This window comes from Coregonus clupeaformis, chromosome 3 (genome assembly GCF_020615455.1).
Source record: "Coregonus clupeaformis isolate EN_2021a chromosome 3, ASM2061545v1, whole genome shotgun sequence".
NCBI lineage: Eukaryota > Metazoa > Chordata > Actinopteri > Salmoniformes > Salmonidae > Coregonus > Coregonus clupeaformis.
Window position 1 is genome coordinate 15033211 of NC_059194.1, and position 140035 is coordinate 15173245.

The 140035-nt window shown below is 42.7% G+C and overlaps 3 protein-coding genes across 4 annotated transcripts; all 3 read right to left on the minus strand.

Annotated features, from left to right (window-relative positions):
* Window positions 1-10440: 10440 nt before the first annotated feature.
* On the minus strand, window positions 10441-26377 carry LOC121540885 (SET and MYND domain-containing protein 5). The gene is made up of 13 exons (XM_041850009.1): window positions 26261-26377; window positions 25673-25781; window positions 24078-24217; window positions 22462-22583; window positions 21944-22013; window positions 17191-17295; window positions 14639-14701; window positions 14345-14415; window positions 14108-14214; window positions 13756-13812; window positions 13503-13597; window positions 13104-13174; window positions 10441-11034 (listed from the first exon to the last, which is right to left on the minus strand). The coding sequence occupies exons 1-13, from the start codon at window positions 26351-26353 to the stop codon at window positions 10884-10886; spliced, it is 1254 nt and encodes a 417-aa protein (XP_041705943.1). The 5' UTR covers window positions 26354-26377; the 3' UTR covers window positions 10441-10883.
* A 3238-nt stretch (window positions 26378-29615) lies between these two features.
* On the minus strand, window positions 29616-79675 carry LOC121540894 (sideroflexin-5-like). 2 transcript variants are annotated; one of them, XM_041850022.1, is made up of 14 exons: window positions 79539-79675; window positions 68483-68551; window positions 67952-68029; window positions 58210-58236; window positions 58011-58065; window positions 57893-57918; window positions 57553-57606; window positions 53821-53877; window positions 48888-48953; window positions 48580-48670; window positions 39355-39470; window positions 34031-34116; window positions 30803-30920; window positions 29616-30561 (listed from the first exon to the last, which is right to left on the minus strand). In XM_041850022.1, the coding sequence occupies exons 1-14, from the start codon at window positions 79593-79595 to the stop codon at window positions 30484-30486; spliced, it is 978 nt and encodes a 325-aa protein (XP_041705956.1). In that variant the 5' UTR covers window positions 79596-79675; the 3' UTR covers window positions 29616-30483. The 2 variants fall into 2 exon arrangements, with proteins under 2 accessions (XP_041705956.1, XP_041705964.1); XM_041850030.1 differs by lacking the exons at window positions 67952-68029; window positions 68483-68551; window positions 79539-79675 and adding an exon at window positions 67876-67890.
* Window positions 79676-90521: 10846 nt separating this feature from the next.
* LOC121540903 (rab11 family-interacting protein 5) lies at window positions 90522-115694 on the minus strand. The gene is made up of 5 exons (XM_041850043.1): window positions 114964-115694; window positions 107533-108068; window positions 106671-107280; window positions 92721-92853; window positions 90522-91990 (listed from the first exon to the last, which is right to left on the minus strand). Exons 1-5 carry the CDS (start codon window positions 115341-115343, stop codon window positions 91730-91732), a joined length of 1920 nt encoding a protein of 639 aa, XP_041705977.1. The 5' UTR covers window positions 115344-115694; the 3' UTR covers window positions 90522-91729.
* Between the last annotated feature and the right edge of the window lie 24341 nt (window positions 115695-140035).

Sequence of the window (140035 nt, forward strand, 5' to 3'; positions counted from 1 at the left end):
ACAAGAACGGTGAGCAAAAATCCCAGAATCACACGGGGGGACCTAGTGAATGACCTGCAGAGAGCTGGGACCAAAGTAACAAAGCCTACCATCAGTAACACACTACGCCGCCAGGGACTCAAATCCTGCAGTGCCAGACGTGTCCCCCTGCTTAAGCCAGTACATGTCCAGGCCCGTCCGTTTGCTAGAGTGCATTTGGATGATCCAGAAGAGGATTGGGAGAATGTCATATGGTCAGATGAAACCAAAATAGAACTTTTTGGTAAAAACTCAACTCGTCGTGTTTGGAGGACAAAGAATGCTGAGTTGCATCCAAAGAACACCATACCTACTGTGAAGCATGGGGGTGGAAACATCATGCTTTGGGGCTGTTTTTCTGCAAAGGGACCAGGACGACTGATCCGTGTAAAGGAAAGAATGAATGGGGCCATGTATCGTGAGATATTGAGTGAAAACCTCCTTCCATCAGCAAGGGCATTGAAGATTAAACGTGGCTGGGTCTTTCAGCATGACAATGATCCCAAACACACCGCCCGTGCAACGAAGGAGTGGCTTCGTAAGAAGCATTTCAAGGTCCTGGAGTGGCCTAGCCAGTCTCCAGATCTCAACCCCATAGAAAATCTTTGGAGGGAGTTGAAAGTCCGTGTTGCCCAGCGACAGCCCCAAAACATCACTGCTCTAGAGGAGATCTGCATGGAGGAATGGGCCAAAATACCAGCAACAGTGTGTGAAAACCTTGTGAAGACTTACAGAAAACGTTTGACCTGTGTCATTGCCAACAAAGGGTATATAACAAAGTATTGAGAAACTTTTGTTATTGACCCAATACTTATTTTCCACCATAATTTGCAAATTAATTAATTAAAAATCCTACAATGTGATTTTCTAGATTTTTTTTCCTCATTTTGTCTGTCATAGTTGACGTGTACCTATGATGAAAATTACAGGCCTCTCTCATCTTTTTAAGTGGGAGAACTTGCACAATTGGTGGCTGACTAAATACTTTTTTTCCCCACTGTATGTGGTAGTAGAGTAGAGGCCTGAGGGCACACACTTAATATGTTGTGAAATCTGTTATGAATGTATTGTAATGTTTTTAAAATGTATAACTGCCTTAATTTTGCTGGACCCCAGATTGAGCAGCTAATGGGGATCCATAATCAATACAAATACAAATACCAATCAATGCCCTTCTTTATTAGCCTTTCTAAAAGCTCCCTGGTTATTGTAGTTTAATTTGTGCTTGGAATTCAACACTTGACTGAGGGACCTTACATATGTTGTATGTATGAGAGACAGAGGAAGGGTTAGTCATTCAAAAATCATGTCAACCCATATTATTTCACACAGAGTGAGTCCATGTAATTTATGTGATTTCTTAATCCACATTTTCCTCCTAAACTAATTTAGGCTTGCCTAAACAAAGGGGCTGAATACTTATGCAATGACTATATTTAAGCTATGATTTTTTTGTGTAGATTGTTGACAAAATAAATAACAATAAAATATATTTTAATCCCACTTTGTAATACAATAAAATGTTTAGAAATCCAAGGGGGCTGAATACCTGTATCTCAATGCATACAATGGTGTTCATTTAAATTATAGATGATGATTCAGACTAGAAACCATCTGCTGGTAAAATAACAGGATTGTCTTATAGAGTTCTACAAGTCTATTTTGTTAGAGTCCAAAAAATAATTCTGATATAATTGCTTCATGAATGTGACCTTTTGTATGATAACCAGCCCATGAGAAAGCTACCCGCAGGATTTGAGGGAAGCTCTTGATATTGAAAAATGTTTTATCTTTCGGAGCCATCTCGCTAGCCTGCAAAATATTCTAACTACTAGCATTGGCTGGACATAATTGGATACTGTTCATCCTTTTGTATCCCAGATTTTTTAAATGCCACAGCGAAAAGAAAGAATCAGCTTTATCTAACAAGGACGTGTAGAATGTCCAACAGAAAAGGATCTGAAATCGAGATAGTAGATAAAGCTGAATAGCTGGAGTGTTTCAAAAGTCTCATTTGCACTTTGTGACTCAGACCACATTTTGGTCTCCATGGGACTGCCTGGTCTGGCCTTCGAGAAACAGTTCATCTGGACAGCCACGCTTAACTTCCTTCACAAGAAAGTTGGGCGGTTTTATTTGGATTGTCTACAACTCAAAATTGGAAAGGGTTGAAGAAATTCGGAAATGTCAAGAAGTTCGAAAGTTCCCAAACCACCAGTGGGGGGAAATAATAAAGGAGAACTTCAACTGCCCGTGTCGAAGAATTAAAAACACTCAAACCAGTTCCCAATACAAATAAACACCAGTCATTTTGTAGCAATATCATAGGCCTAATATTATTTCAGGTTAAAGTATGACTTGTTCAGAAGACTTGACTTAATCACAGAAAGATGTCTGTCGACACACAAATGTTAGTTCTCTATTCCTGCAGCCTGTACTCCATCTGCTGCAGAATAAACTAATGTAAATGTCTTCTTGAGTGCTCCTGTTCTCTTGTTATGGGCTAGAACTGTACATGACTTCTGATGGAGTTTCTATCCAGATGAATTTCCACCATGGAAGAGGTTGCTGAACTAAGATTATAAGATCCTAAACAAATGACAACCTGACACTCTCCAAACACATGGAATAAACTGAAAACAACAGACATTATTGTAGTGGGATAACTTTACACAAACTTTTGCATTTTGCCAAATTTGAATAAACAGACACTGATACAGTCAAACAAACATACCTTCTTAGAATGCTCAACCACACCCCAAACATTTCTTCAAAACAGCAAAAACACAGCCCATAGCACACATGACCTTCAGGCAGTGGTGTAAAGTACTTAAGTAAAAATACTTTAAAGTACTACTTAAATCGTTTTTTGGGGGTATCTGTACTTTAACTTTACTATTTATATTTTGGATTTTACGTTTACTCCAATACATTCCTAAATAAAAATAACAACTTTTTACTCCACACATTTTTCCGTCACCCAAAAGTACTCATTACATTTTAAATGCTAAGCAGAACAGAAAATGGTCCAATTCACACACTTTTCAAGAGAACATCCCTGGTCGTCCCTATTGCCTCTGATCTGGCAGACTCACTAAACACGCTTCGTTTATAAATTATGTTGGAGTGTCCCCCTGGCTATACGTAAATTTTAAAAAATCGTGCCGTCTGGTTTGCTTAATATAAAGAATGCACAATTATTTATACTTTTACTTTTGATATATAAGTATATTTTAGCAATTACATTTACTTTTGATACTTAAGCATATTTCAAACCAAATACTTACAAACTTTTACTCAAGTAGGATTTTTCCATTTTCTATTAAGATACACTACATATGCAAAAGTATGTGGACACCCCTTCAAATTACTGGATTCGGCTAGTTCAGCCACACCCGTTGCTGACAGGTGTATAAAATTGAGCACACAGCCATGCAATCTTCATAGACAAACATTGGTAGTAGAATGGCCTTACTGAAGAGCTCAGTGACGTTCAACGTGGCACCGTCATAGGATGCTACCTTTCCAACAAGTCAGTTAGTCAAATTTCTGCCCTGCTAGAGCTGCCCCGGTCAACTGTAAGTGCTGTTATTGTGAAGTGGAAAAGTCTAGGAGCAACAACGGCTCCGCCGCGTAGTGGTAGGCCACACAAGCTCACAGAACGGGACTGGCGAGTGCTGAAGCGCGTAGCGCGTAAATATTGTCTGTCCTCGGTTGCAACACTCACTACCGAGTTCCAAACTGCATCTGGAAGCAACGTCAGCACAATAAATGTTTGTCGGGAGCTTCATGAAATGGATTTCCATTGCCGAGCAGCCGCACACAAGCCTAAGATCACAATGCGCAATACAACGCATCGGCTGGAGTGGTGTAAAGCTCGCCGCCATTGGACTCTGGAACAGTGGAAACGCGTTCTCTGGAGTGACGAATCCCGCTTCACTGGATGGACGAATCTGGGTTTGGCGGATGCCAGGCCTAATCGCCCAACGTCAGTGCCCAACCTCTAATGCTCTTGGTGCTTCCAGTCCCCGCAGCAATGTTCCAACATCTAGTGGAAAGCCTTCCCAGAAGAGTGGAGGCTGTTATAGCAGCAAAGGGGGGACCAACTCCATATTAATGCCCATGATTTCGGAATGAGATGTTAGATGAGAAGGTGTCCACATACTTTTGGTAATGTAGTGAATGTTTACTTTTACTCAAGTATGACAATTGGGTACTTTTTCTACCACTACCTTCAGGGACAAAAACTCTCACCTGGACAAATTTAAGGGGTGGTTTTATCAGAGAGGAAGAGGCGAAGCGAGAGGGTTTACTCCGACCAAAATCTGTCCACTAAAATAATCCCGGGTTCATATGCTAGTCGGAACTAGGAAACTCTGACATTTCCGACTTGCTAACTGGTTGAACGAGTCAAGTGTATAACTACAACCAGTTAGGAAGTCGGGAATTTCTGAGTTTCCTAGTCTTTCTGGGTAAGTCTCTGAGAGCTTTCCACACCTGGATTGTGCAACATTTGCCCATTATTCTTTTCAAAATTCTTCAAGCTCTGTCAAATTGGTTGTTGATCATTGCTAGACAACCATTTTCAGGTCTTGCCATAGATTTCCAAGCAGATTTAAGTCAAAACTGTAACTCGGCCACTCGGGAACATTCACTCTCTTCTTGGTAAGCAACTTCAGTGTAGATTTGGCCTTGTGTTTTAAGTTATTGTCCTGCCCAGTGATGAATGCATCTTCCAGTGTCTAGTGGAAATCAGACTGAACCAGGCTTTCCTCTATGATTTTGCCTGTGCTTAGCTCTATTCAATTTATTTTTTATCCTGAAAAACTCCCCAGTCATTAATGATTACAAGCATACCCATAACATGTTGCAGCCACCACTATGCTTGAAAATATGGAGTGGTACTCAGTAATGTGTTGTATTGGATTTGCCCTAAACATAACACTTTGTATTCAGGACAAAAAGTTAATTGCTTTGCCACATTTTTTGCAATATTACTTTAGTGCCATGTTGCAAACAGGATGCATGTTTTGGAATATTTGTTATTCTTTTTGCTCTGTCAATTACGTTAGTATTGTGGATGAATTACAATGTTGTTGATCCACCGTCAGTTTTCTCCTATCACAGCCATTAAACTCTGTAACTGTTTTAAAGTCATCATTGGGCTCATGGTGAAATCCCTCAGCAGTTTCCTTCCTCTCCAGCAACTGATTTAGGAAGGATGCCTGCCTGTATCTTTTCAATGACTGGGTGTTTTGATACACCATCCAAAGTGTAACTAATAACTTCACTATGCTCAAAAGGATTTTCAATGTCTGCTTCTTCTTTTTTTTACCCATCTACCAATAGGTGCCCTTCTTTGCGAGGCATTTGAAAACCTCCCTGGTCTTTGTGGTTGAATCTGTTTTTGAAATTCACTGCTCGACTGAGGGAACTTACAGATAATTGTGTGTGTGGGGTACAGAGATGAGGTAGCCATTCAGAAATAATGTTAAACACTATTATTGCACACAGAGTGAGTCCATGCAACTTATTATATGACTCGTTAAGCAAAGTTTTACTCCTGAACTTTAATTAGGCGTGCCATAACAAAGGGGATGAATACTTATTGACTGAAGACATTAGAGCTTTTAATTTTTTATTAATTTGTAAAAACTTCTGAAAACATCATTTCACATTGACATGGGGTATTGTGTGTAGGCCAGTCACAAACAAATATAAATGTAATTCATTTGAAATTCAGGCTGTAACACAACAAAATGTGGAAAACGTCAAGGGGTGGGAATACTTTTTGAAGGCACTGTATATGACGCCATTGCAGTCCCTAATGTTTTCTTCAATGATTAATGTGAGACAATTGGGCTTCCCACAATGTTTCCACAAGATAAAGTTATTCCTGATGATTTTGTAGTCTAGGTACTTTTGACACACTTCAACCCCATTTTGACTTTGCCAGGGAAATGGTTTGGGAAACCTGACCACAGTTATCCAATTCATTCTATCTAAACCCTAAAAGTGTTTTTTTATTACGGTACTGGCAGGGATCATGATATTGCTGTCCATCATGTTTGTTTTCATACATGGTTAGCTATGGTGCAACCACCCTCCCTCAGGTTGGCTGGTCCCAGCTCAAGTGGCCATCTATCACTCAACCTTGGAGTAACCCTCCAAGGCAGTCATGGTATCCATTGCAGTAACCGATTTGGACGGGCCTAATGTAGATTGTAGATTGTTTCCATATGGTACCCATTTCAAGCCCAGTGACTCGTTCTGGTCTCGAAACGGCTTCCATTTCAACACTGCCCCGTCAATCATGGTGTGCCCACTTTAAACACAAGTTGGTATAAATCTATAATATTGGTATTTATTAGCAATATCACTGTCCACGTAGAGGAAAGGGACGGACAAAATAGAAACTTTTGGACCAAAATATAACAAAAAGTAATCTGATGCCTCCAAGATGAGAACGCTGTCCAATATGTTACAAGTAGGTACAAATTCAGTCAAATAAGACTGGGAAAAAATAAAGCCTACATCTGTAACTGATGACTTTGAATGTTTGTCATTACTTGTGGGGGACTCATGGTAATTGAAAATGTCAGTTATTATTCAGAAGTCAGTTAGGTAGATGTGCCACTGAACTCCATAAAATAAAAACGTATTTCAGTGTGACAATCAGCGTGACGCCATGTTTTTCATATTGTGATGCTTATTATAGAATTTGGATACATGTTAAAATGTATTACATTGAGATTTGGTGTCACTGATCTACACACAATACCCCATAATGTCAAAGTGGAATGTTGTGTGTACAACATTTTTGAATTTAATGTAAAATGAAAAGTTGAAATGTCTTGAGTCAATAAGTATTCAACCCCTTTGTTATGGCAAGCCTAAATAAGTTCAGTAGTAAAAATTTGATTAACAAGTCACATAATAAGTTGCATGGACTCAATAATAATAAGTTGCATGGACTCAATAATAGTGGTTAACATGATGTTTTAATGACTCCCCATCTCTGTACCCCACACATACAATTATCTGTAAGGTCCCTCAATCGAGTAGTGAATTTTAAGAGATTCAACCACAAAGACCAGAGAGGTTTTTCAATACCTAGCAAAGAAGGGCACCTATTGGTAGATGGGTAAAAATACGAAAAGCAGCGTTTGAATATCCCTTTCAGCATGGTGACGTTATTAATTAGGCTTTGGATGGTGTATCAATACACCCAGTCACTACAAAGATACAGGCGTCTTTCCTCTAACTTAGTTGACGGAGAGGAAGGAAACTGCTCAGGGATTTCACCATGAGGCCAATGGTGACTTTAAAACAGTTACAGATTTTAATGGTTGTGATGTGAGAAAAATGAGGATGGATCAACAACATTGTAGTTACTCCACAACACTAACCTAAATGACAGAGTAAAAAGAAGGAAGCCTGTACAGAATACAAATATTCCAAAACATCCTTCCTGTTTGCAACAAGGCACTTAGTAATACTGCAACAACAACAAAAAAGCTTTTTGTCCTGAATACAAAGCGTTATGTTTAGGGCAAATCCAACACAACACATCACTGAGTACCACACTCCATATTTTCAAGCATGGTGGTGGCTGCATCATGTTATGGGTATGCTTGTCATTGGCAAGGAATGGGGAGTTAAGGATAAAAATAAACGTAATAGAGCTAGCTAAGCACAGGCAAAATCCTAGAGAATTCACCTTTCAGCAGGACAATAAACTAAAACACAAGGCCAAATCTACTCTGGAGTTGCTTACCAGGACGACATTGAATATTCTTGTGCGGCGTAGATACAGTTTTGACTGAAATCGGCTTGAAATCGGATTTAAAATCTAGCAATGATCAACAACTTGAGAGAGCTTTAAGAATTAAACAAAAATTATAAATGGGCAAATATTGTACAATCCAGCTGTGCAAAGCTCTTAGAGACAAAATTTTTAATAAAATCCATTTTAATCCCACTTTGTAACAACAAACTGTGGAAATAGTAAAGGTGTGTGAATACTTTCTGAATTCACTGTACCTGTAAAGATGAGACTCTGTATATGAACATTTACTCAGATACGGAAGGTTTTGCATTATAAAATCAGTGTGAACATCAAACCTGCACATCTAAGTCTGACATGATTTGATCTGATTTTACCATGTCTAATTGTATAATTTCTCTCCATCTGCATGTCTTGGCAATGATTATAATGCATCAACTTTTCTTCCCTTCCAATCTCATTATTGAAACGTAGATTGTTAGTGTTTTGTCCTTGGTGAGATAGAATAAAGGCCTCTTTCTCTGCATGTGTATAATTGCCTTTTATTTAGACACTGCCACCCCCCTCATCATCCTCCTCCACCCCCCTCGTTACACTTCCTGTCCCCTTCCATCTTCAAATGAGGCTCTGGGTCAGCCAACAGGGTCAGCCCCTTTCTCCTGGGGCATGTCCTTTGACCTTCACACTTTCTCCATTTGAAGGGAGTGCTGTGTGGCTAACTGCACTCAACCCCTACTGTGGACCGCTCTGCTAAAAGCAGTCACATTCCAGAGCTGCAGAGGTCCCGTGGGGATGTTGGCATGAGCTCAGAGGATGACGGCCGATGGTTGTTAGACTTCACTCCAAGACGTGTCCAGAGGTTCAGCCTCCCGCCATGCCGGATCCCAGGTGTCCATCCCTCTCATGGAAGTAAAAATATGTTCCCTTTCATCTTTCATGTGAACGTCCAGTGTAAATTTGCATTTGACTCTTCTAAACCAATCCCATAGGGAAGATACTGATGATGTCCACTGAGAAAAATGTGCGTCACTGAAAAAATTGGGGGCAGGTGTGAAATCACAAAATAGGTCACTCCAAAAATGAGGCTATGAGATTTTTTTTGTACCTATTCTAAATATCTGCTGTTTTATCTTCCTGGGTCGGCATCTTAACATCCAAGCAGGGTGGGAACAGCAAATACATGTTCACTGCTCCAATAAGACGTAGATGTATTTGCAAGGCTGTTCTTGAGTCACAATCGAGTATCAATAGATAATAATAGCCTATAGCAAAGTCAAGGTCGCATGAAGCATCAACAGGCACAAATGATACAGTAATTAAAAGACCCATTAAGGAAGTACAATATATGACTAGGAAGGAATACTTGTCAAATCTTCATGGTCTCACAGATAAGATCTTATAACTTCAGAATATCCAGTTATCCACAGGGTATCTGTCTGCTTCAAGGCAATGCTGACATGTGGTCATAGTTGATAAAAACAGAGAAATTACCAGTTGGCTTCACTTCTGCATAAAATCTAATTGCACTTAGCAGAATACAAATAGAGCAAATAAGAGACAAGACATTTTAATCTCAATGGTTTATGCCAGAGTGGTAAAAATGAAAATCTCACAGTGTTTGCTGCTGTTCTTATGCTGCAGCATGTCCTTGTGTGACATCAAAAGCAATTTGTTCTCATGCACCAGTGCTCTGAATGCCAACTGAGTTAATTGAGGTGAGTCATTTGATGTTAACCATATTTGTTTGGTAACATTGAACATGTTGGCATTGAAGATTACGGTCATTGTGGTTGTATTGATTCAGGTGTGGGCAGTAGCAACAATTTCACTAATGTGGAATAACAGTTCTCCTCAATAAAAGGGGAAATAGTTAACAGACAATAGCTTTTTACTGCTCAAGGTTATTCTTGCTGATGGTTAACTCATCGGTTACAATGAATGTTTCTAATCCTCCTTGATAGACCTCACAAATCACATGAAAATCGATGTACTTAATTTGGGCCGGTTACTTCATCTACACTGTACATACTGTAATGTTATCACTACTAGGTTGGCTAAGTGCATTATCCTTCTCAGAACAGAACAGACAACATACACTCACCGGCCAGTTTATTAGGTACACCCATCTGGTACTCGGTCGGACCCCCCTTTGCCTTCAGAACAGCCTGAATTATTAGAGCCATTCTACAAGGTGTCGGAAGCATTCCACAGGGATGTTGGTCCATGCTGACGCAATGGCATCACGCAGTTGCCGCAGATTGGACTGTGGTACAATCATGCTGAGAACAACCCGTGAAAGCGATGATCCCTTATTGATGTCACTTGTTAAATCCACTTCAATCAGTGTAGATGAAGGCGAGGAGACAGGTTAAAGAAGGATTTTTAAGTCTTGACACAATTGAAACATGGATTGTGCATGTGGGCAATTCAGAGGGTGAATGGGCAAGACAAAATATTTAAGTGCCTTTGAACGGGGTATGGTAGTAGGTGCCAGGCACACCAGTTTGTGTCAAGAACTGCAACGCTGCTGGATTGTTCACGCTCAACAGTTTCCCGTGTGTATCAAGAATGGTCCACCACCCAAAGGACATCCAGCCAACTTGACAATTGTAGGAAGCATTGGAGTCAACATCGGCCAGCATCCCTGTAGAACACTTTTGACACCTTGTAGAGTCCATGCCCTGACGAATTGAGGCTGTTCTGAGGGCAAAGGTGAAAGCAACACCTAAGGAATGAATTACATCTAGTCTATTTAATGGTTTCTACCATTCTAGAGGGGTACTAAACTGTCTTTAATGTAAACATTTCCAATAAGCAGAAGCTACTCTAGAGGTGAGATGAGACCTGCTACTGTACAGTCATGTCACCAAATGCTTTTCAAGGGGGAGATCCAAAACGTCGGGCCAGTGAGTGACTTTTTCCTTGAAAAAATATATGTTTGGTGTTTGATATGTCTTCTTTGAAATTGGTCTTCACTGGGCAGAGTTGCAGTTAGCTAGCGTGGCTGATAGTGGATTTTGGGAGGGGGTGAGTAGGAGGGAGGGAGGGAGGAAGAGAGGAGCTGGTCTTTTTTTCCCCCTCAGACGTCCGTTATCTCCTCCATGTCATCCCCCTCCGTTTCCGTTTCCCCCTCCCCCTCCTCCTCCTCCTCCTCCTCCTCCGACGTCAGATCTAGCTCATCCATCTGAGAAAGACATTTTGGACACGAGCAGACGAACAGGTAGTTCTCCCTGCGAAGAGAATAACGATGTTACATAAGTCACACAGCTGCCTGTCTCGTTCTGGACAGACAGACAGAGAGAAAGAACATAACGCAGACTGATAGAATGCATTTGCGTCAATCTATGATCACTTCTCTTTAAAAATAAATGCCATGATTCAACACCCATACTGTAAACAATGTATATAACTGTATATGTAAGCATAATACACGGTGGGTCTGAATTGTTATCATTTGCTGAGAAAAGAGACTGAGGCCCGTCTTTGTTCACGTTTCACTGCCTCCAGTTTCTGGGAGTTGCGGCGTTTCAAGGTAAAAGTGCCTTTCAACAGGATACAGTGAATGTGAATCCAAAGTGGGCTTGCAGAACAAGCCTGCCTGGGTTTAAAGTCCGACTGAACAAAAAAAAGCAACATCTCCTTTTGAAAATGGCCTATGTGGCATCGATATGAGTCAGAAACATTTATTCTAGTGTCAAAATGTACTACTAAGTGTAAATCAGATAATTTGTCATAAAGTCGGTCTCTTCCAAAACGGAGATTTCCCAGATAATTAGGAGAAAAAAAATTGTGACAGAATGAAGTACACCATAACAGTTTTCCTAGGGTTGGGTTTATTTCAATCCTGCCCACAGCTGGCAGCACCCAAGTAATCATCAATTCAGAGCGCAGCTGCACACGAGCCAATCGTAATGCCCGTGGTCAATTTGGTTTGACATTCAATATCCCTATGGGGCAAGTTAAGGACCATCAGTAAATTTCTAAATGTACATGGGAGAATATTTTAAAATGTCAATAGCTCCAAATTTCATTGACAACTACACATTTTAGAAATTCATATCCAAATATTGAAAGCATTTAATGAGAATTTTAAAAGGTGTGCAACATTAAAATATTGTCCCATTTACATAGTGTAATTTCTTGCCGGCCCCCAACTATCCCCACAGGCTATCCAAAGACAAACCAACTTTGCCACAGTCGGCTGAAGCTAATAGGCGAAAGAAGTTGGCTTGCTACTTCCAGACACAAGACCGGGTTAGACAGTTTCAAGTTATCTATACTGAACAAAAACTAACGCAACATGCAACAATTTTACTGAGTTACAGTTCATATTAGGAAATCAGTTAATTGAAATAAATAAATTAGGCCCTAATCTATGGGGTGCAGTCATGGGTGGACCTGGGAGAGCATAGGCCCAGGCAATCAGAATTAGTTTTTCCCCCACAAAAGGGCTTTACTACAGACAGAAATACTCAGTTTAATCAGCTGTCCAGGTGGCTGGTCTCAGACGAACCCGCAGGTGAAGAAGCCGTATGTGGAGGTCCTGGGCTGGCGTGGTTACACATGGTCTGTGGTTATGGGGCCAGTTGGACGTACTGCCCAATAATTTAAAACGACGTTGTAGGTGGCTTATGGTAGAGAAAGGAACATTAAATTCTCTGGCAAAAGCTCTAGTGGACATTCCTGCTGTCAGCATGCCAATTGCACAGTCCCTCAAAACTTGAGACATTTGTGACATTGTGTTGTGTGACAAAACTGCACATTTGGAGTGACCTTTTATTGGATGGATTATCTTAGCAAAGGAGAAATGCTCACTAACAGGGATGTAAACAAATTTGTGCAAAAAACTTGACCGAAATAAGCTTATTTTGCATATGGAACATGTCGGGGATCTTTTATTTCAGCTCATGAAATATGGGACCAACACATTACATGTTGCGTTTATATTTTTGTTCAGTGTAGAAGGATGAGTGACTAACTGTACTGTTTTCGCAGTGAAAGTACAAACGCTTCCAACACACACGCCTCCAAAACCCAAATCTCGTTCTCAGTCACATTTCCTAATGAGGAGAATTAAAACCGAGGCTAAATCAGGAAGTTCAGCCCCCCTTTAAGGGGGTAAAATCGGTAGTGGATTGATGACTTGCTAATCGACCAAGAGCGTTGTTAGGCACCAGAATAACCACCAGAAGCCCTCGGCTGTGCTGGCCCAGGATTGCCTGTTATTGCCTGGGAGGGTGGCCATTGAACTGGGAACAGTTTCAGTCTGTCAAAAAGACAGGGGATTTCAGTTGTTTACCTCAGGATTTTCTGTCTGCTATGACGGCTCCTGTCACGCTGACAGCAGTCCAAGTAACTGATGCAGATCTCCTGGAGATGTGAGGAAACTAAGTTAGCAGATGAGGACATTCACATCAAAAGACCTCCCATTACTGTTACTATATGTGGATATATTTACACAACAATGCACAATTTTTTTGGGCCAGAATTCTATCGATGGCTGGCAAAACATTTCTCTGGCCTCCTCAGACGCTACAGTTACAGGCAGATGCAAGCCTTCTCAATATCTGATAGCCTGACACGTCGGCTTCAATCCTCAGTCTCTGACCGCTAAAACCGGCTGACAACTGAGCACACGAAGAGTTCTCTCCCGTTTATCCATGGCCAGAATGTATCACCCCCCCCGTCCTCTTCTGACCTCTCCAGGGTTGATGTCACTAAGGGCACTGAGGTGAAGCAAGAAGTTGTTGTTCGGGAAAGATGCCTCCGCTTTCGGTATGCAGCTGTGGTTACCTAGAGAGTAGACGAAACAACCAAAACAAGTCTTTGAGACTGACTGTAAACATGGCCTTTTGACCAGGGCAGTAGTTCATTTAATTTATTATGTATGATGTGCAAGTTTGTGGATTCTGGAAGATGGGGTCAGAAGCCACCTGATAGTGACAACTCACATGAGCTTTGAAGTAGGAAGAGCCCAGAACCCTCGCAGTTCAGAAAGTCACCGGTCTCTGCGGAGACAAATCAAATTCAGCTCTGACCTCCATTCTCAGTAGAAGAGATTCATTCCATTTTACTAACGATTTCAAATATGCCCGAGTCGAGCCACCCCAATTCAGAGGCGCCAAGTATAATTTACAGTCTATCATAAAATGTGAGCTGCACAAAGCCTCTGAAATCACTTGCTTGGTAATGTAGGTTTAGACTAAAATCTTTTATCAGACAGCTTTTCCCCAGTATTCCTCAAACGGTACAGATGTTTCGGGAAGCAGCACTGTACTTGAGTGTAGGAAGGGAAATAGTGACCTTTCTCAATGTCCTTGTATAGTTGATCAATGAAGGAATCCAATTGCTCCCTCTGCTGGCTAGTCAGCTCCAATGCATCACATGCATGAACCCATTGGCTGAGAGAGCTAGGTAAAGAAACACAAGAAAACGATGTCAGCACTTTGATTTTGGGACTAATGGCACTCCGTAAGTGCATCATTTATGTCCATAACATCCATAATTTATGAGTTGGAAAGATTGAGAGCTGAACCTTACCTGGTACCTATGCCCTGTCCATTGGTCCCTACCAGGGAGAAGAGGGAGAGAAATCCCTCAGGTGTAAACCACTGTAACATGAAAGGACACCCCTTATAGCATACAGTATCTGCATCATCATCACACATGTTCAGCTCAGAACTCACTCATGGGAAATTACTCAATCCAAAAAAGATATCATTTTACAGTCGTCTCCAGGGTGACAAGGAAGTAGCCAAGTATCTAGTATCAGCTCGACAAACATGTATGCCCATAAATAAATTGCTCATGAAAGGGGAAATTGTGTCCACTCACCCTATTGAGATGATCATCGTAAAGTGCCTTTGTAAACAGGGTTCGTAGTAAGGTCAACTGTCCCTACAAAATGAAGGCAACATACCGTAAAACTTCAATTAAAACGCTGAGTCTCAAATAGCCGGCTGTCATTTTTAATATCCGGGCAACGGCACACATTTCAGCAAATAAATGCTGGATCTAAATGAATTGTTTATGAGGTTTATGTTTGATTTGTTACATTAAATACACTGAACAAAAATATAAAACGCAACATGTAAAAAGTGTTGGTCCCATGTTTCATGAGCAGAAATAAAAGACCCCCTACATTTTCCAAATGCACTAAAAGCTTCTCTCTCAAATTGTGCACACATTTGTTAACATCCTTGTTAGTGAGCATTTCTTCTTTGCCAAGATAAATCCATCCAACTGACAGATGTGGCATGTCAAGAAGCTGATTTAACGGCATGATCATTACACACGTGCACCTTGTGCTGGGGACAATAAAAGGCCACTAACACTAAAATGTGCAGTTTTGTCACACAACGTCACAGATGTCTCAAGTTGAGGGAGCGTGCAATTGGCATGCTGACTGCAGAAATGTCCACCAGAGCAGTTGCCAAATAATTGAATGTTCATTTCTCTACCAAAAGCCGCCTCCAACATGTGTATGGCGTTGTGTGGGCGAGCGGTTTGCTGATGTCAACGTTGTGAACAGTGCCCCATGGTGGCGGTGGGGTTATGGTATGGGCAGGCATAAGCTACAGACAACAAACAATTGCATTTTATCGATGGCAATTTGAATGCAGAGATACCGTGACGATTATTTTTAAGGTATCTGTGACCAACAGATGCATATCTGTATTGCCAGTCAAGTGAAATCCATAGACTAGGGCCTAATGAATTTATTCCAACTGACTGATTTCCTTATATGAACTGTAACTGAAATTGTTGCATGTTACATTTATATTTTTGTTCAGTATTATTCGAAAACTCAAAACAATTATGGCAATCATCCATTTTTATCACCTGTAAGAAACTGCCAGCGTTTGGATGCTAACAGCTGAGAACTGCTAGCTAATTGGCAAGCAAAAAAACAGTCAACTTCAGGAGTACAGACCCCTAGAATTTGTCTGATCGCCCTCTAGTGGCGTAAGTAAGAACTGACGGAAATGCACAGTCAAATAATAATTATTCTGTCGATTTTGTGTTTTTAAATACTAAGACAAACGAAACGTGACAGTGTGTAAATGATAACAGTGCAGGAAATTAAGAAATGTATTAAAATATTGGAAGTGAATGCTGGAATTAAACAATTAAAGTAAAGACTGTTCTATCGATTCCCTGGGTCATTTCATGAGTATCTGAGCTGTTGCCGTTAAAGCAAACAGAAATTTGTCCGGTATGACATAGGAAGTTAATAGGAATACGACTATTAGATCGCGAAAACGTCTATCATGCATGTCAGATTTCAATTCTGATCAATGTCATAATGCGGGAGGTTGTCTTCTCTCGAATGAGCCATTGGTCACATTTTTGCGATATTTCTACCTCGAGAAATCTGTAATTTAACAGAGGGTCTAACACATTTCTCCAAATGTTCTGCCTCTTCAGTCCAGGGTGCTGTTGAGAGTCAAACTCCACTCTGTGAGCCACATCGATCTGCAGGTTGAATATGGTGAGATTGTAGACTCCTAAATCGATAGTTTGTTTTGGCGATTTTACAGCTAACTAGCTACTTCACATGCTGATATTGACTGGTATTATTGTGGGTAGCTACGTTTGATAGCAAGCTACCTAGCTAACTAGCCAGCCCATAGAGAGAGCATTGCATTGTGGGTTTTGCAGCCGACTTGCCCTGCAACAGATTTCCACAACTATTTTCACATGTTGCTACCAACCTTATTATAGCGACAAAATGAAGCATTTGTTCAAAAACTCTCTCACATATTAGCGTTATGTAACACTAAAGAACAGGAATGAGTGGTTTTGGGTGGATTTTTCCTTTAACTATGCAAATAAGCAAAAGCTGTGTGCATTAAGTAAATAGACGCCGGGCTCAAACAGAAGGCTGTCTGTAATAATGCCTGTTGTGTTCAGTGATTTAAGCAAATAAACGCCCAGGCTATTAATTGAAGTTTTACAGTAGTCTATAATCTATTACAATGAGTCAAATCTAATATTATTATTTAATTTTTTTAGTCATGTAGCAGACGCTCTTATCCAGAGCGACTTATAGGAGCAATTAGGGTTAAGTGCCTTGCTCAAGGGCACGTCGACAGATTTTTCACCTAGTCGGCTTGGGGATTAGAACCAGCGACCTTTCGGTTACTGGCACAACGCTCTTAACCACTAGCACAAATTTGGAAAAAAAAGAATTTGAAGCTCAAACCTTGTTTCCTCAATTCCTCTCTAAGCACATTGGAGGAGAGGTTCCAAGGTCGCTTCCTCAGACCTCCTATGTTGTTACACGTGGTCCAATGAGGGGAATTGAGGAAACAAAGATGGAGGAAGCAAGGATTTGACAGGTAGTAGCTAACATTTTCAGACACAGCCACTACCTCTATTCTTACCTGGAACTTCTCTCCCAGCAGCTTGTGTGCAATCTCCTCCTCCTCGTTGGCCGCACGGCTGCAGAACTGAAAGTACAACTTCTGCCAGCAGTCTTTGTCTTGGGCCTGCATGACACAAATTCAAACATTATTATTATTATTATTATTATTATGTTTGAGATCAGGGGCGGTGTGTTCATTAGGGCGATATGGGCGACGCACTGCCAAACGGGAAAAGGAAGGGTTTTTTTTCTAATCAATTATATCACGGCAACAGTAGTTATCAGTGTTCTAATCTAGACGTCTGATCTGCCACTAAATGTCCAATCAGGCTAAAGTCGTGCTTCAAATGTCCCCGCCCGTTTTGGGGCGATTTCAGTCAGGTTGAAAATCGCCCAGAAGTCTCTCATAGCCTCTAATGTAAAATCAATTTTTTTCAAATATCAGAGCTTTCAATACAATCTCTATGGGTTTCTGAGGGCTTGCACTTACGCGCTTTCGTCATACGTAACATAACCATGAACGTAACTAAGAAAAGAGCGGGTAGCCTCATCAATCAATTCACTACTACTGTCAAAATGGCTAGCCTTCAGTGCAACTCGATTGTCTCTTTGAAAGAAGTTCCTTTTTGTTGGCGAACAAATGAAGATAAATTGGCAACGAAACAATTAGGACCTCCCAGACCAAATTTAATAATTCAACAGGTTTCTACTAAGCAGAGTCGTGAACACTGTCTACGAGAATCGAGACGACCTCATAGAATGTTTTGAAGCCATTCGGACGGGTTCATTGGGTTCATTTGACCAGCCCACCGTGAGAGAGGCATCTGGCTACGTGAGGATGCTACATGATGAAGATTTTATTTTTTTCCTGCGGCTTTTTCACAAAATCATGCCCCACGTCGACATTCTGTACCAGAAGCTACAGAAGGACATCGATGCTGTCTTTATCAAACGTGCCCTCGACAGCTTCACAAGCAGTGTGCAGGCCATAAGGTAAGATTAAACAATATCATTCGATCTTTCTCAAAGCAGAGCTTTATTTGAAAATGTATGCATGAAAGGAGACTGCATTTGTGTTTGAAATTACATTATTCTCATTATATATGACCAGTGGTGTAATCTAGCTTATTTTATATACTATGTGTACTGTACAGTGGTGCTCATAAGTGTATGAACACATTCTAAAGTTGACTAAAAAGAGGAATAAAAAATAAAAAATCATCTTTTGGAAATTGATCTTAATGACTTAATTAAAAAAGTTGGAAAATCCAACCTTTAAGGACACCAATTTTCTTTTCTTTTTTATTCCTCTTTTTAGTCAACTTTAGCATGGGATCATAAGCTTATGAGCACCACTGTATACTGTGCTGAACATCCAGGCTATGTGAGACACAAAGGCTAACTTAAACACTAAAGACTTTATGCATCCCTGCCCATTTTAAGTGGAACTGAAGTATTTGTACTATACATGGATACATTGCATATACCTGTGCATCACATAGACAACAGTACTGTACAAAGCCAACAAACACATTGGTCTGTTTGCCTTCAGGGACTCCTCTCAACAGCAGCTGCAAGAAGCAACAGGAGCCAAAAGACCCAGAACAGCTTTGAGAGAAGAGGAGAAGCAGAGGCTGTCTGAAGAGGTCTGCAACACCATCCTGGATCACACCAAAGAAAGGTTCTCTTTCTCTGGCCACCTTGTGAGTGCTACCTTACTGCAAGCAGACATGTTTGAAAGGTACTGCCATTCATTTCCTGATGAGGCTCTGAATGCCACTGTGAATGCATACCCCATGCTGAGCAAGGCAAAGCTCAAGACAGAACTATCTCTGATCTATGAGAATCCTGAATTCAAGGGTTGCTGTGGTGCACTGGCACTGTACCAGGTTCTCATGAGCTACAACCTCCAGGAGACGTTCTCTGAGACTGTGACTCTGTTGAACATCCTCATAACTACTCCCATGACAACAGCTGAAGCTGAGAGATGTTTCTCAACTTTGACACGAGTTAAGACATTCCTGCGAAATTCAATGGGCCAGGAACGTCTGAATGCACTGGCCATGCTTTCCATGGAGAGGGAACTAGTCCTCAGCATGCCTGATTTCAATGAGAAAGTCATTGAACGCTTTGCTGTATTGAAACAGAGAAGAGAACAGTTTCAGTACAAGTAATGTAGCCTCTCTCTCTCTTTGTCCCTCCCTGTCTGTCTCTTTAACACACACACACCCAAATCAGTTCACAGTTGATGTTGTTTAAAATAGTTATTTTTCATTTAAAAAAAAGTTTTAAAAAAAATAATCTGTTCATGTTCATTTTTACAAATCTATACAATTGGCCAGAATATGGTTGTTCATATTTACAAATCTATACAATTGGCCAGAATATGGTTGTTCGTTTTTACAAAGCCATACAGATAGCTGTGTTTACCTTTTCTAGAAATTACTTTCAAATTCTGTTTTCAGGCAAAATGTCTATCACTGTTCATTTTCACAAATCTATACAAGAGGGCAGAATATGGAAGTCTATAAAAATGTCTTATTACCAATAACTTGCATCAATGTTTTCAGTAGCCTCTATCAAAAGCTCCTGCTTGCTTGTTGTGAATTATGCTCAGGTGCACATATTTCCAATTCAACCATGAGGCAAAAAATGTGGTAAAAGCTCTTGTTGATCCTGCAATCTGAACAAATACCAAGATGCTGTATTTTCAGCTGATATTTCATTTGTTTATGGAAATGCATATTGTTTATGCAGTGTTGAGGAATGTGAAAGAACACCCTTGATTATTTTTACTGTGATAACTTATTTTGATTTTGTAAGCCAACACTTTTGAGATCAGTCAATAAATGCTTCTGGTATTGACTTATATGCTGCCCCTGTCTTCATGTTGTTGCTGGACATATCTTTTTAAAAATGTGTGTAGGTCACCTAAATCATCAGAAAAATTGCCCCCCCTGAGAATTTTTTCAGGAGCCGCCACTGTTTGAGATACACAAACTCAGCAAAAAAGAAACATCCTCTCACTGTCAACTGCGTTTATTTTCAGCAAACTTAAAATGTGTAAATATTTGTATGAACATAACAAGATTCAACAACAGACATAAACCGAACAAGTTCCACAGACATGTGACTAACAGAAATGGAATAATGTGTCCCTGAACAAAGGGGGGGTCAAAATCAAAAGTAACAGTCAGTATCTGGTGTGGCCACCAGCTGCATTAAGTACTGCAGTGCATCTCCTCCTCATGGACTGCACCAGATTTGACAGTTCTTGCTGTGAGATGTTACCCCACTCTTCCACCAAGGCACCTGCAAGTTCCCAGACATTTCTGGGGGGAATGGTCGTAGCCCTCACCATCCGATCCAACAGGTCCCAGATGTGCTCAATGGGATTGAGATCCGCTGTGCGTTACATTGAGATTGCCTGCAATGACAACAAGCTCAGTCCAATGATGCTGTGACACACCACCCCAGACCATGACGGACCCTTCACTCCAAATCAATCCCGATCCAGAGTACAGGCCTCGGTGTAATGCTCATTCCTTCGACGATAAACACGAATCCGACCATCACCCCTGGTGAGACAAAACCGCGACTCGTCAGTGAAGAGCACTTTTTGCCAGTCCTGTCTGGTCCAGCAATGGTGGGTTTGTGCCCATAGGCAACGTTGTTGCCGGTGATGTCTGGTGAGGACCTGCCTTACAACAGGCCTACAAGCCCTCATTACAGCCTCTTTCAGCCTATTGCGGACAGTCTGAGCACTGATGGAGGGATTGTGCGTTCCTGGTGTAACTCGGGCAGTTGTTGTTGCCATCCTGTACCTGTCCCGCAGGTGTGATGTTCGGATGTACCGATCCTGTGCAGGCGTTGTTACACGTGGTCTGCCACTGCGAGGACGATCAGCTGTCCGTCCTGTCTCCCTGTAGCGCTGTCTTAGGCGTCTCACAGTACGGACATTGCAATTTATTGCCCTGGCCACATCTGCAGTCCTCATGCCTCCTTGCAGCATGCCTAATGCACATTCACACATATGAGCAGGGACCCTGGGCATCTTTCTTTTGGTGTTTTTCAGAGTCAGTAGAAAGACCTCTTTAGTGTCCTAAGTATAACTGTGACCTTAATTGCCTACTGTCTGTAAGCTGTTAGTGTCTTAACGACCGTTCCACAGGTGCATGTTCATTAATTGTTTATGGTTCATTGAACAAGCATGGGAAACAATGTTTAAACCCTTTACAATGAAGATCTGTGAAGTTATTTGGATTTTTACTCATTATCTTTGAAAGACAGGGTCCTGAAAAAGGGAAGTTTCTTTTTTTGCTGAGTTTATTATGCACAGGTATGCACATAGTATTATAATAGCAAACTGATAGGTTACATTATTCTCCAAGTATTGTGAAGATCTGTTAATCTACGCAGACACAAGATTCTCAAACAAGCATTCACTACAAATCGTCACTGTCTGATAAACCTTTCAACTCTATGTTCATTTAATTTTTTTTACATTTATTGAAAGCTGTAAATTCCCTCAATGTACTCTGAACATGATTCTAGGACCAAGAAAACATATTCAAAATATCTTCTGAAATTTCATAATTGAATGTTTGTTAAAATGGGGGAAAGAAAACTATTTCCCATTTCTTGAAAAGTTTATATTTTGGAGATGAGGTTTTCATCCGACAACAATGAAATACAGAAAGCAAATATAGAGAACAACTCACTTTGGAATTAAAGCAGCTCAACAAAAAAGGCATAGGTAGGAGGAGGCTCACCTGTTTGACAGTGGCCACCATCCTGGCCATGAGCATGATGCTGGAGGTCTCAGGGGGGTAGTGCATACTCCTAGGGGACAGACGGAGGGGATCATGTCACCTCATACTGCAGCAATTACAGCCAAAATAGCACTGGGGCTGGATCTGAAAACATTACTAGCTGCCAAATCATTGCTTTCCAGTCCTCGTTTCCTCCAGTTCCCGTCTCCCTGTCAAAGCTAACTGAAAGAGGAGTTGCAAGGGAGGGATCTTTGAGAGCGAGGTAAGGAATTGGAGGAAACAAGGACAGAGGAAGCTAGTAACATCAATGTTTCAAAACCCAGAGGCCCAACATTGCAAGACTTGGCAGACCAGACCAGGGTTTGGCAAGTCAACGGGAGAAATCTGGGATTTCTATTGGAGAAGCAGTTTCTAGACATCTTCATAATGTACTGTCTTTGGTAACATTTTCAGATTCAGCCCAAGAGAAATATGGGCCCCATCTATTGGTATTAAATTAAACAGCAAATCCATCTCACCTCCAAGCATCCTTAAGTTTGTTGACGGGGTGGTCCGGGTCTTCTTGGGAGGGGCCTAAGCACAGGGCCCGATGGTACTGGTCTGCCGCAGCCTGCCGACACTCATTGCTACAGTACATCACCTGCAGGGGGAGACAAAGTCTCACTGAAGTAGACTTCTTCTCAGGTCCAAAAAGTTGGTGTTTTAAATATGGAGAACCGGTCAGAACGGACCCAAAGACAACCAGACCTGGCCCCGTATAGACCCGGTCTGATCCGATCCCAGTGAAGGAAGCAGCAGAAAAAATATATTTTTAGCTACGTTATTAACTCAAGCTGTTAATGCACGCACCGAGGGAGAGAGGAGCGGAGCTAGGAGGGGCTTTGCTGTGTTTGTGACTGTGTGACTGAGTGCCGCGAGGAAGAGAGAGACAGCAGCCACCATCTTCTAGCTGCCAAAGCTAGATTACTTATTATCCAATCTGATTACATAGTACCCGTTTTGACTGCATCAAACCAAGAAGAGCAGCTTGTTAAGATAGCGAGCTAGGCTAAGCAAGCTACATAGGCAGCACTTTCCCCCCATCCTACACAATAACAACTCCATTCAAAGTATTAAGTAGCAGACCATCTGTTGGCTCTTGGTCGTTGAAAGGGAAACATATCCTTCTCATTTAACTCCATTGATCTAACTTATTTACCACGACACATACAGAACCAGTGTCTAGTGCAGCTTTGATGACTTGTGATTGGCCGGAAAAAAACAAGCTACACTCGTGAAAAACTTGCGCCTCTCTCGCGAAAAGCCAAACCAGCATAAATGAGACCATTTTCTCCCCCTCCCTCTACTGCAGTAATCGCGGTCGGGTCTGTACAGGGCCTTACCGGCAAATCAGTTCTAATTACATATACCCAAGACAATTAAAATCAGACCAGAACCAGATCTGAGGATCAACTACAGAATACCTGACCCCGTCGGGGCCTGGGTAATGGGGTTCGGGAGGACCCGTGAAGACCTCTACACTGAACACCAAAGCGAGACACTGGACTTGACTGGAGGAAGTAGCTACAGTATATCAACACATCTCCATATGGAGGACAGGCATTGGGTGGGTATATTTCATTTAAGTGGCTTCTAATCCTTAATCTTTACCGATCTAAAAACACAGGCTAGGAAAAAGCAAATAGGAATCCTCCATATTGCTTTCAACTACAATGTGTTTTTAGATCAGTACTGTCCAGTCCTTAAAGCTGCACTATGTAACTTTTTGGGCGATCCGACCAATTTCACATAGAAATGTAATTTATAGATATGTCATTCTCCTTGAAAGCAAGTCTAAGAAGCAGTAGATGTGTTCTATGTGCACCATTTCTATGCCTAACATTATTAAATTTTGTTTTTGCGTCTTTTACGTGCGGTTTTGTACTCCAGCTTCAAACAGCTGAAAATACAATATTTTTGGTTAGGGAAAATATATTTCACAGCGGTTTAGATGGTACAATGATTCTCTACACTATACTTGCTTGTCACAAAGTACAATTAGAATTTTTGCAACCAGGAAATGGCGGCACGATTTCTGCATTGTGCACCTTTAATTGGCAGTGCAGATGGGGGAAGACTTGTGAGAGGCACTCACCTGGCATTGTGGACAAGCTCGGTGCAGCTCTGGGCGCACTTTGCACAGCTCGGTGTGGGGTAGACTGAGGCCAGGGTTGCCACTGAGTCTACGGGCATTATCCTCAGCTGTCTCCAGAGCACGCAAGCAGTATTCACAGGCTGGAGAAGAGACAGGGATGGATGATTCAATGGGAGATAACTAAGGGTAATTGTATCATTAATACACTACATGACCAAAAGTATGTGGACAACTGCTCGTCGAACATCTCATTCCAAAATCATGGGCATTAATATGGAGTTGGTCCTCCATTTGCTGCTATAAACAGCCTCCACTCTTCTGGGAAGGCTTTCCACTAGATGTTGGAACATTTCTGCGGGGACTTGCTTCCATTAAGCCACAAGAGCATTAGTGAGGTGAGGCACTGATGTTGGTTGATTAGGCCTGGCTCGCAGTCGCCGTTCCAATTCATCCCAAAAGGTGTTTGATGGGGTTGAGGTCAGGGCTCTGTGCAGGCCAGTCAAGATCTTCCACACCAATCTTGACAAACCATTTCTGTATGGACATCGCTTTGTGTACGGGGGCATTGTCATGCTGAAACAGGAAAGGGCCTTCCCCAAACTGTTGCCACAAATTTGGAAGCACAGAATCATCTAGAATGTCAACGCATGCTGTAGCGTTAAGATTTCCCTTCACTGGAACTAAGGGACCTAGCATGACCCATGAAAAACATCCCCAGACCATTATTCCTCCTCCACCAGACTTTACAGTTGGCACTACGCATTCGGGCAGGTAGTGTTCTCCTGGCATCCGCTAAACCCAGATTCATCCATTGGATTGCCAGATGGTGAAGTGTGATTAATCACTCCAGAGAACGCGTTTCCACTGCTCTAGAGTCTAATGGCGGCGAGCTTCACACCACTCCAGCCAACGTTTGGCATTGCGTATGGTGATCTTAGGCTTATGTGCGGCTGCTCAGCCATGGAAACCCATTTCATGAAGCTCCCAACTAACAGTTCTTGTGCTGACGTTGCTTCCAGAGGTAGTTTGGAAATCGGTAGTGAATGTTGCAACCGAGGACAGGCAATTTTTACACGCTACACAATTCAGCACTCTGCGGACCCGTTCTGTGAGCTTGGGTGGCCTACCACATTGCGGGTGAGCCGTTGTTGCTCATAAACGTTTCCACTTAACAATAAAAGCACTTACAGTTGACCGGGGCAGCTCTAGCAGGGCAGAAATTTGACGAACTGACTTGTTGTAAAGGTGGCATCCTATGACGGTGCCACGTCGAAAATCACTGAGCTCTTCAGTACTGCCAATGTTTGTCTATGGAGATTGCATGGTTGTGTGCTCAATTTTATACACCTGTCAGCAACAGGGGTGGCTGACATAGCCAAATCCACTAATTTGAAGGGGTGTCCACATACTTTTGTATATATAGTGTAGGAAACACCATTCAAAGACTCAACATTTCCCACTAGCCTATGTTCATCTAAAATATGGATTACAAAAGCAAAGCAAGCTGGAACATTTTGCTCCATCAATAGGAACATAAAAGAAGGATTTGTTCAGTCTGTCAACCACCTAAATCTTGAACCTATATGGCACCTCACCTTTATATTTGTACTGGGAATTCCACAAGAACTGGGAAGAGACAAGAGGGCGCTCTACAAAAATGGTGTCTCCCTTCTTGATGGCCTTCTTGGCAAATAATCCTTTGCCCTAAAATAAAAGCAAATGTTTAACGTTAGATAGTTAGCTATGACAATTTCATTATGCACCTAGTTACATGTACTTTATCCATACCAAGTGTATCCTATTGATTCAGACAAGGCTAGCCTTTGCACTTTATTAGCCCCTTCAAAAGGTTTAGTTGGAGATTCTGTGCATACCTAACGTTAGCTAGCTAGCTAACTTGCTAATGTTACATGATGCTAGCTAGCTAGACAAAAAGCGTAGTTAACATGAATCAGATAGTCACCTCCTTCATGCCACATGGATTGTTAACTAAATTACATTTTCTAGCTAGCTAAAGTAATAAACTATGATAAATCTAGGCCATGTGTGACGTTTTAAAAGTAGTTTCAGAGTTGGCCTGCCAGATTGACAGCATGCGTGGCACTGCATTTGGCATCAAAACGGTGCTAGACCCGATAAACTTGAAATTAGTCTCTTCAAAATAATCACTGTCTGCACATTACCTTAATCTTGTCAATAAATCGGATTTCCACACAACTGCTAACTTTAGTTGTGTCCACGCAGAAAGAAAACATGTCATCTTGGGAGGCAGCCATCTTCAAACTAACCCTTGGCCTTTGAACTCTGGTGTTTTTAGAGGCAACTACGCGTAAACATTTGGCGGCCTCTAGCGGTTGATATAGTACTTTTCTTTGCAGTAATAGGCTGCAAAAATTATATTACATGATTTCATCTTCCTTTAGATGCAATTAATTATATCATGAAGACCAACCTTATTTCAATAATGTTTTAAAAAGTACACCCAGTACCTGATGAATTAATTAATTAAAGACACAAAACCATACCCTCAGTTGTCACACACTTGGGTAGATGGCTCACACTGTCTGTTACACATGCAGACATATGACAGGAGACAAATAAAAAAAGGTTATATGTTTTATTATAATATTATTAAACATTTTGATATGCCATTGAATCATAGACAACATTTAGTACATTTTGAGTAGCAGAACATCCATTAAAGCTAGAATCCTTAATTGAAACAATAACAAAGTGCAAGCGGTCACCCCACCTGTTTTTGTAAAAAGCTGAGGGATGGGCCTGGAGAAATGTAACCACTCTCAAATTCATAGAGCTATAGATACAAGGACTGACCATACATGATATCAACATTATACATTGAACAAAAACATAAACACAAGATGTAAAGTGTTGGTCCCATGTTTCATGAGCTGAAATAAAAGATCACAGAAATTTTACATACGCACAAAAAGCGTATTTTTCTCTAATTTTGTGCACACATGTTTTATATTGCTGTTAGTAAGCATTTCTCCTTTGCCAAGATTATCTATCCACCTAACAGGTTTGGCATGTCAAGAAGCTGATTAAACAGCATGATCATTACACAGGTGCACCTTGTGCTGGGACAATAAAAGGTCAATCTAAAATGTGCTGTTTAGTCACACAACAAACACAATGCCACTGATGTCTCAAGTTTTGAGGGAGTGTGGAATTGGCATGCTGACCGCAGGAATGTCCACCAGAGCTGTTTAATGTTAATTTCTCTACCATAAGCCGCCTCCAACGTCATTTTAGAGAATTTGGCAGTACGTCAAACTGGCCTCACAACCGCAGTCAAAGTGTATGGCGTCGTGTGGGCGAGCAGTTTGCTTATGTCAAATTTGTGAACGGAGTGCCCCATAGTGGCGGTGGGGTTATGGTATGGGCAGGCACCAACAATGAACACAATTGCATTTTATCGATGACAATTTGAATGCACATAGATACCGTGACAAGATCCTGAGGCCCATTGTCGTGCCATTCATCCACCGCCATCACCTCATGTTTCAGCATGATAATGCATGGCCCATCTCACAAGGATCTGTACACAATTCCTGGAAACTGAACATTTCCCAGTTCTTCCATGGCCTGCATACTAACCAGACATGTTACCCATTGAGCATGTTTGGGATGCCCTGGATCGATGTGTACAATAGCGTGTTCCAGTTCCCGCCAATATCCAGTAACTGGCACAGCCTTTGAAGAGGAGTGTGACAACATTCCACAGGCCACAATCAACAGCTTGATCAACTCTATGTGAAGGAGATGTGTCACACTGCATGAGGCAAAGGGTGATCACACCAGATACTGACTGGTTTTCTGATCTACACCCCAACCTTTGTTTTAAGGTATCTGTGACCAACCGATGTATATCTGTATTACCAGTCATGCGAAATCCATAGATTAGGGCCTAATTAATTCATATCAATTGACTGATTTCCTTATATGAACTGTACCTCAGTAAAATCATTGAAATTGTTGCATCTTGCGTTTATATTTTGGTTCAGTATAGTTTTAACCCTGTTTCAAGGCAATGCAGTGTTTGTTTACATTTACATTGTTTACAAACATTGGAGTGAAACGTGCTTATATTTTGGGTTCTGATGGGGTACGACAGTTGAACTAAACTCATAAGGCATTTCTAAGTTATATTCTTCAAGAATTAATGAGTATATATCATTAATTTCTAAGTCCAAAAATGGATGTAGCAACTAAGAATTCCAGCTTTAAATATGTCCAGGAGGATGTGGGTAACACACATTGGTTAGTACAATATATTCAGGTAATAATGTTATTATATATACACAAAAATATTTTACTGTGCAAAAATAAGTTATTCACCAGTTATTTAAACTTTTTCAATCAGTCAATACTATTTGTACCATTTCTCATACTATGATCATCTTGAAGGGAACATATATAAAAATCTAAAACGTAGAATATATATATATATATATTTTTTAGCAACCTTGGTCCACAAACCAACTCCCCTCTAAAATGTCCTAGAAAGACTCTTGTCAATAAACAGACCTCAGCTGCATCCCGATTCTCCACCCTTCTCCCCAAGTGTGCACATTACCCATCATAGTGGCAGAAACGTCCTTCCAGCCAACACTAACACCAATCCAATGGCTAGGACAGGGTGTAGAGGGTAGGACAGGGTGTAGAGAAAAGGACAGGGTGGAGAGGCTAGGACAGGGTGTACAGAAAAGGACAGGGTGTACAGGAAAGGACAGGGTGTAGAGAAAAGGACAGGGTGTACAGGAAAGGACAGGGTGTTGAGAAAAGGACAGGGTGTACAGGAAAGGACAGGGTGTTGAGAAAAGGACAGGGTGTAGAGAAAAGGACAGGGTGTAGAGAAAAGGACAGGGTGTACAGGAAAGGACAGGGTGTTGAGAAAAGGACAGGGTGTAGAGAAAAGGACAGGGTGTAGAGAAAAGGACAGGGTGTACAGGAAAGGACAGGGTGTAGAGAAAAGGACAGGGTGTACAGGAAAGGACAGGGTGTTGAGAAAAGGACAGGGTGTAGAGGCTAGGACAGGGTGGAGAGAAAAGGACAGGGTGGAGAGGGTAGGACAGGGTGTAGAGAAAAGGACAGGGTGGAGAGAAAAGGACAGGGTGTAGAGGCTAGGACAGGGTGTACAGAAAAGGACAGGGAGTAGAGAAAAGGACAGGGTGTAGAGGCTAGGACAGGGTGTAGAGAAAAGGACAGGGTGTTGAGAAAAGGACAGGGTGTAGAGAAAAGGACAGGGTGTACAGAAAAGGACAGGGTGTAGAGAAAAGGACAGGGTGGAGAGGCTAGGACAGGGCTGTTTCTGAACAGGGTCCTCTTTGTTAATCTGTCCTACTGTGTAGTGTAGCCTACTTTTTAACATTTTATGTGGCATCATTTACATTTTAGTCATTTAGCAGACGCTCTTATCCAGAGCAACTTACAGGAGCAATTAGGGTTAAGTGCCTTGCTCAAGGGCACATCGACAGATTTTTCACCTAGTCGGCTCGGGGATTAGAACCAGCGACCTTTCGGTTACTGGCACAACGCTCTTAACCACTAAGCTACCTGCCGCCCATCATAAGACATGAACAGCCAATCAGGATCTATCACTCAACACTGATATGCTTGTAAAACTCTTTTTGATTTAAAAATATAAACTATTTCAGAAAAATACTAAATATGTTTTGACGTCAGTACATGTATGTCCTCCCCCAAACATTCAAACAACTACAGTAATTTGGGTGAACAATAAAAACATATTTCATATGAATGGGTTGATCAGCACCACCAATTGTAAAATAGCTGGTATAGGCATAACATGATAAAGTTCCATCATAATATATTATTAGTCTATTATTTCTTTAACTTCCTCAATCATTCCTGATTGGCATAATAGGTGGTAAGTAGCCTAGCGGTTAGAGTGTTGGGCAAGTAACCGAAAGGTAAAACATCTGCAGATGTGCCCTTGAGCAAGGCACTTAACCCTAATATGCTCCAGGGGTGCCGGACTGCAATGGCTGACCCTGTAAAACAACACAATTCACTGCACCTCTCTGGTGTAAGTGACAATAAAACATATTGGTTAAGACAGCACATGATAATATATGCTACACTATATGCAGCAGAAAGTGCCTAGACCTGTTACCATGTTAGGCTATGGGAGAGAGAGCTCCGGGGTGAAGCTTCCCCTAGGTACAGATCTAGGATCAGCTTCCCTTCCCTGAATCCATTAGTGGGGAAAATGCTAAACTGACCCAAGATCAGCATCTAGGTGCAACTTCACCCTACACCGCAGAGAGACCTGGAGTGTCCGTGACAGCCAATCAAAAAGGAGGCTCATTTAAATCGCTGTTCCGTGCCCTGTCCTCTACCTTCTCCTCGGGGGCCGTCATCACAGTCCCTTGTTGTAGGTCACCACCTTGCTATCGGTTGCCATGGCGATCTCAGGCTCAAGCTGAGACACCTCGATCTATTGACGTTGAACCAGAGAAAGAGATGTAAGCACACAATACGCCTACCAACCCTCTGCAACGCCTAATAGCCATTCACAGTACCTCTAAACCCAGAACCTTTGTTGTTCTTTCTTAACTACAAGTGAGAAAAAAAAGGTAACTGAAAAGTGAAGAAAGAAATGACAAGTGAAGTGTGTGTGAGGTGAATTCCTCCCCAGCTGTCCAGCCAGCCTCCAGGGATAGCAGCAGCAGTAGTACCTGAGACATCTGTGGGAATAGGCTGATGGCTAAGGGCAGGGAGAGGCTGAAGGTAGCCAGACACACCAGGCTGTGGATGGGCAGCAACAGCCTCCGATTCGTCTGCAGGAATGGAAGTCTAACAGACATGAAGGGAAGCACACATTTTCATATTGGCATTTGTATTGAGTACAATCTCAACACTAATACAATATTTCTTACACACGATTGGCTGACCCTGTAAAACAACACAATTCACTGCACCTCTCTGGTGTAATTGACAATAAAACATACAGCTGGCGGGTTATACACTGTATCGGCAGGATAGAATAGCAGCCTCTGGTAAGACAAGGGGTGGCGGTCTATGTATATTTGTAAACAACAGCTGGTGCACGATATCTAAGGAAGTCTCAAGGTTTTGCTCGCCTGAGGTAGAGTCTCTCATGATAAGCTGTAGACCACACTATCTACCGAGAGAGTTTTCATCAATATTCTTCGTAGCTGTCTATGTACCACCACAAACCGATGCTGGCACTAAGACCGCACTCAATGAACTGTATACGGCCATAAGCAAACAGGAAAACGCTCATCCAGAGGTGGCGCTCCTAGTGGCCGGGGACTTTAATGCAGGGAAACTTAAATCAGTTTTACCGCATTTCTACCAGGATGTTAAATGTGCAACCAGTGGGAAAATAACTCAAGACCACCTTTACTCCACACACAGAGACGCGTACAAAGCTCTCCCTCACCCTCCATTTTGCAAATCTGACCATAATCCTATCGTCCTGATTCCTGTTAACAAGCAAAAACTAAAGCAGGAAGCACCAGTGTGTCAATAAAAAAGTGGTCAGATGAAGCAGATGCTAAGGTACAGGACTGTTTTGCCAACACAGACTGGAATATGTTCCGGGATTCTTCCGATGGAATTGAGGAGTACACCACATCAGTCACTGGCTTCATCAATAAGTGCATTGATGACATCGTCCCCACATTGACCGTACGTACATACCCCAACCAGAAGCCATGGATTACAGGCAACATCCGCACTGAGCTAAAGGGTAGAGCTGCCGCTTTCAAGGAGTGGGACTCTAACCCGGAAGCTTATAAGAAATCCTGCTATGCCCTACGAACCATCAAACAGGCAAAGCGTCAATACAGGACTAAGATCAAATTGTACTACACCGCCTTTGACGTTCGTCGGATGTGGCAGGGCTTGAAAACTATTACAGACTACAAAGGGAAGCACAGCTGCGAGCTGCCCAGTGACACAAGCCTACCAGATGAGCAAAATTACTTCTATGCTCGCTTCGAGGCAAGTAACACTGAAACATGCATGAGAGCATCAGCTGTTCCGGACGACTATGTGATCACGCTCTCTGTAGCCGATGTGAGTAAGACCTTTAAACAGGTCAACATTCACAAGTCCGAAGGGCCAGACGGATTACCAGGGCATGTACACCGAGCATGCGCTGCCCAACTGGCAAGTGTCTTCACTGACATTTTCAACCTCTCCCTGTCTGAGTCTGTAATACCAACATGTTTCAAGCAGACCACCATAGTCCCTGTGCCCAAGAACACTCAGGTAACCTGCCTAAATGACTACCGACCAGTAGCACTCACGTCTGTAGCCATGAAGTGCTTTGAAAGGCTGGTCATGGCTCACATCAACACCGTTATCCCAGAAACCCTAGACCCACTCCAATTTGCATACCGCCCCAATAGACCCACAGATGATGCAATCTCTATTGCCCTCCACACTGCCCTTTCACACCTGGACAAAAGGAACACCTATGTCAGAATGCTATTCATTGACTACAGCTCAGCGTTCAACACCATAGTGCCTTCAATGCTCATCACTAAGCTATGGACCCTGGGACTAAACACCTCCTTCTGCAACTGGATCCTGGACTTCCTGACGGGCCGCCCCCAGGTGGTAAGGGTAGGTAACAACACATCCGCCACGCTGATCCTCAACATGGGGGCCCCTCAGGGGTGCATGCTCAGTCCCCTCCTGTACTCCCTGTTCACTCATGACTGCATGGCCAGGCACGACTCCAACACCATCATTAAGTTTGCCGATGACACAACAGTGGTAGGAATGATCACTGACAACGACGAGACAGCCTATAGGGAGGAGGTCAGAGACCTGGCCGTGTGGACAACAACCTCACCCTCAATTTGATCAAGACAAAGGAGATGATTGTGGACTATAGGAAAAAGAAGGGGACCGAGCACGCCCCCATTCTCATCAACGGGGCTGTAGTGGAGCAGGTTGAGAGCTTAAAGTTCCTTGGTGTCCACATCACCAACAAACTAACATGGTCCAAGCACACCAAGACAGTCGTGAAGAGGGCACGACAAAACCCATTCCCCCTAAGGAGACTGAAAAGATTTGGCATGGGTCCTCAGATCCATAAAAGGTTCTACAGCTGCACCATCGAGAGCATCCTGACTGGTTGCATCACTGCCTGGTATGGCAACTGTTCGGCCTCCGACCGCAAGGCACTACAGAGGGTAGTGCGTACGGCCCAGTACATCACTGGGGCCAAGCTTCCTGCCATCCAGGACCTCTATACCAGGCGTTGTCAGAGGAAGGCCCTAAAAATGGTCAAAGACTCCAGCCACCCTAGTCATAGACTGTTCTCTCTGCTACCGCACGGCAAGCGGTATCGGAGCGCCAAGTCTAGGTCCAAGAGGCTTCTAAACAGCTTCTACCCCCCCCCTCTTTTACGCTGCTGCTACTCTCTGTTTATTATCTATGCATAGTCACTTTAATAACTGTACCTACATGTACATATTACCTCAATTACCTCGACTAACCGGTGCCCCCGCACATGGACTCGGTACCGGTACCCCCTGTATATATCCTCGCTATTGTTATTTTTACTGCTGCTCTTTAATTATTTGTTACTTTTATTTCGTATTATTTTGTATTGTATTTTTTGGGGGTATTCTTTCTTAAAACTGCATTGTTGGTTTAGGGCTTGTAAGTAAGCATTTCACTGTTGTATTTGGCGCATTTGACAAATACAATTTGATTTGATTTGATTACAATAGTAATTGTAAACAACTCCACCTCTTGCAAAAAATGTAATGCCATAGACTGTTCATCTGTTGTAAACATTGTCCTATCCAGAACTCTGTTCCTCAGGCTTTAGGTATTTCAACTGATACTATCCTGACATTAATGCAGGGACTTGACAAGGCAGTACAATAAATATTTCCGACCCATCTAGAAGCTTGACATACTTTTCTAGGTAGGACATGATGATGGGAGGAAGGACAAAGATTGGCATCGGGAGGACCACTCTGGTAAAGGCTGTCTCCATAATTGCCTGGGGGGGAAGAAAAATATTGTGCACATGATTCAATTCAAAATATTGCAATGTGGATGAAATTCCCCCTCCCATGAGATTAGAAGGATATGGCATATGGACATGTAGAAAAAGGTATAAATAGACAAATAATGCATTATAAAATAAACCTGTTCTTTATTCAACCTCATATGAAGAATCATACTGACTTCAGTAGTGGACAGACTATTCAGAAACGGATTCTCCACACATTAAAAATACACATTTCTCCACACATTAAAAATACACATTTCGCATTTGTCACGGATTCTGACGAGACTGCCCTTCCTTCTGGCTCGGGCAGGCTTCGGCGTTCGTCGTCACCGGAGTACTAGCTGCTGCCGATCTATGTTTTATGTTTCTATGTTCATCTGGGTGTTGTCTAGTATTGCACACCTGTTTCCCATTATGTATTATGTCCTTCCCTATTTAACCTGTTCTCTCCCACTGTGTGTTGTGCGTGTTTGTTACTTGATACGAGTGTCGTTTGTGAGCGGGTTGACCCTCCCTGTGTTGGAGGTTTTGCTTGTTTCTTTACTATACAGTAAAGTAGATTTTCATTTCATTCTGTGTCCTGCGCTTGACTCTGGCCCACCGCATTCCACAGACATTCATGACAGAAACACACACCTCTATGGAGTCAGCAGGAACAGCCGGATTAACCGAGACGATGGAGGAACGAGTCCAACGACAAGAGATGATGATTCAGACTCTCGGTGTCACCATGGAACGAGTGTTCCAGACGATGGAACGATGGGAGAGAGGTGGTATCCCGTCACCATCTCCAACCACTCAACCACCTACAACACTGGTTACCACTCCGCCATCTGGGTCCAGTGGGATTCGGCTCTCGCTCCCGAGGGCATATGACGGTACACCTGCCGGGTGCCAGGGATTTCTCCTCCAGGTAGAGCTCTACCTGGCCACCATTCACCCGGCGTGTCCGCCCTCATCTCCTATCTATCGGGGAAGGCGCTTGAATGGGCCAATGCCGAGTGGGGAGGAATAGACTCGAACTGTCCGCTACGAGGATTTCACGCGCCGCTTCCGGGCGGTATTTGATCATCCACCAGAGGGGAGAGCGGCGGGTGAACGTCTGTTACACTTACGACAGGAGATGAGGAGCGCGCAGGAGTTTGCGCTGGAGTTTAGAACTTTAGCAGCCAGCGCAGGATGGAATGAGAGGGCCCTGATCGACCTTTATCGTTGCAGCTTAAGGGAGGACGTCCGTCGGGAACATGGCCTGCAGGGACACCGATCTCAACCTGGACCAACTGGTGGACATGTCCATCAGGTTGGATAACCTGTTGGCAGCCCGCGGACGTTCTGATCGGGGCCGTCCATTCCATCTCCCAGCTCCTCCGAGCCTACCCCTATGGAGCTCGGAGGTGCTGCGGTTAGGGAGACGGGGAGAGGGACCGTCCCCTGCACCAACTGTGGCCGCAGAGGACACACTGCTGGTCGGTGCTGGGGAGGGTTCTCAGGAGGTCGAGGCAGCAGGCAGAGCACTGGTCGACCGTCTCAGGTGAGTAGGCACCCGACTCACCCAGAGCCCCCTGTTGCTAATCTGTGTATTGATATTGTTTTTCCAGAGTTTTCCCCCCCCATTCCCAGCATAAGGCGCTAGTAGATTCAGGCACGGCTGGGAATGTTATTGATCGCCAGTATGCTCGTAGTTTAGGGATCCCTACTGTGTCTGTTGATAAATCTTTCCCTGTGCATGCATTAGATAGTCGCCCGTTAGGGTCAGGCATAATCAGGGAGGTCACCGCTCCACTTCTGATGAGGACGCAGGGGGGTCATGAGGAGAGGATTAGCCTCTATCTGATTGATTCTCCTGCGTATCCTGTGGTGTTGGGACTTCCCTGCTTAACCATTCATGACCCCACGATTTCATGGCAACAGAGGGCTCTCAAGGGATGGTCCAGTCAGTGTTCAGGGAGGTGTGTAGGAGTTTCCTTGGGGGCAACTACGGTGGAAAGTCCAAACCAGGTTTCCACTATGCACATTCCTGCCGTGTATGCCGATTTGGCTATCGCCTTCAGTAAAAAGAGGGCGACTAAATTACCACCCCATCGTCCGGGGGATTGCGCGATAAATCTCCAGGTAGGAGCTGCACTTCCCCGGAGTCACGTGTATCCTTTGTCACAGGAGGAAAGGGCAGCTATGGAGACATATGTCACCGAATCTCTGAGACAGGGATACATTCGGCCATCCACTTCACCTGTCTCAAGTTTCTTTTTTGTGAAGAAGAAAGATGGTGGGTTACGCCCGTGCATTGATTACCGTGGCTTAAATCAGATTACCATCAAGTACAGCTATCCATTACCCCTGATAGCTAGTATGACGGAATCATTGCACGGGGCACGCTTCTTCACAAATTTGGATCTCAGGAGCGCGTACAACTAAGTGCGTATCCGGGAGGGAGATGAGTGGAAGAAGGCATTTAGTACCACCTCTGGACATTATGAGTATCTTGTCATGCCATACGGGTTAATGAATGCTCCATCAGTTTTCCAATCATTTGTGGATGAGATTTTCAGGGACCTGCACGGACAAGGGGTAGTGGTGTATATTGATGACATCCTTATATACTCCACTACAAGGGCCGAGCATGTGTCCCTGGTGCGTAAAGTGCTTGGAAGACTGTTGGAGCATGATCTGTATGCTAAGGCAGAGAAATGCCTGTTCTTTCAGGACTCCATCTCCTTCCTAGGGTACCACATGTCCGCGTCTGGGGTGAGGATGGAGAGTGACCGCATTTTGGCCGTGCGTAATCCAGTGCTGGCTCATCCGGATCCCTCCTTGGCCTTCACGGTTGAGGTGGACGCGTCCGAGGCTGGGATAGGCACTGTACTTTCTCAGTGCTCGGGCACGCCACCCAAGCTCTGCCCCTGTGCTTTCTTTTCGAAGAAACTCAGCCCGGAGGAGCGCAACTATGATGTGGGGGACCGGGAGCTGTTGGCTGTGGTCAAAGCCCTGAAAGCGTGGCGACATTGGCTTGAGGGGGCTAAACACCCTTTTCTCATTTTAACTGACCACCGCAATCTGGAGTACATCCGAGCGGCGAAGGCAGATGCTCTGTCCCGACTGTATGACACGGAGGAGAGTTCCGTGGCGCCCACTCCCATACTTCCGGCGTCGTGTCTGGTGGCACCGGTGGTATGGGAGGTTGACGCGGATATCGAGCGGGCGTTGCGTAACGAACCCACTCCTCCCCAGGGTCCAGAGGGTCGTATGTACGTACCGCTGGAGGTCCCCGATCGTTTGATCTATTGGGCTCACACGTCACCCTCCTCTGGTCATCCTGGCATCGGTCGGACAGTGAACTGTCTTAGTGGGAAGTACTGGTGGCCCACCTTAGCTAAGGACGTGAGGGTTTATGTTTCCCCCTGCTCGGTGTGCGCCCAGTGTAAAGCTCCTAGACACCTGCCCAGAGGGAAATTACACCCCCTACCCGTTCCACAACGACCGTGGTCCCACCTATCGGTGGATTTTATGACTGATCTTCCTCCCTCAAAAGGGAACACAACCATCCTAGTCGTTGTGGATCGGTTTTCTAAGTCCTGTCGCCTCCTTCCTCTGCCCGGACTCCCTACGGCCCTACAAACTGCAGAGGCCCTATTTACACACGGGTTTGGAGGGCGTTCATGGAACGGTTGGGGATCTCGGTTAGCCTTACCTCAGGTTTTCACCCCGAGAGTAACGGGCAGGTGGAGAGAATCAACCAGGAGGTGGGTAGGTTTCTGAGGTCGTATTGCCAGGACCGGCGAGGGGAGTGGTCGGTTTTCCTATCCTGGGCAGAGATGGCAATCAACTCCAACCGCCACTCCTCAACTGACCTCACTCCTTTCCAGTGTGTTAGGTTATCAGCCGGCCCTGGCACCTTGGCATCAGAGCCAGATCGAGGTACATGCGGTGGACGAGTGGGTTCGGCACTCGCAGGAGACCTGGGACGCTGGCCATGAACGCCTGCAGCGGGCCATCAGGCTGCAGAAGGCGAGCGCCGACCGCTACCGCAGTGAAGCCCCGGTGTATGCACCGGGGGACCGGGTCTGGCTCTCGATCCGAAACCTGACCCTTCGCCTGCCCTGCCGGAAGTTGGGTAGGTGGTTTGTGGGCCCATTTAAAGTCCTGAGGAGATTGAACGAGGTATGTTATAGGTTACAGCTTCCTACTAATTATTGCATTAACCCCTCGTTCCATGTGTCTCTCCTCAGGCCGGTGGTAGCTGGTCCACTCCAGGAATCTGAGATACGGGAGGTTCCTCCGCCCCCACTTGACATCGAGGGGGCACCGGCGTACTCGGTCCGTAACATCCTGTATTCGAGGCGTTGGATGGGGGGCCTGCAGTATCTCGTGGAGTGGGAGGGGTATGGTCCAGAGGAGCGGTGCTGGGTTCCTAGGAGGGATATCCTCGATCCCTCCTTGTTGAGAGAATTTCATCGTAATCATCCGACTCGCCCCGCGCCGCATCCTCCTGGCCGTCCCCGAGGCCGGTGTCGACGCACGGCTGGAGCCACACGTCGGGGGGTACTGTCACGGATTCTGCCAAGACTGCCCTTCCTTCTGGCTCGGGCAGGCTTCGGCATTCGTCGTCACCGGAGTACTAGCTGCTGCCGATCTATGTTTTATGTTTCTATGTTCATCTGGGTGTTTTCTAGTGTTGCACACCTGTTTCCCATTATGTATTATGTCCTTCCCTATTTAACCTGTTCGCTCCCACTGTGTGTTGTGTTTGTTACTTGTTACGAGTGTCGTTTGTGAGCGGGTTGCTCCTCCCTGTGTTGGAGGTTTTGCTTGTTTCTTTACTATACAGTAAAGTAGATTTTCATTTCATTCTGTGTCCTGCGCTTGACTCTGGCCTACCGCATTCCACAGACATTCATGACAGCATTGAATATACAATATCAACAGTTTACAGAAAACATATTTAGCCAGGAACACATAATTAAATAGAACACTAGAATGGGTATAGGCATATCGACAACATGATAACAGGATGGCTATCTTGGTCAGGGTATCTTTCAGTCTAAAGACCCCTCAAATATGGTCAAATATTGAATAGAAATATGAATTTGATATATCTGCAAAGTATGTTTGATTGCTAGCTAGGCAGTTTGTTTTTGTGGAATGATTCCATTCATTTTATGGCCAGGAAGGAAACAGTGTTTTTATACAGACTAGTGTGAGAGTTCTCACCGATGGCCAGCCACTCACATGTTTGGCAGCAATCTTTGAGGAGCCCACCACGTTCCCATTTCCGTCCAGCACGTCGATGCCCTCCGACAGCTCATTGTGCCTCATGAGGCCCACGTTGCAAATGTTGGCACTGGCTGAGAAAGTGGAGAAGACTGGTTGTGACAGTGCCGTTGCATGACATTCAGCTGACATTGAGACCTACCTGTTTAAATACTGTAAAAATGCATCTTTCCTTCCTCCCGTCCTTGAAGTAATCACTAATCTGACGACTAGACTACTTTAGGGATGGGAGAAAGGATAGATGCATTTTAAGAGCATTCCAACAGGGCCAATGTATACATTTCATATTGATTTGTTTGGAGGATTCCACTTCAGCAAGGGATTTCTATAGACCAGCCCTCAGTAAGTACATATAGTGGGGAGAACAAGTATTTGATACACTGCCGATTTTGCAGGTTTTCCTACTTGCAAAGCATGTAGAGGTCTGTAATTTTTATCATATGTACACTTCAACTAGGAGAGACTGAATCTAAAACAAAAATCCAGAAAATCACATTGTATGATTTTAAGTAATTAATTTGCATTTTATTGCATGACATAAGTATTTGATACATCAGAAAAGCAGAACTTAATATTTGGTACAGAAACCTTTGTTTGCAATTACAGAGATCATACGTTTCCTGTAGGTCTTGACCAGGTTTGCACACACTGCAGCAGGGATTTTGGCCCACTCCTCCATACAGACCTTCTCCAGATCCTTCAGGTTTTGGGGCTGTCGCTGGGCAATACGGACTTTCAGCTCCCTCCAAATATTTTCTATTGGGTTCAGGTCTGGAGACTGGCTAGGCCACTCCAGGACCTTGAGATTCTTCTTACGGAGCCACTCCTTAGTTGCCCTGGCTGTGTGTTTCGGGTCGTTGTCATGCTGGAAGACCCAGCCACGACCCATCTTCAATGCTCTTACTGAGGGAAGGAGGTTGTTGGCCAAGATCTCGCGATACATGGCCCCATCCATCCTCCCCTCAATACGGTGCAGTCGTCCTGTCCCCTTTGCAGAAAAGCATCCCCAAAGAATGATGTTTCCACCTCCATACTTCACGGTTGGGATGGTGTTCTTGGGGTTGTACTCATCCTTCTTCTTCCTCCAAACACGGCGAGTGGAGTTTAGACCAAAAAGCTATATTTATGTCTCATCAGACCACATGACCTTCTCCCATTCCTCCTCTGGATCATCCAGATTGTCATTGGCAAACTTCAGATGGGCCTGGACATGCGCTGGCTTGAGCAGGGGGATCTTGCGTGCGCTGCAGGATTTTAATCCATGACGGCATAGTGTGTTACTAATGGTTTTCTTTGAGACTGTGGTCCCAGCTCTCTTCAGGTCATTGACCAGGTCCTGCCGTGTAGTTCTGGGCTGATCCCTCACCTTCCTCATGATCATTGATGCCCCACGAGGTGAGATCTTGCATGGAGCCCCAGACCGAGGGTGATTGACCGTCATCTTGAACTTCTTCCATTTTCTAATAATTGCGCCAACAGTTGTTGCCTTCTCACCAAGCTGCTTGCCTATAGTCCTGTAGCCCATCCCAGCCTTGTGCAGGTCTACAATTTTATCCCTGATGTCCTTATACAGCTCTCTGGTCTTGGCCATTGTGGAGAGGTTGGAGTCTGTTTGATTGAGAGTGTGGACAGGTGTCTTTTATACAGGTAACAAGTTCAAACAGGTGCAGTTAATACAGGTAATGAGTGGAGAACAGGAGGGCTTCTTAAAGAAAAACTAACAGGTCTGTGAGAGCCGGAATTCTTACTGGTTGGTAGGTGATGAAATACTTATGTCATGCAATAAAATGCAAATTAATTACTTAAAAATCATACAATGTGATTTTCTGGATTTTTGTTTTAGATTCCGTCCCTCACAGTTGAAGTGTACCTATGATAAAAAAAATTACAGACCTCTACATGCTTTGTAAGTAGGAAAACCTGCAAAATCAGCAGTGTATCAAATACTTGTTCTCCCCACTGTAGGTTTCACATTTACAACTGGGGAGAGCTTACAGTATAACTTTGACAACATTAAACAGTGATCTAGGTAATAGGAGGATAGCTATTAGCTACACAATGCTAACCACGCAAAGCTTAGGGAGTGAACGTTATTTATAATAAGCGTTACATGGAGAAAATCGGACCTCTCTGAAATGAAAATGGATGGCCTTCCCTTCAGCAAAATATATTTTACCTAAACTCTCTCTGAACGCTTGAAAAAAACAAGTGACCCTCCCCTATACCCAAAATAATAATTAAAACAAAATGGAAAGCAGAGAACATGTCTACTGTTTACCCTCACTTCTTGGTCAGACCAGAGCCTTAGATATGCAGTTTTAGAAACCGTTCTTCGTCCTGTAAGCATTACATGGCAACGCAGGAATTTTGATAGAGCACAGGGCTGAGGGTCAGAAGGTTGTGGGTTCACAGACCACCGTGCACAAGAGTAGGGGTGGAAAGATCTCCTTTATAGTAAAAGCATTGCATTAATCTATCATCGTATTTGCAGGTCCAAGAAAAAAGTGCATTTTATAAAAATGTCATTCAATTCTACGTATTAGCAGAATATTTTACAATACCACACACATTACTGAAATTACAGGCTAAGAATGAACAGAGAGACAGGCCTATGTGTTCATCTTATCATATTTCTCCAATGCCAAATCAGTGTCTTGTTTACAATGAAACTGCCCCTGTTTGCAAATAATTACATCTGCCCCTTGTTAGCTTTTGAAGAAAATAAAATGGACCGATTAAATAAAGGCCTACCTTTCAACCCCAGACAGAGTAGACCTACCTTTCCACCCCATACAGAGTAGACCTACCTTTCCACCCCAGACAGAGTAGACCTACCTTTCCACCCCAGACAGAGTAGACCTACCTTTCCACCCCAGACAGAGTAGACCTACCTTTCCACCCCATACAGAGTAGACCTACCTTTCCACCCCAGACAGAGTAGACCTACCAATGCAGAAAAATGTAAGCTTTAACTGCTGACTACTCTTCTTCCGTGGCCTAACCCAACTAGAGAAGGTCACAAGTGTTTCCCTAAAAGCTGTCTTGGTTTAAACATCTTCTATTGTACGGAAAGTGAATAGCTTAATCAATTTATAGTGACAGAATTAGATTACTTCCCAAGCAAAGTCTATTTTTGTCTCCTCGGCTATAGAAGGTTGTAGCTCAGCCTCTGAATGTCATATCCCCATATGCAATGGAGTCACGGTCATTCTAGCATAAAGCTCCACGGAACAAAGCACTGTTATAGATCCCTTTATATAAATCGGTCCGTTTTATTTTATTCAAAAGCTAACAAGGGGTAGGCCTGTGCTTTTTTCCATTTTCTTTAATAAAAGGCAGGCCTATGGCATACCCTCTTATTCCTCTCAAATCGAGTCTTGGTTTTAACTTAACAGCCCTTCACTGACACGGAGGAAGGATATTTAAAGAGTCCATGTTGGGTGGAGGAATCGACCGACAAATCTATGGATATAGCAGCCTTTAGCCTAATTTCGTCCTTCAAACAGATAGGCCTACCTCTTATTTCTTAAATAGGAAGAAATAGGCTCCAACACAAAGCCATCTTGTTGTTAGTAAAGTGTAATTAAAATGAAGACTGTTGAAATTAATTATGCCTACTCGAATTTGCCTACTTTCAGCACCATGAGCTGTCCATTTCCGATTGATTGTGCCACGGCTGCTGCTTCAAGTTTCACCATTGCAGTATATATTTATCTATTTTTGTTAGTTTTTTTATTAACAAACAAATATTAACATACAAAAGAGGAATAGTCACATGCAAACAAGCATACATACAAACTATTTACATTGCCAGGAATCCTAAAAAAACCAAATCATATTAATTAATAATATTTTAAATAAAGTTTTAATTGCCTTTTTGTTTTATGTTTTAGTAGTGCCATATTGTTTAAATTCATTTATAAAGTGAAAAAAGTAAGGTTTTGAATTAGACCATTTGCATTTGTGAATATGAAATGTACCTAATATTATTAGCAGTTGAATTAAATTTCCTACATCTTTATCAATGTCTACAGTGAGGGAAAAAAGTATTTGATCCCCTGCTGATTTTGTATGTTTGCCCACTGACAAAGACATGATTAGTCTATAATTTTAAAGGTAGGTTTATTTGAACAGTGAGAGACAGAATAACAACAAAAAAATGTCATGTCAAAAATGTTATAAATTGATTTGCATTTTAATGAGGGAAATAAGTATTTGACCCCTCTGCAAAACATGACTTAGTACTTGGTGGCAAAACCCTTGTTGGCAATCACAGAGGTCAGACGTTTCTTGTAGTTGGCCACCAGGTTTGCACACATCTCAGAAGGGATTTTGTCCCACTCCTCTTTGCAGATCTTCTCCAAGTCATTAAGGTTTCGAGGCTGACGTTTGGCAACTCGAACCTTCAGCTCCCTCCACAGATTTTCTATGGGATTAAGGTCTGGAGACTGGCTAGGCCACTCCAGGACCTTAATGTGCTTCTTCTTGAGCCACTCCTTTGTTGCCTTGGCCGTGTGTTTTGGGTCATTGTCATGCTGGAATATCCATCCACGACCCATTTTCAATGCCCTGGCTGAGGGAAGGAGGTTCTCACCCAAGATTTGACGGTACATGGCCCCGTCCATCGTCCCTTTGATGTGGTGAAGTTGTCCTGTCCCCTTAGCAGAAAAACACCCCCAAAGCATAATGTTTCCACCTCCATGTTTGACGGTGGGGGTGGTGTTCTTGGGGTCATAGGCAGCATTCCTCCTCCTCCAAACAAGGCGAGTTGAGTTGATGCCAAAGAGCTCGATTTTGGTCTCACCTGACCAAAACACTTGCACCCAGTTCTCCTCTGAATCATTCAGATGTTCATTGGCAAACTTCAGACGGGCCTGTATATGTGCTTTCTTGAGCAGGGGGACCTTGCGGGCGCTGCAGGATTTCAGTCCTTCACGGCGTAGTGTGTTACCAATTGTTTTCTTGGTGACTATGGTCCCAGCTGCCTTGAGATCATTGACAAGATCCTCCCGTGTAGTTCTGGGCTGATTCCTCACCGTTCTCATGATCATTGCAACTCCACAAGGTGAGATCTTGCATGGAGCCCCAGGCCGAGGGAGATTGACAGTTCTTTTGTGTTTCTTCCATTTGCGAATAATCGCACCAACTGTTGTCACCTTCTCACCAAGCTGCTTGGCGATGGTCTTGTAGCCCATTCCAGCCTTGTGTAGGTCTACAATCTTGTCCCTGACATCCTTGGAGAGCTCTTTGGTCTTGGCCATGGTGGAGAGTTTGGAATCTGATTGATTGATTGCTTCTGTGGACAGATGTCTTTTATACAGGTAACAAGCTGAGATTAGGAGCACTCCCTTTAAGAGTGTGCTCCTAATCTCAGCTCGTTACCTGTATAAAAGACACCTGGGAGCCAGAAATCTTTCTGATTGAGAGGGGGTCAAATAATTATTTCCCTCATTAAAATGCAAATCAATTTATAACATTTTTGACATGCGTTTTTCTGGATTTTTTTGTTGTCAGTGGGCAAACGTACAAAATCAGCAGGGGATCAAATACTTTTTTCCCTCACTGTATATCAAAACCATTACATTGTACAACCTGTCCTGTTTTCTTTGTAACAAAGTTCTGTATGTCAATCAAAATAATTATACTATAAATACAGGGGGAAAAAACTAATGATAAATGGACTCCTTCTCCATTCCACAGAAATCACAATTATAGTCAATATTCAGCTTGAATCTTTCCAAAACATGTTTCACAGGATAAATTCTATGTAACATTTTAAATGAAATTTCCTTTACCTTGTTACTGATACAATATCTGTTAGGAATTTTCCATGCTTTCCCTCCATTGTGCAGTTGAAGTCGGAAGTTTACATACACCTTAGCCAAATACATTTAAACTCAGTTTTTCACAATTCCTGACATTTAATCCTAGTAAAAATTCCCTGTCTTAGGTCAGTTAGGATTGCCACTTTATTTTAAGAATGTGAAATGTCAGAATAATAGTAGAGAGAATAATTTATTTCAGCTTTTATTTATTTCATCACATTCCCAGTGGGTCAAAAGTTTACATACACTCAATTAGTATTTGGTAGCATTGCCTTTAAATTGTTTAACTTGGGTCAAACGTTTCGGGTAGCCTTCCACAAGCTTCCCACAATAAGTTGGATGAATTTTGGCCCATTCCTCCTGACAGAGCTGGTGTAACTGTGTCAGGTTTGTAGGCCTCCTTGCTCGCACACGCTTTTTCAGTTCTGCCCACACATTTTCTATAGGATTGAGGTCAGGGCTTTGTGATGGCCACTCCAATACCTTGACTTTGTTGTCCTTAAGCCATTTTGCCACAACTTTGGAAGTATGCTTGGGGTCATTGTCCATTTGGAAGAACTATTTGCGACCAAGCTTTAACTTCCTGACTGATGTCTTGAGATGTTGCTTCAATATATCCACATAATTTTCCTTCCTCATGATGCCATCTATTTTGTGAAGTGCACCAGTCCCTCCTGCAGCAAAGCACCCCCACAGCATGATGCTGCCACCCCCGTGCTTCACGGGTGGAATGGTGTTCTTCGGCTTGCAAGCAACCCCCTTTTTCCTCCAAACATAACGATGGTCCTTATTGCCAAACAGTTCTATTTTTGTTTCATCAAACCAGAGGACATTTCTCCAAAAAGTAAGATATTTGTCCCCATATGCAGTTGCAAACCGTTGTCTGGCTTTTTTATGGCGGTTTTGGAGCAGTGGCTTCTTCCTTGCTGAGCGGCCTTTCAGGTTATGTCAATATGTGAATTTAGATACTTTTGTACCTGTTTCCTCCAGCATCTTCACAAGGTCCTTTGCTGTTGTTCTGGGATTGATTTGCACTTTTCGTACCAAAGTACGTTCGTTCATCTCTAGGAGACAGAACGCGTCTCCTTCCTGAGCAGTATGACGGCTGCGTGGTCCCATGGTGTTTATACTTGCATACTATTGTTTGTACAGATGAACATGGTACCTTCAGGCGTTTGGAAATTGCTCCCAAGGATGAACCAGACTTGTGGAGGTCTAACATTTTTTTTCTGAGGTCTTGGCTGATTTCTTTTGATTTTCCCATGATGTCAAGCAAAGAGGCACTGAGTTTGAAGGTAGGCCTTGAAATACATCCACAGGTACACCTCCAATTGACTCAAATGATGTCAATTAGCCTATCAGAAGCTTCTAAAGCCATTACATCATTTTCTGGAATTATCCAAACTGTTTAAAGGCACAGTCAACTTAGTGTATGTAAACATCTGACCCACTGGAATTGTGATACAGTGAATTATAAGTGAAATTATCTGTCTGTAAACAATTGTTGGATAAATTACTTGTGTCATGCACAAAGTAGATGTCCTAACCGACTTGCCAAAACTAGTTTGTTAACAAGACATTTGTGGAGTGGTTGAAAAACGAGTTTTAATGACTCCAACCTAAGTGTATGTAAACTTCCAAGGGAAATGTAGTATCACAAACAATATTCCTAATCTATTTATTACTACATTTATCTTTGAGGATGTTAATATTGCCAATGACTATATTTTAATGTAAATCTATGTTACTTACATCAACCACAGAGGAATTAAAACAACTTTTTTTTAAACTAGGAATCGCATCAAAAACAATTGCATATTATTTCGGGGTTATTGGAATTCTAAACTTATCAAGAAATTCCCCATATGAGAGTAGATATTCATCCTCATTCAGTAACTAACCAACCAAAATAATTGTATTCTCAGTTACGAAAAAAAAATATACAAAAAATAAATTGTATATATCTTTGTTGTTCCATAGAAAGTATCTGTGAGGGGAAAAATTATGTTTATATGCTAACATCCAAGCTAAAAGTGCCTGCTTATGGAATTTGTTCAATTTTACTGGGATTTTATCAACATCAAAATTACACCAAAGCAGAAATTCTAAACCACCAACAGAGTCAAATAAATACTTAAGGAAGACATTCCAAATACTGCCCTGGTTCTTAATATACTTCAGAATCCAATTTATTTAAAAAGTATTATTTAGAGTACTGAAATCTAAAACCTCAAGACCTCCTTGTTCTTGGGTATTACTGAGCATATATTTCCGTAGATAGTGAAGCTTGTTCTGAATCTGGCTTATTGTGATATCAATAACTCTGATAAATACATCATGGGCAAGAAACATATTATTTTTAATAAAATCTATTATAGTAGTAACAATCTATCAAAGTTGACCTCTGTTCCTCCTTCTCATCTTGGCACTCTCCTTCTCAAACTGAACAGAACTTATAGGCTATAGGCTGGTCCACGCGCAATATAAAAAAAAATGATGCTGTGTACGCCTAATCAACAATTATTTTGGGAAATAAGCCTTTGACTCTCTTCTTGAACTGCCACCATAGGCCTAAACAGCACAGTCATTGTTTAGGTAGCACACAAAACCATTTTTGATCAGCAAGAGCAGAGCAGGCCGGGGCTCAGGGTTGGAATATTCATTGCAGTGTGTAATGCAGCCTAGTTGTATTTACACCATCCCACCAGCTTTCTTAGAAATATCACTCTGTGCTTCTCTGAGCATGCACTTCGCAGCCTATAGCCTATAGCCTATGGATCATTTGATTGAAACCACACTAAATAGCCTATAAGCTCACTTGATATTGCGTGTCCAGCGGAGAATCAGAGATGAGGGGTGGCATCGGGCACACATCCATATATAGCCTAATAACTAATTCTAAAACACTGAGAAATAAATATAGATGTTTCATCAATTACAAATTACATGATCCTCACCTGGACTAGATTGAAAAAATACTAAACCCTCCCCTTGACTGAAATGGAAAAAGCATGATCCTCCCCCATTATCCTCAAGGTAACCATTCTGTAAATGTATTATAGAGTTTTATAAGCCTGCAAAACTCTGCCTCCTCTGACACCAGTTTATCTGGCAGCTCTTGTTAAAGGTGATGTATCCCTGTGAGGGATGCATTTATAGCAAAGCTCTATGAATACAAGGGGGAGACCTGCATACATGACAGGACAGACGGAGAATGAACCCAAAAGTAAAGGCAGTATTTATTTGCACCTGTAGCTCATATTACATTGAGGTAAACAGGTGTTTTAATCGAGTCTAGATTGTCACATTAATACTGTAATAAAAATAACTTAATAATTCATTATTTATAAATACATACCCACAGCTGGGAAAGGGATGAGTCTCTGTATGATCATTTGGGTTGCTGGACTCAACCTGTTGGCTCTCTGAATCAGTACATTCAGTCCCACCTAAACACAGCACAAACTTTAGGATAAACCCTCAACTAAATGTGTACTGTTTTACACCTGTCGTATCCTGTGCACGTGGCAAATAAACGTTTAAACTTAAACCCATTTAACCATGTAACACCTATGTTATTACATATAGCACAAATAGGCAGGACAGAATCCCTGCTCTTAGACTGAATATTAATTATCATAAAATGTATAATCATCAACAACTGACCGCAAGGGAGACAGCACTGGTCACAGCTCCGAAGTAACCTTGAAGAAACTTGGATGTCGGTGTAGGCTAATATGAACAACAACATGAATGACTTAGTATTTCACAGCCTCTCACATAAGACTAACGCTGGCTAAAATCATTATCGGGAATACCAAAACTCTAAATAGAAAATGGACACTTTGACATCAGTTCAAAATAGTTTTTTTTTTTTACATCTGGGTTGTGTTAATTAGGGCAAACCATAGCAAAACATTTCTTATTGCAAGTCCAGGTAATCCCTCCCTGTTTCAGTCAATGTTCTTCTCTTTGGGCCAAATGAACATGACCCATGGGCTAAATAGGTAATTATCAATAAAATGTCACAATATAAGGTGCAGAGCGTTCCATTTGCCTCCTGGAGAGCAGTTACTTGATGTATAACTCTGATGATTGAGCTAAATGTGCGCAATTGTTTTGCATGGAATAATCAGAAATGTGTAGTTCTGACTATGCTCTTCAAGTGGTGATGATATTACAACCAAATAGTTAACATATATTTAACAAAAAACGGAACGTAATTGTCAATGGTTTTAGCTGAGCTGGGGTTCTCCTTGCCCCCCAGCAGCCAAATCAAAACGTATTGGGACGTTTTATTGATAACCACATATTGAAGGAAATCTACAGTTGTCACGGTTCAGACAGACGACAAGAGGACCACAATTGCGTCACACCAGAAAGTTTATTTAAACTTAAAGGGAAAGGGATGTAGGGAGTGAGTGAAGGCTCCAGGGGTTATCCCGTCCGATGTGCTGGGTCTGTGCCTCCCCCCAGTGGCAGCGATGCGTCCGATGACGCCGGTGGTTGGTGGTCCAGAAGTCCTGGGGGGAGGAAACACAGACACAACGGGGCGGAATGAAACCAGGCAGCAGTACAGTTCAAGGGAAATCCAAAATACGTAGTAGCAAGGCAGAAGGCTGGTCAGAGTTACCGGGATTGAAGAGTAGTCAGGAGTCGTAATGGCAGAAGCAGGTCTGGATCTCCTGAGGCAGAAGAGTATCCAAAAAACAGGCAGGTCCGGGGTCACAAAACCAGGGTGAGCCAGAAGCGCGAGCAAACAGGTTCCGGGTGTGAGCTTTGCAGACGATCTGACACCGGAGAGCTGAAAGACAGGGCCTTAAATACTGGGAGAGGTTAGTGGGTAATGCAGCGCAGCTGGCAGAGTAATTAGAGCCGAGCCGAGCAGGGACAGGTGGAGCTAGTTAGGCTGAGTAGAGAGAGGGAGGTGAGCAGAGTGGAAGATAGTGGAAACCAATTAAGGTGGTAACCCGGTGGAGTGAGAGGGCTCATGACAGAACCCCCCCCCCAAGGGACGGCCCCAGAAGTCCCAAGAGCAACACCACGCCGGGCGGGAGGAGGGGAGCCGGAGGAGGGCTAGAACTCCTCCGAACGGTCCGAGCGAACGTCCTCATCCTCGGAGGAAGCCGGAGGGCCGTGGTCGGGAGATGGGACAGGTCCCGAGACAGGATCAGGCACAGGACAGGAAGCCGAGCGGGCAGGACGGTTAGGGATCCCTCTGGGGCGGCCCCTACGGATTGCAGGTTGATCAGGATGCCGTTGGTGGAAAGCGGTGATGAGAGTCCTATCCACAATCCGACTAGCTGGCACCCAGGTCCTTTCCTCAGGTCCATAGCCCTCCCAGTCAATGAGGTACTGGAGACCCCTACCCCTCCGTCTGGACCGAAGCAGGCGGCGGACGGTGTAAACCAGACCACCATCGACGAGCCGTGGAGGAGGAGGACAAGGCGCAGCAGGGACCAGCGGACTCCTGGGCACAGGCAGGGGCTGCAGCAATCCGGCTGGGGGCTGGCAGAACGACTTGTGTTGGTTGCAGATGGGGCAGGCTTGGACGAATTCCCGTACATCCTTCCTCAGAGAGGGCCACCAGAACCTCTGGGCGAGCAGGTTGTAAGTGCGGGTGGAGCCAGGGTGACAAGCTAGGCGGGAGTCATGTCCCCACTGAACGACCTGGGACCTCAGGTCTTCGGGGACAAAAAGGCGGTCAGCTGGGCAAGTGCTGGGACCTGGCTGGTTACGGAGAGCCTCCAGCACCTGTTCCTCAACAGCCCAGGTCAGAGCTGCAACGATGCAGGGACTTGGCAGAATCGACACAGGGTCCTTGGAGGGGTCAGGAGCGGAGTTAGTAGGTACTGGCCGAGGGGGTAGTGCGGCGGCAAGCAGGCAGGTTCGGTGGCAGTCCTCTCCCCACTCCCTGATCACCCCGGTCACCCAGTCGAGCTGAGGGTTGTGCCGGGCGGAGCCATGGGTAACCCAGGATGAGGGGTTGGCCTGGAGAGGGGAGCAGGTGAAACTGGATAGTTTCTTGATGGTTTCCGGACAGACCCATCGAGACCGGGGCCGTGACATGAGTGACTGATCCGAGTAAGTGTCCGTCCAGTGCCCGGGCAGGAATAGGAGGTGTCAAACGGAGGTTCTCCAGTCCCAGTTGGCGTGCCAGCTTGATGTCCATTATGTTGGCTTCGGGCGCCAGAATCCACCAGAGCAGCCAGGGTGTGAGTTGAGTCAGGGAGGCGGAGGTGAACTTGCAGCAGGGGTTTGCGGTCGGAGGACTGGATGGTCATTGAACTCAACCGGACTCCCCCTATGCCCGGTGAGCTTCGGCCCTTTAACGGGCAGGTTACCACCACGATGTCCATCACCTCCACAATAGAGGCAGAGGTTTGAGGTGAAGCGTCGCTGGCGCTCTGCAGGAGTGAGAGAGGCTCGCCCAATCTCCATAGGCTCAGACTGATCAAGCTGACCTGGGTGAGTGGCAGTAGATGACAGGAGCCCAGTCGGATCTCTCCGAATGCCGGTAGTAGGTGGACCTTGGCGCCCCCCTCCCACGACGACGGGTCTGTATCCTACTGTCGATCCTGACAGTCAGTGCGATGGCTTCATCAAGAGTGGAAGGCAGTTCATGGGGAGACCAACTCGTCCTTGATATAGTCAGCCAAACTATGGAAGAACGCGTCCACCAACGATGGTGTGTTCCAAGAACTTCGTCTAGCCAGGGTTCGGAAGTCGATGGAATGGTCTGCGACTGTACGTCTGCCTTGTCGAATACTGAACAGTTCACGAGACGCCTCTGCGGTTGGGGAATCCAGGTCAAACACCTTCAGCATCTCCTCAGCAAACAGGTCGAAGGTTGCACATGCGGGGTTTGACGTTCGAACTCTGCTGTTCCCCAGAGTCGAGCTCGGCCCGTCAGGTGAGTGATGGCATACCCAACTTTAGCCCCTCCGTGGCGAAGGTCCTTGGCTGCAAGGAGAACTGAAGTCGGCAGCTAGTCAGGAATGGCCGGACCTGGGTTGAATCGCCGTTGAACCGCTCGGGGTTTCCAATCTTGGGTTCCGAGCAGCGGCTGCAATGACCGGGGCAGGTAACTCGGGGCAGGGCTGGTGGGCAGACTGGCTGGGGTCAGGTTGGTGAGGAGTTGAATGATCATGGCGAGTTGTTGTTGCTGCTGCTGGGACTGCTGCTGGTGCTGCTGGAACTGCTGATGCTGTTGGTGGCCGACCTGAAGCAGAGAGGAGATGACGCCGCTCATGCGGCCTAGCTCTCTCTCAGTGTGTTCCAGGCGTAGCATGGCGGTGGGTTGCTCAGGCTCTTCGGTTTCCATGTCGGGGAAGTGTGCGCTGAGTCCATGATGGTCAGATCGTACTGTCACGGTTCAGACAGACGACAAGAGGACCACAATTGCGTCACACCAGAAAGTTTATTTAAACTTAAAGGGAAAGGGATGTAGGGAGTGAGTGAAGGCTCCAGGGGTTATCCCGTCCGATGTGCTGGGTCTGTGCCTCCCCCCAGTGGCAGCGATGCGTCCGATGACGCCGGTGGTTGGTGGTCCAGAAGTCCTGGGGGGAGGAAACACAGACACAACGGGGCGGAATGAAACCAGGCAGCAGTACAGTTCAAGGGAAATCCAAAATACGTAGTAGCAAGGCAGAAGGCTGGTCAGAGTTACCGGGATTGAAGAGTAGTCAGGAGTCGTAATGGCAGAAGCAGGTCTGGATCTCCTGAGGCAGAAGAGTATCCAAAAAACAGGCAGGTCCGGGGTCACAAAACCAGGGTGAGCCAGAAGCGCGAGCAAACAGGTTCCGGGTGTGAGCTTTGCAGACGATCTGACACCGGAGAGCTGAAAGACAGGGCCTTAAATACTGGGAGAGGTTAGTGGGTAATGCAGCGCAGCTGGCAGAGTAATTAGAGCCGAGCCGAGCAGGGACAGGTGGAGCTAGTTAGGCTGAGTAGAGAGAGGGAGGTGAGCAGAGTGGAAGATAGTGGAAACCAATTAAGGTGGTAACCCGGTGGAGTGAGAGGGCTCATGACAACAGTACCAGATGGAGGAGGTGCAGTGCTAGTTGCTATGGAGCAGCACAGTCTGTGGACCAAAAACACTTACACAGAACTGTAATTTAATAGTTTTTCTGGGAATCAAGTCGTAAACAATATCCATTATCCTCTCATACACTACCTTAGTAACATCATACATTACCTTAGTAACATCATACACTACCTTAGTAACATCATACACTACCTTAGTAACATCATACACTACCTTAGTAACATCATACACTACCTTAGTAACATCATACACTACCTTAGTAGTAACATCATACACTACCTTAGTAGTAACATCATACACTACCTTAGTAGTAACATAATACACTACCTTAGTAGTAACATCATACACTACCTTAGTAGTAACATCATACACTACCTTAGTAGTAACATCATACACTACCTTAGTAGTAACATCATACACTACCTTAGTAGTAACATTATACCCTACCTTAGTAGCATCATACCCTACCATAGTAACATCATACACTACCTTAGTAACATTATACACTAACTTAGTAACATCATACACTACCTAAGTAACATCATACACTACCTTAGTAGCATTGCGGTTTGAGTAGTTGACACAGGCATTGTGACTCTGGTTCAGCCACTGAAAGGAAAAAAAACATTCAGTGAAATTCAATTACATCAGTTAACCCAACTAGGAAGAAGAGCGTATCCAATGTGGATATTAACAACATGGTAAAAGGTTATTGTTGAAAAGGTACAGTTGAAGTCAGAAGTTTACATACACTTAGGTTGGAGTCATTAAAACTTGTTTTTCAATCACTCCACAAATGAGTAAGTTTTCCAACAAATTGTTTACAGACAGATTATTTCACTTAGAATTCACTGTATCACAATTCCAGTGGGTCAGAAGTTTACATACACTAAGTTGACTGTGCCTTTAAACAGCTTGGAAAATTCCAGAAAATTATGTAATGGCTTTACAAGCTTCTGATAGGCTAATTGACATCATTTGAGTCAATTCAAATCAAATCAAATTTATTTGCCACATGTGCCGAATACAACAGGTGTACACAGTACCGTGAAAAACTTACTTACAGCTCATAACCAACAATGTATTTATCTTTTAATAAAAAATAAAAAATAAAACAACAACAAAAAAGTGTTGAGAAAAAAAGAGCAGAAGTAAAATAAAATAACAGTAGGGAGGCTATATACAGGGGGGATACCGGTGCAGAGTCAATGTGCGGGGGCACCGGCTAGTTGAGGTAGTTGAGGTAATATGTACATGTGGGTAGAGTTAAAGTGACTATGCATAAATCATTAACAGAGTAGCAGCAGCGTAAAAAGATGGGGTGGGGGTGGGGGTGCAGTGCAAATAGTCCCAGTAGCCATGATTAGCTGTTCAGGAGTCTTATGGCTTGGGGGTAGAAGCTGTTGAGAAGCCTTTTGGACCTAGACTTGGCGCTCCGGTACCGCTTGCCGTGCGGTAGCAGAGAGAACAGTCTATGACTAGGGTGGCTGGAGTCTTTGACAATTTTGAGGGCCTTCCTCTGACACCCCCTGGTATAGAGGTCCTGGATGGCAGGAAGCTTGGCCCCAGTGATGTACTGGGCCGAACGCACTACCCTCTGTAGTGCCTTGCGGTCGGAGGCCGAGCAGTTGCCATACCAGGCGGTGATGCAACCAGTCAGGATGCTCTCGATGGTGCAGCTGTAGAACTTTTTGAGGATCTGAGGACCCATGCCAAATCTTTTCAGTCTCCTGAGGGGGAATAGGCTTTGTTGTGCCCTCTTCACGACTGTCTTGGTGTGTTTGGACCATGATAGTTTGTTGGTGATGTGGACACCAAGGTGTACCTGTGAATGTATTTCAAGGCCTACCTTCAAACTCAGTGCCTTTTTGCTTGACATCATGGGAAAATCAAAATAAATCAGCCAAGACCTCAGAAAAAAGATTGTAGACCTCCACAAGTCTGGTTCATCCTTGGGAGCAATTTCCAAACGCCTGAAGGTACCACATTCATCTGTACAAACAATAGTACACAAGTATAAACACCATGGGACCAAGCAGCCGTCATACTGCTCAGGATAGAGATGAACGTACTTTGGTGCGAAAAGTGCAAATCAATCCCAGAACAACAGCAAAGGACCTTGTGAAGATGCTGGAGGAAACAGGTAAAAAGGTATCTATATCCACAGTCAGGGGCGGTGTGTTCAATAGGGCGATATGGGCGACGCACTGCCAAACGGGAAAAGGAAGGGATTTTTTTTCTAATCAATTATATCACGGCAACAGTAGTTATCAGTGTTCTAATCTGATCTGACTGCCACTAAATGTCCAATCAGGCTAAAGTCGTGCTTCAAATGGCCCCCCCCCCCTTTTGGGGCGATTTCAGTCAGGTTGAAAATCGCCCAGAAGTCTGTCATAGACTCCCATGTAAAATCTATTTTTTTCAAATTTCAGAGCTTTCAATACAATCTCTATGGGTTTCTGAGGGCTTGCACTTACGCGCTTTCGTCATACGTAACGTAACCATGAACGTAACTAAGAAAATAGCGGGTAGCAGCGTCTCTGTTGCGACCTGCAGTGTGGCGTTATCTTATGTTTTTAATTTGTACACTTAGTGGCGTTATTTTATGTTTTTAATTTGTACACTTAGTTTACAAACATTCTGCCAACCATGGATTTCCAGTGGTGGGTTTTGGACTGATCTTGTTGATCGTGTACATACCCGCTACGAACGGACTAAATAATGAAAACGCTGCTGGCAGCGGAATCCAATACAGCAGAACAAACTTCCCTTACCCACCACCTTGCTGATTAATGCCCAGTCACTGAGGGGGGAAAGCGGATGAGTTGTCAGCGAATCTGCGCTTCCAACACGAATATCGGGAGGCCTGTTTGCTGGCATTTACTGAGACTTGGCTGGATGACAGAGTCCCGGACAGAGAAGTGGAGCCGGCCGGCTTCACCCTGGTCAGAGCGGACCGCGATCTGACAGTCACAGGGAAAATCGATCCTGGTAAGAGAGCGACTCTGTACCCCCGACATTGAACTGCTTTTTGTGTCACTGCGACCTTACTATCTGCCCCGTGAGTTCCCCCAATTGTTTGTTACCGTTGTGTACATTCAACCAAAAGCTAATATAACAAAGGCATCAGAGATTATTTATAATCTGTCACAGAAACTGGAATCCATCTCCCCAGATCAGTCAATAAATGCTTCTGGTATTGACTTATATGCTGCCCCTGTCTTCATGTTGTTGCTGGACATATCTTTTTTAAAATGTGTGTAGGTCACCTAAATCATCAGAAAAATTGCCCCCCCTGAGAATTTTTTCAGGAGCCGCCACTGTCCACAGTAAAACGAGTCCTATAACGACATAACCTGAAAGGCCGCTCAGCAAGGAGCGCTCAGCACTGCTCCAAAACCGCCATAAAAAGCCATACAACGGTTTTCAACTGCACATGGGGATAAAGATCGTAGTTTTTGGAGAAATGTCCTCTGGTCTGATGAAACAAATATATAACTGTTTGGCCATAATGACCATCGTTATGTTTGGAGGAAAAAGGGGGTTGCTTGCAAGCCGAAGAACACCATCCCAACCGTGAAGCACAGTGGTGGCAGCATCATGCTGTGGGGGTGCTTTGCTGCAGGAGGGACTGGTGCACTTCACAAAATAGATGGCATCATGAGGAAGGAAAATTATGTGAATATATTGAAGCAACATCTCAAGACATCAGTCAGGAAGTTAAAGCTTGGTCGCAAATTGTTCTTCCAAATGGACAATGACCCCAAGCATACTTCCAAAGTTGTGGCAAAATGGCTTAAGGACAACAAAGTCAAGGTATTGGAGTGGCCATCACAAAGCCCTGAACTCAATCCTATAGAACATTTGTGGGCAGAACTGAAAATGCATGTGCTAGCAAGGAGGCCTACAAACCTGACTCAGTTACACCAGCTCTGTCAGGAGGAATGGGCCACAATTCACCCAGCTTATTGTGGGAAGATTGTGGAAGGCTATCGGAAACGTTTGACCCAAGTTAAACAGTTTAAAGGCAATGCTACCAAATACTAATTGAGTGTATGTAGACCCACTGGGAATGTGATGAAATAAATAAAAGCTGAAATAAATCATTCTCTCTAATATTATTCTGACATTTCACATTCTTAAAATAAAGTCGTGATCCTAACTGACCTAAGACATTTTTACTAGGATTAAATGTCAGGAATTGTGAAAAACAGAGTTTAAATGTATTTGGCTAAGGTGTATGTAAACTTCCAACTTCAACTCTATCTTGGCATGTCTTTTTACCTGCCAGAAAATAGTGGATACCACAGTCTGATTTGGAAGAAGAAGGCCCACAACCTAGATGACACCAGATAGGGAGACAATAGCTCAACTATGCTCTTACATGGTCTCTATCAGATCCAGAATGACGGCTTCCATTAGCTCTGGTCCAGGTTGTTAGTGCACATTCCTCTAATAAGTGGAGGAAAGCATACTAACACCCTGGACCAGAGCTACACTTCCATCTACCCCAAGAAGTCAGTAAAGACCATGTATAATTAAAATAATTTAAAAAATGGCTCAAGTTGAATATTCTTTCCATAGATACATATGAAATACAGTAATAATTTCACATAAGACTTACAATTGGTGTTCCAAATGGGACATAACCTGTGTAGATGCAAAATAATATAATCAGTGTAAAAATGACCAGTAGCAAAATAAAAGTCACTCTGTCGAAGAGCTTCATTCGGAAGTCATACCTGACATTCGGAAAGGCATGAAGATCTTCTCTCCTGTGTCAGGATGAATGATGGCCTGCATTCAGATATGAGATATAGAGTGTAACATCATCATCATGCTGCCAAGAGGAGAGGGGGAATATACTGTATGGCAATAAATACATGGGGTTAAAATGGGGTCAAACTGCTTTATACGAAGCATACGTGCGCCAAAACGTACCTGCTTGACCTTTTGGGCTTCCCATAGCTAGAGAGTCAAAAACAACAGCTGTGTCATTTCAGAGCAGTGAGGGAAAATGTTGGGTTGCTGAATGTACGGAGTGTGCTACAACCACATATTGCAAGCGTCACAAACAATATGCTTGAAAACAAAAAGCTATTTGGAAGAGTACAGTGCCTTCAGAAAGTATTCATACCCCTTAACTTACTCCACATTTTGTTGTGTTAGTCTGAATTCAAAATGGATTATCTCATCCATCTACACACAATACCCCCATAATGAAAGTGAACAAAATGTTTTTAGAAATTGTTGCTAATTTATTGAAAATGAAATACATAAATATCTAATTTACATAAGTATTCACACCGCTGAGTCAATACTTTGTAGAAGCACCTTTGGCAGCGATTACATCTGTGAGTCTTTCTGGGTAAGTCTCTAAGAGCTTTGCACACCTGAATTGTGCAACATTTGCCCATTATTATTTTCAAAATGTCACACCCTGATCTGTTTCACCTGTCTTGTGCTTGTCTCCACCCCCCTCCAGGTGTCGCACATTTTCCCCATTATCCCCTGTGCATTTATACCTGTGTTTTCTGTTTGTCTGTTGCCTGTTCGTCTTGTCTCGTCAAGCCTACCAGCGTGATTTTTATACCGTACTCCTGTTCTCTCTAGTCCCGGTTTCTAGTTCTCCCGGTTCCGACCTATTCTGCCTGACCCGGACCCTGAGCCTGCCTGCCGTCCCGTACCTATCTGACTCTGACCTGATTTACAAACCTCTGCCTGTCCTGACCCTGAGCCTGCCTGCCACCCTGTACCTATCAGACTCGGACCTGGTTACAAACCTCTGCCTGTCCTCGACCTGCCCTTTGCCTGCCTCCTGTGGTTTTAATAAACGACTCTGTATATTGAACCTTCTGTCTCCTGTGTCTGCATCTGGGTCATATCCTGAGTCATGTTACAAAATGAATCAAGCTCTGTCAAATTGGTTGTTGATCATTGCTAGACAACAATTTTCAGGTCTTGCCATAGATGTTCAAGTATACTGAACAAAAATATAAAACGCAACATGCAAAACTTTCAAAGATTTTACTGAGTTACAGTTCATATAAGGAAATCAGTCAATTGAAATTGTCATGGAAATTCTACACATGGGACACTCGAAGTCAATCTTAAATGAATCATTGTTTATTATCAGCGCACTGGAGAGGTTCCAACCAACTCAATGCACCAAGTACACATCAATCAATCAATCAATCAATTTTATTTTATATAGCCCTTCTTACATCAGCTAATATCTCGAAGTGCTTTACAGAAACCCAGCCTAAAACCCCAAACAGCTAGTAATGCAGGTGTAGAAGCACGGTGGCTAGGAAAAACTCCCTAGAAAGGCCAAAACCTAGGAAGAAACCTAGAGAGGAACCAGGCTATGAGGGGTGGCCAGTCCTCTTCTGGCTGTGCCGGGTGGAGATTATAACAGAACCATGCCAAGATGTTCAAAAATGTTCATAAGTGACAAGCATGGTCAAATAATAATCAGGAATAAATCTCAGTTGGCTTTTCATAGCCGATCATTAAGAGTTGAAAACAGCAGGTCTGGGACAGGTAGGGGTTCCATAACCGCAGGCAGAACAGTTGAAACTGGAATAGCAGCAAGGCCAGGCGGACTGGGGACAGCAAGGAGTCACCACGGCCGGTAGTCCCGACGTATGGTCCTAGGGCTCAGGTCTCTCAGTTGGCTTTTCATAGCCGATCATTAAGAGTTGAAAACAGCAGGTCTGGGACAGGTAGGGGTTTCGTAACCGCAGGCAGAACAGTTGAAACTGGAATAGCAGCAAGGCCAGGCGGACTGGGGACAGCAAGGTGTCAGCATGCCCGGTAGTCCTGACGTATGGTCCTAGGGCTCAGGTTCTCAGAGAGAAAGAGAGAACGAGAGAATTAGAGAGAGCATACTTAAATTCACACAGGACACTGGATAAGACAGGAGAAGTACTCCAGGTATAACCAACTAACCCCAGCCCCCGACACATAAACTACTGCAGCATAAATACTGGAGGCTGAGACAGGAGCGGTCCGGGAGACACTGTGGCCCCATCCGAAGAAACCCCGGACAGGGCCAAACAGGAAGGATATAACCCCACCCACTCTGCCAAAGCACAGCCCCGCACCACCAGAGGGATATCCTCAACCACCAACTTACAATCCTGAGACAAGGCCGAGTATAGCCCACAGAGGTCTCCACCACAGCACAAACCAAGGGGGGCGCCAACCCAGACAGGAAGATCACGTCAGTAACTCAACCCACTCAAGTGACGCACCCCTCCTAGGGGACGGCATGAAAGAGCACCAGCAAGCCAGTGACTCAGCCCCTGTAACAGGGTTAGAGGCAGAGAACCCCAGTGGAGAGAGGGGAACCGGCCTGGCAGAGACAGCAAGGGCTGTTCGTTGCTCCAGAGCCTTTCCGTTCACCTTCACACTCCTGGGCCAGACTACACTCAATCATATGACCTACTGAAGAGATAAGTCTTCAGTAAAGACTTAAAGGTTGAGACCGAGTCTGCGTCTCTCACATGGGTAGGCAAACTGTTCCATAAAAATGGAGATCTATAGGAGAAAGCCCCTGCCTCCCGCTGTTTGCTTAGAAATTCTAGGGACAATTAGGAGGCCTGCGTCTTGTGACCGTAGCGTACGTATTGGTATGTACGGCAGGACCAACTCGGAAAGATAGGTAGGAGCAAGCCCATGTAACGCTTTTATAGGTTAACAGTAAAACCTTGAAATCAGCCCTTGCCTTAACAGGAAGCCAGTGTAGGGAAGCTAGCACTGGAGTAATATGATCAAATTTCTTGGTTCTAGTCAGGATTCTAGCAGCCGTATTTAGCACTAACTGAAGTTTATTTAGTGCTTTATCCGGGTAGCCGGAAAGTAGAGCATTGCAGTAGTCTAACCTAGAAGTAACAAATGCATGGATTAATTTTTCTGCATCATTTTTGGACAGAAAATTTCTGATTTTTGCAATGTTACGTAGATGGAAAAAAGCTGTCCTCGAAACAGTCTTGATATGTTCGTCAAAAGAGAGATCAGGGTCAAGAGTAACGCCGAGGTCCTTCACAGTTTTATTTGAGATGACTTTACAACCATCAAGATGAATTGTCAGATTTAACAGAAGATCTCTTTGTTTCTTGGGACCTAGAACAAGCATCTCTGTTTTGTCCGAGTTTAAAAGTAGAAAGTTTTCAGCCATCCACTTCCTTATGTCTGAAACACAGGCTTCTAGCGAGGGCAATTTTGGGGCTTCACCATGTTTCATTGAAATGTACAGCTGTGTGTCATCCGCATAGCAGTGAAAGTTAACATTATGTTTTCGAATAACATCCCCAAGAGGTAAAATATATAGTGAAAACAATAGTGGTCCTAAAACGGAACCTTGAGGAACACCGAAATGTACAGTTGATTTGTCGGAGGACAGACCATTCACAGAGACAAACTGATATCTTTCCGACAGGTAAGATCTAAACCAGGCCAGAACTTGTCCGTGTAGACCAATTTGGGTTTCCAGTCTCTCAAAAGAATGTGGTGATCGATAGTGTCAAAGGCAGCACTAAGGTCTAGTAGCACGAGGACAGATGCAGAGCCTCGGTCTGACGCCATTAAAAGGTCATTTACCACCTTCACAAGTGCAGTCTCAGTGCTATGATGGGGTCTAAAACCAGACTGAAGCATTTCGTATACATTGTTTGTCTTCAGAAAGGCAGTGAGTTGCTGCGCAACAGCTTTTTCTAAAATGTTTGAGAGGAATGGAAGATTCGATATAGGCCGATAGTTTTTTATATTTTCCGGGTCAAGGTTTGGCTTTTTCAAGAGAGGCTTTATCACTGCCACTTTTAGTGAGTTTGGTACACATCCGGTGGATAGAGAGCTGTTTATTATGTTCATGTCGATCAGGAGCACCTCCGGGGCAGTCCCGTTAGATCTCTTCTATACAGACAAGTTATATTTGCATGATTTAGCTTATTCATCTTTCATAAATAATTCATCATTAACGTTTGCTTCATTCATGTGACTGACCAATACTGGGTCATGCATGTGACAGAAACAAGGGTCTGGGCGTTCTGCCAAATTGCAGATACTGATAGTGAGGATTCGTTCAATCAGTCACTTGCATGAACACAGCAATTGATTATTAGAAAAGCACAAACATAGAACACTGAAATTGGTTATTAGAAAAGCACAAACATAAACATTTCCATCATAAAATACATTCATTGGGCCCTAATCTATGGATTTCACATGACTGGGCAGGTGTGCAGCCATGGGTGGGCCTGGGAGGGCATAGGCCCACCCACTTGGCAGCCAGGCCCAACCACTGGGGAGTCAGGCCCAGCCAATCAGAATTAGTTTTGTACTATGGACAAAAAGTGAATTGCTTTGCAGTGGCGTGTATTCATGGATGCCAAGGGAAGCCAGGCTTCCCCAAAAAACGTACCAAGAAAAAAAGATAAAACATACAAAATAATGTTTCTTTCGACTCTCTGTGTTCCATACATTTCCTTAAATTCACAAGAGTATCTATCTGAAGCTGTCTGGTCAGAAAAGTATGACATTGTTGCCCATGTAGCATTGAATGCAAGGGAGGTCAGTGAGCATTTGGCCTACCTTGATAATACAAAATAAATTAAAAAAATTAACTGAGTGAGCTCAGCTGTGAATGGACCTGGCGCACCAAAAAAAAAGTCAAGGAAAGCCAGTTTGGATTTGGCTTCAGACCAATCACATCACAAGCCAAACGTCATTATTGACAGAAAAAATAAATAATTGTTGCGTCTCGTTGTGTTGTAGTCCTCCAGTGGCTAGCTTAGTGGTTAAGAGCGTTGTGCCAGTAACCAAAAAGTCGCTGGTTCTAATCCCCGAGCTGACTAGGTGAAGAATCTGTCGATGTGCCCTTGAGCAAGGCACTTAACCTTAATTGCTCCTGTAAATCGCTCTGGATAAGAGCGTCTGCTAAATGACTGTAATGTAATGTAAACTAGCTAAAATCGTCCCTTTCCTAAATTAGCCATGGATGGAGATAGGGATTTGGACTTGTGGTTTTACTTAATTCTCTGTACTGGCCAATGATTATAACGGCGATTCTGATCCAACCATAAATGCATACATTGTGCCCCTGGCCTGAGAGAATGGAAGTTCAACATGTAGCTAGATTTGTATGCTAATGTTAACTAGCTGGCCTGCGTATCGTTGCCCATTAAAGGAAGTTAGGCTAGCGATCAACTATTTTAGCCAGGTAGCCTAGGACAACAAAAACAAAAAGCGTGTACTGTATGACAGAGTCATAGACCATTTGAAAGAGGAGGATGGCCTTGGCGCTTCTATACAAGTAGGGTGAGTCAACATGTTTTTTCTACTTGCAAGCACGCACACACACACACAAATCAGTGCCATGGACAGCCACATCATATTTATCTTACGTTGATTGGACTAAATAGTTTTTGGTATCTTTTAGTTGTCACTGTATTAGACTAAGCATATGTGATTAGATGATGTTGAAATGTTCAAGTTGAAATGGTGCTGGAATAGTGGAGGCAGCTCCTGTTTTCTTTGCAACTTGCAGTAACTCTCCGTGGTTCCAAATCAATAGTTGTTTAGTAGTCCGAAAATGTCGGAAACATTACCTTGCTTGACAGTGCTGTAGGTCATGTAACTGTTTGTTACATGCAACATGTTTTGTGAACTTCACCGGACAGATGTTGCTCTCCGGTGTTGTACTGTGTCTTTTTATTTTCTTGGCTTTAGGCCTACAGTATATATAATGGCGTCAAGGCATATTAACTAATTATAGAGCAAACAACGCAATTATCACAACACAGGTTGTAATATGTTTGTTTTTTCTGGATTGGCTTCCCCTGTGATTTTACCCACGCACCGCTACTGTTGCTTTGCCACATTTTTTGCAGTTTTACTTTAGTCTCTCTTGCATCAAAGGTTAAAAACGTTTTAATAGGAGACAGAATGCGATCGGATCATCATCTAATTGGCCTTCACATAATTCTTATAGAATTTCCATTTGGAAGGGGATATTGGAAAGTTTACTGGAGGACAATATATTTTTTAACTAAGACAAAATAATTTATAACTGAATTTTTTCAGTACAATATAGGTTCAGCAAATCCCCTTATTGTTTGGGATACCTTTAAATGTACCTTCAGAGGTCATTCAATTCAATATTCATCAATAATAAAAAAGCAGTTTCTGGCTAAAGAGACAAGACTAACAAGGGAAATAGATGAAGTACTAGTACAGGTAGATAGCAATAAAAACAATACTACAGAGATAAGTTAGAAGAAAAACAAAAAGAACTGGAGGAACTTATTCAAGAACGATCAAATGAAATCTATTACAAAAACAAAGCAAACTGGATGGAATATGGAGAAAAATGCACCAAATTCTTCCTGAATCTCCAACACAGGAACGCTAATAAAAAGTATTTACCGAAACTCGTTACTGAAGACGGAGTCATCTATGATTCTCCGAATGGTATTTTAAAAGAGGAAGCTAAATATTTTAAGCAGATGTTATCTTTTCCGTCTCATTCTCACCCACTGAATTACGATTACTGTAAGGAATTCTTTCCAAATAATAAAAAAATTGAAAATTAACCAATGTACAGAAAGATCAGTGCGAAGGCCAAATTACAGAGGAATAACTTTTTGAGGCTATTCAGTCCTTTCAGTGTGGAAAAACCCCAGGGCTTGATGGCATACCAGTAGAGGTATATCAAGCCTTTTTTGATATACTCAAATCTCCATTGTTAGATTGTTTTAACTACCATAGAAATGGTAGTCTGACAGGTACTCAGCAGGAAGGTCTGATTTCACTATTATTAAAACAAGTCCCAGATGGCAAATATAAAGATCCAGTCTATCTTAAAAACTGGAGGCCTCTTACACTTCAATGTTGTGATGCAAAAATACTAGCGAAATGCATAGCACTCAGAATTAAAAAGGTTTTACCAGGTATTGTTCATCCTGATCAGACAGGTTTTTTACATGGACGATACATTGGAGATAATATACGACAACTACTAAAAATATCTAAGAAGCCAGGCCTGGTATTTATAGCGGATTTTGAAAAGGCCTTTCATAAAGTAAGACTGGATTTTATTTATAAATGCCTGGATTCTTTCAATTTTGGGGATTCTCTTATAAAATGGGTAAAGGTAATGTATAGCAACCCCCAGGTGTAAAATAGTAAATATCGGCTGCTTCTCAGAGAGTTTTGAATTGTCAAGAGGAGTTAAACAAGTGTGTCCACTGTCACCATATCTATTTGTTATGGCCATCGAAATGCTAGCTATTAAAATCAGATCAAATAACAACATTAGAGGATTAGAAATCCAAGGCTTAAAAACAAAGGTGTCAATGTATGCCGATGACTTGAGTTTTATATTAAGTCCACAAGCTAGATCCCTGCAATGTCTCATTGAAGATCTAGATAACTTTTCTGAATGGTAGAGTTATGGCTTTCATGGAGTTATGAGAATTGTATGGGAAGATCTGCTCAATCCAAGATTTCAACCAATTGATTACAGCATTACCCCAAAAATGGAGGAGGCAGGTGGCAGCGGGAGGAGGTAGGGAACTGGTCTGTCTGCCCAATATAAAGGATCAAAACTGGCGGAGGAATAAAAATAGCATAAATAGGAAAGTATACCTGTTTCATTTGAGGACCAGGATGTTGACAGCTGTGCCATACAGATTGCAAAATAGTTGGGAAGAGATTTTTGATGTACCGATTCCATGGTACAGGGTGTATGAGTTGATATATAAAACGACGCAAGATTCAAGACTTCGTGCTTTTCAGCTAAAATTATTATATAGAATTCTTGCCACCAACAAAATGTTGAATATTTGGGGCATACAATCATCGAAGCTCTGCAGATTTTGTTGTGAGGATACAGAATCAATATACCATTTATTTTGGTATTGCCCTCAGGTAGCCTGTTTCTGGTTCAGGAATGGCTGAAAATGCATAACATTGATCTAAAATTGACCCTAGAAATAGTACTGTTAGGAGATCTGGAGAGACCGGGTCAGTCAATTACTAATATACTAATACTCTTAGTAAAATTATTTATCTTCAACTCGCAATCTGTGGATTCTATTCGATTAGATAGATTGAAATTGTATGTTAAACATCACAGCAAAGTTGAAAGATATACGGTACGTAGAAATCCGAAGAGGGTGGCCAGCAGAGATAGGTGGGATGGGCTGAGGGAGGCTGAGGGTTGGGATGTGGAATTGGAGACAAGTGGGAGTGGAGTTGCTGGGTGGGGGATAGAATGACGGTCAAAGATAAAAGTTTAAAAAAATAAAGTCAAAATAAAACATAGCAAAAAGTATGTTTGAATGACACTGAGGGGCAGTGTTGTTACAGCTAATGCCTGTTTGCCTGAGGCTGATGCCGTGCAGGTGTTTGTAAACATGCATATACACACACTCTCATTCAAATGCACACGTGCACATACACAGACACACATGTTAAATAGTGCCATACATGCATGGTCTCGGATAGTTGAGGGGCAGCTCTTGGGGAACTGTGGGGGGGATCATGGATCGCTGGTTCGGGTCCCCGTTTTTGACCTTGTGGGAGATCTGTTGACGTGCCCTTGAGCAGGGCGTTGACCATGGTTGCTTCTGTGGGTCGCTCTGGATGGGAGTCTGTTAGATGACTAATGTGATGTAGATGTTGAGCGGCTTCACTGCTAGTAGATTGTATGTTTTAAATATTCAATAAATATAAAATATAAAAAAGATAAAAAAGTATTACTTTAGTGTCTTGTTGCAAACAGGATGCATGTTTTGGAATATTTTTATTCTGTACAGGCTTCCTTCTTTTCACTCTGTCAATTAGGTTAGGAGACCTAAAATGTTGTTGATCCATCCTCAGTTTTCTCCTATCACAGCCATTAAACTCTGTAACTGTTTTAAAGTCACAATTGGTCTCATGGTGAAATCCCTGAGCGGTTTCCTTCCTCTCCGGCAACTGAGTAAGGAAGGACGCCTGTATCTTTGTAGTGACTGGATGTATTGTTACACCATCCAAAGTGTAATTAATAGCATCACCATGCTCAAAGGGATATTCATTCACCCATCTACCAATAGGTGCCCTTCTTTGCGAGGCATTGGAAAACCTCCCTGGTCTTTGTGGTTGAATCTGTGTTTGAAATTCACTGCTCGACTGAGGGACCTTACAGATAATTGTATGTGTGGGGTATAGAGATGTGGTAGTCATTCAAAAATCATGTTAAACACTATTATTGCACTCAGAGTGAGTCCATGCAATTATTATGTGACTTATTAAGCACATTTTTACTCCTGAACTTATTTAGGCTTGTCATAACAAAGGGGTTGAATACTTATTGACTCAAGACATTTCAGCTTTTCAATTTTAATGAATTTGTAAAAATGTCAACAACAAAAAACAAATCCACTTTGACATTATGGGGTATTGTGTGTAGGCCAGTGACCAAAAATCTCAATTTAATCCATTTAAAATTCAGGCTGTAACACAACAAAATGTGGAAAAATTCAAGGCGTGTGAATACTTTCTGAAGGCACTGTAAATATTCTGTAACACTGACAAAGGAATTTCTGATAACAAAAACCTCACCTGTAGATCTGTAACTCCAGGTAGTAGTGTTTCATGTTTAAAACCTCACCTGTATGTTCCATGTTTAAAACCTCACCTGTAGATCTGTAACTCCAGGAGGTAGTGTTCCATGTTGAAAATCATCCAGGAGTTTGACGCATTCTGTCAATCGACTCTGGAGAGATAAAAGAGTCATTTGAGTCAACAAGAGAATTAACAGTAGGTAGTTAGGTTTCTTCTTAATGTGTTATCCTAGAGAAGGACTGGGTAACGGTAGTTCTGGCAAATGCCAGATGGGATGGTCCATCTTTAGCCCAGTGGGCCTGTCTAAATTGTTTGTTTGTTTTGCAAATAATTATAATTATTTGGCTAATAATAGGGGCTTTGGGGGGGGGGTAATTGTCTGGTGTGTGAGAAATTCCAGGACCAATTTATGTTCCAAGTCCGTCCCTGTGCTATCTGATTGGATTCCAGATCTACAGTATAAAGTGGACGGCATTCTCCTGTTGCCACAGTTCCCAAGTCTCATCTTCAATCAGAAATTCAGTGGAAGGCCACGTTTTTTGTATATCTTACAAAAAACATAGCTGAAGTAGTAAAACAGCATGTGGATGGATGGATGCCTTACCTCAGATACAAAGAGTGTGCTGGGGTCGATGATCTCTACAAAGTGTCTCAGCCGGCCAAGAAAGGTACTCTGGAAGCGAGAAAGAGGGGAAAAAAGAGGGCGAGGACATCTTCAACGGCTACGTACGTTGTCAGTGGTGCACAGTGTGCACTATTAAAATAGAAAGACTCAAAACACCATCATTGTATAGTAAAACCATGAAAGATAGTGCACCTAAACAGAGATCTGATGTTTGGACAGTGTTTGAATGTAAACCCAATGTATGTGTTCTGACACACTAAATGTATTTCAAAACAGAATGGAAGTATTCTTCAATCTGAATAATTGTGTTTTTAAGTGAGTTGTGAAAACCCTTTTTGGTGTTTCTGTGCATTTAAAAGGCAGCATCAAAACACAAAAACAGTGTTTTGGCAGACTCTCTCATACAATCAAATGGTTTTAAATTGCAAATGGTTTATAGCATAAATATTGATTGATTGTGATTTTCAGTCAATATTTGGATCAACATTTTAAAGAAGACACTGGGAATTGCATACTTTCCTAGGGTAGACTTTGACACTAATTATAGGCTACAGTTGCCAGGCCCATTGTGAGATTATAAATAAATGGTACAATCAAGGCGTTTAGAGCTATGTAAGTTATAGCAGAGGTAACGTGTAAAGTGGGCATTCATGTGAGGTGTCAAAACACTGCGTTAGTCCACTCAGCCAGTCTTCAGGACTGAACTGTTGTGCTGATTCAGACTTGAGATAAGTAGACTGAACATGGACTCAATAAATCACATTTTATGTCACATCATTCATAAACAACAGGTGTAGACTAATAGTGAAATGAAAACACTATTATGGTGTTTCAAGTCCTGTGTAGTGCAGAATTAGATCCCTTTTGGTGTAGTTTCCTCTTTCTGAAGCTCCTAAACACTATTGTGGTGTTTCCAGTCCTGTTCAGTGCAGAATTAGAACTTCTGGAGTTTCCAAACACTGTAAATGGGAGTCCCTCCTCTTCTTGTTTATTCCCTGCTCTTATATGATGTGTTTATAAACTCATCAGTAATTCCAAAAGGTCAAATGTACAGCATTATGCTCAAACAAAGGACACAAGAAAATATATTTTTGTGAAAACAAAAATTACTACGTTTGTCCAGGATAATAATTAATAAGTACAAAACATGATTTTGACGCTTCATGTGCTTTATGTTTTCTTTTCAAATTTTCAAAATCACATAGCATTAACAGGTCTTTCACATTTTTACATTGATAAAGTAAGACAGTTCAAAGATCTGTAAGGTATTTATCATATTAATATTCTTAAAAATCAATGGAAATATGGCATTATGTTTGACATTCATGGAAAATAATATAAGCAATGACTGCTAATGTTAGCAGTAGCGCTCATACAAAACTTCAGTCCAGGGCTCAATACGATCTTTTAAGGTGGTGAAAGCTCAGTCGTCACTAGTTTTTGTGTTTCAAAGCACTTCATTTTAACAGTGTGGGTGTGTCCAAGGAGGGCAAAATTCAAACCACCTGATACTTTACTTTATTGAATACCATTTATGTTGCTTGGGCACATCTTAAATAATCCGGTCCCACTCTATACAACAGATAACTTTTAAGGCTCAATGAAGCCTTCATAAACCATTCATAAGGCCTATATGGATGGCCCATGGCTCAGAAATCCCCCAAAAGCAAATCCCATGTTATGTAAAGGGTGACAAATGGGTTATGCCACATTTTCCAAAGCACCAGATGTAGGGACTTTTTAAATCACCCTTTCTGTAGTATGACATTACTTACAAATGCTTTGTGAAGCTATGTAGGGCTTATGAAGAGTTTATGAATGCTTTAATACATTTTAGTCATATAGTCATTTAGCAGACACTCTTTATTAACGTGTTTGTCTAAAGTGGGACCCATAATTCAACATCAAAATACTTAACGTCTCATTTCACATGACTTATAATATAATAATAATAATAATAATAATAATATGCCATTTAGCAGACGCTTTTATCCAAAGCGACTTACAGTCATGTGTGCATACGTTTTTAGGTATGGGTGGTCCCGGGGATCGAACCCACTACCCTGGCGTTACAAGCGCCATGCTCTACCAATTGAGCTACAGAGGACCACATGTGGATTGAATCAAAGTGGTTAAGCTGCTAATTGTTGTTTAGAGTTCAATTACTTAATGTTTAGGGGGTACAAAGTAAGACAGAGCAGCTGTGTGGGTTGACTCTTAAGACACAGTGCAAGAGAACTTGAGCATATTTTCTTCACCGCACAGAATTGTCGTTACTTGGTGGTGAAGCATATCACTTTTCCAGTCCCCTTACTAGATGGGCCCAGCTGAACATTGTGTGCCAACAGTCTGAAAAGGCCTGATGGCAGTGCATGCCAAGAGTCTATTTGGCAACCAGATGGACTGAAACATGCCAACTTCAGTCAGATGCCTTCGAGACATTTATCACTTATGAAGGGCAGGCGACAAAAGACAAGACAGGAGAACTAATTTCTCCGTCTTCATTATCTTTCCTACATTCGGTTTTAATTGAAAACACGCTCCTCCACCTCTCGTGACATGTTATTGTGAAGAATATAGTAGCTACCGTTCTGTAAATCTGTGTATCCTTTCTTTATTCAGTGTCCTCACAGCCCATAGACTGTATAATGTCCTCACAGCCCATAGACTGTATAATGTCCTCACAGCCCATAGACTGTATAATGTCCTCACAGCCCATAGACTGTATAATGTCCTCACAGCCCATAGACTGTATAATGTCCTCACAGCCCATAGACTGTATAATGTCCTCACAGCCCATAGACTGTATAATGTCCTCACAGCCCATAGACTGTATAATGTCCTCACAGCCCATAGACTGTATAATGTCCTCACAGCCCATAGACTGTATAATGTCCTCACAGCCCATAGACTGTATAATGTCCTCACAGCCCATAGACTGTATAATGTCCTCACAGCCCATAGACTGTATAATGTCCTCACAGCACATAGACTGTATAATGTCCTCACAGCCCATATGTGTAGCTCTGTTTTGTATGGCTGGGTGAAGAGAACAGGCTCCATGTAAGAAGACTGCCTTAATTATGCATGTGCTTCAGCTCTCCAGAGAATACACAACACAGCTAGCAGAGATGTATCACATGCAGCCGCAATAAGAGACGGAGATATATGCTGATTCAAGAGATGGCCTAATTTTAACTGCTTTGATGCAACAAACTGAAAATATGCCTTTATTACTGTATGCCAACCTGTGCTGAAGATTTTTAGGGCACAAAAAAAAAGGTGGATGTTCTATTTGTGAAACAATGAAACTGTCCATTACCCACTGATAAATGCAGTGTTTGACATATGACTGGATGCTTGTAATGATGAAATTCCAAATTTGTAATGCAGGATGACTCAATGATTTTTGGAACAATTCACATGAACAAAATTGTTTGTGTTTTGCAATTGCATCAGAGGTTGCAAAATGGAAGTCTAAATAGAGTGTTATTAAAGCCTCTTGGCGCTGAGAAGAGACTACTTGGTGCCATGCAATATCCTGGTTAAATTACTATCATCAGTTATCTGTGAGGAATTGGGTTGGTTCCAAGAGTAGGGGCAAGTGTCCTTTATCGATTGGCTTCTTGTTATTCCACCACCATGCATTTGGATGAGAAATGCCTTTATAAAATATAAAAGGCAATAAAGATGGCCAGACAATAACAAATCAGACTTTCTTTGGACTTTGTGCTTTACTATTTCAGCAGGTAAATAATTACCTTATAACATAATATTGCATTCACAGCAGTTTTAATATAGGCTAGCCTCGAACACTGAATTGCACTATACAGAAGCCCAATTACAAGTGAGGTTACAGACATTTTAATCTCATTAATTGCCAGCGGTCATGAACGCTTTACAAAAAAAAAGCTGAGTTGCAATTCGAGCCAACGTGAAGGTCACATTATCAGACTAGTTGACCACTGCAAGTGCATAATCAGTTCACAGGACAGCCATTTTGACGGATATGCTAAAGATAAGGACAGAAAGACATTGACGGATATGCTAAAGATAAGGACAGAAAGACATTGCAATATGAGATGACCCAGACACTTAGGAGCTTCACTATCTGATGTAGCCAACAACGTTTGGAAGATGCAGAATAGCCTACAAAAATAACAAATTAAAGTGGTTTTTGCTAAACATATTTACATGGGTGGAAGGAACATTTTTTTTCTTTAGCAAAATGATGAGCCTTCTAATACACTGTACAAAAATATAAACGCAACATGTAAAGTGTTGGTCCCATGTTTCATGAGCTAAAATAAAAGATCCCAGACATTTTCCATTCGCACAAAAAGCTGGTTTCTCTCAAATTTTGGGCACAAATTTGTTTACATCCCTGTTAGTGATTATTTCTTCTTTGCCAAGATAATCTATCCACCTGACAGGTGTGGCATATCAAGAAGCTGATTAAACAGCATGATCATTACACAGGTGCACCTTGTGCTGGGGACAATAACAGGCCACTCTAAAATGTGCAGTTTTGTCACACAACACAATACCACAGATGTCTCAAGTTTTGAGGAAGCGTGCAATTGGAATGCTGACTGCAGGAATGTCCACCAGAGCTGTTGCCATAGAATTGAACGTTAATTTCTTTACCATAAGCCGCCTCCATCCTTGTGGGGTTATGGTATGGGCAGGCATAGGCTACGGGCAACGAACACAATTGTATTTTATTATGGCAATTTGAATGCACAGAGATACCGTGACAAGGTCCTGAGGCCCATTGTGAGGCCCATTTTTAAGGTATTTGTGACCAACAGATGCATATCTGTATTCCCAGTCATGTGAAATCCATAGATTAGGGCCTAATTTATTTATTTCAATTGACTGATTTCCTTATATGAACTGTAACTCAGTAGAATCTTAGAAATTATTGCATGTTGCATTGATATTTTTGTTCAGCTACATTCTTAATTGTCACTTTTTATCCCTCTTGAAAGTTTGAGTTTGTGCTAGACATAAAACTGCACAAATGTAGAAATCTAATCCGGATGTCACATAAGAAGTAAGAATAAAGCTCTTCTATTCTATTTTGGCTGTTCTATTCTATATTCAGTGCAGTCTACTCAGGTGTAATAAAGAACCTGAAAAAATCTATAAAATGTTTGCAATTTTGCATTAAGTAATGCTGATTACAGATCAGGCATGTAAAATGTTTGGATCCATTATAGAGTGGTGAGGAGGAGCTCCATGTCCGGAAGTAATTTAGCCATTCATTGTAGCCATTGGCACTCTGTAGAGTTGCTTTTTTCTTCAGTTTTCTCGTGTCAATTAATTTGTGACATTCCTGGATTACTCATTATACAAATAAAGTCAGATTTAATCAACAAATGCGATAGTCAGTTGATAAACGGTTAAGGGTACAAGACTGTGTACATATCTGGCTGTGTTGGCGAAATAATTACATATCCCATCGAGCCAAGCCGGGAGAGGCTGCCTGTTGTCACAGTGCCAAGACGAGTCAGAAACATTCAGCTTACCCTACGCCAATGACGCCGGTGGATCTCACACCTGAACTTGGATCCGTGTTAAGTAGCAATGATATCCTTCGCCACCATTGTCTTACGACGCGACAGATAGCGCAAACCAGTCATGACTATGCAACAAAACAATAAATCATTCAAGTTTCTTTCCAGCGATTTTATATGATTGTATAACTAGCAATGTAGCTTTGAAGTTGAGGGTGCTGTATTTATTAACATTGGCAATGAGGACGAAAACTAGCATAGTTCAGCCAGGGAAAACAAACTCGGGACAGGATATAGCTAGAAATAACACACACACACACAAAAAATACTGCAAAGTTGCTTAGGATCTAGAAACAGAGCTGCCATGTCTATCGACGCCATCTTGCTAGGCGAACATGTGCACTAGGCTAATTCAGTACACAGATTGTAGTTTTTATGCCCTGATCAGTGGCGGCTCCTGAAAAAATTCTCAGGGGGGGCAATTTTTCTGATGATTTAGGTGACCTACACACATTTTAAAAAAGATATGTCCAGCAACAACATGAGGACAGGGGCAGCATATAAGTCAATACTGATATACACATTACTTGCTTCAAAAAGGCCTCATGGTTGAATTGGAAATATGTGCACCTGAGCATAATTCACAACAAGCAAGCAGGAGCTTTTGATAGAGGCTACTGAAAACATTGATGCAAGTTATTGGTAATAAGAAATGTTTTATAGACTTCCATATTCTGCCCTCTTGTATAGATTTGTGAAAATGAACAGTGATAGACATTTTGCCTGAAAACAGAATTTGAAAATAATTTCTAGAAAAGGTAAACACAGCTATCTGTATGGCTTTGTAAAAATGAACAACCATATTCTGGCCAATTGTATAGATTTGTAAATATGAACAACCATATTCTGGCCAATTGTATAGATTTGTAAAAATGAACATGAACAGATGTTTTTTTTTTAATTTACTTTTTTTTAAATGAAAAATAACTATTTTAAACAACATCAACTGTGAACTGATTTGGGCGTGTGTGTGTTAAAGAGACAGACAGGGAGGGACAAAGAGAGAGAGAGGCTACATTACTTGTACTGAAACTGTTCTAGCTTGCTGCATGATCAAATTCAGCTGATGCGCATAGCAATGCACGTAATGGACATTCTTGAAATGCTCACGCACCTTTTGCTGCACACCAGCCTTCTCTCCCCTCATCACACTGGCTCCATCGTAAGCTTGCGCAATGAGTTTGACTTTCGTCGTCGGCAAAAAGACCGTTCAGTCTCTCCAAAAGCACACTGGCGATTGAGACTGAGGTTGATTCCGAGATGGGAAGGAACTCAAAAAAGCGCTCCTGCACTTTGTGGTTGCTATCTATGTACCTCAGCACAAGCACCAGCTGTGTCTGTGTAGAAACGTCCGTGGTCTCGTCAGCTTGGATAGCTACGAAGTTCGCCCGACTTCACCTCCTCCACAATATGTTCCCTCATGACCGCTAGCATACACTCCAGTAGCTCGTTTTGAATGGTCTTTGATGTGCCCTTGAAAACTTTAGCATTTTTAAGATGGTCATCAAACACCTCATCTAATTGTGCCACAAAGTTGACAAGTCCAAGAAAAATACCAGGGTTGGTGGAGCCCTCAGTTTCATCTTTGCCTGCAAAGCTAGCCATCTTGACAGTTGTACGTGAATTGATTGACGCTGCTACCCGCTCTTTTCTTAGTTATGTTCATGGTTACTTATGTTACGTATGACGAAAGCGCGTAAGTGCAAGCCCTCCCGGAACCCATAGAGATTGTATTGAAAGCTCTGATATTTGAAAAAAAATATATTTTACATGATAGTCTATGAGAGACTCCTGGGCGATTTTCAACCTGACTGAAATCGCCCCAAAAGGGGCGGGGCCATTTGAAGCACGACTTTAGCCTGATTGGACATTTAGTGGCAGATCAGACGTCTAGATTAGAACACTGATAACTACTGTTGCCGTGATATAATTGATTAGAAAAAAAATCCCTTCCTTTTCCCGTTTGGCAGTGCGTCGCCCATATCGCCCTAATGAACACACCGCCCCTGGCCCTGATATCAGGAGCTGGCGGCGAAAAGTTTGATTAAACAATTCAGAGACTGAAAGGAGTAGATCAGAAGACATCTATTTAAGGAAAGCAAATCGATATACAATCCCTTAATCAGCTGTAACTGTCAATAGTAAACAAAGCTTAAAATAATTGAGTGAACCTGAATCCAGAAAACTAATGTTGAAGTCTCTTGCAGACAAAGTAGACTCCTCCTCCACACTGCTCTATAATTATTATGGTCTTATAGACTAGACGTAACATAGTAAACATACATTCGGGACACTCAAATTAGTATGATTTGTTACATTTGGTATGGTTACATAAACTAGAAGGTTACTTATGGTGAAAACGAAAGGTGGTTGGTCAAATTGGATGGGTGGGTATATAACGCGAAGGTTCCGTGTTTGAATCTCATCATGTACAGTGAGGGAAAAAAGTATTTGATCCCCTGCTGATTTTGTACGTTTGCCCACTGACAAAGAAATGATCAGTCTATAATTTTAATGGTAGGTTTATTTGAACAGTGAGAGACAGAATAACAACAAAAAAATCCAGAAAAACGCATTTGTCAAAAATGTTATGAATTGATTTGCATTTTAATGAGGGAAATAAGTATTTGACCCCCTCTCAATCAGAAAGATTTCTGGCTCCCAGGTGTCTTTTATGCAGGTAACGAGCTGAGATTAGGAGCACACTCTTAAATGGTGTGCTCCTAATCTCAGTTTGTTACCTGTATAAAAGACACCTGTCCACAGAAGCAATCAATCAATCAGATTCCAAACTCTCCACCATGGCCAAGACCAACGAGCTCTCCAAGGATGTCAGGGACAAGATTGTAGACCTACACAAGGCTGGAATGGGCTACAAGACCATCGCCAAGCAGCTTGGGGAGAAGGTGACAACAGTTGGTGCGATTATTCGCAAATGGAAGAAACACAAAATAACTGTAAGTCTCCCTCGGCCTGGGGCTCCATGCAAGCCTCACCTCGTGGAGTCGCAATGATCATGAGAACGGTGAGGAATCAGCTCAGAACTACACGGGAGGATCTTGTCAATGATCTCAAGGCAGCTGGGACCATAGTCACCAAGAAAACAATTGGTAGCACACTACGCCGTGAAGGACTGAAATCCTGCAGCGCCCACAAGGTCCCCCTGCTCAAGAAAGCACATATACAGGGCCGTCTGAAGTTTGCCAATGAACATCTGAATGATTCAGAGGAGAACTGGGTGAAAGTGTTGTGGTCAGATGAGACCAAAAATCGAGCTCTTTGGCATCAACTCAACTCGCCGTGTTTGGAGGAGGAGGAATGCTGCCTATGACCCCAAGAACACCATCCCCACCGTCAAACATGGAGGTGGAAACATTATGCTTTGGGGGTGTTTTTCTGCTAAGGGGACAGGACAACTTCACTGCATCAAAGGGACGATGGACGGGGCCATGTACCGTCAAATCTTGGGTAAGAACCTCCTTCCCTCAGCCAGGGCATTGAAAATGGGTCGTGGATGTGTATTCCAGCTTGACAATGACCCAAAACACACGGCCAAGGCAACAAAGAAGTGGCTCAAGAAGAAGCACATTAAGGTCCTGGAGTGGCCTAGCCAGTCTCCAGACCTTAATCCCATAGAAAATCTGTGGGGGGAGCTGAAGGTTCGAGTTGCCAAACGTCAGCCTCGAAACCTTAATGACCTGCAAAAATCTGCAAAGAGGAGTGGGACAAAATCCCTTCTGAGATGTGTGCAAACCTGGTGGCCAACTACAAGAAACATCTGACCTCTGATTTTCAACAAGGGTTTTGCTACCAAGTACTAAGTCATGTTTTGCAGAGGGGTCAAATACTTATTTCCCTCATAAAAAGCAAATACATTTATAACATTTTTGACATGCGTTTTTTTCTGGATTTTTTTATTTTATTCTGTCTCTCACTGTTCAAATAAACCTACCATTAAAATTATAGCCTGATCATGTCTTTGTCAGTGAGCAAACATACAAAATCAGCAGGGGATCAAATACTTTTTTCCCCTCACTGTATAACTTTAGCAACTTTGCAACTACTTAGCATGTTAGCTAACCCTAACCTTAACCCTTTTAGCTGACCCTTTAACCTAACTCCTAACTTTAACACCTGACACCTAGAGCTAACGTTTGCGTTAGCCACCTAGCTAACGTTAACCACAACACATTGGAATTCGTAACATATTGTACTTTTGGAAAATGTATTGCAATTTGTAACAAATCATACGAAATGGATGATGGACATCCACAAATGAAAACATACCATATAGAGTACCACAGTACGAGTCATAATGCCCATAAAACCTAGCGGTCAAACAAGGAAATGGTTCCTATTGTTTTTCCACCATTCATTTTTCGCATAGGGGATTTTAGAAACACTTCAAATAAGGGCTGTGTTTCATGTAGGCTTACCCTGGCATGACATTTTGATAACCGTGTGAAACTCTCTAGAACAAGGTGACTTTTATCAATATATTCTCCTGTATTTAACCCCCCAAAATGAAATGCTAATTAGCTCCTATCATAAAGAACTACAAATGCCATGATGATCTGGACTAGATTGCCGAATAGAGACAAAGGTAAGAATCTCTGGATTAACTATCTAATGTTAGCTAAATGTAGTAATTAATAAATTGGCTACATTTCTTTAAATGGACAATTCTGTGAACTGTCTTGTGCAAGTTTTAAATTGACACAATACCTCTTAGCAAAGGTGTCAGCTAGAGATGACGTGCAGGAGCTTGCAGGGATTTGTAGTTTTGCATGATGTCTACTTTGATGCTAATTAGTATTTTCGAATCTGAGAGTAAATAGAGCCGAATATATTGATAAAAGTCACCTTGTCCGAGAGAGATTTACATGGTTATCAAAACATCACGCAAGGGTAAGCCTACACGAAATAGAGCCCTTATTTTAAGTGTTTCTAAAATTCCCTATGGAAAAAAATTTATGGTGGGGGGAAATTTGGAAGCATTTCCCTGTTTGACCGCAAGGTTTTATGGATATTATGACACCTCCACTGTGGGGCTCTATGAAACATATCTTATTAAATGAAGTGTCTCGGATTTACGTACAGAATCATACGAAATGCTCTGAGACCACATTGGATGTCCGCTAAGCATTGATGAAGAAGCTGCAGCATCTAGCTACACTGGGCGACCAACCCTGCTATCAACTCCGAAACACTTCCCCGCTACTTGGTAATTCCAAGAAAGTTGGTTACTTTCATGCATTTGCACAGAGCATAAAGATAATTCCACTGCAATGACAAAAACATTTTTTGAGCGGACATCAGAGGCAACTTTCGCTACAAAGTAACAAGGAGTGAGCATAATGATGCACTCGCAGGAACAGGTCGGAGATCTGCAAAGATGTTGTGTTTTGCACCCTTTTTAGAGATAACAATGTGATTAGTCAAAAAATATCCTTTACCTGATCATATCGAGGTCTTCCAAGCTGGAACGCAGGACAGGCTGCAGATTCCGCCATGACAGCGAATAAGTATTTATTTATTAATTAAGTGAATCATGAAACTGGATTTTTAAGTAACGTTAGTGAACTAGCTATACTCCCAGTGAAACGGTCGTCACTAGTTACCACAACCACAAAGTAATAAACCCCGCCTATTTCCACAAATTATCTTCTTAAAATGTGATTTTAAACCTAACCCTAACCTTAACCACACTGATAAACTTAAGAATAAGCTTAAATTAAGACCAAAAGTTATTTTTTGTTTTCTTACATTTTTACGATATAGTCAATTTTGACTTTGTGGCTGTGGTAACTAGTGGAAACCCAGTGAAACTAGTGAAGCGATAAATCGCGATGTTACATGGGAGGTGTAGTTTCTGTCATGTCGAGTTACACATAGAAAGTCGGTCAAGATGACTACACATCCCAAATAACTGATCAGCTGAAATGAGGTTGCATAACGGTTCTTGTGGTGTGGTCATATATGTTGCATAGATGCTCCGAGAAACCCCTGTTGACCCAATTTTACTTGCACAGTGTTGCACTTTCTGCCTGTTCACTCCGCTATCATCCAGAAGGCGAGGTCAGTACAGGTGCATCAAAGCTGGGACCGAGAAAAAAAAACAGCTTCTATCTCAACGCCATCAGACTGTTAAATAGCCATCACTAGCACATTAGAGGCTGCTGCTGCCTATTGAAATCACTGGCCACTTTTAGAAATGGAACACTAGTCACTTTAATAATGTTTACATATCTTGCACTACTCATCTCATATGTATATACTGTATTCTATTCTATAATATTCTACTGTATCTTAGTCCATGCCGCTCTGTCATTGCTTGTCCATATATGTATATATTCTTAAATTCCATTCCTTACTAGATTTGTGTGTATTAAGTATATGTTGTGAAATTGTTAGATATTACTTGTTAGATATTACTGCAATGTCAGAGCTAGAAGCACAAGCATTTTGCTACACCCGCAATAACATCTGCTAAACACGTCTATGTGACAAATACAATTTGATTTGATTTGTACCACAGGAGGTTAGTGGCACTTTAATTGGAGAGGACGGGCTCGTGGTAATGGCTGGAGCAGAATCAGTGGAATGGTATCAAATACATCAAACAAATGGTTTCCATGTGTTTGATGGCATTCCATTTGCTCCGTTCCGGCCACTATTATGTGCAGTCCTCCCCTCAGCAACCTCCTTTGGCTACACTATTCTGCAATGCAATGAGCCTAGGAGTCGGCAGAACACAGCATTATTCACAACACCCAATGACGTTCTTGTAATGAACCAATGAATGTGCTTGTGTAAAGGACATCACGCTGCATGCTTAGCAAGTACCACTTCCTCCTGATTCGACCCATACCTGGCGCGAAGCTGATCAAACATAGATCAATGTTTGAAAAGGGTCCAAATCCAAATGCTGTAGGCCTACAGTAGGTTAGGGTTACCGCTATTCTCATTTACATTTTGCCAGAAATGTTTCACTTCAACCTTTGAGCTTCTGTAATGTGGAAGTTTGGATCAAGCCTAGTTCTAAAATTACTAAAAAAGATAAGCCATACATTTTTACATTAGAGCAATTCAAAGCTACTCATTCAATGTGTAAACTGATACTAACCTGATATTAGATCATGTGTAACCTGTTTTATTCTTCAGCAGTTCACATCGAATTGGCTTTTATACTGTGAGACATACATGTTGTAATTACAAGGGAAATATATTATATTATATCTCATTGAGCTTTTCCTGCTGAGTTTGGATGAAAGTAATGGAAACCAAAATTGAAGTCACAGGTCATGGGGTGAAACAGCATGCAGGTTCCCAAGCCCATTCTGATAATGTGCTCAAACCACATTGGAACAAGGGGAGTGGAAGTCAATACTAGCAGACATAGCAGTGCCCTCTTGCGGAAAGAAAGTAATGTTGCCATTAGAAAGAAGACCTGTCTGCATTGTCAGCATAATACATTATACTGTCAGCAATCAGCATCCCTTTCATTAGATATGGGCAATGAATACAAGGGCAGCTTTGACTTTCACAGTATTTACAATACTCCTGTATTATGATTAAGTAGAAGTATACTGTCTGTAAACATTAGTTTTTTTAGATTTGAGGATAAAATAAATGAATAAATTAATGAATTTGATGAGCAATTTTCTTTATTTTACATGTTACAGTGCTTAGGTCATGTATAGCATTTAAATTATAGTACTGTATTTAAGTACTCTCTGTAACAGGCTTCTTAGCTAACGTTCCACTCCTTGCCAATCCTTTCTTTTGCCAAAGAGACTGGCCTTTTAAAGGCTCTGCATTGGTCAATCCAAAGTCTGAAGTGGCCTTACAGCATTTACTGCGATGCAGCTTCCGCAAACCTGAGGGCTTTCATACTTATTGTGCTTAGTGGAACAGAGCAGAGCTATTGTGAAGGAAGTTGCCAAATAAGTGAGTTTGTGTTTATACAGGACATACCGCCCCCACCTACCGTAAACCAATCATGTCAATGCGGAGCTATACAGAGCCCTCCATATTGTAACAACATTTGAGAGGCGTTGGGCGATGTGGTATGGCGCATGATTTGGGGTACGTTCGTAAATTCGCTCTGGCTTTCTACTCCGATTTCAGAGCACTCTCGTCTGAGTGTGCCATAGCGCAGTATAACTGATGAATTTACGAACGCCCAGAGCACACTCTGGCACTCCAGATTGAATTTACGAACACACCCTTGGCCTCTGCACGCTGGCTCCGCAATTGCGTCACGCCCTCCATACGAAGCCTCCGACCACATTTTCAGATAAAGCATACATTGTTTTCAAGGCAATCTCAACGTTCAATATGCAGCCAGATTTACGGCGCAGTTGCTGATTGGTAGTTGTAAACAACATTAATATTTTCCATGCCAACGTCATGGAACATGGGGTGCAAGCAAATTTGGAATTATAATTTTAAGAACAACAATAAACAATACCGTTACAACCTGCGGTCATTCCCTTGTTAGAAGGCAGTGACAATGCAAGATCATGTGGTTCAAAGTGGCTAGAGAGGACTCCATAAAAGAGCAAGAGAAATAATGATACGGAAAATATTAGCCTACAAGATTAAATCGAGCTACGTTTGCTTCAGTTGCATACCATTAATGAGAGGAAAGAAACGCAAAACTGGCACCTGTCGTTCCTCGCACACATGCTGATCATCATGACTCGTCCACTCACAAATCTTTATTTTGTCTCTGGCTTGCATAGCACAGGTGGTAGTCGCCTAAATTCACTGTAGTAGGCTAGGCCAAATATATAGGCTAGCATACGAATGGTGAATTAATAGCAGATCCTATTAATTAACGTCTAACTTACACATCTCTGTCTTCACTGTTCCCTTCTTGCGCAATTTCTGTATCTCCGCTGGCATCTCCACTGGCCTCTCTTCGTCTCTATTCCTTATTTAGTCTATAGCTCTTGAACAAGTAGCCTAGACCAATGCGTGTCCCAGAAGCAATATGCCTATTGTTTGGTCAATTATTTTGAGCAATTAAAAAATATTGGCTATATATTCGAGGAAACGACCTTGCTCTTGCTTGCGGATATAAATTAGGCTACAGCCTTCACAATAAACTGGCAAGGAAATGTGAATGGCGAGAGCTTCTCTGGTCTGATGTGATCACATTGGCTGGTGGTAAAAATGCAATAAACGGGAATCCTCTGTTCTACCTGCGCCCAATGTTCATGTTAACAATTACATGTATTACAGCAGAATTTCCATTGTTAAGAATGTTTCCAATCAAATGTATAAATTAAGTTGCAGCATTTTCCTACCGTTCTAATTTTCGTAAACATTGTGATTGGATGATAGCTGTGAAGGTTATCGAATCAGGATCAAATCCTCTGATCTCCTCGAACTCATTAATGAGAGAATATTCATATTTGAAGACAAATGACAGGAGTTGCAAGGAGTGGAATGTAATAGCTGAACAGAGAAGGCAACCAGGCTGGTATTTTAAGGCCCCCACCAGAGGACAATGTCGCCCCATTTCGACGTAATTACTGTCCTATTGCAGAAATTGTCCTTTAAGGTTCGACCTCCAAAAAATGACGCAGGCTGCTAATACAAATCAAATCAAATGTTATTCTTCACATACACATATTTAGCAGATGTTATTGCGGGTGTAGCGACATGCTTGTGTTCCTATAGCTCCAACAGTGCAGTAGTATCTAACAATTCACAACAATACACACAAATCTAAAAGTAAAACAATGGAATTAAGAAATATATAAATATTAGGATGAGCAATGTCGGGAGTGGCATTGACTAAAATACAGTAGAATACAGTATATACATATGAAATGAGTAAAACAGTATGTTAACATTATTAAAGTGACTAGTGTTCCATTATTAAAGTGACCAGTGATCCCATGTCTATGTACATAGGGTAGCAGCCTCTAAAGTGCAGGGTTGAGTAACCGGGTAGTATCCGGATAGTGATTGCTATTTAACAGTCTGATGGCCTTGAGAAATAAGTTGTTTTTCAGTCTCTCGGTCTCAGTTTTGATGCACCTGTATTGACCTTGCCTTCTGGATGATAGCGGGGTGAACAGGCTGTGGCTCGGGGGGTTGATGTCCTTGATGATCTTTTTGGCCTTCCTGTGACATTGGGTGCTGTAGGTGTCCTGGAAGGCAGGCAGTGTGCCCCCGGTGATGCGTTGGGCAGACCGCACACCCTCTGGAGAGCCCTGCGATTGCGGGCGGTGCAGTTGCCGTACCAGGTGGTGATACAGCCCGACAGGATGTTCTCAATTGTGCATCTGTAAAAGTTTGTGAGGGTCTTAGGGGTCAAGCCAAATTTCTTCAGCCTCTTGAGGTTGAAGAGGCACTGTTGCGCCTTCTTCACCACACTGTCTGTGTGGGTGGACCATTTCAGATTGTCAGTGGTGTGTACGCCGAGGAACTTGAAGCTGTTCACCTTCTCCACTGTGGTCCCGTTGATGTGGATAGGGGCGTGCTCCATCTGCTGTCTCCTGAAGTCCACGATCAGCTCCTTCGTTTTGTTGACGTTGAGGTTATTTTCCTGGCACCACTCCGTCAGTGCCCTCACCTCCTCCCTGTAGGCTGTCTCCTCATTGTTGGTAATCAGGCCTACTACTCTTGTGTCGTCTGCAAACTTGATGATTGAGTTGGAGGCGTGCTTGGCCACGCAGTCATGGGTGAACAGGGAGTACAGGAGGGGGCTGAGCATGCACCCTTGTGGGACCCCTGTGTTGAGGATCAGCATAGTGGAGGTGTTGTTTCCTACCTTCACCACCTGGGGGCGGCCCGTGAGGAAGTCCAGGATCCAGTTTCACAGGTCGGGGTTCAGATCCAGGGCCCTGAGCTTAATGATGAGCTTGGAGGGTACTATGGTGTTGAAGGCTGAGCTATAGTCAATGAACAGCATTCTAACATAGGTATTCCTCTTGTCCAGATGGGATAGGGCAGTGTGCAGTGAGATGGCGATTGCATCACCTGTGGATCTATTGGGGTGGTATGCAAATTGAAGTGGGTCAAGGGTGTCAGGTACATATTCACAAATTGGGGGTGGGAAAGTTGTGGGTAGTAGGGCACTGACAGCTGTCAATGTAGCTAGCTAGCATGCTAACCTTATCTAGCTAACTACTGTTATCTGTTGTTGCTACACCTTATTCAAAAGATTAGCCAGCTAGGCTATGGCTGGTTCTGGAGCTGGATTTGTCATAAGCATGTAGTGAAAACTTTGCCACAGATAGATAGGGGAAACCGGTATCTTTGACTTTGCCATCTGTAGAGCTGCCAAATCTCACACTTTGGCCTTGAGACACACGCATTTGACCCTCTTCTCACGCTGTCACGGCACACCTCTTATATCTCAGGCATTGAAAAGTACTACTTTTATTTTTCTAATTAGTCCATTGTATAGTCAGCGCGTTAACCTTTCAACTCTGCTCCAAATCGTTTTGAAATCGGAGCATCTGCGCCTTCAATTTAACATAATCACGAGTGGAACTTCTATCATAGTCCTGTCTTGCCACAGCACTGTGAACCGCGGCACATTTAAGAATATGATTGGTCTAGTTATGTAAGGATCAAGGGGATTGGATGCTTGTTTTAAGGAAATGCCCCTCAAGATTAGAGTAAAAAGAGCAGCATGGTAGCCCTGTTTTATGTACAATGTTGTCAACAAAGTTAGGTTGTTGTTACTCCTGTCCCTATTGCAGAATGCAGCCTTTTGACAGCATGTACTAAAATCGATTTAATCCACACTTGCATTAGTCCCCTCGTTTGGTGATTGGCATTTTTTTTGCTAAAAGCCTATTTATGCTTGATCTGAAAATGTGGTATGGAGGGTGTGACTCAATTGCGGAGCCTCCATAGGCATGCAGTGGCCAAATTGAGCTCCGTACCCCATCGCCGTGTCCTCCCAAATTTTGTAACAATGCGGAGGGCTCCTTATAGCTCAGTATAACTCTGCATTGACATGATTGGTTGAGGGTAGGTGGGGGGCAGTATGTCCTGTTTAAATACAAACTCACTACCTTGACAACAGCTCTGCTCAACAGCTCTACGCTGCTCCGCTAAGCGCAAGAAGTATGAATGCCCTGACTTCTGCAGAGGCCGTATCACCATAAATGCTGCACGGCCAATGCAGACGGCAGATTGACCAAGTAGCCTTTAAGGCTGTGACAACGAAAAGGCAGCAGACAGATCTACAGTATGTTTTAGCAGGGAAGTTGGGTAGGGTGATCTGATTTGTAACTATGAAAATCATTTTGTGAAACAGACTGTGAACCGAAAAGTGTATGTTTGATTCTAGAGGGGGGACAATAAACATAACAATAATTTGGTTAGGGTGTAGGGGAAGATATGTAATCTTGTCTTCAGGAGATTTTGTTATCTATTTACATGATTTAGTCTGATCAGTGGAACATTTCTCATTCTTAACAATGAGCTAAAATATAGGGTAATTAATGTGCTTGTCAGCAAGAACACTACTGTTATTCCCCATTTCTAGAATTTGTCTGTCTCATCTCATTTCTCATTGTCTGAATAAAGTGTCAAACCACCTAAAAATATGTTTAAAAAAAAATATTAACATACTTTACATTTAAGTCATTTAGCAGAGGCTCTTATCCAGAGCGACTTACAAATTGGTGCATTCAACTTAGGATAGCCAGTGGGACAACCACTCTTTTCCCCCCTTTTTTTAAAATGGGGGGGTGGGGGGGGGGGGGTAGAAGGATTACTGTTATACTATTCCAGTTATTCCTTAAAGAGGTAGGGTTTCAAGTGTCTCAGGTCAGTGACTCAGCTGTCCTGGCGTCGTGGGGGTGCTTGTTCCACCATTGGGGTACCAGAGCAGCGAATAGCTTTGACTGGGCTGAGCGGGAACTGTGCTTCCGTAGAGGTAGGGGGGCTAGCAGGCCAGAGGTGGATGAACGTAGTGCCCTCGTTTGGGTGTAGGGTCTGATCAGAGCCTGAAGGTAAGGAGGTGCCATTCCCCTCACAGCTCAGTTTACATTTAGTAAGCAACAAAGTCGTCGAATTTTGAGTGTTCATTTAATGTTCAAAGCATCCTGAATACACCTGACCTGTGGTTTTTATTTTAACATTTTTCATCCTGGTCATAGGCCTAAGCAATGTCAAAATACTTAGAATTGAAGGAAATTAGCTTTAAAACGGTAACATTTTCCTGGGGGAGGACACCCAGTCCCCGTCTAGGGGTTGTGCAAGGGGGCAATGAAATTCACATTCTGTAGCAAATCTCACTCCAAGCTTTCTTCAAAGGTTGGCAACCTATTGTTATCTCCAAAGTTTTGGCATCTTACATGAACTGAGGCAGCGAACCTGCCACCGAAATAGAAAGAATAAGATGAAATACCAGTGATATGGATAGCCTGGTTCTCACAGCTTTGCTCTTGATGCACGCCACAAATTATATGTAACAACACCCTGAGCGCATCGGACACGAAACAAAACACCAATACTTGTAACTGCACAAAACAGATAAACAAGTTCGCGGAATCTTTCGCGGGTGCCTTTTAATTATAGGAGACGCTTGTGATTTGTAGCTGCACCAATTACCGCAGTGGAGCGTGGTCAAAACCATTCATCATGGGGCGACGGGGAGCGGCCTTCCAAAATTCAATCATATTACACCATTTTACCCTTTATAAAATGGTCATCTTTTTTTAATACAGATTAGCGCAAAACTAAATTAAAGTTGACACATTTTCCAATGGATTATGATAATTTGCTGGTAAAAAACACAAGTTTGCACCCCCTATTTATATTTGCTCCATGGCTCAGGCAGCCAAGTGTAGGCTATCGCGAAAAACTGCCGTCATAGACGGAAGAAGAAGTGAGACACCCCACTTGCAGATTTATTCTGGTTCAATGAAAGTCAATGAACTATACTGAACAAAAATATAAACGTAACATGTAAAGTGTTGGTCCCATGATTCATGAGCTGAAATAAGATCACATAAATTTTCCATACGCACAAAAATCGTATTTCTCTCAAATTTGGTGCACAAATTTGTTTACATCCCTTTTAGTCAGCATGTCTCCTTTGCCAAGATAATACATCCACCTAATAGGTGTGGCATATGAAGAGGCTGATTAAACAGCATGATCATTACACAGGTGCTGGGGACAATAAAAGGCCACTCTAAAATGTGCAGTTTTGTCACACAACACAATACCGCAGATGTCTCAAGTTTTGAGGGAGCGTGCAATTGTCATGCTGACTGCAGAAATGTCCACCAGAGCTGTTGCTAGAGAATTTAATGTTAATTTCTTTACCATAAGCCGCCTCCAATGTCGTTTTAGAGAATTTGGCAGTACGTCCAACTGGCCTCACAACCACAGACCACGTGTAACCATGCTAGCCCAGGACCTCCACATCCGGCTTCTTCACCTGCGGGATCGTCTGAGGGGGTGCTGAGGAGTATTTCTGTCTGTAACAAAGCCCCTTTGTGGCTCCCCAGTGGGTGGGCCTATGCCCTCCCATGGCTGCACCCCTGCCCAGTCATTTGAAATCCATAGATTAGGGCCTAATGGATTTATTTCAATTGACTGATTTGCTTATATGAACTGTAACTCAGTAAAATCTTTGAAATTGTTGCATGTTGCATTTATATATTTTTTCAGTATAAGTAGACCAGACACAGCTGCTATTGCATTGGACCCATCCTTTTAAGTAGACCGGAACTTATTTTTTTATTTAAACGATAAACGGCCAGAGTGAACTATCTTCATTTATCTATTAGATTGCTCAGCAGAAAGTCACGACTTGCAAACTTTGCAGGTGTTTCTGATTATTAAACAATGCCATGCTAGTGGGTGGTAGGCCTACCCTTCAAATACAGTACCTTTCATAAAGTATTCACACCCCTTGACTTTTTCTACATTTTGTTGTTTTACAGCCTGAATTTAAATTGAGATTTTGTGTCACTGGCTTACACACAATACCCCATAATCTCAAAGTGGAATTGTGTTTTTAGAAATGTTTACAAATGAATTAAAAATGAAAAGCTGAAATGTCTTCAGTCAATAATTATTCAACCCCTTTGTTATGGCAAGCCTAAAGTTCAGGAGTAAAAAGTTGCTTAACAAGTCACATAATAAGTTGCATGGACTCACTCCGTGTGCAATAATAGTGTTTAACATGATTTTTGAATGACTACCTCATCTCTGTACCCTACACATAAATATATCTGTAAGGTCCCTCAGTTGAGCAGTGAATTTCAAACACAGATTCAACCACAAAGACCAGGAAGGTTTTCCAATGCCTCGCAAAGAAGGGCACCTATTGGTAGATGGATACACATTTTTAAAAAGCAGGCATTGAATATCCCTTTGAGCATGGTGAAGTTATTAATTACACTTTGAATGGTGTATCAATACACCCAGTCACTACAAAGATACAGGCGTCCTTCCTATCTCAGTTGCCGGAGAGGAAGGAAACCGCTCAGGGACTTCACCATGAGGCCAATGGTGACTTTTAAACAGTTACAGTTTAATGGCTGTGATAGGAGAAAACTGAGGATGGATCAACAACATTGTAGTTACTCCACAATACGAACCTAATTGACAGAGTGAAAAGAAGGAAGCCTGTACAGAAAAAAAATATTCCAAAACATGCATCCTGTTTGCAATAAGGCACTAACGTAAAACTGCAAAAAAAATTGGCAAAGAAATTAACTTTGTCCTGAATACAAAGCATTATGTTTGGGGCAAATCCAACACATCACTGAGTACCACTCTTCATATTTTCAAGCATGGTGGTGGCTGCATCATGTTATGGGTATGCTTGTCATCAGCAAGGACTAGGGAGTTTTTAGGATAAAAATAAGTGGAATAGAGCTAAGGACAGGCAAAATCCTAGAGGAAAACCTGGTTCAGTCTTCTTTCCAACAGAGACTGGGGGACAAATTCACCTTTCAGCAGGACAATAACCTAAAACACAAGGCCAAATGTACACTGGAGTTGCTTACCAAAGCTACATTGAATGTTCCTGTGTGGCCTTGATACAGTTTTGACTTAAATCGGCTTGAAATCTATGGCAAGAGTTGAAAATGGCTGTCTAGCAATGATCAACAACCAACTTCACAGAGCTTGAAGAATTGTAAAAATAATAATGTGCAAATATTGTACAATCCAGGTGTGCAAAGCTCGTAGAGACTTACCCAGAAATACTCACAGCTGTAATCGATGCCAAAAATGATTGTAACATGTATTGACTCAGGGGTGTAAATATTTATGTAAATGAGATCTTTCTGTATTTCATTTTCTATACATTTGCCAAAATAAATCTAAAAACATGTTTTCACTTTGTCATTATGGGGTATTGTGTGTAGATTGGTGAGAGAAAAAAAATATATTTCATCCATTTTGAATTAAGGCTGTAACACAAAGAAATTTGGAATAAGTCAAGGGGTATGAATACTTTATGAAGGCACTGTAAAACCCAACCCTGAAACAAAATGTCATTTCATTGAAAAATACATGTCATTGGCACGAATTTACATGAAGCGGGCAGTTCGGTTTTGTCACTTCAAGCCCAAATATATCATCCATTGATTAAAACGATGACTTATTGACTTACATCGTTGTGGCATTGTCTTTCAGCTCGAAAAAGTGGATTTCTACTGGTGTGGGAGTTTAAGTACTGTACTAAATAATACACGCAATGTCATACAAAAATTATATGACAAAGCAATATACATAATTATATACATTGGCTTTGCAAATGAAACCAAAACGTGAAAATATAACTTAGCATAATGCCTTTGAATTTATTGTAACACCCATCTTACCACATTAACATTTATCACTTTATTCTTTGCACACATTTCATCCATGAATAGTAAAAAAAATACATCATCATTTATTCAATGACACTAGCTCAAGAAAACAAATTGAAGTTCAGTGGAAATCTCCTCGAGTCAGTCTGTTTTTGAGTCAGTGTCTTATGCCAAATAATTACAGTATTTACCATGACGAAGATAATTTGGGTCCATATCAATCTAATTCAGACACTTAAATGTTTTCTGAATTTGAGGCAATGTCATATCAAGTAAGAACAATTTATACCACTGAATATTACATTTACTGTACACTATGAATAGGAAGACATTTTCTGTATTCTTCATCAATGCACATTTATAAGAATTATAATGCAGTACATTTGACAAAAGCTGTGTCACTTTCCTTATACTAAGTAGCAAGTGTAAAGTGACCAATAACATTTGCTATGACTGCAGTTTCTGATTAGTACTTGCAGCCTGACATTTGAGCAATAGCAAGCATGCACATTGGGCAACATTGTGTCTTTATCAACGGGGCAGGGTATCAGCAGTGAAACCTGGATGGTTGTGACATTTCATTTTTGCTTAGGGATGTGTTGAACTACACCTGCCCCTGGAGAAGTGGTCACCAACCCTGTTCCGGAAGAACTACTTGGATGTACAGGCTTTTGTTTCAGCCCTGCACCTGGTTCAGCTAAACAACTGACCAACATGACCTAGTTAAATGCACTATGACAGGGACTGAGCTGCTCATCCTAGAAGCTCTCTGGCACCAGGGTTTGATGGTGACCATGGCCCTATATTATACTATGATATACTAGCACTAGCAGTCACTTGTGTCGGGAGCGCACTTGGAGGAGTGTGGGTGTCTGCTCCATGATCTGCACCAGCAGCTTGTCGATGTAGTCCTCCAGGTCGCGCACCTGCGCCTTGATCTTCTTCAGCTCCGCCTCGTGTTTCTCCAGCAGTGCCGCCCGCTGGTCGGAGGCCGCCTGCTGCTTCTCCACATCCATCTCCTGCTGCAGCAGAAGGGAGATCAGCTCCATTTTGGTCAGCTGCTCGTACTGGGCCGAGCTGTCCGCTAACGATTCCTGAGAAGACAAACACAGGCCCTGTCAGAATACTTTTGAGAATACATCCTTCATTCCTATCTTGAAGGAATCACTGATCTGACAAGACTGGATCTGTTACATCAAATGGGAAAACACAGATTAACAAGAGGAGGGACTCAATTGATAAAAATCTATCGCTGTCATCAGATGTTTTATTGTCACATACACCGAATAGGTGCAGTGAAATGTATTGTTTTACAGAGTCAGCCATACATGACCGAAAACCTTTCCACTGAATTTTGAACTGCCCAGTTATCCCAAAGTAGACAATAATGTTTCAGAACGTTTCTGTTTGGAAAGTCATTCATTATGTGAATTCATGGATTCTTTATCTTGATTATATTCGTTGATATATTTGGAATACTCCCACTGGGCACAGACATCAATTCTCAACGTCTATGAAATGACGTGGAAACAACGTTGATTCAACCAGTGTGTGCCCAGTGGGCTGTTTCTAATATGTGATTCAGTACTGAAAAACACAGCTTTATGAAAATATTAATGTACAGTATGTCACCCATTGGAGCAAAAGCTCCCCTGCATAGTTTGGCTGTTTAGACAGGCAGCCCAATTCTTTCGACCAATCAGATCAGCTCTGAAAAAGATCTGATGTGAAAATATCTGTAGTGATTGGTCAAATTACCAATTAGTGGAAAAAATATCAGAATTGGGCTGCCTGTCTAAACACATAGTTTGTGGCCTTTTATACCTCAGTCTCAGCCAGTGTCTGCTGGGCGGCGCGGCCTGGGTGGATGGAAGACTTGAGCTTCTCCAGAATTGACCGGCCCTCTTTCTTCTCCCCCTGACTGGCTGCGGTGGTCAAGGGCTTCACTGGGTGGGGGCTGCAGAGAAAACATCACCATCAAATGTTCACTGCATTGGATTATGTGTACATAACACTTTTCACATGAAAATCAATATACAGTACAGTACAATGTGAGGCACTGGCATTACATAGTATGTGGTAATATTCATAACAATGCTCCAGCCTGGATTTTGAATTTTCTGTATATAATGGAGACCTCAAATCAGTTCTCTACACGACAGCAAAATGTGTTTAGCAACAGGTTTCAGTAAGAGAGCATAAAAAGAGCTTATAGTGTCTGATTTGAGTATAGCACAAAGCAGGTATGCTTCAGCAGTAATGACAGGCTCCAGGTTGAAGTTCCCCTGGGTACAGATCTAGGATCAGCTTCCTTAGTGGGGAAAACGCAAACTGACCCAATATCAGCATCTTGAGGCAACTTCACCCTACACCTAATGAGAGAGTGAAGGAAAGTATTTCCATTTTGCATTCATTTACAGATGGTCAAAATGGCAGCACAGAGAGCTGAAGTAGTTGTTAAATCATCAAGATAAGGCTGAGATTTTCATTGTGATGACTGTGATTGTGGATGTGGACTCCTAGATGTGATGAGACAGTCAGTGACACAAATGTTTGACACAAATTAATTACACAGAAGTGAGACGAGCAACGTAAAAGATTTAAGCAATTTACAAAACTGTAGCAACCAATGGGTTTGCATGGGCAGGTGGTACTGGCAGGGGATATATATATTGATTAATTTAGAGAACTTCCTCTTAAGGAAGCTACTTGAATAGATTAAATCAAATAAACTAAATATATTACTTTCATTTGGAAGAATGAGAATACAGTCTAACAATATGTAGGTTCAGGTTTTCAAGCTATGGCTTGTAAACAGCTAGCAGGTGTGTTATGTCTAACTATTTCTAATTGCCGCATCCCATTGTTGACTACAACCTGGCAACCCAATCTGGCAACCCAACCTGATATTTTCTCAAGAGGAGTGGAGTGGGTACACAGAGCTTAAGTGTGAGGAGAAGTCTCACCTGCTCTCCTGTCGGGGCAGGCTGCTAGCTGGCTGTGTCTCCTCAGGTAAAAGTGTGTGCCGTGCATCGACCAGGGGTTGGACAGTGGTGGAGGAGGTAGAGAAGGAGGAAGAGGTGCAGGGGGCCACAGCCAAGGTGGCACTGGCTCCGGTACTGGGTCTCACGGTCGGGGGGTGATGTATGGAGGAGGGGCCGGGGGTGGGGGGTAGCTTAGCCTGGGCATTAGTTTCAGTCACCAGGGAGGGGGCAGCAGAGGAGGGGTTGGAAGCATGCAGAGAGACGCCAGGCCTTAACCTGGCACTCATGGGGCTTCTCACGTTTGGGGCTACTTTGGCATGGAGGTCTTCGAAGCTGATGGTCCCAGCATGTCTGGACGGGGAACGTTCCGTTAACCAGTTTTCTTTTGGAATTGACTGAGTGGAACATTTTGTGTTCGTTTTTTGCGAGGAAACAAATAATTTAGCTGCCTTGAGCGTTGTCTCTCTATCTGGTGACAAAGGTGAGGAAAAAGGAGATTTGGTGGGTTGATATGAGAAGGGTACTTCAATGCTCTCTGAGAGTACTTGCCCAGGAGACAGTGATTGGTGAAGAGGGCTCTCACGCAATCCTTTGCCAGGGCTATTTGAACCACCGTTGCCGCGGAGCTCTCGTATCATTCCCTTGAGACTCCTGTGTGAACTAGCACCCCTTGGTGAAGACTCATTGACATGCTTGGTTAGTTTGGCCAGAGGCTGACTCACTTCCTGTTTATTGCGTACAACTTCCTGTTGCATTCCCATCTGTGGAGAAACTGGAGAAGTTCTAATATGACATGAAGGGTCTACTATTGAAATGTCTATCTTTGATTTTGAAATGTTGCCATTTCTATCCAGTGGAGATTGTTTTATATCTACAGTGTCTCTAGTGATGTCTTCAGACTCAGGCTCTATGTTAAGACTGTCAGGTGTAAAAATGCTATTGTTCTTCTTATTGCTTGCAGAATCTCTGCGTGATGTATTCAATTCACAACCTCCATCTTGCCAATTGTCTTGACAAAGCAAGGAGGCTTCTGGTAAATTCGCTTTTAGGGCAGAGTTGATGTCTATAGTACTAGGTTTCTGAAAAGTTAACATATCCTCTGCAGATAGCATCTTCTGCTCATGATATACGGTTATGGGAGTAACTTGTGGAGATTGAGGAAAAATGCCACCTAAACTTTTGAGGGTATTCACTGTCATCATTTCAGATGGAGATGGGGAGGCATCAGAAGCAGAGTCAATAAAACTAAAATCAGAGTTACTTAGGTTTTTATTTAGATCTTCCAAGGTTAGCGGAGGTGATTCATAATTTATATTTCTGGACTTGGTGGGCTTCTCTGGGTGAATTGAGAAGAATTCCGTTGTTGGGTCTGGTGTAGTTGACGCAATGTCATGCGTCTTAAGACCTGAATTAGAGTGTTTTGGGGAAGACATATTCAGTAGATCGGCAACAGTCATTTCACTATCAAGAAGCATTACTGGTAGAGATAAGTCTTTGAGTTCAGAATGTGAAGTGTTCTTTACAATGGCGTCTTTTCTAACAGTGGGACTAGCGTCCATCGTATCCTCTGAGGCCAACAATATTATCGAATCCTTTACATTTGGGTCTAGATGGTTTTCTGTTGCATCCGGCCATAAGTCCTGCTCATTAAACATCATTTTACAGCTATCATCTTCATCTCGCAATGGTTCATAGTCAAACTTCTCGAACTCATCTTCAGACTTGAATGGAGATGGAGACTCTGGAGAAATGTTGGCATAACGTTGTGAGTGTTCGGTATGAAATTCACTGCTGACGAGAAGGTGTTTGCCTGGGCTTGGGTACAGCTGGGGAATAAGTGTGCATCTCTTGTGCCCGCCTTCTCTTGTGTGCTGCAGGGAAGCCGCGCCTGTTTGTGACAGGAGACAGGCCTCTTTCTGCACAGCCAGCTCCTGACCCCTGTGCAACCAGCTGTCAGAGGGTCTCTTGTTTACCAAAGTCCTTGTTATGGGCCTCCGTGGAGGCAACGGTGGATGCTCTTCTTCTTCACTCATCTGCATCTCCTCAACGGGTGGAATAGTGTAACTCTCATGTGGAGGAGTGCTTCTTACTTGAGCTTGCCTCGAGGTTGCATTTGAAGGGTGATTGGTAGGAGAGCCCTTTGGCGAATTCAGCCTGCTGGATGCAAAGGCGTCAAAGGACTCGTCCCATTCTCTTCCCCCGCTCTCTGATATGGAGCGAGAGGTGAATGGATTCGGGGGGCTGGCAGTCGCCGCTCTCGGGAGTAAGGCAGGGAGGGACGTCTGCCTGGCTACAGGCCTGGGGCGCTCTCGCCGTATGGCGGCCATTTTCTTTTGCACTGCGACATTGTGGATGGTACTGGGGACGCTAGGCAAAGCTGTGGAATGACAGGGGGAGCAGGGAGCGAGAGGGGGGGACCTCCGGGCCTCTTCGGTTATGAGGTCCTCAAAAAATTGGTTACCCTGCATACACAGGAGGAAGGGGTTGGAGGGAGAGATTGGATTGGGGGTCGGAGAGGGAGAGGGGGTGAAGGGGTTAGTGGGATGGCCACTGTCGGGTGAGGCACGGCCAGTGGAAGAAGTAGAGGGAGACGAGCACTGGGGGGGAATGGGGGAGCGAGGGGGGAGGGGAGGAGGGGTGTCTGAGTCGCTTTCTACCTTAGAAGAAACTTCCACCCTGTGGAGGGAAGGCACAAGCAGTCCTCTTGTTAATTCTATGCCAGCTGACCCATTCAAAAAAATGGGTGCAATTTTCTAACACACATAGAAAAAGGAAAGCCAGATGTCTAAAGAGAAGAAGCATCTTCTGCCAGCTAACGTTTATTTGAGGACTAGCTTAAAATATTTTCATATGTGAATATGCTACAATTGCCCAAAAATGTTAACAATAATGGGTTATGGAAAACAGCAACAAGAGTTTACTACAAAAAGCTGTGGTGTATTAACATTATGACTGTTTTAGAGGAACAGAAGAGGGAATGTTTTAGTGTAACGCCACATACAACAGACAGGAAGTGTGTTGTAGACAGGAGAGACTGGTGATTGGCCAGAAGAGGGAGCCCATCTTTTTGCATTGTTTATAAGTAGGGGTAAACGAAGAAGAGAGGCAGAGCGGCCATTCTGAGGCGTCGCTCTCCGGGTGTCATGTCACCTGTCACTTATGCTGAAGCTTGGGATCTGAATAAACTTATGATCGAGGATTCAGTATGAGCGGACTCCTTTGTTTATCAGCAATAATTGCCACCACTCACTCGATACGACAAATGGCGCCCAACGTGGGGCTGGTCTGCAGTTCTCCTTTGTTCATTTGTAGCCGCCAAGCTAACTGAAGCTAACTCGGTCTGAAGTCATGACCAGACAAGGGTGAGTTTTTTCCTCACAAGCTTTGTGAGATTGTTAGTTTTGATACTGCTTGTGTACACTGGAGAGGTGTACCATACGACCGTGCCTCGTGGAGTTATTGCTGATTACTGGGGGTCTGGCTAATCATTATCAATTGTTGCACTGGTAGACAGGGCAACAAGGGGGAGGGGAGGCTTGGAATTTTAGAGCAATCGATGGTAGAGATATTACCGGCAGATATTGGCAGAATGAAGTCAGGAATACGTATGCATATTTAGGGCACCGTGAATCTGGTAAAGACCTCGAAGCGAGGCGATTCTTTAGGAATGGGCCATGAAATCCTTGCATCGCGTTCGGTGGGGTAAGGTTGATTCTGGGAATTATAAGCTGGACGGATTATATGTATGTTATGCTCATCTTATAGTTGACGAAGTATATGTGTGGGATAACCTCTCTATGATTATCCAGAACTTACGGCAGCATAAAGTTAGACGGGGATAATTGGACAATGATTTGGCCACGGTGCAGGTTACTTAGGGCGTGGTAGGCCGCAGTTAGCTAAAGGCTAAGGTTAATGCTAAATGGGAGTGTGTTTCATGCTACATGGTATATGGCGGCTAATGCTAAATGCTAATTGTGTTGTGTGCTACATGCTAACGTATCCTTAGAGACCCCATTGCGATGGATTAAAGTCTCTTAAAATATGTCTGTGTGTGTGGAAGTCAAAGTTCTACGCAAATGTGAGCTCTGTTATGTGTAATTGTGTGAGTATAAGGTATAAAATAGTGAAGCTGTAGCGTAATGCTATCGTTCTATTGTCCGGGAATCGTATCATTGAATGCATTTGCGCATGCGTTTAATTTTATGACACTACACTACAAAACGTGGGATTTGGAGTTTATGGCACGAGATTAGGAGACGTTGGGTTCCGGTACTAAACCTACACCACGAGGGTATGCTAAAACTACAACAAAGGGGATTGTGGGTAACGTGTCATATTTCTGTGGGCCTGCGTGTCGCAGGGAGAGAAATAGACACAGACGAGGAAACAAAGAGAAGATATATTTTGACACGAGTATTCTAGTTTAAACGGCGGATGGTTAAAGATGAAACTTGTTTTGTGACCTATTGAATTGATAAATGAGAGAGAGATATGTTGACGGATTATAATAAATAATTAAATGACGGATTAAAATAAAATAAATGTTTTTGAGCGATCTATTTAGTTCTGAGTTTAGTCTTAGAGTGAATAAGGTAGAACGAATGAATATTGAATGGTTGGAAATACTCAGTGATTGCATTAACTACTAAAATCTGTTTCTGTGTCTTTGTTCCCTTGTCATATGAGAGACAGGAGAGAGAGAGGAGATACAGAAAGTGATGACGTACACGTCACGTGACGCGACAGAGGATCAAGTCCAAAAAAAAAAGGTTTTGAGATGACAATTTCACATAGGCTTGGCAAATACTATTTCATTAAAAATTGCATTTTGGAGGCTATGTGCATCACTGGGGTTTGATTGGAGTTGTGTTGGGAGTCAAGGACTGACATTATTCTGTAAATTTAAGATAATTAGGGGTTATAGAGCAAGGGGTTACAGGCTTTGTTTTTGGGATTGCTTTGAAGTTGACTAACTTACATTTACTTGCATTTGATGGGTTGTGGTAAGATAGCCAACACTAATTGATAAATTGGTGACATAGGATATAGGAATAAAAATTGGTTTTAATTATTCATGATTTTTAATTGATTTATTTAAATAAATAAAAAATGTGTTAGGTTTATATTAATTATTACAGGGGGGAAGCCATAGGCTATACAGTCTAAAATAGTTCACAATAAAGGAATATAAAAGGGTTGATATAGGGGAAAAAATAGTAATCCTTTAACTAAAGTAGTGTTAGAAAAACTAATGGCAGAAGTTAGTACACCTTTCTCACATACGGATTCAGCAAAAAGACACCCACCTTATGAGAAGGAAGTAGAGCTTAGGGAGTAGAGCTTAGGGATGTTTATCCTCAGCTTCCGGTGATCATCCAGGAGGGTGATTGGTGCATCAGAGATGAAGACGAATAATAGATAGAGGACAAGCAGAAACGACGATCACAGAAGAAAAGTAAGAAGATGATGGAAGATGATATTTTGAGGACAGAACTTAGAATATAAGCTTTTGAAGAATCCTGATATGTCAACAGCAAGAAAGAACAGGACGAAGAAACTCTGAGAAAACTCAATCATACAACTGGTGGAGAAGAGAAGCTTTGGTTATGAAGAATCAGAGTGAACCAAATCAACAATCACTGTTACAGCTTCAACTGAACAATATCAAATACAATTGTACCAGCCAAGGGGGTACCAAATGTTCCATATCCACAGCCAGTTTCTGGACAGACACAGAATTGGAGAGGAAGAGGACGAGAAGAAATAGAAGGAGGAGGAAGATTTCAGCTACACTTCCAGCAACTTTCAGAAGACTGTTATAATTGTGGACAGATTGGTTACTTTACCTGTGAGTGCAACAAGTCAGGAGGAAAAAACAGAGAACATTTTTAAGGAAGATACAGGGGCAATTCAAGATCACCTGTTCTCCAGGTGAACCCTAAAGATTCTAGAGTGCCTAGAAGATCCGGAAGGGGGGTGTCAGCTGATAGCACCGATTAGAGAAGAAGAGAAAATATCTAACAATTGAAGTAAAACCAGAGGACTATGAGAAGTGATAGTGAATAGTGTAAAAACTTATCTGTGTTCAGCCTAAAGAGGTTAAACATCTCACTATGTAAAATTAACTAATTAGGATAGGGATTTGAGGTAGTAAAACAGTTAATTACTCTTAGGGAACCAATTGATCTCTGCTATAGAACTCAAAGAGAAATCAAAATAGACATACTAATATTAGAAGATACTGTTATTGCAGTGTTGGGAAGAGATGCATTGTTTAAATTGAATTGTACAATAAGATGTACACTAGACGACTGTCTGGTAGAAGATTTTAAAAAGTAGGTTTTTGGGAATCATATTGGCTTAAAAAGATAGTATCATAGGAAGGATGATACTGCCTATTAGACAATCTGTCTGGGAAATAAAGTTAAAAGGGGTGACGGTTATTCTGGGTTACATTCTTACACTAAGAGATTTCAGGCTAGGCTAAAAGGTGTTTAGTCATTTGCCAAGTCTGTGTGTAAAAAAGTCAGAAGCAGGTGGGGACTTTCCCAATCACATATTCAAAAAAATTTGGTGGTAAAGGGATTTTGTGAATAAATCAGTGGAAAAAGGTTTTTAAAGGTTAGGAGAAAAAGATTAGATTAAAATAAGTTAGGAGAACTAGGTTGAAGGAACTCTAAGACAGTAAGCTAAGTTTCAAAGTTAGTAGTAAGAGAGAGAGAACAGTAGTGAAGGACATTTTAAAGTTTAGTGGGAAGATATGGTAGGAGTTTAGATCTGTTAGGAGCAGATGCATTGAGAAAGTATGTGTTGCTGAATGATAAGAGAAGATTGAGGGTGATTGAGTATCTATAGTTACAGTTCCCAGCAGGGAGATCAAGGTAATTATAGGTGTATTTTTATAATCAAAAGTTTGAAAGTCAGGGATTAGAGATGGGACTGAGAGTTGGGAAAAAGTGACACTAGTGGTGATAGATGGAAGTACAAGCAAAGCCAACTTTTCTTTGGAAAATGGATGAAGTAACTAAGGACATTAACACTTCAGTCTATTAAGACAACAGTGAGAAGCAATTTAATTATTTCAACATTGATAGTTATTAAAGCCATAAATATATCGCATTTGATTATAAGGGAACCAATAGCTCACCAATTTTAGGGGAAAAAATACTTATTAGGGTTAGGATGGGGACGTTCCTCCCACATGGAGAGATAATTATGGAGAAGAAGTATTGTTATCAGGACCAAGAGTAGAAGCTGTTGCACCTAATCAAAGGAGGTATAGTTTGGAAGAGGGTTAGGAGTGACTGTTCACTTATGTTGCGTAATGTTACAGAGAAAGGTCAGGGAGAGTATATGTGTACTTATCTAGTGCAAGCATTAAAATTTGTTCCGGTTAAGAATTATTGGTTAAAAGGCTATGTAATTCATAAAGTAACGCTTATAATGGAAGAGTTGAGGTCTGTTGTAGCCTCCACAGTCATTGAGGGAGTTCAGGAGGAGTAGATTACAGTAGCCACTCCAACAGTAGATAATACACAGAGGATATTGGTAACTGTGCCACTATAAATAATTAAGGTTAATACATACTTTAATGGTAACTTTGGAAGGGATTAATGATACGATGGCAATAGCAAATGTAGGAAGTATGACACCGACAACAACTTTTCTGAAATTAAAGGGGGTTAGCAAGAAGACTCAGGGGTTTATGTTACGGATGGAGAGTGCTATCAATGATAGTATGAATAGGGTTAAAATAGGAGAACAGATAGTAGTAGAGAGAATATTGATTCATCATGGAGGTACAGGATGAGGTATTTGATTTTAATGACAGACAAGGAGAGGTATCTGATCAGTACCGCTCGTTAGGGGAGAGAGAAACTAAAGGGAGTGGTTTGATTCTTCTGTTGTGAAAATTAGAGATAGATGGGCAGGTTCCAGCAGCTCATTCTGTAAGATCAGTGAGGAATCTTGAGGGTCCATGTCTGGTGAGAATTCCAGCACCAAACATTTTAGAGACGGTCGTTCGACCTCTATCAAGTATGTGTCAATCTTATGCGTTGTCATGACTGTGGTATCAGCAACAATAATCAGTAACAGATAAAATAATGTCGTTGTCAAAACATTTGTTTAAGCCTAGGGTTAGGTGTTATTGGGTTAAGTGAATTAACTTGTGTGCATTTGTTAGATGGAAAGTAAACTCAGGTAACAGCAAACCCTGAAGCATTTGAGGTGTAACCATTGAGGGTTAAAAGTTGTTTTGTTCTAATAAAACATATGAGGTAAGGGGTATGTTTATGGGAATATCAGATTGTGATGTTATATGATAACTTTGGGTATGCATGACCTTAAGGGTAGTAATGAGAAATATGTTACTTTTTATGTACCAGTTAGTAGGAACAGCAGGACTTTGATGGTTAAAAGATTAGCTTTTGCCTGACAATGTGACTATGGAGAATTTTAGAGATATTTGGAGGGTTTGTGGTGATAAAGTATATATTCTTACCCTATGGATGGACAGGATGTTGTTACATGTCAACGTTGAAGCTTCCATATGAGGTTTCTACCATTATAAGAGGGGTAGCACCGGACAGAAATCTGAAGCTATATTTGAAATTGGATGAAAAGAGACATGGTTACATGTCATAGTCTTCAAGCCTATCATTGAAGGATACATCTAAGGGAGAAGGGGGGATTTTTTCCATGGTATGGTGTAACATTTGGAAAGATCATATTGATAATATTAGTAGATACTTTGAGTCCAGATAGTTCAGATATTATAACTAGGGTTATATATGCATTGAAGAATATAAGGGATGCATTTGGGAGATCTGAGGGAGCAGAAGTCAGCGAAGACTTGGTTGCAAGATCAGGGAGGCCAGTAGGGGCAGTGTTGTGTTACATTTAATGGCAGCTTTGATAGCACTGTGTGATGTTTGTAATTTGTTACTGACCTTTGAGAAAGCTATGATATTGAGATAGGTTGGAGAGTGATGCCTGGAGACAACACTCAGATGCCGGTGTTGATTGTTCCTGATCTGGATGAAGATGGACAAGTGGAACTGAATGGATAAATATCATTTTTGATTATTTGATGATTTTTCAAAGAATATTTTTTTTTTTTTTCAATATTAGTGTGATTTGTAGTATGATTTATGAATCAAAGGGGGGAAGAGGTTAATGTGATTCATACATCATTTATATATCATTTTTATATTCTTAGTTGATATTGATGTTTAATTCGAAAGTGTTGTTTTGCAAAAGATACTGTTTGGTTTTCCTTTTCTTCCAGAAGCATTTGGGGAACATATGGAGATTGAAATACTCAAACAAGGACAATATGAAGGGACAATATGACTGGAGGAGATGAAACAAGGAGGGTGTGGCCGATTCCATCATCAACAAATCCATTGGAAGTCGAGACTACGGGGAGATGAAGTGTAGTGGACTACATTCCAGTGTCTGCAATGAAATATAGACATGTGTAATACATAATTGTATCATATTCTTAGGTATTAATTTTTGTAGAAGGATATTTGATGTTATTGAATACATGTGAGGATCTTAGATGTTTTTGTTTATTTCGGTGATGTTTAGGGACAGGGAATTTAGGCAGGGAGAGGTTCACTGTAGGGTCCAATGGGTTGACCAGCCTTACAAGTGGATGTTTTTGGATAGGATTTTGTTTGCAGGGGCTTACATGTGTATTTAATTGCATCATAGTTTCAAATGCATTTATATGGTTTATGAGTTTATCTGGAGTACCGAAGGTGGTTGCCTGGGGCAGAGGGACCGTGAGAGAATTTTACTGTCTTGATTGATGGATGGAAGGTTGCCGGACAGTTTTTCGCTCTTACACTCCATAAAGATTTGTTCATATTTCATAGTAATGTATTCACACTTCATAAACAGTTGTTCATATTTCATAGAAAGGTATTTACACTCTAGAGGAGAATGTTTTTGGTTTAATGTTAAAGATACTCAATAGGATAAATTGTTACTAGTCATAATCCTATTCTGTTTGTTGTCGAGACTTTTAATTTGTCTCGAAGGGGGGAATATGTGGTGTATTAACATTATGACTGTTTTAGAGGAACAGAAGAGGGAATGTTTTAGTGTAACGCCACATACAACAGACAGGAAGTGTGTTGTAGACAGGAGAGACTGGTGATTGGCCAGAAGAGGGAGCCCATCTTTTTGCATTGTTTATAAGTAGGGGTAAACGAAGAAGAGAGGCAGAGCGGCCATTCTGAGGCGTCGCTCTCCGGGTGTCATGTCACCTGTCACTTATGCTGAAGCTTGGGATCTGAATAAACTTATGATCGAGGATTCAGTATGAGCGGACTCCTTTGTTTATCAGCAATAATTGCCACCACTCACTCGATACGACAAAGCAAAACAGCATTTTGCAAATTACTGAAGCAAGGTGAAGAGCAAAAATGCAAGATGTACTAAATTTGGTATTTCAGGAATTACTGTCTGATTAGAAACAGTAATACTGCACATAATCTAATAGCAAAAACAGGTGATTTGTGTACTGGGCCAGTATCCATAAAGCATCACAGAGTAAAGAACTGATCTAGGATCAGTTTGGTCTTTTAGATCATAATGAATAAGTTTACATGGACGGGGGGACCTGATCCTAGATCAGCACTCTTATTCTGATATCCTTCATGAATACTGGCCCAGATGTTCCACAACATACCAAACCTTAAGCTTAAAGTTCAGTTAGATCTTTCTCTGTATACAGTATCTGTTTCAATTTGACCCCAAGGTTAAGAGTGAAATATACTGTATATGCCATTATTTCCTTTTCAACTGCAGTCACATGGACTCTGTCTTTGATTTCCTCTGATTCAAAGGACAGTACATCTATTCTTATACAGTGGGGGAAAAAAGTATTTAGTCAGCCACCAATTGTGCAAGTTCTCCCACTTAAAAAGATGAGAGAGGCCTGTAATTTTCATCATAGGTACACGTCAACTATGACAGACAAATGGAGGAAAAAAAATCCGGAAAATCACATTGTAGGATTTTTTATGAATTTATTTGCAAATTATGGTGGAAAATAAGTATTTGGTCACCTACAAACAAGCAAGATTTCTTGCTCTCACAGACCTGTAACTTCTTCTTTAAGAGGCTCCTCTGTCCTCCACTCGTTACCTGTATTAATGGCACCTGTTTGAACTTGTTATCAGTATAAAAGACACCTGTCCACAAACTCAAACAGTCACACTCCATACTCCACTATGGCCAAGACCAAAGAGCTGTCAAAGGACACCAGAAACAAAATTGTAGACTTGCACCAGGCTGGGAAGACTGAATCTGCAATAGGTAAGCAGCTTGGTTTGAAGAAATCAACTGTGGGAGCAATTATTAGGAAATGGAAGACGTACAAGACCACTGATAATCTCCCTTGATCTGGGGCTCCACGCAAGATCTCACCCCGTGGGGTCAAAATGATCACAAGAACGGTGAGGAAAAATCCCAGAACCACACGGGGGACCTAGTGAATGACCTGCAGTGAGCTGGGACCAAAGTAACAAAGCCTACCATCAGTAACACAGTACGCCGCCAGGGACTCAAATCCTGTGTCCCCCTGCTGAAGCCAGTACATGTCCAGGCCCGTCTGAAGTTTGCTAGAGTGCATTTGGATGATCCAGAAGAGGATTGGGGAGAATGTCATATGGTCAGATGAAACCAAAATATAACTTTTTGGTAAAAACTCAACTCGTCGTGTTTGGAGGACAAAGAATGCTGAGTTGCATCCAAAGAACACCATACCTACTATGAAGCATGGGGGTGGAAACATCATGCTTTGGGGCTGTTTTTTCTGCAAAGGGACCAGGACGACTGATCCGTGTAAAGGAAAGAATGAATGGGGCCATGTATCGTGAGATTTTGAGTGAAAACCTCCTTCCATCAGCAAGGGCATTGCAGATGAAACGTGGCTGGGTCTTTCAGCATGACAATGATCCCAAACACACCGCCCGGGCAACGAAGGAGTGGCTTCGTAAGATGCATTCAAGGTCCTGGAGTGGCCTAGCCAGTCTCCAGATCTCAACCCCATAGAAAATCTTTGGAGGGAGTTGAAAGTCCGTGTTGCCCAGTGACAGCCCCAAAACATCACTGCTCTAGAGGAGATCTGCATGGAGGAATGGGCCAAAATACCAGCAACAGTGTGTGAAAACCTTGTGAAGACTTACAGAAAACGTTTGACCTGTGTCATTGCCAACAAAGGGTATATAACAAAGTATTGAGAAACTTTTGTTATTGACCAAATACTTATTTTCCACCATAATTTGCAAATAAATTCATAAAAAATCCTACAATGTGATTTTCTGGATTTTTTTCCCTCATTTTGTCTGTCATAGTTGACGTGTACCTATGGTGAAAATTACAGGCCTCTCTCAGCTTTTTAAGTGGGAGAACTTGCACAATTGGTGGCTGACTAAATACTTTTTTTCCCCACTGTACAAATGGCCTAGATGTTTACTATTATCCTGTGTTAAGAGTACAGTATGAACCTTATCATGTTGTGGCCTACATGAGGTGATATGAGATTGCAGCACTTTGTGACAACTGCTGATGTAAAAAGGGCTCATTTGATTGATTGAAATGGTGGATGAACTGGCCACATTTCCATTTTAAAGGAACAGGGGGCAGCATAGACACTGAACACAAGGAAATCAAAACCTTTCAAGATGTAGATGTCTGTGTGCTTTCGATGGAAGGCAAAACTGTATGAAGCCCTGGAGTGTGGAGACATCTGAAATGACCCTCCACTCACCTTGGCTTGTTCTGGGAGTCACTGGAGCCAAACAAGCCTCGCAGTCTCCCCTCGGGGAGAGGACAACCCTGGCTCGGCGCCGACTTGGCAGGTAGAGAATCACTCCTCCCTCTGGAGAATAACGACTTTCTGAGCTTTTTCCCTTTGTCTGCCGAGTCCACCGTGGTAGTGGAAGACAGCATCGGGGCGGCTGCCTGCACCGGACAACCCCCAACCCGAGCGCTTTGAACCTGGGAGACATGTGGTTCGGCCTTCTTCTCGTACTTCTCTTCCTTCTTCACCTTGTCGAAGGACCAGCGCCGCCCATCGCCGGCGGAACCATTGTCCTCGCTCCGCTTTGTGAGGTTCTGCAGCGAATGAGAGAGTGGGAAGCACTTCTCGAGGAGGACCAGCTTGGATGGGAGGGTGCCTGAGCCCTTGGGTTCGGATCCGTAGACGTGGCTTCCGTTGATGCACAGAGAGGATTGGGAGAGAGTCATACCCTGACCCTTGAGGGATTCCACAGCAGGACAGGGCTGGGGAACGGCAGTAGTGGTAATCCCACTCGCCTCGTCGCTGAAGGCTTGCTTGTGGGTCAGTATTAAAGGGGAAGACTGTGTGGTGGTGAACACTATTTGGAGGGAAAGAAAGGGTGTCAAAGTATTGGCCTGAAATGGATCGGTCCTAATAATAACCTCTCTTCCAAAACAATTCTTTAAAATGCATAAGCAAGCTAGATCCTTGACATACAGTACATGCTTTTATCTGGTAAAGATTCTGCCAGAATCTAAATACAGCTCATGAATTACTACATATTACAGACATTTAGGTAAATTTCTAATGAAAATGAAACACTCGGGAGATAGGAAATCTGCAGGCTTACCTTTTTTAGCTAGGTCTGTATCTCTGTGGTGGGTGTCTACTTTGACCTTGTTGCTGTATAAGGGGGGGCTGAGGGAGCTGGGTGGGGCTGCCAGGAGGCCTTGGCCCAGAGGAGGGGGGCTCTCACTGGTCAAGGATGACACGCTGCTCTCCGAGGCCAGCGACGAGCACGACCTTGTGTCGGACGACCTCCGCAGTTTTCCCTTCCCCAGGAAGAAATCCTTCACCTTTCTCCGCTTCTCCTCGTCTACCTCCATGGGGTCCTCTCCTCCTCCGCCCCCCTCTCTGAATGTTTGCCCTAGGGAACCCGACAGTGCGGCGAAGCGTCCCGGCACGATGGCTGATGATGACTCCATGTCGCCCATCTTCCTCCCCGTCACACGGTCCTTGAGCTTGCCAAAGGCGGACCGTGGCTTGTCCTTCATGGTTAGGTCAAACATGCTGGCTGTCATGTTGTTGCGGGTGAACTGGACCGTCACCTGCATCTCGCCGCGCTCCTTCTCCTTCCGGCCGGCCTTGGAGTTGAGTTTGAGCCATCTGGAGCCACAGTGAGAGGAGACTGTCAGGCGTCAACCATCCCCAGCGCTCCACACATGCATTGTCATGCAACTTAAACGCATCTGTGACCAACATTATTTTATTTTATAAAACGTGTTGTTTGGATCCTGAATGCTGATTGGATGAGCAGCATTCCAAGCCGTGCTGTATTGGCCGTCACAGGCACACTATGCCTGCTAACAGTTCCATCTGAAAATGATCACTGTGTCTCCATAAGACTATCATGTTCACGTTGCTGTCCGAATCATCTCTTGCATTTATCTCAACTTTCACATTATTTCCCCTTGCTTCCAGTCTAGCATTTAGTTTGGTACAGCAGGGGTTAATATAAGCATAGCTGTCTGCCTGTCAGACCTCTGAAGATTTATTTCACTTTTGAAATGTGAACTCCCCTGGAGCCTATCATAGAGAGCGAACGGCTGTCCAGACGCGACTCAACTTTTTCTGAGCCAGGCGAAATCATGCAACGTCATTATTATGGATATATCCAAGTAAATCCCAATAAAATTGTGGGACTTGCTTTAGATTTCTTTATAGTATTTTTGTGGTAGTGGAAGAAGTTTTCTGATTTTAGATTTGAAAAGCAGAGAAGTAGATTTCATACTCTCCAAGTTGTTGGGAAAGTGGTAAAAAATGGTTTAGATAAAACGTATACTGAACAAAAATATAAACGCAACATGCAACAATTTCAAAGATTTTACTGAGTTCCAGTTCATCTAAGGAAATCAGTCAATTTAAATAAATAAGGCCCTAATCTATGGATTTCACATGACTGGGAATACAGATGCATCTGTTGGTCACAGATACCTTAAAAAAAGGTAGGGCCGTGGTCTAGAAAACCAGTCAGTATCTGGTGTGATCACCATTTGCCTCATGCAGCAGACACATCTCCTTCGCATAGAGTTGATCAGGCTGTTGATTGTGGCCTGTGGAATGTTGTCCCACTCCTCTTCAATGGCTGTGTGAAGTTGCTGGATTTGGTGGGAACTGGAACACGCTGTCGTACATGTTGATCCAGAGCATCCCAAACATGCTCAATGGGTGACATGTCTAGTGAGTATGCAGGCCATGGAATTACTGGGACATTTTCAGCTTCCAGGAATTGTGTACAGATAGATCCTTACGACATGGGGCTGTGCATTATCATGCTGAAACATGAGGTGATGGCGGCGGATGAATGGCACAACAATGGGCCTCAGGATCTGGTAACGGTATCTCTGTGCATTCAAATTGCCATCTGTAAAATGCAATTGTGTTCATTGTCCGTAGCTTATGCCTGGTCATACCATAACCCTACCGCCATCATGGGGCACTTGGTTCACAACTTTGACATCAGCAAACCGCTCTCCCACATGATGCCATTCACGTGGTCTGCAGTTGTGAGGCTGGTTGGAAGCAGGGCTCAAAATTAAGGGCGTCCCGTCATCCTGGGGATGATAAAAACATTTTTCTGGGAAGGTTCAAAACAGACTTTTGGACAGTTGCAGGACGATAGGCCAGAAAAATATAAAATGCATACAACAGTGCTTTAAACACAAAGACAAGGCTGATGAAACAGATCACAACATTTAGCTTAAAAGTTGATAAACTATTAATAATTTACATTACAAGCGCAGCAATGTGTTCATTGGTCTCGGCCATATGTGTGAATGTTCCAAAATGCTATTACAGGAGAACGCCAAGGTAAAATAGGCTATGTAAAATGTCCAGGTTTCAAACAATGATATGGCTGGCTAGGCATCGCATGTCATTATTTAGGTTATGGAAATGTATAATATCATTCAAGTTTTGGGCAAATAGGCCTATTAGAATGCACATTTGACTCTCTCCCAGCCTGTCTGCGGCCCGCCGGCCCGTAGCGGAGGTTGTCTATGCCGGGAGTTGCTGTGGCATTTGCATTGTCTGTAAGCTATGGCTAGATACTATGGTATTCTAGAGAATATGGTTGTATCTCACTGACCTGAACCGAATGCACACTGTAAAATGTGCAAAGTATTTCTGCCTCGCGCTGCAACACTGCGCACACAAAGTTTGTTTAATTTACTTGAATCGAAAGTCTACTGTAGTGAGACTTTGTTCTTGACTATTTACATTGTTTTGTTCACAAGCTAGGTTCTTTTTCAATGTTTGAGTTTCAACTGCTAGGGAAGAGAAGCAACGCGGTTACTAGTCATCCTCTCAATCTCACAGGCACAAACTTGACTCAAATCGCGTTAACACGGTATATCACATTTTTGACTCATCTGTGATATTTTGGTTAAAAGACTCAGGTCACAAAAAATTAAATTAAACAATATACAACATTACTTCTTACAAAGTAATACATTTATTGTTTAGAAACATCACAAAGAATTCTCATCTGTTTTTTTGTGTTTTGGAGTAATTTTAGCCAATTTGTAAGTCGCTCTGGATAAGAGCGTCTGCTAAATGATGTAAATGTAAATGTAAAGAAAATATTTTGGCTGGTAGATGGTTTTTATCTACCTGCCACGGTGGCTGGTGTACCAAAAAGTACATTTTAGGCCCTGGCTGTTAGCAAGTGGTGGCACTCAAAAAGGTCAAGGCCACCATTCTTCAGTGACTGAAGAGGAAGCAGAGAAAGTGAAGGCTGGGGAACACACACATTCTTTATTGTATATTGTTGTGTTATGTTGTTTAATGGGGCAGCTGGTGGTGGAATGGAATGTCTCTGACTTACATTTCTTCAGTAAACCGTTCACAATAACATTGTTCTCTCTTAGATGTATTGTGTACATGTGGTTAACATGTTCAATGAATACATTATAATTATTAATAATATTTGTCTTCATTAAGATGCTAAACTTTTTTTTCTTAAGAAATTACGTTTATGTAATATAGACTTTCTGTATCGGTCACAGAAATACATCAATTACTTTAAAAGCATTGCAAATGACCTAGACCCATGTTGGCATATCAAAACATAAAAAAAACATCAAATCAGATCAGATTTTATTTGCCACATGCGCCGAATACAACAGGTGTAGACATTACAGTGAAATGCTTACTTACAAGCCCTTAACCAACAATGCAGTTTTTTAAAATAAAAAGTAAAATAAAAAGAAGTGTTAAGTAAAAAAATAAAAGCAAATAACTAAAGAGCAGCAGTAAAATAAAATAACAGTAGGGAGGCTATATACAGGGGGTACCGGTACAGAGTCAATGTGCGGGGGCACCGGCTAGTCTAGGTAATTGAGGTAATATGTACATGTGGGTAGAGTTAAAGTGACTATGCATAAATAATTAACAGAGTAGCAGCAGCGTAAAAGAGGGGGGTGGGGTGGGGGGGCAGTGCAAATAGTCCGGGTAGCCATGATTAGCTGTTCAAGGGTCTTATGGCTTGGGGGTAGAAGCTGTTGAGAAGACTTTTGGACCTAGACTTGGCGCTCCGGTACCGCTTGCCGTGCGGTAGCAGAGAGAACAGTCTATGACTAGGGTGGCTGGAGTCTTTGACAATTTTGAGGGCCTTCCTCTGACACTGCCTGGTATAGAGGTCCTGGATGGCAGGAAGCTTGGCCCCAGTGATGTACTGGGCCGTACGCACTACCCTCTGTAGTGCCTTGCGGTCGGAGGCCGAGCAGTTGCCATACCAGGAGGTGATGCAACCAGTCAGGATGCTCTCGATGCTGTAGAACTTTTTGAGGATCTGAGGACCCATGCCAAATCTTTTCAGTCTCCTGAGGGGGAATAGGCTTTGTCATGCCCTCTTCACGACTGTCTTGGTGTGTTTGGACCATGATAGTTTGTTGGTGATGTGGACACCAAGGAACTTGAAGCTCTCAACCTGTTCCACTACAGCCCCGTCGATGAGAATGGGGGCGTGCTTAGTCCTCTTTTTTTCCCTTGTAGTCCACAATCATCTCCTTTGTCTTGATCACGTTGAGGGAGAGATTGTTATCCTGGCACCACACAGCCAGGTCTCTGACCTCCTCCCTATAGGCTGTCTCATCGTTGTCTGTGATCAGGCCTACCACTGTTGTGTCGTCGGCAAACTTAATGATGGTGTTGGAGTCGTGCCTGGCCATGCAGTCATGGGTGAACAGGGAGTACAGGAGGGGCCTGAACACGCACCCCTTACCACCTGGGGGCGGCCCATCAGGAAGTCCAGGATCCAGTTGCAGAGGGAGGTGTTTAGTCCCAGGGTCCTTAGCTTAGTGATGAGCTTTGGAGGGCACTATGGTGTTGAACGCTGAGCTGTTGTCAATGAATAGCATTCTCACGTAGGTGTTCTTCTTGTCCAGGTGGGAAAGGGCAGTGTGGAGTGCAATAGAGATTGCATCATCTGTGGATCTGTTGGGGCGGTATACAAATTGGAGTGGGTCTAGGGTTTCTGGGATAATGGTGTTGACGTGAGCCATGACCAGCCTTTCAAAGCACTTCATGGCTACAGACGTGCGTGCTACGGGTCGGTAGTCATTTAGGCGGGTTATCTTAGTGTCCTTGGGCACAGGGACTATGGTGGTCTGCTTGAAACATGTTGGTATTACAGACTCAGTCAGGGACATGTTGAAAATGTCAGTGAACACACTTGCCAGTTGGTCAGCGAATGCTCGGAGTACACGTCCTGGTAATCCGTCTGGCCCTGCGGCCTTGTGAATGTTGACCTGCTTAAAAGTCTTACTCACATCGGCTACGGAGAGCGTGATCACATAGTCATCCGGAACAGCTGATGCTCTCATGCATGCTTCAGTGTTGCTTGCCTCGAAGCGAACATAGAAGTGATTCAGCTCATCTGGTAGGCTTGTGTCACTGGGCAGCTCGCGGCTGTGCTTCCCTTTGTAGTCTGTAATAGTTTTCAAGCCCTGCCACATCCGACGAGCGTCAGAGCCGGTGTAGTACGATTCAATCTTAGTCCTGTATTGACTCTTTGCCTGTTTGATGGTTCAGTTTGGGACAGTTGAAATTGCTCTTCAGGACGGTACCGTAAAAAAGTTAGTTGTGAGCCCTGGTTGGACGTACTGCCAAATTCTCAAAAATGACGTTGGAGGCGGCTTACGGTAGAGAAATTAACATTTAATTCTCTGGCAACTCTGGACATTCCTGCAGTCAGCATGCCAATTACACGCTCCCTCAAAACTTGAGACATCTGTGGCATTGTGTTTGTTGTGTGACAAAACTGCACATTTTAGAGTGGCTTTTTATTGTGCCCAGTTCAAGGTGCACCTGTGTAATGATCATCCTGTTAAATCAGCTTCTTGACATGCCACAAATGTCAGGTGGATAGATTATCTTGGCAAAGGATAATGCTCACTAACAGGGATGTAAACAAATGTGTGCACAAAACTTGAGAGAAATATGCTTTTTGTGCGTATGGAACATTTCTGGGATCTTTTATTTCAGCTCATGACCAACACTTTACATGTTGCGTTTATATTTTTGTTGAGTGTATTTTATGCGTTTACTAAAATAGCTATCATTTTTGATTGGTAGAAAAACATTCTGTTCTGCAGAGATGTAGACCAAGATGTCATACCCTTCAACTTTTTTTCTAACTTGTTGGGAAATCCCATTAGTTCCTGCATGAACGCCCCCACTCAAGTACCCCATTGGTTCCTGCCTGCATGCATGCCCCCCCGAGCACAGCATCTTCATGTTTTATCTGAGTTTTATTCGTCCCTGCCTACCAGAGTCCTCCGGTAGACAGTGTCCTTCGCTCCCGTCCTGCACTCAACGTCGTTAACAAAACTGCGGGAAAACAGTGCCCGACAGGTGGGGTTGAAGGACACTGTCTACCGGTCGCCCCTGCCTCCCGCGTGCTATCTAACTAGCTTAGTTAGTGATACTGTGTGCTAGCTTCCTAGTTTGCTAGCACCCAATGTCGCCCCCGCCTCCGGCCTGCTGTGTCCTGGAGAAAACCGTGCCGACAGGCAGGGGCAAAGAACAGTTTACCAGTCGTCGCCGCCTAACGCGTGCTAGCTAGCTTGTTAATTAGTGACACTGTGTGCTAGCTTGCTACTTAGCTAGCACACGGTGTTGCCCCCGCCTTCCAACTGCTGTGTCACAGAGAAAACCATGCCCGACAGGCAGGGGCGAAAGACACTGCCTACCGGTCGTCCCCGCCTCCCGCTAGCACAGCAGGTGGGAGGCTGAGGCGACACATGTACTAGCTAGCTTGATAGTTAGCAACACCGTATGCTAGCTATCTTGATAGTTAGCTAGCTAGCACACTGTGTCGCCCCCACCTCCCACCTGCTGTGTACCGGAGTCCTCCTTAGGACTAGCTGGCTAAGATAGCACACAGTGTCCTTCGCTCCCGCCTGCCGAACACCTGCCCTCGCCATCGTTACCCGTGTACGGCTAGCTAGCTACCGCCCCTTCTTCTGTGTGGTTTATCAGCGGCTGGCATCCAACGTTATTGTGCATTAACGCCACCTACTGTACTGGAGCGCCCCCACCTCCCGGCTGTCTTAACTTAAAAATTGACCAATAGAAGTATAAAGACAGGTTCCTGCATATGCAGGAATGCCCACATGCAATTGCACCCTTCTCCATAGTTGGGCCTGCCCCAGTATCTATCGTAGACATCTGTAATGCAGATACTTGAGCAAGTTGGGCTTATAAATGTTACTGTCAATCATGGCAAATTACTATGGCCATAATGGCCTATAATTTATGTATATTATAATTTAGCCTACATGTCCCGTGTAGCTCAGTTGGTAGAGCATGGTGTTTGCAAGGCCAAGGTTGTGGGTTCGTTTCCCACGGGGGACCAGTATTAAAAAATATATATATGCACTCACTAACTGTAAGTCGCTCTGGATAAGAGCGTCTGCTAAATGACTAAAATGTCAATATACTCAGTGGAAATAAGTTCCTCATCATAAGCAAATTAACTTAGTAAGTGAGAGGAACCTACTCATCTCTAGGGCACATTCCATCTTGAAATATTTTATCCAAAGGGACGATTGCTTGACCAAGAAACACGTCAAGTCCGATAAGCACACGGTGCATAACGTTGATGACCAAGTCACCGCTCCCTGAGGGAAAAGCACTGCGACCCCCAGCCTCCAGTATTCCGGGGAGAAGTTCGAAACAGCATTCCTCATTCCACTCAGGCACAGTCGCCTTCTCGACCAAACCGGTGGTGTATTTCTCCTTCCCCACCTGAATGATGGTGTAAACATAACGGCTCCCGTGCTTGTCCTTCGTCCGCAAACCCCTTGCACGAAGGACAGTTACATTCACATGTGTAGGCACCCATCTCTGGTCATCGTTTAAGTCTATAAGTGACATCATTTTAAATTACGTTGCATGGATTGGGGGAGCGTGACTGCATAAAAAGTCCTAAATAGCCGTCCCTTGCCGCTTATTTTTTTGTCGTAGCCTCGCCCTTGCATCTGTGTCCACCGGTTTGCTTGCACAAACAGACGCAGGACCTCTGCAGAATTTCTCCAAACTGCTCCGGCATGTCTCCGACGTCAGATTTGGGAAATGCTGGCCATCCCGCGCTTGCGGCGCTCGCATGCCATCTTCAAAGCTGCGTACGATCTGCTAATTTGGATACTTGCTGGTCCCTGCTGGCTGGTCAGTCCTCATCACTAGTCTACTGTCCGAAAACTCAATGTGCTGTCGGGCCGCCCTCCTTAACAAGAGAGGTCCGCATACAGTATTGGTACCGCAAAATTAAAGAGAAACACCACCCCCAAATGGTGGAATAAAATAGGCCTATCATAATCCTTACTGTGGCATTATTATTATGACACCACTATGTTATGATCATGCATGCAATTACAAAACGCGTTTTTCTTTGTCAATATTGCAAAAATTGGATAATAATAGCCTAGGCCTAATCCAAAAACGACCTCCCACCCAATCAAGTTATGGGTCTCCCGAGTGGCGCCGTGGTCTAAGGCACTGCATCGCAGTGCTATCTGTGCCACTAGAGATCGTGTTTCGAATCCAGGCTCTGTTGTAGCTGGCCGCGACCGGAAGACCCATGGGGCAGCGCACAATCCGCCCAGCGTCGTCCAGGGTTGGTAGAGCATGGTGTTTGCAACGCCAGGGGTGTGGGTTCGATTCCCACGGGGGAATAAATAATGTATGTACTCACTAACTGTAAGTCGCTCTGGATAAGAGCGTCTGCTAAAATGACAAAAAAATTATATTAGTCTGGTTGAACGCGACAATGGTCGGCCCCTCTGTGCAATGTAGGCTAGGCTAAATATTAGCCTATCATAATGAAACTGTTCTAAATTGAAAACAAGTGCTTAACAATTGAGTTTGCGACAATGACTGAATCAAGATGACAAATACTTATGCGATTGTGTGAATATTTTATTGACTTTTGTGTTTTGTATTTTAATCCAATTAACAGTAGCCTAACAAATGCCTTTCTCATTCCATATGAGGGGCGGGCGGGGGGCTGTCTGTGGAGGATTATTTAAAAGATGTTGTAAACATGAAACAGTGTAATTCCGAACTTTATCCGCAACGTTATATTCCATTTGGTTCAACTGAAGCAATACCTTTTCCATGTACTTAATTGTAACATGGACAGCTCATTGTATTGTGGCCTACAGCAGTCGCCAACAATCCGTTGTGCCAGGTTGAGTTGAGTGAATCTGTCACTCAGGAAGCAATGTTTGATGAATTGATTATTAGTTAGTTAAGCAATGCAACTCATGCTCCAAATGGCACAATCCCCACATCAGGCACAATTCAGAACTTCCTCCCTGTGGTTTACAAACTTGTTCCCACTTTGTAAAATACAGAAGTTCAATAGAACCTTCAATGTTATTTATGCATTTCCATTGGCAAAAGACATATGTAAAATACATGTTTTGGTAAAAGACATGTATTGGCAAAATACATGTATAGGCAATAGAACATGTACATATTATTCCTCATTACTAAATTCAACATTTAATGATTGTTGTTTCAATATACAGTATGTTTTGGGGGGGATTTACAATAATTTACATGTAAGTAAAATACATTTAGAACAAGTAAAGGACAGCTTCACTTTTTTTTATCAAATCTGTATTTTGGATGTAAATGGCATTTTACAGACACTTTTTTTGCAATTTCACTTGGTTTTGAGAAACGTACCCCACCGGCGATAGACTTCCTCATGCTTGTTCTGCAGTTGCAGGGGCAAAGATAAAACATTAACAAACACTCCGAAAACACCCAAATATGTCATTTTAGAAACGGTAATGCTCTCAGTATAGTGATGCAGGTCTTTAGATGGTTGTACACATGCAATTGTGTCATTCCAAACTTTATCCGAAACCTTATATTATATTTGATTGGGTTCGAGTGATACTTTTCTGTGTGTACATGCACAGGCTACACGTGCAGGCTATATGGATATGTGCAATGGCGATTTTAGCATGTAAATCTTGGTGGGGCATTTTTGGACTCACCTTGTTGTGCTGTGCTCACTTAAAATCAAATCAAATGTATTGGTCACATACACATGGTTAGCAGATGTTATTGCGAGTGTAGCGAAATGCTTGTACTTCTAGTTCCGACAGTGCAGCAATATCTAGCAAGTAATATCTAACAGTTCAACAACAAATATCTAATACACACAAATCTAAGTAAAGGAATGGAATAAGAATATATAAATACAGTTGAAGTCGGAAGTTTACATACACTTAGGTTGGAGTCATTAAAACTTGTTTTTCAACCACTCCACACATTTTTTGTTAACAAACTATAGTTTTGGAAAGTCGGTTAGGACATCTACTTTGTGCATGACACAAGTGATTTTTCCAACAATTGTTTATAGACAGATTATTTCACTTATAATTTACTGTATCACAATTCCAGTGGGTCAGAAGTTTACATACACTAAGTTGACTGTGCCTTTAAACAGCTTGGAAAATTCCAGAAAATGATTTCATGACTTTAGAAGCTTCTGATAGGCTAATTGACATAATTTGAGTCAATTGGATGTGTACCTGTGGATGTATTTCAAGGCCTACCTTCAAACCCAGTGCCTCTTTGCTTGACATCATGGGAAAATGAAAAGAAATCAGCCAAGACCTCAGAAAAAATGGTAGACCTCCACAAGTCTGGTTCATCCTTGGGAGCAATTTCCAAACGCCTGAAGGTACCACGTTCATCTGTACAAACAATAGTATGCAAGTATAAACACCATGGGACCACGCAGCCGTCATACCGCTCAGGAAGGAGACGCGTTCTGTCTCCTAGAGATGAATGTATTTTGAATGCGAAAAGTGCAAATCAATCCCAGAACAACAGAAAAGGACCTTGTGAAGATGCTGGAGGAAACAGGTACAAAAGTATCAATATCCACAGTAAAACGAGTCCTATATCGACATAACCTGAAAGGTCGCTCAGCAAGGAAGAAGCCACTGCTCCAAAACCGCCATAAAAAAGCCTGACTACTGTTTGCAACTGCACATGGGGACAAAGATCGTACTTTTTGGAGAAATGTCCTTTGGTCTGATGAAACAAAAATAGGAATGTTTGGCCATAATGACCATCGTTATGTTTGGAGGAAAAAGGGGGTCGCTTGCAAGCCGAAGAACACCATCCCAACCGTGAAGCACGGGGGTAGCAGCATCATGCTGTGGGGCTGCTTTGCTGCAGGAGGGACTGATGTGCTTCACAAAATAGATGGCATCATGAGGAAGGAAAATTATGTTGATATATTGAAGCAACATCTCAAGACATCAGTCAGGAAATTTAAAGCTTGGTCGCAAATGGGTCTTCCAAATGGACAATGACTCCAAGCATACTTCCAAAGTTGTGGCAAAATGGCTTAAGGACAACAAAGTCAAGGTATTGGAGTGGCCATCACAAAGCCCTGACCTCAATCCTATATAAAATGTGTGGGCAGAACTGAAAAAGCGTGTGCGAGCAAGGAGACCTACAAACCTGACTCAGTTACACCAGCTCTGTCAGGAGGAATGGGCCAAAATTCACCCAACTTATTGTGGGAAGCTTGTGGAAGGCTACCCGAAACGTTTGACCCAAGTTAAACAACTTAAAGCAATGCTACCAAATACTAATTGAGTGTATGTACACTTCTGACCCACTGGGAATGTGATGAAATAAATAAAAGCTGAAATAAATCATTCTCTCGACTATTATTGACATTTCACATTCTTAAAATAAAGTGGTGATCCTAACTGACCTAAGACAGGGAATTTTCACTAGGATTAAATGTCAGGAATTGTGAAAAACTGAGGTTAAATGTATTTGGCTAAGGTGTATGTTAACCTCCGACTTCAACTGTACATGGATGAGCAATGTCATTGTCAGAGCGGCATAGGCTAAGATGCAATAGATAGTATAGAATAAATAATAATAGTAATATGCCATTTAGCAGACGCTTTTATCCAAAGCGAATTACAGTCATGCATGCGTACATTTTTATGTATGTGTGGTCCTGGGGATCGAACCCACTACCCTGGCGTTACAAGCGCCATGCTCTACCAGCTGAGCTACAGAGGACCACATAAATAAAGTAAAGATAGAATACAGTATATACATATGAGATGGGTAATGCAAGATATGTAAACATTATTACGATAGTATAGAATACAGTATATACATATGAGATGGGTAATGCAAGATATGTAAACATTATTAAAGTGGCATTATTAAAGTGACTAGTGTTCCATTTATTTAAGTGGCCAGTGATTTTCAAGTCTGTATGTAGGCAGCAGCCACTCTGTGCTAGTGATGGCTGTTTAACAGTCTGATGGCCTTGAGATAGAAGCTGTTTTTCAGTCTCTCGGTCCCAGCTTTGACGCACATGTACTGACCTCGCCTTCTGGATGATAGCGGGGTGAACAGGCAGTGGCTCCGGTGGTAGTTGTACTTGATTATCTTTTTGGCCTTCCTGTGACATCGAGTGCAGTAGGTGATGCGTTGTGCAGACCGCACCACCCTCTGGAGAGCCCTGCGGTTGTGGGCGTTGCAGTTGCCGTACCAGGTGGTGATACAGCCCGACAGGATGCTCTCAATTGTGCATCTGTAAAAGTTTGTGAAGGTTTTAGGTGACAGGCCAAATTTCTTCAGCCTCATGAGGTTGAAGAGACGCTGTTGCGCGTTCTTCACCACGCTGTCTGTGTGGGTGGAGCATTTCAGTTTGTCAGTGATATGTACACCGAGGATCTTAAAACTTTCCACCTTCTCCACTGCTGTCCCGTCAATGTGGATAGGGGGGTACTCCCTCTGCTGTTTCCTGAAGTCCACGATCATCTCCTTTGTTTTGTTGACGTTGAGTGAGAAGTAATTTTCCCGACACCACACTCCGAGAGCCCTCACCTCCTCCCTGTAGGCTGTCTCATTGTTGTTGGTAATCAAGCCTACTACTGTTGTGTCGTCTGCAAACTTGATGATTGAGTTGGAGGCGTGCATGGCTACGCAGTCATGGGTGAACAGAGAGTACAGGAGGGGGCTGAGCACACACCCTTGTGGGGCCCCAGTGTTGAGGATCAGCGAAGTGGAAATGTTGTTTCCTACCTTCACCACCTGGGGGCGGCCCATCAGGAAGTCCAGGACCCAATTGCACAGGGCGGGGTTGAGACCCAGGGCCTCAAGCTTAATGATGAGCTTGGAGGGTACTATGGCGTTGAACGCTGAGCTATAGTCAATGAACAGCATTATTACATAGGTATTCCTCTTGTCCAGATGGGATAGGGCAGTGTGCAGTGTGATGGCGATTGCATCGTCTGTGGACCTATTGGGGCGGTAAGCAAATTGAAGTGGGTCTAGAGTGACAGGTAAGGTGGAGGTGATATGATCCTTGACTATTCTCTCAAAGAACTTCATGAGGACAGAAGTGAGTGCTACGGGGCGATAGTCATTTAGTTCAGTTACCTTTGCATTCTTGGGTACAGGAACAATGGTGGCCATCTTGAAGCATGTGGGGACAGCAGACTGGGATAGGGAGAGATTGAATATGTCCGTAAACACACCAGCCAGCTGGTCTGCGCATGCTCTGAGGATGCGGCTAGGAATGCCGTCTGGGCCGGCAGCCTTGCGAGGGTTAACACGACATCAGGAATTGTAACATACACGATCCATCAAACGCATTTGGCGTGTCATCATAGTAGTCTCTGACTTATGGTCTTAAACTTGCACCTTTTTCAGTGCTGAATTGAATGACATTGAGAAAACAGAAAGGTGTCATAATAAAAAAAAATGCTCAAAAACATCATTCTGAATTTAAAAGTAATTCAAGAAGTAATCACCTAGTTTTTCAAAAGTATCTGTATTCTGATTAGAATATTTCAGCTGGTAATGTAACTGATTACAGTTACAGTTAAAAAAAATTGTAATCAGATTACATGTAACTGATTACATGTACAGTGCGTTCGGAAAGTATTCAGACCCCTTCACTCTTTCCACATTTTGTTATGCTACAGCCTTATTCTAACATGGAATAAAAAAAAAAATCCCACCTCATCAATCTACACACAATACCCTATAATGACAAAGTAAAAACAGGTTAGATTTTTTTTTGCAAATTTATAAAAAATAAAAAACTGATTTATAACATTTACATAAGTATTCAGACCCTTTACTCAGTACTTTGTTGAAGCACCTTTGGCAGCGATTACAACCTAGAGTCTTCTTCGGTATGACGCTACAAGCTTGGCACACCTGTATTTGGGGAGTTTCTCCCATTCTTCTCTGCAGATTCTATCAAGCTCTGTCAGGTTGGATGGGGAGCATTGCTGCACAGCTATTTTCAGGTCTCTCCAGAGATGTTCAATCGGGTCTGGGCTTTGGCTGGGCCACTCAAGGACATTCAGAGACTTGTCCCAAAGCCACTCCTGCGTTGTCTTGGCTGTGTGCTTAGGGCCCTGTGTAGCTCAGTTGGTAGAGCATGGCGCTTGCAACGCCAGGGTTGTGGGTTCGATTCCCACGGGGGGCCAGTATGAAAAATGTATGCACTCACTAACTGTAAGTCGCTCTGGATAAGAGCGTCTGCTAAATAACTAAAATGTAAATGTCATTGTCCTGTTGGAAGGTGAACCTTTGCCCCAGTCTGAGGTCCTGAGCACTCTGGAGCAGGTTTTCATCAAGTATCTCTCTGTACTTTGCTCCATTGATCTTTCCCTCGATCCTGACTAGTATCCCAGTCCCTGCCGCTGAAAAACATCCCCACAGCATGATGCTGCCACCACCATGCTTCACCGTAGGGATTGTATTGGCCAGGTGATGAGCGGTGCCTGGTTTCCTCCAGACATGGCACTTGGCATTCAGGTCAAAGAGTTCAATTTTGGTTTCATCAGACCAGAGAATCTTGTTTCTCATAGTCTGAGAGTCCTTTAGGTGTCTTTTGGCAAACTCCAAGCTAGCTGTCAATTGCCTTTTACTCAGGAGTGGCTTCCGTCTGGCGACTCTACCATAAAGGCCTGATTGGTGGAGTGCTGCAGAGATGTTTGTCCTTCTGGAAGGTTCTCCCATCTTCACAGAGGAACTCTGGACCTCTGTCAGAGTGAACATCGGGTTCTTGTTCACCTCCCTGACCAATGCCCTTCTCCCCTGATTGCTCAGTTTGGCCGGGCGGCAAGCTCTAGGAAGAGTCTTGGTGGTTCCAAACTTCTTCCATTTAAGAATGAGGGAGGCCACTGTGTTCTTGGGGACCTTCAATGCTGCAGACATTTTTTGGTACTTTTCCCCAGATCTGTGCCTCGACACAATCCTGTCTCGAAGCTCTACGTACAATTCCTTTGACCTCATGGCTTGGTTTTTGCTCTGACATGCACTGTCAACTGTTGGACCTTATATTGACAGGTGTGTGCCTTTCCAAATCATGTCCAATCAATTGAATTTACTACAGGTGGACTCCAATCAAGTTGTAGAAACATCTCAAGGATGATCAATGGAAACAGGATGCACCTGAGCTTAATTTCGAGTCTCATAGCAAAGGGTCTGAATACTTATGTAAGTAAGGTATTTCAGTTTTTATTTTTAATACATTTGCTAAAATTCCTAAAAACCTGTTTTCGCTTTGTTGTTATGGGGTATTGTGTGTAGATCGATGAGGAAAAAATAAATGTTATCCATTTTAGAATAAGGCTGTAACGTAACAAAATGTGGAAAAAGTGAAGGGTCTGAATACTTTCCGACTGCACTGTACCTATGTGGTCATGCACAGGCTTGGGTGTGTTTTTGAGGGGATGAGTCTCCCGAGTGGCGCAGTGGTCTAAGGCACTGCATCGCAGTGCTAGCTGTGCCACTAGAGATCCTGGTTCGAATCCAGGCTCTGTCGTAGCCGGCCGCGACCGGGAGACCCATGGGGCGGCGCACAATTGGCCCAGGGTAGGGGAGGGAATGGCCGGCAGGGATGTAGCTCAGTTGGTAGAGCATGGCGTTTGCAACGCCAGGGTTGTGGGTTCGATTCCCATGGGGGGCCAGTATGAAAAATATAAAAAATAATGTATGCACTCACTAACTGTAAGTCGCTCTGGATAAGAGCATCTGCTAAATGACTAAAATGTAAAATGTAATGTCACATGTAGCTGCATACAGTCTTTTTTTATTTTATTTGCTTTGGTACTATTTTTCAGAAGTAGGCTATATGGTGAATTTTAAAAACACTTAGTACAAAACTCTAAACTGGTAACACTTGTAATGCAGCAAGACTTACATTCAAAACCTTAAATTGTGCATTCATTTTGTTTGAAGACATCTTTCACCACACAACCATTGACCCAAAATATAAGTTTACTATGAAATACCATGAGAACATAGATTTATTCACCAAAACACAACAGAATGATATCTTCTTAATTGAGTTGTGTTAACGACGAGTTAAACATGCAAGACACGTTTCAAAACTGCCTTTTGAAAGTAATATGCTACAGTACTGTAAATTACAGTATATTACACTGTTTTCACCTTAGGCAATACACTTGCACTACACATCAAAATGTAAGTAGAAATTGTGCATCAATATTGCATTTTAAAAGACTGTTAAATATAGTGTATATAGACCACATGGAGAATTCAATACATCAGATTTTTTTTTTGAATAAAGGATTGCTAAAGTGCCCCTCAGTCAACCCTGTGTCACTTCTAGGAAGATTTCAACCCACTTAATTCCCAAAAAAATTCCACGTTTCACCATCATAAAGCCCTATCTATTTTGTTGCTTTGACAAATTCATTTCTGAAGATTATTATTTATTTAATGTGATTTAATGATTAATTTCCGTCTCATTTTAAGGTCAACCCTGTTAAGTAAACTGAACTCTCGTTTTAATATGGTGAAACTATTCCTTTTGAAATATTTTTCCAAAAGTGACATTGAACTTCTAATTGTCAAATCATAGTCTACTCTTTTTGGCAATTTTCTGGTGTTTTGTGGCTGAAAACTGAGCAGATCGAGCATAACACATCAATCCTGTTACCCATAGATAGACAGGCTAGAAATGTTTTAGCAATTTCATATTTTTTGTGAAGCTTGCATTCAATTGCCACTCCCTGTTGCACACAACAAGCTTCCATTCCGCCTGTCACGAGGGGATTAATGGCTGATTTAAGATGAAAATCGTGAACCCTGTTACGGTGAACTCTGTTACTTTATTTGGCACTTAATAGGCACTTACTATAGTATCTTTTAAAATGTAACCTCTTGAGATGGCAAAACGTGTTTTTATGAAGTTGACCATGTGGTGTTTATGACAGAATGTTAAAATTAGGTGAGATCAAATGTTTTTGTTGACCAAGTTACACTTCTCAAGAGGCACTGAATTGGTGGAACGAACCATTTAGATTTTGCATTACCCATATACACTGAGTGTACAAAACATGCTATTTTCATGACATACTGTATACTGTCCAGGTGAACCCAGGTGAAAGCTATGATTCCTTATTGATGTCACTTGTTAAATCCACTTCAATCAGTGTAGATAAAGGGAAGGACACAGGTTAAAGAACGATTTTCAAGCCTTGAGACAATTGAGACTTGGATTGTGTATGTGTGCCATTCAGAGGGTGAATGGGCCAGACAAAAGATTTAGGTGCTTTTGAACGGGGTATGGTAGTAGGTGCCAGGCGCACCAGATTGAGTGTGTCGAACTGTAACGCTTGGTGAGTTGGTGACATTATTGGATATAGATTGAAAAGTGATAGTTGAGCATTTTTGGGAGATTATTCAATTCAAACTAGGTTCTTCAAATTACAGGAGACAGAGGAGGTGGATTATAAATTGTTTTCTTGGTTTTAGAACTTTATTTTTGTGTCCAGTTAGTGCAATTTATTTCAATTTGCCTTGCTAACTTCAGTAGCAAGTCGCAGTAGCTACCAGCTCGAGTGTGCAGTTTTCGCCACCAACACAACCGCACATTTTGTTGGCTTGTTGAAGAACCCCTTTCATTCTCTGGGGTACATAGAAAAGGTGCGAATTAAAACCGAGGGTCGACCTCTGCCTGAGATCAGTTTCATGAAGAAGGATGAAAAGGTGAGGGCGTTCAATACCAACTGGTATCAACAGTATAGCTGGTTAACAGGGAGCCTTTCATCAAGCCGCCTGTATTGCTGGCCTTGCCTGCTTTTTGGAAAGTCTGAGCCTTGGGTGAAAGAGGGGTACAGTGACCTGAAGAACATTGATCGTTCAGCTAAATGGCAAAACAAAAGCAGGGAGCATATAAATGCCAACATCAGATTCAAGCTTCTGGGAAAAAGCTGCATCGATCATGACGAAGGTGTATTCAAACTGCGCAACACAACAAGAAAGTAAGAAGAAACAGGGATGTTCTCAAGCTGCTTATCAACACCACTGCATTTTTGGGCATGCAAGAATTAGCTTTTAGAGGTCAAGAAGAGAGGGAAAGTTCCACTAACAAGTGCAACTACAAGGAGCTTACAGCAGTAATTGCACGTTACGATGCTTTACTTGCTGAACATATGGAACTTTCGACAGTATTTTCTGGGATGTCGAAATCAATTCCGAATGATTTGATAGCTTCCATCGAATCATCCTTTAAAAGTTAGATTAAAGAGAGATGTTGACGCAGCACATTTTTTCACGCACGCTCAAGTTCTCAGAACTCAGGATCAGACCCAGATGCTGACAGTTCGGATTACAGATGTTTATTAACAAAACAGGGGGGCAGGCAAGAGGCAGGTCGAGGACAGGCAGGAGTTCGTAAACCAGGTCAAAGTCAGGTAGGTACAGGACGGCAGGCAGGCTCGAGGTCAGGGCAGGCAGAAATGGTCGGAACCGGAAGGACTAGAAAACAGGGACTGGAAAAACAGGATCACAGGAAAAACGCTGGTAGGCTTGACGAGACAAGACAAACTGGCAACAGACAAACAGAGAACACAGGTATAAATACACAGATAATAATGGGGAAGATGGGCGACACCTGGAAGGGGGGTGGAGACAAGCACAAATACAGTTGAAACAGATCAGGGTGTGACACAAGTAGGCTTTCCACTTTCCTCCAGTATTTATTTAGCAAAGATGATAACACATAATCACAGGGACAGACACAAGCAAAAACTCATGAAATAAATGTTGCAGCAGCCTAGGCTACACCTAAACATTAGAGATCTGACATGCTGTATGGAATGAAAACAAGACAATTTTTCAGTCTGATCAACTGTAGGCTACTAATAAGAGCAGATGCATACAGCCTATGTGCGCTGTCCATTTGGTCAGGGTAACTAATTGGTAACGTTATGTATTTATAGTCCATTTGTGTGTTAGGAGAAAATGTGAATGTGATTCCAGTTAAGCATAGTAAGCATAGTTAATTACATAATGAAAAGCTAACAATGTATGGTTAAATAGTTAATCACAACATGACAAGAAGAGGCCTGAAACAGAGCAAGGAAATAGCTCAGGGAATTGTGAAACAGAGCCAGGAAATGGCCATGTTAGACTTTAACCATATGATGAGGATTTTTCAGTGGACTATGGGATAGACATGGTTAATCAACAAACACAGAGCCAGGGTTAAACATGGATACATCTCTGTTGCTAGGCAAGAACGTAATTGGTTTCTCTCACTGGGTTTATGTGTTTGTTCTCTGGTCATCTGACCTGTCTTCGGTTGTCTTATCTTATCAGTGACTGAACCCTTTGTCTCTCCTTGAGCGTCAAGCCAGGGTGAGCCAGCGTTGAACAAAGTTCAAACTGAACATGATTATTTTTACATGACAGGGCTGTTATTTGTGCATGACAAAGCTTGATTGGTCACACCACCAACAGTGGTGGGGGAACCCAAGGGGGAGGGGTTTTAAGCTAAAATGAATGTAAAATTACTATATAAACTGAGAACTGGGAGGTGGACAATCAGATGTTTTGCAAACCACCTTGGCTCTATTAAGTATGTAATAAAGTCTATCTTCATTCTACAAAAACTCTGAAATACTTTGGTTCTTTGATTAGTATAAGGACGAATTTGCAACAACAGTCAGTAACCGAATCCCAGAGCCAACAAGGTGATATATCTGCCGATGTGCCCTTGAGCAAGACACTTAACCCTAGTTGCTTCTGTAAGTCGCTCTGGACATGAGCATCTGCTAAATGACTAAAATGTAAACATGTAAATGCTATTCATATCTGTTTGCGGGACCAAAATATTCACTACGGTACAGCTCTTTTAGTAACTGCATTACCACATTTTCTCCCAACTTTTTCTAAACAACTGCTGTTTTGACCACGAACCAACCAAATCAGACAAAAACGTACAGGGTATGAGATCTTCCCCTACTTCTCTGCTTGTCAAATCCGAAAACAGATTAGGAATAGAGCTGTTTTAGTAACCTATCAACTACTCTCTTTCTAGCTGCAGTAAATCATGTCAGAAGCAAGCAGATTAATTATTTACCAACAGCTACAAATTCCAATAAAACTACATCACGTTTTGAAGTTCACTTTCCTTGCTTTGTCTAACAGCACTATCATGAATCTAGCAAATACGTTTTGTGGGTTAGAGTGCAGTATTTAGTTAATATTAAAGCACAAACGTACTGTATGTTAGCATGTTTCTCACACTTGCTTTTGCCAAAAGGGAGCAGTGTTGCCAAGGCTTCTGTTGCCTAGTAACGCTTGACTCACGGGAATTAATGTCTTCATAGCTATTGAAATTCCCATGATTGGTCAATCTGTTTCAGACCGAACAGCTAGCGTTAAGATTAAGAATACTTTCCCGGTCTGGACGACCAGGAATGATAAAGAGAAGATTTCTATTGCTTAACAGCTTTGTCCTCCTTTTCCAGGATCATGCGCCCTGCTCTAAATAACATAACTGCCTGTCTCTAACGTGGAGGGCGGGGCTGTACCCCTCTGATTGGATAAAGCGGATTTGGAATAGCTTCTACCAATACAAAGTTACAGCTGTTTGAGTGACAAAAAGTTGCTACCTGATGTCTATTAACAGGTCTCTGTCATCATTGAGCAGCCTAAATGGAGCTGTTGCTATGGATACTCAGAAACAGAAGGCAAAAATTATCAGGCCGGGTGAAGAGAGTGCCCACAATAACTGACCACAACCACACAAATATTGCCTACACAACAACTGAACCACACAACTACAGACCACAACCACACAACTACTGACCACAACTACTGACCAGAACCACAACCACACAACTACTGACCACAACCACACAAATACTGACTACACAAGTACTGACCACTCAACTAATGACCACAACCACACAACTACTGACCACACAACTACTGACCACAACTACTGACCACACCCACACAACTACTCACCACACCCACACAACTACTGACCACAACTACACAACATCTGACCACAGCCACACAACTACTGAGCTCAACCACACACCTGCTGACCACATCTAGTGACCACAACCACACAATGTCTGACCACAACCACACAACTTCTGACAAAAACCACACAACTTCTGATCACAACCACACAACTGCTTACCACATCTATTGACCACAACAACTGACCACAACCACACAACTGCTGACCACAACCACACAACTTCTGACCACAACCACACAACATCTGACCACAACCACTGACCACAACCACACAACTACTGACCACATCTGGTGACCGCAACCACACAATGTCTGACCGCAACCACAACTTCTGACCACACAACTACTGACCACTCATCTACTGACCGCAACAACCACACAGCTACTGACAACTACAACACTTCTGACCACAACCACTCAACTTCTGACCACAATCACACCACTGCTTACAACATATATTGACCACAACCACAGAACTTCTAATCACAACCACACAACTACTGACCACAACCACACAACTTCAGATAGCACGCCTACTGACCACTCAACTGCTGACGACAACTACTGACCACAACCACAAAACTTCTGACCACAACCACACTACTGCCGACCACATCTAGTGACCACAACCACTGACAACAACCACAACTTCTGACCACACAACTACTGACCACAACCACACAACGTCTGACCACATGTAGTTTCCACAACCACACAACTACTGACAACAGCCATACAACTTCTGACCACAACCACACAACTGCTTACCACAGCTAGTGATCACAACAACTGACCCCAACCACACAACTTCTAACCACAACCACACAACTACTGACCACAACTAACCAACTTCTGACCACAACCACACAACTTCTGACCACAAACCACACAACTACTGACCACAACCACACAACTACTGACCACAACCACACAACTACTGACCACATCTAATGACCACAACCACATCACTACTGACCACAACCACACAATGTCTGACCACAACCACACAACTTCTGACAAAAACCACACAACTGCTTACCACATCTATTGACCACAACAACTGACCAAAACCACACAACCGCTGACCACAACCACACAACTTCTGACCACAACCACACAATTTCTGACCACAACTCCACAACTACTGACCACAACCACACAACTACTGACCACAACTGCACAACGTCTGACCACAGCCACACAACTACTGCCCTCAACCACACACCTGCTGACCACGTCTAGTGACCACAACCACACAACTTCTGACAAAAACCAAACAACTTCTGATCACAACCAAACAACTGCTTACCACAACCACACAACTTCTGACCACAACCACTGACCACAACCACACATATACTGACCACAACCACACAACTACTGACCACAACCACACAACTACTGACCACATCTAGTGACCACAACCATACAACTACTGACAACAACCACACAACTGCTTACCACATCTGGTGACCACAACCACACAATGTCTGACCGCAACCACAACTTCTGACCACACAACTACTGACCACTCATCTACTGACCACAACAACCACACAGCTACTGACAACTACAACACTTCTGACCACAACCACACAACTTCTGACCACAACCACACCACTGCTTACCACATACAGTGGGGAAAAAAGTATTTAGTCAGCCACCAATTGTGCAAGTTCTCCCACTTAAAAAGATGAGAGAGGCCTGTAATTTTCATCATAGGTACACGTCAACTATGACAGACAAATTGAGAAAAAAAATGCAGAAAATCACATTGTAGGATTTTTTATGAATTTCTTTGCAAATTATGGTGGAAAATAAGTATTTGGTCACCTACAAACAAGCAAGATTTCTGGCTCTCACAGACATTTACATTTACATTTTAGTCATTTAGCAGACGCTCTTATCCAGAGCGACTTACAGTTAGTGAATACATATTTTTTTATACCGGCCCCCCGTGGGAATCGAACCCACAACCCTGGCGTTGCAAACGCCATGCTCTATCAACTGAGCTACATCCCTGCCGGCCATTCCCTCCCCTACCCTGGACAACGCTGGGCCAATTGTGCGCCGCCCATGAGTCTCCCGGTCGCGGCCGGCTGCGACAGAGCCTGGATTTGAACCAGGATCTAGTGGCACAGTTAGCACTGCGATGCAGTGCCTTAGACCACTGCGCCACTCAGGAGAACTACAGACCTGTAACTTCTTCTTTAAGAGGCTCCTCTGTCCTCCACTCATTACCTGTATTAACGGCACCTGTTTGAACTTGTTATCAGTATAAAAGACACCTGTCCACAACCTCAAACAGTCACACGCCAAACTCCACTATGGCCAAGACCAAAGAGCTGTCAAAGGACACCAGAAACAAAATTGTAGACCTGCACCAGGCTGGGAAGACTGAATCTGCAATAGGTAAGCAGCTTGGTTTGAAGAAATCAACTGTGGGAGCAATTATTAGGAAATGGAAGACATACAAGACCACTGATAATCTCCCTCGATCTGGGGCTCCACGCAAGATCTCACCCCGTGGGGTCAAACTGATCACAAGAACGGTGAGCAAAAATCCCAGAACCACACGGGGGGACCTAGTGAATGACCTGCAGAGAGCTGGGACCAAAGTAACAAAGCCTACCATCAGTAACACACTACGCCGCCAGGGACTCAAATCCTGCAGTGCCAGACGTGTCCCCCTGCTTAAGACAGTACATGTCCAGGTCCGTCTGAAGTTTGCTAGAGTACATTTGGATGATCCAGAAGAGGATTTGGAGAATGTCATATGGTCAGATGAAACCAAAATAGAACTTTTTGGTAAAAATTCAACAATTGTGCAAGTTCTCCCACTTAAAAAGATGAGAGAGGCCTGTAATTTTCATCATAGGTACACGTCAACTATGACAGACAAAATGAGGAAAAAAAATCCAGAAAATCACATTGTAGGATTTTTTATGAATTTATTTGCAAATTATGGTGGAAAATAAGTATTTGGTCAATAACAAAAGTTTCTCAATACTTTGTTTTAAACCCTTTGTTGGCAATGCCACAGGTCAAACGTTTTCTGTAAGTCTTCACAAGGTTTTCACACACTGTTGCTGGTATTTTGGCCCATTCCTCCATGCAGATCTCCTCTAGAGCAGTGATGTTTTGGGGCTGTTGCTGGGCAACACGGACTTTCAACTCCCTCCAAAGATTTTCTAAGGGGTTGAGATCTGGAGACTGGCTAGGCCACTCCAGGACCTTGAAATGCTTCTTACGAAGCCACTCCATCGAGATCTTGCGTGGAGCCCCAGATCGAGGGAGATTATCAGTGGTCTTGTATGTCTTCCATTTCCTAATAATTGCTCCCACAGTTGATTTCTTCAAACCAAGCTGCTTACCTATTGCAGATTCAGTCTTCCCAGCCTGGTGCAGGTCTACAATTTTGTTTCTGGTGTCCTTTGACAGCTCTTTGGTCTTGGCCATAGTGGAGTTTGGAGTGTGACTGTTTGAGGTTGTGGACAGGTGTCTTTTATACTGATAACAAGTTCAAACAGGTGCCATTAATACAGGTAACGAGTGGAGGACAGAGGAGCCTCTTAAAGAAGAAGTTACAGGTCTGTGAGAGCCAGAAATCTTGCTTGTTTGTAGGTGACCAAATACTTATTTTCCACCATAATTTGCAAATAAATTCATTAAAAATCCTACAATGTGATTTTCTGCATTTTTTTTTCCTCAATTTGTCTGTCATAGTTGATGTGTACCTATGATGAAAATTACAGGCCTCTCTCATCTTTTTAAGTGGGAGAACTTGCACAATTGGTGGCTGACTAAATACTTTTTTCCCCACTGTATGGTAAGTAGTTGTGTGGTTGTGGTCACTAGATGTGGTCAGTAGTTGTATGCTTGTGGTCAGTAGTTGTGTGATTGTGGTCAGCAGTTGTGTGGTTGTGGTCAGAAGTTGTATGGTTATTGCATGGTTGTCGTCACTAGATGTGGTCAGTAGTTGTGTAGTTGTGGTCAGTAGTTGTGTGGTTGTGGTCAGAAGTTGGTTGGTTATGGTCAGAAGTTGGTTGGTTGTGGTCAGTAGTTGTGTGGTTGTGGTCAGTAGTTGTGTGGTTGTGGTCATAAGTTGGTTGGTTGTGGTCAGTAGTTGTGGTCAGCAGTTGAGTGGTCAATAGTTGTGTGGTCAGTAGTTGTGTGGTTGTGGTCAATAGATGTGGTAAGCAGTGGTGTGGTTGTGTGGTTGTGGTCAGTAGTTGTCGGGTTGTGGTCAGAATTTGTGTGGTTTGGTCAGCAGTTGTGTGGTTGTGGTCAGCAGTTGTGTGGTTTTTGTCAGAAATTGTGTGGTTGTGGTCAGAAGTTGTGTGGTTTTTGTCAGACATTGTGTGGTTGTGGTCACTAAATGTGGTCAGCAGTTGTGTGGTTGAGGTCAGAAGTTGTGTGGCTGTGGTCAGAAGTTGTGTAGTTGTGGTCAGTAGTTATGTGGTTGTGATCACTAGATGTGGTCAGAAGTTGTGTGGGTGTTGTCAGTAGTTGTGTGGTTGGGGTCAGTAGTTGTGTGGTCAGAAGTTGTGTGGTTGTGGTCAGTAGTTGTGTGGTTGTGGTCAGAAGTTGGTTGGTTATGGTCAGAAGTTGGTTGGTTGTGGTCAGCAATTGTGTGGTTGTGGTCAGAAGTTGTGTGGTTGTGGTCAGTTGTTGTGGTCAAGAGATGTGGTAAGCAGTTGTGTGGTTGTGGTCAGAAGTTGTGTAGTTTTTGTCAGAAGTTGTGTGGTTGTGGTCAGATATTGTGTGGTTGTGGTCACTAGATGTGCCAAGCTTATAGAGACATACCCCAAGAGACTTGCAGATGTAATTGCTGCGTAGAGTTACGAGATAATTGGCTTGGTACCTGTATAAAAGACACCTGGGAGCCAGAAATCTTTCTGATTGAGAGGGGGTCAAATACTTATTTCCCTCATTAAAATGCAAATCAATTTATAACATTTCTGACATGCATTTTTCTGGATTTTTTTGTTGTTATTCTGTCTCTCACTGTTCAAATAAACCTACCATTAAAATTATAGACCAATCATTTCTTTGTCAGTGGGCAAACATACAAAATCAGCAGGGGATCAAATACTTTTTTCCCTCACTGTATATAAAAAATGTGTAAACAAGCAACTCGAGTGAGACCATTCCACGTTTTAAAGTTTGAACAGTGTTTCTATCTTAAATGGTGTAGGAGTAGTGTGGGGCTTTTGAAGCTGGGGCTTTTGCTGCGCAAGCCCCACAGTAATAATAACTAGATTGTAACTTTACAAGTAAAGTTGTAGGGCTCGCTAAAGCTCTTTTAAAGTATTTTTGTGGTAGTGAAAAAAGTTGAACTTGGATTATATTATTTGAATAGTGAAATCCCCATCGATAGTCAGTAGTTGTGTGGTCAGAAGTTGGGGTCAGTAGTTATGTGGTTGTGGTCACTAGATTTGGTCAGCAGTTGTGTGGTTGTGAAGAAGAAGAAGGTCGAAGATTGACGCTGGGGCTTTTGCTGCGCAAGCCCCACAATTACCTAACGTACAGGAGGGTATATGTCCAGGAATAGGGATGATGACCCTGGTGTACATACAGTATGAAACATTGATCAGGTCAAATAAAGGTTTATTATAGAAATTGTACGAGTCTCTGTATCCTTCTGAAAATAAAGCAATAGCAGTTGTGAAAAATTGGCATGACAAATAAGACTAACATTCCTATGAAATACTGAACTGTTAAAGTACTGAACCGCTATTGCCCAGAACTAGTTTGAAAAAATCACAACTATATCATGGAATATTATTCCTAATTGGGATACAAATAAAGAATATTGTAGTGGAACGTGTTTAATTTTTATGTAGACATACTTGGTAATAAATAAAAAGAATAGTGCACTGTTGAAATAGCAGCAGTTGTAAAGTGCAGGATTTTTTATATTCAAGTATTTAGCAGCCTGTATTTGGAGCTGTCTCTGGTAGTACTGCCGGACGTTATATTAAATAAAAATTGTCCATATTGTTATCGGCTTTGTTGCGGTGCCAGTAGTTGATTTATTGTGCTGTCTTCCGCAGTGAGGACATCAGAGCTCTACAGCCTATTAGAAATGAAGCCAGTGTATTGCCATAGGGGATCAGCATATTTGTTTCGAACACGCCACACAACAGCTAGGGATCACCACTCTGTTCCCTTGTCCCAGGGCTCCATACTGATAAACAACATAGTCTGTATGCTGCATGTCGGTACTCCTCGTGGTCTGCAAATCGCCCAACATGCCATTTCTTACAATTTGGACTAGCAACAAAATCCCCTCATCCAGACAAAAAAGTTCCATGTGTGCCGTCCTGCTCACACATCTGGCTCCAGCACTTCCTCTCCAGGTCAGTGGGCATCTCTCAGCAATTCAGGCAGGGCTGTCCTCGGTCTGGAGATCCTGGGATAGGCCTCCGCAAATCCATTATGTCAAACATCACTCCAGGTAGACGGGTAGCGACCTGTTGCAGCACCTCTCCCCTGTCTTCAAAGGACAGCTCTCTCAACTTAGCCTGTATAGATAGTGAATAAAACAACTGAATTAAGTCAACTATTGAGTAATATGGCTTGAATATTGTGAAACGGGTAAACAGAACCGCAAGTGAAAGATTTTTACCAACCATCTGGGCCTGCCTCTCTTCTGTCAGTTGGGCAGCCCTCAGTCTTCCTCCTACCTCTTCCCCTTCTAACTCCTCTGCCCACGGCAAGTGGGGACTGCTGCTGTTCAAAACTGGAGTCCTATAAAAAAAACATGTAAACAACACCGTTAGGAATATATTTTGTTTCAGTACATGTTATTTTATGTAGTCGATCATTTATAAGGATTCTCATGCAGAAGGCCTCATGCACAGAACAAACACACAGACACAATCACATTATCACACATCAATGATTACCATTGGTCTCCCATCCTCCTCAATTTTTCAAGTCCCCAGCCCCCACTGAACGTTAGACAAAAGGATTCCTGTAAATGCACCCTGCTGCAAGCAGGAAACAAGTTATGAACGAACCATAAATGTGACATATCTGTTTGATAGTAACCCTGGATGATGACTGTGAACTATCTTGTTATCTTTTTGGCTAACCACATTGAAAAATTAATCTTTAAGGACATCTACTTCAGTGGGGGCTGGTGACTTGAAAAATTGAGGAGGATGGGAGACCCATGGTAATCATTGATGTGTAATAATAATGAGCTGTCATCACCTCTTACTTAGGAAACAGGAGGAGACTTAGCTGTAATTACAAATAGAAGATACATTCCATTACAGCTGCGCCATCGTAGGTTTGAACAACAAGTTTCTCCATGAAGTTAAACAGACTGCGCATCTCGCCCACTTGACACATCAAAGTTGCCCAAGAAACATTCCTGAATAAAGCCCTGATCATCCACATACCTGACGATAAATGACAACTGCAAGCATACTGGTGGCACCATAGGTCCCAGAGTGGGGGGGCAATTGTTATCCCTTGGGGCCCAGAGTTTTTCCTTATCCTTTAACCTAACCAGGAAAACTCTGGACCCTATAAGGTATGCCAGCGATTAATCAGTTGTAAAAAGGTTTTATAAGGGCTATGACGGGAAAATAACCTCTCACTCAACGTCAACAAAACAAAGGAGATGATCGTGGACTTCAGGAAACAGCAGAGGGAGTACCCCCCTATCCACATCGATGGGACAGCAGTGGAGAAGGAGGCTGAAGAAATTTGGCCTGTCACCTAACACCCTCACAAACTTATACAGATGCACAATTGAGAGCATCCTGTCGGGCTGTATCACCGCCTGGTACGGCAACTGCACCGCCCACAACCGCAGGGCTCTCCAGATGGTGGTGCGGTCTGCACAACGCATCACCTACTGCACTCGATGTCACAGGAAGGCCAAAAAGATAATCAAGGACAACTACCAACCGAGCCACTGCCTGTTCACCCCGCTATCTTCCAGAAGGCGAGGTCAGTACAGGTGCATCTAGGCTGGAACCGAGAGACTGAAAAACAGCTTCTATCTCAAGGCCATCAGACTGTTAAACAGCCATCACTAGCACAGAGAGGCTGCTGCCTACATACAGACTTGAAAATCACTGGCCACTTGAATAAATGGAACACTAGTCACTTTAATAATGTTTACATATCTTGCATTACCCATCTCATATGTACAGTGCTATGAAAAAGTATTTGCCCTTCAAAGTATTTGCCTTTCAAATTTTCTCTACCTTTGCATATTTGTGATACTGAATGTTATCAGATTTTCAACCAAAACCTAATATTAGATAAAGGGAACATACAGTGGGGGAAAAAAGTATTTAGTCAGCCACCAATTGTGCAAGTTCTCCCACTTAAAAAGATGAGAGAGGCCTGTAATTTTCATCATAGGTACACGTCAACTATGACAGACAAATTGAGAAAAAAAAATCCAGAAAATCACATTGTAGGATTTTTAATGAGTTACAGGTCTGTGAGAGCCAGAAATCTTGCTTGTTTGTAGGTGACCAAATACTTATTTTCCACCATAATTTGCAAATAAATTCATTAAAAATCCTACAATGTGATTTTCTGGAAAAAAAATTCTCATTTTGTCTGTCATAGTTGACGTGTACCTATGATGAAAATGACAGGCCTCTCTCATCTTTTTAAGTGGGAGAACTTGCACAATTGGTGGCTGACTAAATACTTTTTTCCCCCACTGTAAGTGAACAAATAACACAACAATTACATATTTATTTCATAAACAAAATTATGCAACACCCAATTCCTCTGTGTGAAAAAGTAATTGCCCCCTTACACTCAATAACTGGTTGTGCCACCTTTAGCTGCAATGACTCCAACCAAATGCTTCCTGTAGTTGTTGATCAGTCTCTCACGTCGCTGTGGAGGAATTTTGGCCCACTCTTCCATGCAGAACTGCTTTAACTCAGTGACGTGTGGGTTTTCAAGCATGAACTGCTTGTTTCAAGTCCTGCCACAACATCTCAATTGGGATTAGGTCTGGACTTTGACTAGGCCATTCCAAAACTTCAAATTTGTTGCTTTTTAGCAATTTTCCTGTAGACTTGATTGTGTGTTTTGGATCATTGTCTTGCTGCATGACCCAGCAAGTTGTGGTCAGTAGTTGTGTGGTTTGTGGTCAGACGTTGTGTGGTTGTGGTCACTAGCTGTGGTAAGCAGTTGTGTGGTTGTGGTCAGAAGTTGTATGGCTGTGGTCAGTAGTTATGTGGTTGTGGTCACTAAATGTGGTCAGTAGTTGTGTGGTTTTGGTCAGTAGTTGTGTGGTTTTGGTCAGTAATTGTGTGGTTTGTGGTCACTAGCTATGGTAAGTAGTTGTGTGGTTGTGGTTACTAGATGTGATCAGTATTTGTGTGCTTGTGGTCAGTAGTTGTGTGCTTGTGGTCAGCAGTTGTGTGGTTGTGGTCAGAAGTTGTATGGTTGTTGCATGGTTGTCGTCACTAGATGTGGTCAGTAGTTGTGTAGTTGTGGTCAGTAGTTGTGTGGTTGTGGTCAGAAGTTGGTTGGTTATGGTCAGAAGTTGGTTGGTTGTGGTCAGTAGTTGTGTGGTTGTGGTCAGTAGTTGTGTGGTTGTGGTCATAAGTTGATTGGTTGTCAGTAGTTGTGGTCAGCAGTTGAGTGGTCAATAGTTGTGTGGTCAGTAGTTGTGTGGTTGTGATTAGAAGTTGTGTGGTTGTGGTCAATAGATGTGGTAAGCAGTGGTGTGGTTGTGTGGTTGTGGTCAGTAGTTGTGGGGTTGTGGTCAGAATTTGTGTGGTTTGGTCAGAAGTTGTGTGGTTGTGGTCAGCAGTTGTGTGGTTGTGGTCAGAAGTTGTGTGGTTTTTGTCAGAAGTTGTGTGGTTGTGGTCAGACATTGTGTGGTTGTGGTCACTAAATGTGGTCAGCAGTTGTGTGGTTGAGGTCAGAAGTTGTGTGGCTGTGGTCAGAAGTTGTGTAGTTGTGGTCAGACATTGTGAGGTTGTGGTCAATAGTTATGTGGTTGTGGTCACTAGATGTGGTCAGAAGTTGTGTGGGTGTTGTCAGTAGTTGTGTGGTTGGGGTCAGTAGTTGTGTGGTCAGAAGTTGTGTGGTTGTGGTCAGTAGTTGTGTGGTTGTGGTCAGTAGTTGTGTGGTTGTGGTCAGAAGTTGGTTGGTTATGGTCAGAAGTTGGTTGGTTGTGGTCAGCAATTGTGTGGTTGTGGTCAGAAGTTGATTGGTTGTCAGTAGTTGTGGTCAGCAGTTGAGTGGTCAATAGTTGTGTGGTCAGTAGTTGTGTGGTTGTGATTAGAAGTTGTGTGGTTGTGGTCAATAGATGTGGTAAGCAGTGGTGTGGTTGTGTGGTTGTGGTCAGTAGTTGTGGGGTTGTGGTCAGAATTTGTGTGGTTTGGTCAGAAGTTGTGTGGTTGTGGTCAGCAGTTGTGTGGTTGTGGTCAGAAGTTGTGGGGGTTTTGTCAGAAGTTGTGTGGTTGTGGTCAGAAGTTGTGTGGTTTTTGTCAGAAGTTGTGTGGTTGTGGTCAGACATTGTGTGGTTGTGGTCACTAAATGTGGTCAGCAGTTGTGTGGTTGAGGTCAGAAGTTGTGTGGCTGTGGTCAGAAGTTGTGTAGTTGTGGTCAGACATTGTGAGGTTGTGGTCAATAGTTATGTGGTTGTGGTCACTAGATGTGGTCAGAAGTTGTGTGGGTGTTGTCAGTAGTTGTGTGGTTGGGGTCAGTAGTTGTGTGGTCAGAAGTTGTGTGGTTGTGGTCAGTAGTTGTGTGGTTGTGGTCAGTAGTTGTGTGGTTGTGGTCAGAAGTTGGTTGGTTATGGTCAGAAGTTGGTTGGTTGTGGTCAGCAATTGTGTGGTTGTGGTCAGAAGTTGTGTGTTTTTTGTCAGAAGTTGTGTGGTTGTGGTCAGCAGTTGTGTGGTTGTGGTCAGTTGTTGTGGTCAAGAGATGTGGTAAGCAGTTGTGTGGTTGTGGTCAGAAGTTGTGTGGTTTTTGTCAGAAGTTGTGTGGTTGTGGTCACTAGATGTGCCAAGCTTATAGAGACATACCCCAAGAGACTTGCAGATGTAATTGCTGCGTAGAGTTACGAGATAATTGGCTTGGTACCTGTATAAAAGACACCTGGGAGCCAGAAATCTTTCTGATTGAGAGGGGGTCAAATACTTATTTCCCTCATTAAAATGCAAATCAATTTATAACATTTCTGACATGCATTTTTCTGGATTTTTTTGTTGTTATTCTGTCTCTCACTGTTCAAA

Bases quoted from the DNA above. Each gene is read 5' to 3' on its own strand.
- LOC121540885 (XM_041850009.1), bottom strand. From the start codon at position 26,353: ATGGCTGCCTCCCAAGATGACATGTTTTCTTTCTGCGTGGACACAACT. The intron at 24,218-25,672 runs GTGAGGTGCCAT...TCTCTTCTCCAG, and splicing joins TTCCCAGTACAAATATAAAG to CCTGTGAATACTGCTTGCGT. The intron at 14,702-17,190 runs GTAAGAATAGAG...TTCATTTTGTAG, and splicing joins TGCTGGGAGAGAAGTTCCAG to GGACAGTTGACCTTACTACG.
- LOC121540894 (XM_041850022.1), bottom strand. From the start codon at position 79,595: ATGGCGGAATCTGCAGCCTGTCCTGCGTTCCAGCTTGGAAGACCTCGA. The intron at 68,030-68,482 runs GTAAGGCATCCA...TTATCTCTCCAG, and splicing joins GCACACTCTTTGTATCTGAG to AGTCGATTGACAGAATGCGT. The intron at 39,471-48,579 runs GTATGTATTTAT...CCACTTTCTCAG, and splicing joins CATCCCTTTCCCAGCTGTGG to CCAGTGCCAACATTTGCAAC.
- LOC121540903 (XM_041850043.1), bottom strand. From the start codon at position 115,343: ATGATGTCACTTATAGACTTAAACGATGACCAGAGATGGGTGCCTACA. The intron at 108,069-114,963 runs GTAGGTTCCTCT...CTGTGGCTCCAG, and splicing joins GGAATGTGCCCTAGAGATGA to ATGGCTCAAACTCAACTCCA. The intron at 107,281-107,532 runs GTAAGCCTGCAG...CCCTCCAAATAG, and splicing joins TACAGACCTAGCTAAAAAAG to TGTTCACCACCACACAGTCT.